This window comes from Populus alba, chromosome 12, assembly GCF_005239225.2.
Source record: "Populus alba chromosome 12, ASM523922v2, whole genome shotgun sequence".
NCBI lineage: Eukaryota > Viridiplantae > Streptophyta > Magnoliopsida > Malpighiales > Salicaceae > Populus > Populus alba.
Genome location: NC_133295.1, coordinates 8,644,208 through 8,788,386, shown reverse-complemented (window position 1 = coordinate 8,788,386; position 144,179 = coordinate 8,644,208). Strand labels below are relative to the sequence as shown.

At 33.2% G+C, this 144,179-nt stretch overlaps 10 protein-coding genes across 26 annotated transcripts; 8 read left to right on the top strand and 2 right to left on the bottom strand.

Moving 5' to 3' along the window:
* The first annotated feature begins 2,750 nt into the window (after positions 1-2,750).
* On the top strand, positions 2,751-4,875 carry LOC118029013 (uncharacterized). 4 transcript variants are annotated; one of them, XM_035032776.2, is made up of 3 exons: positions 2,751-3,027; positions 3,314-3,415; positions 3,597-4,875. In XM_035032776.2, the coding sequence occupies exon 3, from the start codon at positions 3,602-3,604 to the stop codon at positions 4,400-4,402; it is 801 nt and encodes a 266-aa protein (XP_034888667.1). In that variant the 5' UTR covers positions 2,751-3,027; positions 3,314-3,415; positions 3,597-3,601; the 3' UTR covers positions 4,403-4,875. The 4 variants fall into 4 exon arrangements, with proteins under 4 accessions (XP_034888667.1, XP_034888666.1, XP_034888664.1 ...); XM_035032775.2 differs by having other exon boundaries at positions 3,297-3,415; XM_035032773.2 differs by having other exon boundaries at positions 3,287-3,415.
* Positions 4,876-8,315: 3,440 nt separating this feature from the next.
* On the top strand, positions 8,316-10,040 carry LOC118029014 (uncharacterized). Its single transcript, XM_035032778.2, has one exon. It carries the CDS (start codon positions 8,623-8,625, stop codon positions 9,958-9,960), a length of 1,338 nt encoding a protein of 445 aa, XP_034888669.1. The 5' UTR covers positions 8,316-8,622; the 3' UTR covers positions 9,961-10,040.
* A 4,608-nt stretch (positions 10,041-14,648) lies between these two features.
* LOC118029016 (uncharacterized) lies at positions 14,649-30,829 on the top strand. The gene is given in 25 exon segments (XM_035032779.2): positions 14,649-15,028; positions 15,030-15,236; positions 15,490-15,849; positions 16,220-16,352; positions 17,090-17,265; positions 17,462-17,535; positions 17,700-17,735; positions 17,833-17,923; positions 18,733-18,792; positions 20,184-20,370; positions 21,175-21,371; positions 22,316-22,417; positions 23,496-23,606; positions 25,071-25,136; positions 25,221-25,319; positions 26,064-26,240; positions 26,370-26,519; positions 26,616-26,723; positions 26,972-27,286; positions 27,383-27,570; positions 27,793-27,895; positions 28,135-28,280; positions 28,949-29,028; positions 29,575-29,741; positions 30,480-30,829. Coding segments are annotated over 25 exon segments (3,618 nt in total). The 5' UTR covers positions 14,649-14,872; the 3' UTR covers positions 30,609-30,829.
* Positions 30,830-32,528: 1,699 nt separating this feature from the next.
* LOC118029017 (uncharacterized) lies at positions 32,529-44,266 on the bottom strand. Of its 3 annotated transcripts, none has more exons than XM_035032780.2 (8): positions 43,715-44,264; positions 41,446-42,969; positions 36,906-38,714; positions 35,534-36,622; positions 34,583-34,687; positions 34,099-34,188; positions 33,543-33,653; positions 32,529-33,461 (listed from the first exon to the last, which is right to left on the bottom strand). In XM_035032780.2, exons 1-8 carry the CDS (start codon positions 43,772-43,774, stop codon positions 32,922-32,924), a joined length of 5,328 nt encoding a protein of 1,775 aa, XP_034888671.1. In that variant the 5' UTR covers positions 43,775-44,264; the 3' UTR covers positions 32,529-32,921. The 3 variants fall into 3 exon arrangements, with proteins under 3 accessions (XP_034888671.1, XP_034888672.1, XP_034888674.1); XM_035032781.2 differs by having other exon boundaries at positions 33,290-33,465; positions 43,715-44,265; XM_035032783.2 differs by lacking the exons at positions 32,529-33,461; positions 33,543-33,653; positions 34,099-34,188 and adding an exon at positions 33,702-34,064 and having other exon boundaries at positions 43,715-44,266.
* Positions 44,267-50,117: 5,851 nt separating this feature from the next.
* LOC118029018 (SNAP25 homologous protein SNAP33) lies at positions 50,118-53,831 on the bottom strand. Its single transcript, XM_035032784.2, has 6 exons — positions 53,689-53,831; positions 52,493-53,045; positions 51,774-51,867; positions 51,319-51,449; positions 50,650-50,747; positions 50,118-50,441 (listed from the first exon to the last, which is right to left on the bottom strand). Exons 2-6 carry the CDS (start codon positions 52,982-52,984, stop codon positions 50,342-50,344), a joined length of 915 nt encoding a protein of 304 aa, XP_034888675.1. The 5' UTR covers positions 52,985-53,045; positions 53,689-53,831; the 3' UTR covers positions 50,118-50,341.
* Positions 53,832-57,790: 3,959 nt separating this feature from the next.
* LOC118029019 (uncharacterized) lies at positions 57,791-63,799 on the top strand. Of its 7 annotated transcripts, none has more exons than XM_035032793.2 (6): positions 57,791-58,005; positions 58,444-61,859; positions 62,008-62,056; positions 62,165-62,412; positions 62,727-62,834; positions 63,392-63,799. In XM_035032793.2, the coding sequence occupies exons 2-6, from the start codon at positions 58,462-58,464 to the stop codon at positions 63,624-63,626; spliced, it is 4,038 nt and encodes a 1,345-aa protein (XP_034888684.1). In that variant the 5' UTR covers positions 57,791-58,005; positions 58,444-58,461; the 3' UTR covers positions 63,627-63,799. The 7 variants fall into 7 exon arrangements, with proteins under 7 accessions (XP_034888684.1, XP_034888683.1, XP_034888680.1 ...); XM_035032792.2 differs by having other exon boundaries at positions 58,396-61,859; XM_035032789.2 differs by having other exon boundaries at positions 58,393-61,859.
* Positions 63,800-74,202: 10,403 nt separating this feature from the next.
* Positions 74,203-83,189, top strand: LOC118029021 (diacylglycerol kinase 1). 5 transcript variants are annotated; one of them, XM_035032797.2, is made up of 9 exons: positions 74,207-74,421; positions 74,717-74,824; positions 74,914-76,132; positions 77,849-78,215; positions 78,742-78,818; positions 79,715-79,834; positions 80,360-80,524; positions 81,324-81,461; positions 82,725-83,189. In XM_035032797.2, the coding sequence occupies exons 3-9, from the start codon at positions 74,972-74,974 to the stop codon at positions 82,872-82,874; spliced, it is 2,178 nt and encodes a 725-aa protein (XP_034888688.1). In that variant the 5' UTR covers positions 74,207-74,421; positions 74,717-74,824; positions 74,914-74,971; the 3' UTR covers positions 82,875-83,189. The 5 variants fall into 5 exon arrangements, 4 of the variants coding, with proteins under 4 accessions (XP_034888688.1, XP_034888687.1, XP_034888685.1 ...); XM_035032796.2 differs by having other exon boundaries at positions 74,207-74,433; XM_035032794.2 differs by having other exon boundaries at positions 74,207-74,438.
* An 11,028-nt stretch (positions 83,190-94,217) lies between these two features.
* LOC118029022 (phosphoserine phosphatase, chloroplastic) lies at positions 94,218-100,304 on the top strand. Of its 2 annotated transcripts, XM_035032799.2 has the most exons (9): positions 94,219-94,659; positions 96,149-96,378; positions 96,653-96,785; positions 96,858-96,965; positions 97,935-98,028; positions 98,585-98,734; positions 98,808-98,861; positions 99,739-99,867; positions 99,960-100,304. In XM_035032799.2, the coding sequence occupies exons 2-8, from the start codon at positions 96,156-96,158 to the stop codon at positions 99,862-99,864; spliced, it is 888 nt and encodes a 295-aa protein (XP_034888690.1). In that variant the 5' UTR covers positions 94,219-94,659; positions 96,149-96,155; the 3' UTR covers positions 99,865-99,867; positions 99,960-100,304. The 2 variants fall into 2 exon arrangements, with proteins under 2 accessions (XP_034888692.1, XP_034888690.1); XM_035032801.2 differs by lacking the exon at positions 96,858-96,965 and having other exon boundaries at positions 94,218-94,659.
* A 5,903-nt stretch (positions 100,305-106,207) lies between these two features.
* On the top strand, positions 106,208-111,167 carry LOC118029023 (ATP synthase subunit gamma, mitochondrial). Its single transcript, XM_035032802.2, has 9 exons — positions 106,208-106,458; positions 107,307-107,350; positions 107,474-107,626; positions 108,482-108,595; positions 108,693-108,820; positions 109,621-109,743; positions 109,829-109,948; positions 110,315-110,436; positions 110,916-111,167. Exons 1-9 carry the CDS (start codon positions 106,370-106,372, stop codon positions 110,983-110,985), a joined length of 963 nt encoding a protein of 320 aa, XP_034888693.1. The 5' UTR covers positions 106,208-106,369; the 3' UTR covers positions 110,986-111,167.
* A 14,009-nt stretch (positions 111,168-125,176) lies between these two features.
* Positions 125,177-130,251, top strand: LOC118029024 (uncharacterized). The gene is given in 10 exon segments (XM_035032803.2): positions 125,177-125,328; positions 125,550-125,668; positions 125,802-125,859; positions 125,939-126,088; positions 126,442-126,652; positions 127,691-127,736; positions 127,877-127,997; positions 128,848-128,920; positions 129,543-129,684; positions 129,686-130,251. Coding segments are annotated over 10 exon segments (1,065 nt in total). The 5' UTR covers positions 125,177-125,261; the 3' UTR covers positions 129,764-130,251.
* The last annotated feature ends 13,928 nt before the right edge of the window (positions 130,252-144,179 follow it).

Below are 144,179 nucleotides of genomic sequence, written 5' to 3'. Positions count from 1 at the left end.
GCTCCAAATTGAGTTTTCTTGCTTGATTATTGATCCTTGCACAATCTACAACCTTTTTATTCCATTTATTTCATAAAATATGGTCCGGTTTAGAGTTCATATTGCTGGAATCACTTTGAATGTTCATCTATATTATTCATGTTCTTTGTTTTTTCTAGGATGTGATCCATTTTCGCTAAATTTTTTTAGTTTTTTTGTGTTTTTTACAAGTTTAATATGTTTTTGTTTTTTTTTTTTTGGGTTTAAACCCATGTCTTTGGTTTGGTTCATGGTCGAACCAAAGATTTCTGGTCAACTCGATCGAATCAACTTGGTCAGGTCAACTTAGTCGGGTCAAAATTGAATCAATGCCTAAGGCTTTGTTTGGCTTGAAATGTTTTTGCTAAAGGTTTTTTTGGTTTCAGGGTGTGTTTGGCAAACACTCCTTAGGTTTGTTTTGGGAAGTTTTATTACAAAAATAGGGTTTTGCTAAACAAAGTTAAAAAAACACAACAAAAATAAAAACAAATTATAAAAAAATACTTTCTTTTTTCTTATATATGGCCAAAACTCCTTAAAATTATTTGAGCATTTTTAAAAAAAAAAAATCTAAAATACTTTAGCATATTCTAAAAAAGATTTTGGCATATTCTAAAAAAGATATAGCATGGATTTTACAATAGATTTGTAAAATTCAAAAGGATTTTGGTCTATATTTCAATAATCCTAAAATTTTTAATTCTTGAAAATGAATAGTCAACATTCTGGCATAAATGTTGGACCTATAAGTAGGCTAGTATTTAAATATTAATAGTTGATTAGAAAATTTTCAGAATTATTTTAGATATTCACTAGTTTAAATTAAAAGTATCTTTTACCATAATATATGCGTTGTGGAGAACCTTTCGCCTTCCAGGACAAGTGAACCCTGTCAGTGCACCTACATAGACCCTTCCCATAAAACTTTATTTGGATATACAAACCCATAATAAATTCAAAGTGCTAGTTTATTCATAAAAGTAAATCTTTATTTTGATTCATAAATAGACCATCGATTAATAACCCTTCAAAACCTTTAAATCATATCTAGACCACACAATATAGATTACTCTAGATAAGGTGTGTTAATGGTGCTAATATCTTTCCTAGCCATAATTAGTCTCTTACACTTGGAATTTCTAATAAGTCCAGTACACCCAAGTCTGCTAGTGACTATAAACCAAACAAATAGATGACGACTAGTTGACCCTCATAACGCCTCTCACGTCATGCGCTCACGTGCGACAAGTATAACATGAAGGCTATATGTTCTTTGTAGAAAGGGAGATATGTGTCTTCTTTTTGTTAATCCTAAAATTTTTGGTGAAACTTCTACTAAGTTCTCAAAAGGAGCAGTATCGACTTTTAAAGCTTTATTGAGTCCTTCACCAACTAGGTAAGAGCCACCTATTATAACCATGTAATAAAGAATAATGGTTTATGATCCTATCTATATAGGAAGACGTTTCTATATTTAGACCAAAACAATAAAAAGGGTAATCAAAAGCTCTTTGTTGAATTTTGATATGACTCATGATAGTTGAATCATATAGAAAATCTAATAACATCTATATTTTTTGTTAAAATGATGTTGTATTCTTTTTAACCATTTAATTTAATCTATGGGAGTAATATTTATCTATAACAAGATATTCATTTTCTAGGTATTTAAACTTACATGATCATCTTGAAAAAGGGAATTTTTTTTTCCTCTTTTAATGTCCACGGCAAAGTGAAATTTTTCTCATTTCAAGACATTTTTTTTATAAAATAGGCCTTAAGATGCCCCCCTTTATCACTCTTAATAGCATTAACAATAGATCATTTAGTATGAGAAAAATAATCTATGAAATAGTAGTGGTTAACTAGGATGGTTGATTTTGGAATGAAACTTTAAGTTGTCATTCTAAGTTTGGAAAAAGGGAGAATGTTTAGGGTCTTTTATTGAATCCTTGTAAAAGCATATCTAATGTTATTAGAGAATTTAGAGACTTTCATGTAATTTAAGAAACCTAAATTTTACATCTAAAATCCAAAGCAAATATAATTTTAAAATTAAATTGATTTTTTAATTTTTTTTAAGGTAATTTTTTGACCTAATAAAGTGTTGATTGTGTTCAATTAGATTATTTAAGTCAACTTAATTTTTATCCAATCAATTGAGATTGAGTAAATTGATATCATAATTATTCTAATAGTAAATCTAACTCGAATTAGATTTCAAATCAATGAATTTAATACTAGTTTGGAGTAGAGGTTAAATTTTTTTTATTAAAATTTAAATTTTTTTTGTTATTCAAATTAATTTTTTTAGTATTTTTTAATCATTTCATTAATATAAATAAAATATATTTTTAGTATTCAAATATATTTTTTAATATATTTTTAAATAAAATATATTTTAACAAATAACATCTACGGTACAGGAAGATATCTTTTAATCACCTCGGAAGACGAGGATGGTTTAACAGCCGAAGAGTGACTTGGACTTTTAAGAGTTTTATATATATATAATATATATATTTTATTTATTTATTTTTTTTTACGTGGGTGTCCGGGCCAGTTTGCGCGCACTACAACTAATCTCACGGCTCACTGAATATCCTGCAAACCCAATAAGCAAAATTTAGTACAGAAAAAGAAAACAAGCCCTTTTTATTACTGGCATTACTGGCCAAGATCTCAAGTACAGAGTTTTTATATTTTTATTGGCTGAGAGAATGCTCTAATAAGTCCAGTGTTTTTTATTTTTCCTTAAAAAAATAGGTTACAAAATTTGAGAACCGAGTTTTTATTTGGTTTGCTTTGGATAGATTTTGATAACTGAGTCGTAATCCGAATTTATGCAACTCGAGATCAATGCTCAAATGTTTATCCGGTAATCATCATCCTCAAATGTTTCTCTTGTGTCGCGATTAGAATTAGAGACTCGACGCGTCTCTCTCCTTTTCAACTCTTGGATATAAACACCAAGAACAGAAGCAGTGAAGAATTATTTATCTCAGTCAGGTAAATTCAGTTTGTAAATTAATTCTTTAATTGGTAATTGGGTCTTTAAAATAATTGTTTTGTTGATAAGAAATTTTAATTTTAAATCTCCTGAAATCTATCCGTGCATACTAACACAAGACTATTCTATTCATAAGTTAATATTTCTCTGAATCCATGTATAATTCTTTCTTCTTCTTTTTTGTTCTTGAGAATGATGTATAATTAATTCCTTATTGCTGTTTTTTTTTTTTTTTTTGCAAATTTTGTTTCATGAAAGAAATATGAAGATTAATAGAAATGGCAGGCGAATTGTTAGTACTTGGTACTTGGTGCTTCTTCAATTGTTGAAGTAGGTGTTCCAATTCCAAACAAGAGTTTCTTCTATCAAAACTGATACATGTTGCTGGTAGGTAGCATTCATAGATCCAGTTTGTTATGTATTCAAGTTTATGGTCTTATCAACTCTTTGCCATTCCCAGTTCATAACCTTTGCAGCTCTCTGTTCTGTTAATGTTTCTTCTTGCTTCAACTTGGTGTGTTCAAAACGTATTTTTTCCCTGAGTCTGACTACTTGTTTTCACTCACAGACAGAATGTTGGATTTTGCTTCCAAATTCATTAGAGGAACCATTAGGTTGAAGCATGACTTTTTAAAGCCAGGGCAAGCTCTTTCAGGTCAGTGCTCAGATGATGAACCTTCTTTAAACAGCAGCAGAGAGGACAGATTGGAATGCCCAATTTGCTGGGAATCCTTCAATATTGTGGAGAATGTTCCTTATGTTTTATGGTGCGGTCACAGCCTCTGTAAGAATTGTGTGCTAGGCCTGCAATGGGCCCTTGTTAAACTCCCCACACTACCTATCCTGCTTCCATTTTTCATCTCTTGTCCATGGTGTAATATGTTATCATTCAGGCTTTTTTACAAGGGGATTCTCAGATTCCCTTGTAAAAATTATTTTCTTTTGTGGATGGTTGAGAGCATGAATGGTGACAGGTCATCTTTCTCCTCAATCCACAGTGATCATCAGCCTGTCGCTCCCTTGAACAATAATCCAACCACAGGAAATCATGTTAACCCCCAAGTAAGGAACAGGCATGCCATGCCCGTTCAAATCCCTTCAGAACAATCCCTACCTAACCGCGACCCTAGCTACTTCAATGCTGAGAGACTTCACTTGTCACTCCGCAAGTCTCTGGTATATTTTGCTCACATGACAGCTAAGTTTCCATTAATCGTCATGTTTCTTCTGATTGTTTTGTATGCAATACCCACTAGTGCCGTGATCTTAGCCCTCTACATCCTTATCACTCTTGTGTTTGCCCTCCCTTCTTTTCTCATCTTGTACTTTTCCTTACCTAGTCTGGATTGGCTGGTCAGAGAAATCATCACCTGAGTTGCTATTATAGATAACTTTATAATTGCAACATGACATCCCCACTACTCTGCCCACCTTGTCAATCAACTTACATGGTTCAATGAGATGACTTCACCTGTATCAGATGCTGACCAGCTTGCTGGGATATTGGAAGTCCTTCAATCATAGCAAATTGTATTTAGAAAAGTTTTACCGCTGTGGTGTAGATGAGATGACTGCCAATATTAAGATGGTCTGAGGTTGTTTTTGTGCCTGATCGCAATAGCTTAAGTGATCCTCTATTGGACATACAAGTATTTTGCTGTGGTGTACATGTAAGCAAAGCTCTTTGCAAGCTGAGAAGTAGATTTGCATTGTAAGTTTAGCATAAAAGGTCTACGCATTACTTTGTTGCTGTTATTGTGCTCTTGAATCGACTTTAACACATGTATCAGAGTGTTGTAATATTTGCTTCTTTAGTTTTTAAACGTGAAAGTTTGTGGTTTAATTTAGATGTCATTTGCCGCTCCCTGAGCTTGTGCATATTTCATGTTCATCAGTATAAAATGTAGATGTTGGTCACTTGTGTGGGCATTGGTTTCGAGAGTATTGGTGGACATTAAGCAGGTTTAGCTGTAGATCAATTGTTTCTTTGGATTTTACTAATCCGTTAGCACACTAGAAAGAATTCAAGCAGGTTATTTTGGTTAACTAAGAATATGCAGTTTACTCTCAGGAGGAACTCTAAAATTATGAAGGGCATATACCGAGAACGAGACAATTAGAACAATTTCGACAGCTTAATTAAGTTAGATGTAATGTAGTTTTGTTTTTTTTTATGTTCTCCTTTTCTTAATATTTTGTGTATTGCTAGTTTAATATGCTTTGTAGCTAATAGGTCAGTTATATATGGTATTATTATATTTATATGAATACATATTTATTATTAATAGAAATTTTATTTATCTTTCATATTCATATAATATTATATTAATGAATCTAGAGTAAAGATAAAGTCTATGAGATAAAAATATTACTCAAAGAAAATAATAAAATTGTAATAATTACAATAGTCATGTTGCATCAAAAATATTATTTTTAAAATATTATTGGTCGATATTCTCTTAAATATTAGATATTTATTAGAGTCGTAGAAACTGATACATATTATGTTCTTTTTTTTTTTTTTATAAAAGAAGTAGTTGTTTTTATAAGCCGAAGTGTAAGGAATACCTAGAACTCATATGCAATTATTTGTTATAAGACATGTACACTGTATTAATTTGCGTGGGAATTCTATATGGAGAGATCATCTATGTCTATAGAAATGCTTACATGTGAGGGTTGTGTAAATGATCCTTAGACTTAAGATCACTAAGTTATTTTATATAAAGAATCTTATGCTTTGATCTTGTTACGTGTTATTTTAATCAAGGTAACGGAAGGGCAGATATTAGGTGTAACATGAACTATATGAAGGTACTTGAGTGATCAAGAAATGATTCATTACCCTAGGTGAATTAGAAAAAATGTTTCATCTGTTCTCAAATAATATTCACTAAGAAATTATTGGGTAAGGTGAAATGAAATTTAAAAAAGATTTCAAATCTTAAATGAGCAATGATTATTATGTAAAAAACAAACATGATTTAATATGACTGGCATATTCTATGCTTTAAGGATCTGTTTAAAATTGTGGTAGAGGTTGCGATTCAAAGTGTTTTTCGCTTAGAAATGTATCAAAATAAATTTTTTTACTTTTAAAAAATTATTTTTGATATTAGCCACATTAAAACGATTTGAAAACATAAAAAAAAAATATTTTTAGCAAAAAACAAACTTTAATTTTTGAACACGGTTTGTACCGTGTTCCTAAACAGGCTCTTAATGTTAAATCGGAATATTATTAATGAAAAATATTAATTACACTAAGAAACCGCTCACTAAAAGGTTAAGTCAAACTTGCTAATAACTTTTCTAATATTTTAAGGATCATGACACGTTGTTAAACAATATTCCTGATTTTTAAATATAAATTAATTAATTATTGAATTGATAATAAATTAAATTATTTAATTTATCTAATTTATTTAATTATAATTATAATTTATATTTGAACCAATATATTATGAACTTAATGAGGTATATACGTTAAGAATCATTAGTCAGAAATTAAACTGAGACTTATAATATAATTAATACACTGATTATATTTCTAGATCTATAAAAATTAAGTAAGGATTTGATTGAATTAATTTTAAAAATTATCTTAAATTAATATATTAATATTATTCAGGTGACAAATTGATATTTTATTATTTTATAGAATTTTTTAAATTTTCTTAGAAATAGTAAGTTATATCTTTTATTTTTATAAAATTCTCAGTTAGACAAAAAAAATACATAAACATAAAATAAGATCTAATATTCCAGGCATAACAATCACTCTCTTTATATAGGGATTTAAAAGATTTCTTACTGGTAGTTTATTTGGATTATTATTTAAAGATGAATAATTAGATGGTTTGTGGTTTGTGACAAATTAGTTTTTAAAAAAATTATTATAAATAAAAAAAAATCAAATTTTTAGATAATATATCCTTAAAACACTTTAAATTAACAAAATTCTAAAAACTTCATAATAATTTTATTTTATAATTTCCAAATAAAACCTATAATTCTCATGGCTTAGCCTGCTTAATTAATTACTGATCGGAAGTGCAATGATGTCATTCTCTCCTTAGCATGTGTTCGCAGATCGCAAACTGCAATCCTGTCCTGTCGATGACGTCAGTGGCACGCAAAGGAAACCCAAAACCAAATTAGATTGTGAGCTCCAAACTTTGAGGATAAGACTAAAATAGGATCCAAGTTGTGAAGATACGTTAACAGATTAAGGAAGTGTTTGTTCGCGTTTTGTAACTGTGTTTTGGCAGAAGGTTACGTGTACTTTTTGATCGTGCTGATGTCCAAAAATATAAAAAAACATCAGTATTTCGACGAAAAAGCTATTTGAAAAGCCCGCTACCACACTTGGAGCAAAAGCAGAGAATGGTGGTAAAAACCAAATTAATTGTTGGGAACTTGGGACGATGGAGGTTTAAGCATATGTGTGATTGTTTTGCACTGCGGTTAGCTTAATTTTTATAAAATTTTGAATTTTTTTTTTATTGTTTTGAGTGCCGGATGTCATGATCAATAAATTTATAAAAAAAATATTTTATTTATTTTTATAAAAATCATTATAAAAAAAAAAATTACTATCACACTTACAGCCAAGGTTGTCACGCGTTTTGACTCGTAATCGTTTTTATCAAAAACATATTACCTTGAAAATGAAAATCTATAAACAAAAAATTGGATGCTTTTTTTTTCTATTTTTGAACAGAAACAGACTTTTCTTGAAGGGCTTTTTAAGGTAGTAAAGTAAGGCATGAAGGATATTTTGATCTTTTAGTTAAATCTGTTATGTCTATTAGGGTGCCTTTTAATAGCAGCAGCACCCTCCTGGGAAGGCTTTCCGCAAAACGCGCCTTTTCCGTTTATAAACTCCTGGCCCCAAAAAATCCAGCAGTCGCGTTGCAACCATTGTTTATATCTTCTTTAGCTCTTGGTTTAAAGCAGCTACCACGTTTGTGCTTCCTTTTTAGAGAAACATTGCGGAGAAAGGAGAAGAAGGTATGACTTGGTTTTCATTTCTTTTTCTTGATAGTTGATGTAAATCATGATCCTTTTTAAATCAATTATTAGCCATCTTTGCAATATTTTCTGGTCTCTCATTAATTTTAGAGCCTGTATCTTCCCAGCAGACATTGCCATATTGAAGCCATCTCCGTAGCCAATGAAATTATTGTTTTTGACACCGAATGCTTTTGCCTAAATATATGTTCATCTCCCTCTCCTCTCTGTCTCAAGGGGCACGAGATTTTTTACATCTCTGCATGCGCTTGGATGGTGCTTTCAAGATCTCGTTAATAATCTCATCAGATAGATGATAATATTCTTTGTACGCATGTCTGAGATGGAAGGGAAAACCGACAAAAGATGAGACAAGAAGAATTCTGTTCGTAATTTCATCGCTGTTGTGTCCAGGGGGGGTTTTGTGATTGTTGGACATCTTTATTTTGCTTTGTCTTCTCCCTAACCGTGCCTCACTCGTTTGAAAATGTTCCACTCTGCTGCAGGGCCGGGAATTTTCCTTTTTTATTTCAGCGGCAATGATTTAAAACAGTATTGATGCGATCAGAGAGAGGAATTCAATGTCAATACTTCTAGAGAATGATTCTGTCTTTCCGACCCTCGAGAATTATTCTTCTACTCCAGTAATTTATGAGAACACTAAGCCCGAAGGTGTTCATATAAGAAGGTACTCCGCTGGGGATATAACTATCCCCTACTCTAGAGTGAGGATTCTTTCCCGCTATCTCGCATCCTCAACTGGTTCATGCCATGATTATTGCAAATATGGAATAAAAAATGATTCAGAAACAAAGACAAAGACAAGCAATCCCATATTAAAGAGGATCCCAGAAAAGCAAGGCAGGGAGACGAAGAAGACAGTGACTTCAGCAGAAAGACGAAGAACTTTTTCTGTTGTTTGTATTCCATCTCCTGGTTCAAAAAGACACAACTCCAGTGTTCCTGTTGTCATTGGAAGAAACATTTCATCTACAACTAAGAAAAAAATTGTACTATCAGAACAGCTTTCATTACCTGTCAAGATAAAAGATGCTGGTGAGAAGAAGGTGTTGGTACGACCAACTCTTTCTTCATCTGTCAAGAAAGTTGTTTCTGTGATTCCCAAACATTCTGTGAAAAGAGTTTCTCAACCGAAGGGCCAAAATAAAGTTGTAAAAGCAGAAATAGACACTTATGAGAACAAAGCTATGAAACTGTCTCAAAATGGAACTCTCAAAGCTGGGTTATCTGCACCTCCTGCTGAGAAGATCTTGGTGCGCACTAGAAAAGGAATTCATGCTACTCAGCTGCCTCCATCCACTGAGAAGAATTTCATTAGACATATTAAGGATGTAACAACTCGAGTTAGCCGTCGAACACCCTTATCTTCTTCGGCGTTATTCAAGTCTTCCCATAGCAGTGCCTCCTGTGAATACCATGAAAGTGATTCTATGAACACAGGTGCAAACAAACTTCCATCTAAGACTAGGCCTAGGAAGGGTGGAGTATTTTGCACTACAGACAAAAATTCCGCAGCCATAAAGGAGAGCTTTAGGTCAGTAAAGGTGTTTGAACTTCATCCTGAAAATAGCACTTCGAAAAGACTCAAATTTACGAGAAGAGCTCTTAACGATCGTCAGATGGGTGAGGTTGATACCGGCAAGAACAACCTTAAGAAAAAAGAAGTTTGTGAAGGTGAAGCTAATATTGCAAAAAGGGAATCTGAGAAAATTGTTTTGAGACGCAAAGATGTGCAAGAAAAGAAAATTGTGCAGAGTTTGTTAAATAACATGATTGAGGAGACTGCATGTAAGCTTGTCGAGAACAGGAAGAGTAAGGTGAAAGCTCTGGTCGGTGCTTTCGAAACTGTGATCTCTCTTCAGGATTCCACAACCTCGTCAACATTTTGCGCATGTTAAATGTATTAATGCATGGAAAACACGATAGGTGAAATGGAGGTGACGAGAGTGAAATCGCAAGCATGTGTGAAATTTGGAAAGGCAAAATTATCCATTTAGTTGAGCAAACTGTGATGCAATGGAAGGCCTGTCCTTTCTATTTTTAAGTTTTCATATTTTTCCCCTTAATTACATCCTGTTTTGCTTTTATATTTATTTGTATAGTGTAAGAATATTAATTGTAGAGTACTGTTTCATTTTTTTCTCGGAAAATGTTCTATAAAATTTGCTTCTGAATCCATCGCTTGGATTGAGAAGCGAATTAACACAGCTGACTGTTTCGTCAAACAATCAAATAAAACTACTACTTTAATTTATTTAGAAAATAGAAAACTCATGCACAATAGAAAATTCCATTCTGTTTTGAAACTTTGAAGAGAGCATTGTTACTAAAAAATTGAAATCATGGGATGATTAAAAGATATGCATGTAACCTACTCCCCCGATAACTTCTGGGATTTTTTAGTCTTGGAAAAATATGGATCCGATCGAACTCCATTTATGCCAATCATTCCAGGAATAAACTTTTCATCACTTGAAACTCACTTCACTGAATTTGAGCTCTTTTTAAGGATGATTGTTGTATGGATGGGAGTTGTTTTTTGCAAAAAAAAAAAAAAAAAACCTATGATGTCAAAATTAGTTTAGGGTTTTTAGGTAATGATAATGAAAAGAAAGTGAATAAAAAGAGGTCTGATATTTTTTCTATATCTTGTCTTCGTAGAGAGTCCCTTTTCTCTTGCTAAAATCTAGCATTTTATATCCAAAAAGAAAAACATGAAAAAAATCTAGATATCAAGAAAAAATCTTCTAGCCCCTGAGATGGCAATCATATTCTTTTGTTCTATCTCTAAATAGAGCTATTCTAGACTTGTAGCTTGTGATTAAAACGAGAGGAAGAAAAATAAAAAAAGATAAAAGAAGAACTTGGTTGGGCATCGGCTGAACCGGGTGTTGAGCCATGGTTAGGTTGTGGCCCAATCGAGTGTTGAACCTCAATTGGGCCAAGGCCCAATCGAATATGGGTGCTTGGTTGGGCGAAGGCCCAAGGCCTAACTAAGTTCACCATTTTATATTATTATCATCAATTGTCACTTAAAGTAAATTTTTAACACAATATTGTTAAGCAATTATTTTATCATAAAGCCATATGCAATAGAGGAGAAACACTTAACATGAAATTACAAGAAAAACTAATGATATTATGATTGATATTGGTGAGAATTAAAATCTACATCCATGTTAGGAATCACAAAACATCTTTCATATGGTTGTGTACGTGATAAGGCTAGAGAACTTGGTCCATCATGATGATGACAATGGTCTAAGGAATCTCATTGGTGGGAACTAAAGCCAGCATCCATGTCATAAATCACTAGACATCTTTCACATAAATATATATGTGACAATGCTAAAGAACTTGGTCCATTGTGATGATGATAATTATCTCATAAATCTTGGTATATGTATCATTGTTTCACGCGGGCATGTTAGAATCACTTTAATAGTTATTGGTGGAATCATTGTTATAAGAAATAATTTCTTCTTCTCCACTTCAACATCACATTCTTCTTTTTTTTGAAATTTTTATGATGGACCTTTTGTTAGAAGAGACATGGGTGAGGAGCCTTACTCCTTTTCTCTTAATTTTTCTACTTGCTTTTAAGATGTCTAGCTAGATAAAAAAGCAAAATCTTTGGTTGAGATGACTTTAGAGGGCTAGATCTTATCGTAGGGTGCATCTATCTTCTACAACTACACCTAACCCACCTCAACCTCATGACCCATGTAAGAGCATTGTAACTAATAATGCTATTAATCAACTAATGCTTAATATAAGAGCAAGGTATAATGCTAGGACTTCACTTTCCCGTTAAAGACTAAGTAGAACATTAAAGATAGTAGCCAAAAATATTGAGATCACAACACCTATATGCATGTTTAAGTTTGAATATTTCTTTCCCTTATATGATTTTGTTAAAGATATATTTTCCTACTATATCTTATATATAGGCCAGTTGCACTCGAAAAGATGGATGAATGTAGCAGTTTTTGACAAATACTTAAGACTTAAAGGTTAAAATCCACTGTTAACCTATTTAAATATTAATATAGCCTTTCTAGTTCTTTTGAAGATAAAAAAAAAAAAAGTATGACATGGTTTTACACCTTTTCTAAGAGAAGAACACAAAATCCTTTAAAAGATATTTTTCAAGGCAAGTCACTATCAGTAAATAATTAAAAATAATTAAAGGAGTGATTGGATCATAGTGGGTTATAATAGTTCTATAACCTCTACTAAAAAAGTATGGGGATGTTCTCCAATTTGAAGAGTTTTTATTGTAGATAAAGTTACTCTTTCTTAAGTTCAGATAAAAAGTATAACTTCTTGTGCTGAGATGAGGGAGATTTTTTTTTTTTGGCCGGTTGTTTGCAAATGGGGAGAGTTGGGATGAGAAAGAACAAGGAGAAATAGAGGAGGAGAGGGTCGGCAAAGTGGGCATATATTAACGTTTTTCGATTGTTTCATCAATGGAAGTATTCTGTTGGTGAGTCCGTCGGCTATTTTGACGGCAAAAGTAACACGTCATCGTATGGATCTGTCGTTTTGAATCTCTTGGTGATTCTGTCAGCAATTTTAACTATGAACCGATCACGTCATCGTACGGATCTGTCGTTTTGAATCCCTTGATGATTTTGATCCTTAATAAGATGTAGGCTGCACAAATTAATTTTAGAAACTAATTTAGTGTTGCATAACAAGCCATTGATTTACTCAAATCTAACAATCTTTATTGATATTGGTTCATCCCTTTTGATAAAGACTTCTTGGCCTTGCCACATAAATGCCATCCACCTATTTTTGTAATTGTAGACAATGGTTTTCAATTTAGCTTGCCATTGAATTCCCAAGATCATATCATAAATTTTGAGGTCTAAGGTAAAAACATCAGTAGTAAAGTTAACTCCATGAATTAACCATTAGAAGTTGTTGCACACTGAAGTGCAAGTCATGGTTCCACCATCAGCTACTTGCATAGTTAAAGCTTTAATATTGGTGATTTTACAACGCAACATGTCTACTACTTGGTTGCTGATGAAGTTGTGTGTGCTTTCAAAGTTCATAAGGATAAACAATGGTTGTTTCTCTATTATGCCAATGACTCTAAGAGTATTTAGGCCAACCACTCCTTCTAAGACATTAAGAGATATGTGTGGGTTGTAAGTGTCATGGTCTAATTTGGTTACTCTATCTTCCTCACTATGCTCCCAGAACACACAAGGAGCAAAGCTTCTTGTTTTAACACTTGTGCTTAGGTATGAATTTTTCATCATACCAAAAACAAAAAGGCCTTGGCTCTTCTCTCATCCAAATCCATGTTTCTGATAGGTTCAACGATTTTTTATTACCATTGTTGGGGTTACAAGGTGGAGGGGTTGGTAAGATATCAATGTGGAGTGGTTTATAACTGTTATTAGGAGGTCCTGATATGCTTTTATTATAGATGAGAGGGGTAGAGGTCTTGTTTTGGTGGGCATATGTGATTGGATGATAGGTTTGTTTGTTAGGATTAGAATTATAACGTCATGAGTAAGGGTGTTATAATGCAACCTAGCTAAGTTGTAGGCTTGTTTTAAGAATTTTGGTTCAAACATCTAAATCAAAGTCTTGACCTTTACATCCAACCTTCCTACAAAAAACACTAAAGCATTTTTCTTAGAAATTTCAGATCTATTTCAGAGGTCCCCCACTCCCCTCAAACCTGAGAGGGGTGGAAGTCCTTGATGTAGGTTTCTAAGTCATTTTTCCACTTTAGTTTAATAAGTTCTTCTAAAGGGTCCCCCCTAAACCTGCAACACAAGGCCTTTACATACTCTGGCCACGACACAACCTGCCTTCCCAAGCTTCTCATAAAATTTTAATGCTAACACAAAGCCATTCCATCTAGATAATAGGAGGCCAGTTTGAGCTTGTCATGTTCAACAATCTTCTCAACATTAAAGTACTAGTTACATTTATAAATTCATTTAAGGATATCTTCTCCCCCAAAAACAGAGAACTCTTATTTTGGTCTACATAGTTGATAATAAAAGGGCATACCTTCACTGACCTAATTGAACTTGGCTGAAAAGTCCCTTATAGCGGGGTATTGAAGTGTCTTGGGTAAACTGGACTCACCAGTAAAGAGCTGAGTTTTTTGCAATGTTAAGTCTATATAAAAAACAAGGTCATCAATAGCTTCCTTAAGCTCTCTAAAGCATACATTGGTATGAGCCCTGCTATCATTAAGTTGGTGTTGAATTTGATCAGATGCCTGAGTCTGTTTTGGATTGGCAACTTCAATCACCTTCCTGGTTTCTTGGAATCTCATCTCAGGTGGCATTTTTGAGTCTAAAGATGCTGCTCTAATACCATTTGGGGCAATGAACTTGGAGCAACGGGTGGTTACCTATTTTTAAGATGGCAGATGATGAATGAAACGAAGAGGAATACGATAAAAATGGAAGGGTAGAAGTTGGGTGCTGCAGAGGGACGGAGAAGGAGATATAAATGGAAGGAAACAAAGACAAGGGTGAGGAATGGGAATCTTCAAAAATAATGGATATGTTTATCATTAATTCTGCATGCATTCTGTCAATATATATAGCATATTCTAGCATTTTTCTCCTCACACACGTGGCTCTATCAGCTACTAAACAAGTAAAATAAAACGCACAGCATTGGCTTGTAATTGCAATGCATATTGTCTTCTTGATACTCCTAACTTGAATTTCCCCCCTTCCCCCCCGAAAAACCCACTTATCAGCCCCTTCCTTGCAACACTCTCCTCCCTGGAAAACCCTAAAAAGAATCCACCAAGAAAATGCAAAAATGCAAATCACAGAGGAGCAAAGACAGAGAGCTGAAGCCAACAGATTAGCAGCCTTAGAAAAGAGAAAAGCATACATCATCAATCAGCAGCAACAGCCGCCGCCGCCGCCGCCGCAAAACCCATGGAGACTTTTCAAGTGCCGAAAGCTCTCTCCCAAACCGTCCTCCAGTAAAACCACCACAAACCCGCCTCTTTTTTAACCGGGTCAACCCGGATTTAGATACCCATTTGCCCCAAACTTTCCGGGTCCGCCTCGAAATTTGCTCTCCTGACTCCTTCTCTATCACCCCAGAGGCTGTGAAGGGGTTCCCCTATCCCGGGGAAGAAAAATGTTTAAATACTTTAAAATCTCGCTTATCCAATGTAAATGGGTTTTCATTCTTTATTTTTTTTTAAATCATCAAAAAATAAAGATTCAATTTTAATTGAGTTTAATTATTGTTCTAGACATTGTAATAAAGATACGATCTGAATTTAGTTTAATTGTTGTTTTAGACATTATAGTAAAGGTATGATCTTGAATATAAAATTATGTTTTATCGTCGTCGTCGTCATCATCATCATCATCATCATCATCTCCAGCTTAATATTTACTGTAATCTGGTTATGTGTGTAGGCAATGGAATCTCGTTATACACAAATTAATGGAGGTGGAAGGGCCTGTGTGTATAATATCAGAGACTATGATGTAGTTTTGACGTGTTTAAAGAATTGCAAGGGAATCGAAATCGAAAAGATCCCTTTCACCACACTTAATATTATCCAAAGACTTTCAAAGTCTTTCGATGCTGGTCGATGGGAACCCTGCAGGCCTGAACATTTCACTGATGAAAAGGTGGATGAATTCATTCGGATGCTGCCGAGAAAGCTCTTGGATGCACTCTTACCTTTCCAACTTGATGGCTTAAGATTTGGTTTGAGAAGGGGTGGTCGGTGTCTTATTGCGGATGAAATGGGCCTTGGTAAAACACTTCAGGTAATCATTTTCTATGCAATTATCTCAGCAGTTCCTAACTTAAGATATATTTTTGTGTGGTTTTGGTTATTCAAGACTTTAATATTGGAATTATGTATAATCCCAGTGTAAATGCTCATTGGTGTCAAATTTTGGCATCTTTTTTTATTGAAACTGACTCTGTCTAGGCTCTTTAGGAAATTTTAATGCATAATGTATGCCAGATTCTTCTTTTTAGTTTGATGAATGATGTGTGTGAAATCAAGAAGGCCTATTAATCAATATCTGTATATCGAAGATAGTTTGTGCCTAAAATACATTCTAGAAATGATCTTATAAGATGGTATCACCATAAGTATATATCTGCTTAATATATTCTATTTGGTTTTAGGCAATTGCTATTGCTGGCTGTTTCATAAATGAAGGCCCCATCCTTGTTGTTTGCCCAGCTATTTTGCGGTTTTCTTGGGCAGAAGAGTTAGAGCGATGGATGCCCTTTTGTTTACCCTCTGAGATCCACCTTGGTAAGAGTTTCTCACTTTGTGCTATGTCTTCCTTTCAATCTTTCATTGTTGCCAAGAGATGGCCAAAAAATAAGATGTGAAATCTTCTTTAGTTTTTAAACTATACATGTGTGTACGTGTGTGCGTGTCCATGTAGACTTTGTGAATTCTTATAGGATACATTTATTGTCAAAAAAAGTTTCTCATCTTTGCCCTGTTTTTTCTGTTGGTTGTTGATCAGCTGTATCTGTTACTATACTGCTAGAGTACAAGTTGTCTTGAATGAATCTATTCCTGTTTGCTTATTGGTCTCTTAAACACGAGGTAGAACTTGAATTGTATTCATCTATCTGTATATGTGTAGGCTATAGCTACATAATGAGGTTTTCTGTTTCTCTTTTCAAATGGAAATAATGAAGAAAGGTGTTCATACAAATACAAGTGCAAATTAGACTGCATGCACTCTCAAATATTTATAGATTGCAAATAAATATTTTCTTTGATGGAGGTCTTTTTTGAGTTATTGCTTATGTTTATAGTTATGTAGGTTAGAGTTAATATATCATCAAGGCTTCAGCTTCTCACAAACCTTTAAACTTTGAATTTTATTTTTACTGTAGATTGGAGCTTTTAAAAAAATCATCCAGGCAACATCTTGTTCTCTGGTTTCTTTGAGATTTTTGAAGTCTGAATTTCACATTTTTTTTTGTTGTATCATGAATTCATTGTTGTCCATGTGACTTAATTTTTTAATCCAGTTTTTGGTCATCGCAATAATCCTATGCATCTAACAAGATGCCCAAAAGTTGTGGTTATCTCTTACACAATGCTTCATCACTTGCGGAAGACCATGCTTGAGCAAGAATGGGCTCTCATGATAGTGGATGAATCTCACCATGTTCGTTGTTCAAAAAATAAGTCAGAGGCAAATGAGGTACAGATTCTTATTTATTTATGGTCAGAGTGAATCTTTGTTTGTGGTCGTCGTTTCTCTATGTCCCATAAATGTGTGCACTTCCCAAGAACTAGTTTGGAATACATACTATTAGAATTAATGCTGCTGAGTGGGCACTGTGCTTGGCATAGACTAATTGGCATTTAGACATCTATGTTATCCTTTCTGTTAACAGATAAAAGCAGTTCTAGATGTGGCAGAAAAGGTCAAGCGCATAGTTCTTCTGTCTGGGACACCTTCTCTGTCCAGGTTGTAACATGCACATTGGAAGCAAAATGATTTTAAATTGATTAAATTGATTTTAATAATATGTTTTAATTGAATAATGTTACTTAATTCATTTTTTTAATTATGCCTCTGTCTTCCTTAGTGCTTTCTCATATGCTATTGTGTATATTCCTAGGTGATCATAGGCCATTTGACATTTTTCATCAGATAAACATGTTATGGTAATTTCACATCTCTATATTTTACACTTTTAGTTTGCTTTCCTCAAGTTTTAACTAGGGCAGATAATGTTTCTTGACAATGCTTGCTCTTATACAGGCCTGGTTTGCTGGGGCAGAACAAGTATGATTTTGCGAAAACTTACTGTGCTGTCAGAGTTGTCCGCACTTATGAAGGAAAAGGTTTTCAGGTAATTCTTGGAGTGCTATCGAAAAGCACTACAACAGAGAAACTAACACCATTATCTTGTGCATAAGATTCTAATAATACTGCCAATTTTCCATATAATTGATGATGGATGACAGGAATGGAAACTTACAAGAGAAAGAAAGGGGGGTAAGGTGCATAACATGATTGCCATATGCATAAGAGGCTAATAATACTGCCATGTGCATAAGGGGTAAGGTGCTATCAAAAAGCACTACAATAGAGAAACCAACGTTATTGCCATGTGCATAAGATGCTAATAATACTGCCAATTTGCCATATGATTGATGATGGATGACAGGAATGGAAACTTAGAAGAGAAAGAAAGGGGTAAGGTAAAGGCTAGAATAATAGTCATCTTTGGCAGAAAGATTCCCAACACTCAGAAATCAATTCTCAATTGTTAAACCATAACAATTAGGAGGAATCAACCTCTAACTGTCAATTATTAATCATCAATGGCAATCTGAGTTTAGGAAGCTTAAGACAACAATTTTGCAGACACAAAACCCAAAAACCAAATTGGGATAGGAATTCCTAAATTGAAAAGAAATTCAACTACAACTAAGATACGAAATTAAATAAGCTCCTAACTTGAGCTACCTTAATAGGAAGTAAACTCAAGTTCCTTGATTATAAGATACTTAGGAACTAATAAAATTTCTACAAAAATGAAGTCTTTTTTTTCATTCTCCATCTGTTTGGTCTGATTAAAAAGACTCATTGCACCAGGTCACTAGTGACTCAACTATCAAAACCGAAATTTGGAAATTTGATTGGATTTCCTTGCAGGATTTCTCGAAGGGCATTCGTTTGGAGGAACTGAATGTGTTGCTTAGGCAAACTGTTATGGTATGCTTTTGCTTTCATGTGCCTAATGCTTCAGAGACTATTACAATAAGTCATTATACGAGTTGCTTCTAAATCAGTTTGACAGTCCAAGCATCAAACTAAGTGCAGGACCATGAATCCTCACATTATATTTGGAAAGATCATCAGTGTGGTCTGTGTGGAAAATTTCCTAATTTTTCCTGTCCTTTTTTATTACTATCCTAATCTTTATTCTAAGTGCTATTAGTTACTCCATGAACATTGATATATTTTGGGTTGTGGTATTTGTTGTATGATGTATGCACATAGATCAATGTTGTTATAGTTGGATGAGGCTTGTTTGGTACATTAGTTTTGATCGCAGTATGTTTTCTAGCATGTATTTGGTTGAAACTAAATATTGAATCTGCTTTAGGCAAGTGATAGACATATCTGTGATTCTTTTAATCATAATTTTTAAAGGTATTAAGCAAAATGTTTTAGTTATCAAGAAGTAAAAACAATTTTCCATTATAACTAAAGGCAACATTACAGTTGACTGAAGGTACTGATCTTGATACCTCAAAATAGAAAATATAGGTAAACAAAACAAGGACTCAAAAATACATAGGAAGCTACCCTCACTTTTCCTGAGTGTTTTTCTTTCAAGTCTTGATCAAGTGAGGACATATTGCACATTTCCATCTATCTTTGTGATATCAAGAAAAACAAACTCATGGAAAAGGCTTACGTCTCACTAGTTATTTCCTACTTTTCATCACTTCACATTATTTTTCCATTGAAAATTTGGACTATCTAGATTATGCCCAATTATGTTCCAAGACATGCATATCCTGTGCATAACTACATGAACTGGATAACAATTTCATGGGGGGACCACTTACTAGTATTTATGTATTATCTCTGTCCCTTTGCAAGGAGGGTTCTAACACATAAAAGTGGTTCCAGTTTTTGGAAGGGAGGGACTAATGAAGGGAAGTGTACTCTCCATTTTATGACTGATTAGAGGAAAAGGAAAGAAAAAAGATAATTCAGGATGCTGGTGTTGTAATTTATCATCACTGAATGAAACATGTGACAAGTAATGGTTTAACCATAGAATATCAGAAAGTAATCAGGGTGAGGGACCTGAGAATGAGATTGGGGATATACCAATCACCTTTACTAACACGATCTTTCAATTACTTGTTTGTCCTATTTTTTTTCCCCATGTGTGAGCATAAGCTATTAAGTGGTCCTATTGGCGAGAGAGTTCTCAATTTGAGCATCAATGGATCTCATCATTGTGGATTATTTTGGCAATTTGTTTGCTTCTCCATGTGTAGTCAAATTTTTATTTAATAATTTACAGGTAATTCCTTATTGTTTCTTTTGAGAAACCACTTAGACTTCTAGACATGTTGCTATTGTAGATACGACGTTTGAAGGAGCATGTACTGAAACAATTACCACCAAAACGTCGGCAAATAATAAGACTGCTGTTGAAAAGATCAGATATAATTTCAGCAAAGGCTGCATGTGGGGGGTTGGTGAATCATGATGCCTCTGAAAGAAATGCTGCTGAAGTGATAAATTCAGAGAACATAGATGGATCTGATGGTAATTTATCATATCTTGTATCTATTAATCAAATCCTACATGTCTTACTTCCAGGATTGGCTTTGTATGCTCACCACTCAACAGTATTGTGTTTTGTCTTCTAGATTGATATATTGTTCTGTTCTGTTTTTATTTTTATTTTTCAAATTAAAGCGATTCATCAGGAGGTTCTATTTGTTGATCACCCACATGAGTAGAATGACAAAATCTATTTATCTACGTCCAAATTACTCCATCAAGGCTTTGGTTTGTGACTTCCTTTTAACATAGATGCTTCATGGTTACTAATTTGGCAATGACCTATTTTTACTATCTCATGGTTGCTAATTTAATGGTTGTGAAATACATGATATTAGTTGCAGAGCGATATTAGTTGCAGAGCAAGTTAAGGGATGGATTAAATTGGGGTAGATATTCAATGTTTGATTTTCAGTTGACTAATGTAGAATAGCTATTCCTCTTTGTAAAATGGAACAAAGATTTAGTTTACCGGTTCATTTTTTGTTTTCTCCAAAAAAAAAAAAAATCGTCGGTGCAAGTGTGTTCTGTTCTGTTCAGACTTGGGTTTACCCTCCCTTTCCAGTGTGGTATACTGGGATTAGGGTCACTAGTAAATGAGAAGTCTAAGTTAAGCAAGTGAACTGGTGCAAAGTGCTGATTTGACACATATGTTGGGAGTTCTTAATGCTGCTCTCAAAGGGTTGGTGTTTGAAGTGTTTGGTTGAAGATTTCTTACTCAAATTTCTATTTTTTCAAATGCATATTTATATTTTTTTATCATGTTCCATTTTCTTTTTCTTTCAGAAAGTGGGGGTTGTTGCAGATCCAAGAAACTCTCCTACCAAGAGCTTGGCATTGCAAAATTGTCTGGGTTTTGTGAATGGCTTTCCATTCATCCTCTCATTTCAGAGTCAGATGGTGTAGCAAAATTGGATGTAAACCATAGTTCTCAGAAAATGATAATTTTTGCTCATCACCTAAAAGTTCTTGATGGAGTTCAGGTCAGATGCTTTTACCAGTTCTCCTTTCTTTTTGCTAGATTGAAAACATCTTCATAAAAAATGGTTTGTGACTGATTGTGGTTTAAGATGTCAATCACTCGAGGGAATTCATACTGGTACCTGGAAACTAAGTCCTGGTTACTTCACTTCATTTATTTTATCTCCTAGGAGTGTCTACTTTGCAGAAGGCACAAGAAATTTCCCATTTAGTGAAAATGAAAATAAAAAATCCACCTCCCCTTGAACTTCACTCATACTTTATTGCCACGTTCTCTTAAACATTTTGTAGTGGTTAGCTCAATCACACCATTCCAATTGTTCACGTGTAGAATAGTCAAGGATAAAATCTTGGTTTGTTAAATTCCTAAACTCTGAATAGTTTATAAGGGACATGTTATGTACCGAAAAAGTTGCATTTTGTTACTTTTAATAACTCTTTATCCAGAGGCTAAAATTGCAAGCGTATACACTTTGGATGATCTTGCAATATGAATTCATAATGGAAAAAATAAAATAATAAATAAACATGAAATCAAGTGAAACTACTTAACCCACTAAGATTATATCAACCCTGCTTGGCTTGAGAAGACAAACGATTTAATCCACCCATACCTAGTATTTTCTAAAACTAAAAGTGTGTAACAAGTTATGATTTGGTTTCAATTCTATGACAAATAAGAATATGTTAGAAGACAGATGAGACTTAAGTTTGACACGCATTTATAATTTATTGAATGCTTATAAGATTTTGATCTATAACACTTGCTCAATGTTCATAATTTCTGATTGTTTATGATATGGTGTCAATTTACTTTCCCCTGTCCTTTCTGAATGTTTTGTCCATCTTGGCCTTTGATTGGCCTTAAAGTTGACCACTGTACTCTGTTGATGTTTTGATGTGATTCATGTAAGTTTCACAGTAACAATTTTTATGTTGAATTCAGGAATTTGTACATGAGAAAGGGGTTGGTTTTGTCCGCATTGATGGAAACACTCTCGCCAATGATAGGCAAAACGCTGTACTGTCATTTCAATCATCAAATAAGGCATGTACATGTTCTGTTGCTTTAGCTTTGTGTGTTTGCTTGTCACAATATGGCATTCTACTAATTCTTTTGCTAGAGATCTTGGTTTTCAATTCTTGCTGGGTTCCATCACTTTGATTAAATTGCATTTCTTCTAAAGTAAGTCTTAAATTTATACTCATGACTTGTTGGGATTTCAGGGTGATGCAGGACAGCCTAGGGCTGTTCTGAATCTGACTTTTATTGACTGTTTTAGGGCTGTTAGAATTGTATTAATGTTGATTTGTGATGGAATATGAGGAAGGATGTAGATAGGTTCTAGGAGTCACACCTAGGGCTCTTAAGAGTCGCACCTTAGAGGAGATTGAGTATTACAATCAAAGAAAAATTGTTGGAAATTATTTGATAGTATTCCATTGAAAAATATTGAAAGACTACATACTTATTTATGGAGTTTTAGTTCCAATAAGGACCTGGATTCCTAAACCGACAACATAACCATTCCTCTTTAGAATAGGAAAACATAATAATCTAGAATAGAAAACCTAATAACTTTAGGACTAATAAAATAAAATACTAAACAGAAATAGTACACTATAATTTCCAGATTTTTCGGCTGATATGAAAATTACTAAAACACCCCTGTATTCTATAGTTGAATAGAATACATAAATCCTATTCTTTTGTTGCCCACATCACATGGGAGTTTTTTTCCTGATCAACTGATGTATATATATGGTTTGTGTAACAATTGTTGTTATGATGCAATCTTGGTCTAGTTACCTAATTGTTCAATTCCCCTTGTCTGTCTGCCATATATTAATATAAATATTTTTTGAGCTTTATAAAGTTCTTATTAAAGGTAGATGGTGCCAGACTTTTCTACACTACTTTTCCATTTTCTTTTTCACATGAATTTCTATACTTTTCTTCTAAGTTTCGAACATGTTAATGACAAAAAGCCATGCCATTGTTCTGTCATTATAATGTTCTATACCTTTTCCTGCAGAGGTCATCATGTACAAATGCATGTGTTTGGCATTGTGAATTTTTGAACTCTGAAGATGCAGCCAACCTGATATGTGTCTTTGTTTTCCAGGTTAAGGTTGCAATAATCGGTATAACTGCTGGGGGTGTCGGACTTGATTTCTCCTCGGCACAAAATGTTGTCTTCTTGGAGCTGCCTCAGTCTCCATCATTGATGCTTCAGGTATGACAGATTACTGTCCATTAGTTTTGCACTTCTGTTGTAAATTAAAATAGAAGGTTAGTGACAAGGTTCTATAATGGTAAATCTTCTTACTTACAAGAAAGACGCTACAATATATTATGTTGGCCATGTAAATTGTATGGCTAAGAAGGATAACGAAGTTTGGAACCTGGTTTGTGGCTTTACAATGTTTCTTGAAATTGTTCAATATCTATTTGCCTCTTTTCACTCCATTTCTTTTTTCTTTATTTTCACTATTCTCTTGACCTGAGAGCTGACTGAACATGTTTGGGAAATCACTTGATACTTTTGCCATTCAATGGAATACCATGGTAGCTTTGGAAATTATGAAGCATGCATTCATATTGATTTACTATTACCATTAATTAAGGTATACAAGGCCACACATATTCAAAATGGTTTGTTTAGCTATTCAGACTCTAAATTGATATGGAAAAATGGAGAGACAAGAAATGACAGTATTGGAATATTTATAACAAAGAGTTTGAAATTTGCAACATTTTGAAATGGTAATGCTCTCGATGTGCAGCATGATTTGACAAATTCATGAGTTGATACTAAACTATCTGTTTACCTTGGCATTGTGCTGTTTTGCTTTTCTGATGGCACAGTTTTGTTTTATTAATGTGTTCACTGTTTTCTTTAATAATAAAGGGCAATAAATTTGTGTTTGATGAATTTTGAAAAAATATTTTAAATACAGTGTTATGCTGTTTCTTACTATCAGTAGCTAACTGAGACTGATAGAAGTGTGATAGATAACTTTAAATTTATATTTTGAATTAAAGCGTAATGGAGTGAGAAAATGAACTATGCCCAATCCACTTCCTCGAACAAAAAAAGAAAAAGAAAAGCTTGAAAACCAAACATACAAGTATAATCAAAAGCTTTCTGTTACTCATCATTGTCAAATCTAATAAGAATCTCTGTATGAGCAAAACCTCTATGCTCTCAATTCAATTAAATGTGAAAAGGCATATTCCTTTTGTACACTTATTTAGGTTCTAATTTAGCCATAAGGTTGCCTTTTCAAGACTTTTTTAAAGAAAAAATATGCTTTGGTATAAATCTCCTCGACATGTCTCAAGTATCCTGTTCAGACCCAGTTATCCTGTGAAATTTTCTGTTCTCTGCAGCAAAAAATAAAAATTAAATCAGAATTCAGATTCACTTGAAATTTTTATTGGTGACAAACTAATCTGTAGATTAGTACTACATGCAGTTCTTACCCTCCTTGTGGTGGCTTATATTTCTTAATTTTCTTGATAAAATTTCTTTGATCAGTTTAATTAATAATTATTTTTAAGAGGACAATGCATCTGCACAACCAAGCATGCTCCATGTTTCCCTTTGCTCTTTTTTCTAGTTGCCTATTTCTGAGGTTTTCCCTGGATTGGTCTTGTGACTTTCGATACCTGACTTCCTCCAAACTCATTTTGGAAGGCCGAGGACAGAGCTCACAGGCGAGGGCAATCAAATGCAGTTAACATTTACATCTTCTGTGCTAAGGTTTGCATTTCTTTAAAAAAAGTGCTTTAGGTTGTCAAGACATTTATCTCTTTTGTATGCATGAAAAGATTTGTCATATTGCAGGACACTCTGGACGAAACATGTTGGCAAAATTTAAACAAGAGTTTGCATCGTGTCTCATCTATTATGGATGGAAAATATGATGCAGTTCCAGAAATTTTGGTATCACTTCTTACCTTTTTCTCCACTCTAATCCTAGTGCTCTAAATTCATCTAGACACGCTCAATTCACACTAATAGCTATCATCATGGATTTGATTCGTTGGTCTGAATTATTTATGCTAAACCTATATTAATGTACTTCTTGCTGTAAATCTTATCCGAACTCGGATTTTTCCCAGTGATTGGAAATGTATTGTCATGCTGCAATTTATAAGAAGCTCTGGAGTTATTATTTTGCTTGAGCAGATTGGGTGTATCTTAGTCCTGATACTTGCAAAGCAAATCAAATATATTTTATGCAAATTAGTTAATTGGGGATTTATGTGAGTATATTTAGTTTCAGTGGTTGTGTAAATTTTAAAAAATGACTTTAAAAAAAACTTTGAATTGGTAGTCATACATTTGTCAAATCACCCACATCAGTGAAATCCATCATCAACATCCCATTCTTTCTGGGTTCCAAAGTCAGAACTGTTGGTGTTTTATTTTTCTCCCCTGCTTTGTCTTGGGAGTCTTGGGTATCTTTTGCTCTGGTTGACCAGGGCTAACTTTGTTGCCGTGTTTCATGATCTTGAATGGACAGTATTGCTTCTGTTCTGTATCAGATGGCTAGACATGATGACATGTTCTGTGGAATTTTAGGAGATGGTATTTATTTTAGTCTTTTATTTTATTATTGATTAAGTAGGTTTTTGATTAGTCATTTTCTGTAGGAGATTGAACTTCATTAATCTATCTTGTCAGGTTGAAAGAATTTCTTATTTTGGAAAATCTGACAAAGGGATTAGGAGAAGTTCTGAAGTTCAAGTTAAGTTGCCAGACTCTGGCTCAGTGTGGGATTCACAGCCATTCAAAACAGACGATGAAGAGAATGTAATTTTGATTGGAAGCACATTTCAAACAGATGATCTTAATCTTGGGGTATAACTTAGAAATTTGAAATTTTCTTGTTTTTTGAATGAGGTTCAAATCTTCTAGCATCTCGTATTGTATGTTCATTTATATTCTCTCTTTCCATGGACTAAATCTTGAATTTTGTTGGAAGAACAGGCTGCTATGGTCTTGGATAATTTAACAGACAAGGATTCTGTTGCAAATAAAAACCTAGAAGGGATTTCAGAAATTGAGATTAGAAGTTCTAGCAGAGTTTCTTCTTCTGAGTCATCTGAGGGACATGAAGGCAATGATCACTCAGAGAAGGTACCTATTGCATAAGACTTGGTCTTCTCAGAAATAGGTTACTATGTCTGTTCCTTTTAGTTTATGTTAAGGAAATCACTTATAAATTAATTGCAGGAAAATAAACTATGTGTCCAAACAACAGAAACCAATGACAGTGAACTTGCTCAACAAAATGAAGCTGATGAATGCTGGTCTAACGAAGTATATTCTCTACGCTTTGAGGTACAATTATGAACTTGGTCATTGAGATTTCCTTGCTGGTTTATTCACTCTAATGCTGTGGCATCAATCTGATTTTCAGCAATTGCAATTGCAGCCATTTATACTTTAATAATGGAGTTCAAAAGCTGCCTGATTAGTTATGGGCTATCCTTGTTTTCGCGTGAAATATGGTTTACTTACAAGCATCCTTTCAGGAAGATACAGAACCCATGTTGAAAAACTAATTAAATAATTGACTTGTTGTTCAGGTAAGTAAATATACTGGAAGGATTCACCTATATTCCTGCATTCTGGGGAAAGACTCAAGACCACAGCCACTTTATGAGAATTTCCAACCAGAAGAACTCGAGTCACTTAATTTACTAGCAGCTAATGATAGCAAGGAAACAGATTTTAAATTTCTAAAGGGAAATCCAGTTTCCAGGCATGCTCTTCTTTCATTTATTAAAGAGTGGAATGCACTAAGGCCTATTGAAAGAAGGAAATTACGTGGAAAGACTTTGCAACTTCCTCTACATGTTGAGTTGTGCTACTTAAATGAAAGCACTAACCACAAAATTGGGGTATGCTTACGCCTCTGATTCATCTCTTTATACATCTCTGTTGTCCCCAACAATGAATTGAGTGGTTTGGGTAACGGTTATGCAACTCTGTAATAGGGACTGCTGAAGGGTGGAAGCAAGCGACGCCTTACTCCATTGGGTGAGATCAGCCATCCTTTACCATCCAATGCCATTTTGAAAAAGGTACATCTGTCAAGTAGCTATGGCCAAAAGGAAAAGCAATATACTCAGGGTTGGACCTTAATGGATGAGCCACTCTGTAAACTCTGTCAAATGCCATGCAAGTAAGTCCAGATTTATCATCTTTTGATGTAACTATTTGTTTGGATTTTATTTATACTCTTTTAATTGGTTGAGTATTTTTCTTATTCTTTTTTTTCTTTTTTCCCTCTCTTTTAACCTTTGGTGCATCTTTTGTATTCTTTGTAGGTTGCAGCTTGCACCCCTTTCTTTTGTTTCTTTTTATTGTATTTATTGGAATAATATTAATTAACTGTCACTTTCAGGGGCAGCAATGCCAAAACACCTGTGTATTTTGAGGATCTATTCTGCAATCTCATCTGCTGTGAAGAATATCGCTTAAGAACTAGTAGCAGATCCCTCCGGCAGGTAAGGACTGGCATTAAAATTAATTAAAATCCAGCTGATAGGCTTTTTTTTTTTTTTTCTGTTCTCATTATTCTATCTTTGTTTATTCATTTTGGTGTGAGAACATGTATCTCAGTTTTCTTGTTCACGATATGGATTGCACCACTCATAATGGAGATTTGATTGCCTTCTATTATCCTGTTCCTTGTTACTCACTCTAGCACAATAATTCTTTCAGTTAACATAATTTAGATTTCCAGGAGCTTTTTGAAATAGAACATGGTGTCTGCACAATTTGCCAGCTAGACTGTCATCAACTTGTGAGGACCATCAAACCTTTATCATTAGAGAGACGACGGGAGTATATTGAGGAAGTAGCGCCAAATGTGGCAAGTCAGAAGAAATTGTAAGTTAAAAAACCGAACCTAGTTTTTTTATTTCTGTTAAATTAATTTGGATATATTTAACTGATGTTTACTATTTTGCTCACTCCTTGCCAATTTAAGTGTCTAACTCTGAACTTCCAACTTTCTGAGGTGGCATTGCATTATATTATTTATTAGTGAGATTGCATTCAATTTTCATCATTGCCCTTTGCTTTATCATTTAAATTTAAAGTGCAAATAATAGCCTCAACTTTAAATTTTATTGGGTAAAGTGGGAGATAAAAAAAATTCTTACATTAATAGTACAAAATGGAAAGTTATTTTGGGACATACCAAAATGTAAAGGTGGATACACAGATAGGGACAGTGGGAGTGGTTTGCTGCATCTTCTTCGTTGGGAGTTTCTGTTTTGATTAAAGGTTGATGGACACTCGTATGTTATGCTTTACAAATTGTAGGCATTGTTGCTAAATGATAAGCTCATGTGCAAAGGAAACTCGACTTTTAAGTTGAAAGATTGAAGTCTGAACTTGTCTTATGCAAGATTGATCAAGTGTTGACCATGACATTTTTTCATTGCAAAATAGTAGTTTTATTATTTTGTTGTTTCTTTCATTGTATTGTATTTGCGCTTTAAAATTGTAAACACTGCTCCGAAACCAAGTGATTTTAATGTTTCACATTGCAGGCTCGATAAGCTTGCCAATGATCCATCTGAGGGCAATGCATGGCATGCAGACCATATTGTTCCTGTTTACCGTGGTGGAGGTATGCCAATGTTGAAGATCTTTTGAAATGACCTTTTATAATGCATCACATATGTCACTTGGTTATCTCAGTGTGTCAACCAGGACCTTGATGAGTCAGCTGCGGATCAATGCTGGATTTTAATCTGTCACAGTATCATTGGACTCTGGCAGAACTTGCTGCTATCATCATGAGTCATTATTCAATAGCGCTTAATTGACAACAATCATTAGGGGAGTTAAAGGATGAAAAATACAAAGAATATAAAGAACAAATAACTCTGCAGTTTCAGATGTGCAGAACGTGTCAGCTATTGAGATCCTGAAAGGGGTTTTTATCACTTTGTTCAAAAGGAAAAAAAGGATGCTGTTTTTATTTTTTTTACTGCAAAAAATTAGGTTAGGCCCAGCTGTGATTCATGTCAGGAGTTGAAAATCAAATTATTATCCACTCAAAAGAGCTCATTATTAACCGTGTGGATTCTTCATTTAGTCTAGACTAGAAATTCCTCCCAATCTTTTCACTGTTTAATCTTGTTTTGAAGTATACTTTGTATAATTTTCATAGGTGAATGCAAACTAGAGAATATGAGGACTCTTTGTGTGGCATGCCATTCCAGTGTTACTGCAGCCCAACGTGCTGAACGATGCTCAACTAGGGAACAGGCTAGGAAGCAACTTCAAGTCATCATGAATGACATCAAATGTATGGAAGAGACTTCGACTTATGATGAGGTAAATTTAGGGTGCTTGGGACTCTTTTTTATATCAGGATAGCGCTGAGGTTGTTAAATACTGAATCTCACTTCGACGTCATTTAAGATAGGGTAATAATATGGTTGAATAATCCGTTGTTACAAAACTGCAAAGATCTTTTCACATTTTGGTTTTTTTCTGCTTTATTTTTTAAAATTAGAAAATATATTTAGTGATTATGGGGTGGTATACAAGGGAAAGCAAGAAAAGTATCTAATAACTTCGGAAATGGGTTGACATTTTTACCTACGTTGAGGAAGGTAGAGTTCTAACAATTTAATATCTTTCCTCATTTACCTAACCTAATCTGTACTGTCAGTAATCTTGTGAACACTGTTTAAGGTCAAATTGTTGAACTTAATCAAGAATATATCACTGGCTCATCATGAACTTATAAACTGAAGCTTATTTATATCATAAATGAGTGTTCCCTCCTTTTACGAGTAATAATGTCCTTATTGTGACTTTGCTTTCTTTTCCCGTTTCTCTAGACCTGCTTGGACCTGGTATATAACATAATTCTTCCAATATTCACGGTGCTATGCTCCTTTTACTGTAGTTTTCTTCTGGTCATTATTCTTCAGGGCTTCCTATTCTAATATTCGGTTTACTTGCTGTGATGCTTTTTCATTTTTCCTCGTATTTCTTGCAGACCTCTTGATAAAAATATATTTACTTATGTGCTAATACAGACAGATCTGCACTAATAAATTTCAGGGCCAAGGGCATCCTCAAATGCAAGAGGGTGATTTAGTTGATGACCTCTTAGTCAAGGTTCCTGGAAGTGCCTACTCTAGAGGACAAAGCACACATCCTGAAAGTGAAGATATGAAGAAGAGCTCTTAGAAATGTAATGAAGCATCTGCCTTGACAAAATGACCAGTCGTAGAAGGGAAGACCGGAAGAAGCTGGCTCCGTGGAAGGTCTTCAAACCGTGTTTGGATATGTTTTTAAATTGTGTTTAGTTTAAAAAAGTATTAAATTGATAATTTGTTTTTGTATTTTTTTAATGATTTTGTTATGTTGATCTCAAAAATAAAAATAAAAATATTTTAATACTTTTTCAATTCAAAAACACATTGAACTATAAAATCAAACATAAATTAATTATATAAATTTAGAGTTTTTTATTTTACTTAGTTAATTCCATGTAATTTATTATTTTTTACTATAAAATTTGAAATCTTCATGAATATGATGGAAAGAGCCCTTTGTTATTCAATGTTTCCTCTCAAACAACATTATCTCCTACTAATGATTCAACATGTCTTTATGTAAATTAAGTTATTTGAAGATTTATTAAGTTTGGATTTTTTTTTTTTAATCTAAAATTATACTAATCATGGTAAAGTATGTCTATTTTTTGGTATTTAATCTTGAAAGCTTCAAATTATAAATGATTATATAGTTTCAATCAAACAATAATTAGTAAGAAAATTGTAAGTAATAAAATCAAGGAAAAATGCCAGATATGAAAAAAAAAATTGAAATAAAATAAATTTAAATTGTGTAATTAAAATTAGATTACATCAAAGCTCAAAAAAAAAAAAAAATTTAGTTCGTAATGATTTTGAAATAAACCATGTTCTTATCAAAATGCATAAAATGAAAACATTAAGAAAAAGAATAATTTTTTTTACTTGGAATCAGTTGAAAAAACATTACTCTAGCATGTTTTGTATACAGCGTGCTACTTTTTTCGTTGTTACCTCTTCTCTTTTCAATGGTAAAAAAAAAAAACCATTTTTATTAGTTCTGGTCGTGGTGTCTTTCTTGATCTCCTCTAATTCTTTGATCCCAAATCTTCTTTTATTTGTTTCCTGATTTTCTTTTTAAAATTAATAGATTTTTAACCTCTAGTTTCTAGCTCTATTTTTTTTTATATATATATCGATTTATTTTAAAAAAGTTGTAATATAAAAGTTGTAGATATCTCGCATAGCTTTATTTTGACACCAAGATCACTTAATTTATATTTTTTAAAAAAAAAAATTATGTTCGATTTATCAAGATCTATTGAAATTTCCTCTATTTTTCAAATCGAAGATAGATTTTCTTATTTAATAGGCTTTTTTAATACCATTAGCCCTACTTTATTTAAGGATAATATTTTAGCTTAGAATTCAAGGATTGAATACTAAGTTTTCAATCCAAAAATGCCATGAATTTCTTTTTCTTATGTATAGATATAAATACAAATATGAATAAATAAATGAGAAATATATAAAATAAACTAACATGAAATAAAAAATAAAAATTGATAAATCAAGCACTTCACTTTCAAAGCGAGAGAATAGTTAGTGGCAGAAACTCACTAAAGCATCTGCGTACAAACCAACATCCTAAACCTGGGGGGTGCTAGAAATGGAAAAATGGTTGATTCTCATCAGCAGCGTTGCATTAACAATGGCAGCATCTGTCTCGCGGACGCCATCGTTTCTCCTCTTTGAGTCTCAATGCTGAAAGTTAATATGATCTTGTGGCAGCGGTCCTTTGTCTTGTGAGCTATTGTGTGAGATAAAAACAAACATGGGCACGCTATATGATTTGAAATTCCTTGTTTTATAGTTAGAAGGGAAAAAAGAGAGTTATCAATTGCAGGTTAAGAATTGATTGCTGAAGAAAGTAGTTATGGATGTTCAAGCAATCCACACGACACAGGAGATCACTTGTTAGAAGCCAGTTTGCTAATACCGTCCCGTCTCTGCAATAAATGCACAGCGCAGAAAGGAAAACCTTGCCAAAAATACGTGAAGTTCAACTATGTAATGATACAACAACACGTTCCGTGTGCCAGTGATATTGCAGATCAATTATTATGATTCATACATCTCACGAAACTTGGCATGCAGCTTCTATGATGAAACTACTATATATATAAAAAAAAGAAAAAAGTGTGATTTTACACATCAATAAATATATCTGGCTTTTTGTCATGCCTCGGCCTTCTGTTAGAAACAGATATAGATACTATTCATTTGATGACAACCCATGCCGAAGACACAGGTCAGCTGATCGTGGTTTTTTTTTTTTTTTGTTTCTGACCGCTCTGCCAGCCACATTTTCTGATACAAAAGTATGTTTTCGCTTCAAAACTTATCACCGGGTGCTTCAAAGACAATGACAAATGCCAGTACCAAGAGTGCTACCATAGTTTCATCAAACTTCATCTGCCACGTTGGTCATCCCTGCTGTAAAAAATTGCTCTGCCCTGTCCATGAAGCTGCTAGGGAATCTACAATGCAGCATCATGGAAGTTTGAGGAGCTACTGGATTGTGTTTCAAAGCCATTTCTTCACTAGTTTTTGTTGTTTTGCCATCTCTCTGGCTTCTCATCTTGCCACCTCTGATGCTGTTTCCAAAAGTACCAGCTTTCCCCATCGAAACCCGCATGCTTCTAGAATTGTACCGGTTGGATCTTTGAAGAATGTCCCCTTGAGATGATTTTTTAAGTTCAGAAATCTGCTGATTACTTTCATTTGCATCTTCTGTTGGCAGATTTTCTACAATTGGATTGGATCGCATTGCTGGCGAAACATTTCTACAAGATCGTAACAACGAAACTAGCATATCCATGCTCAATTCTTGCTGAACCACACATTTGTTCTGTTCACACCCATAGCAGGCAGCAACTAGTGCGCCGGCCAAAACTGGTATCAGCTCAGTGTCACTGAAGAACACAAATGGCAGATCGCATATCTGTCTTCTTCCAGCTAGCCAATTAGATTTTATCCACAAAATAACATGACAGAAAACAAGATATTCATTAGTTTCACTGACCTTGTGAAGTATGGTGGGACTTTTTCCCCATCGAAGAACAGCTTGATTCTCAGAGTGGAACAAGGCAAAATAACCAAGAAGCGAAAGGCATTCAAGCAGAAGAAACCCAACCTAGGACAAATTGCACAAAATGCAGAGAAGCATTTAGCTTACTGTAAAATGTACCCAAATACCGATTATATTCATCTACATTCATACAATAATCAGAAAAAATTTAGAGATTGATGCTTTTTTATCCCAACACATCCACCCTCCCAGCTCATCTCACAATATTTGCTTCAGAATATGTTATGTTTAAATACCAATTATTGATCACTTCTCATTCTACAATACACATTCCATTTTTTATGTTCTCGGATTCTTTCACTCGACCACTGATTCATATTTATATCCAAGCTGGTCGTTCATACAGACACCATCATGCTTTCCAGACAGATTCTTGTTTATAAACTAAGCAGGTTTTGCATCCCTCTTGTATTTTAAATTGCTGCGAGCTAACATGGAGATCTTCTGTATATGTTCCTGAATTAAAAACAATGACATGCAAAAAAATTACCTGGTCATTAGCTACTTTCCATTTGCTGGTGCAATGAGAAAGAAGAAAACTCATCAAATGAAAAAATTCCATTTTCAGGTCTGGCCTAGCCTGTGAAGAATTAACGGAAAATAGTGCTACTTTAGATTAGTGGGAAAAAAGGGACAAACTACCTCCTGCCCATAGTGTCAAGTAATTAAGATGCCATGTGTGAAAAAAAATATGTAGATCAAAGGACATTAATAAAGAAGGGGAAAACAAAAAGGATTTATGAAGGAAAAACTGGCAAGACATGAAATTCATTAAAACACAGTTAAAGCTGCGATTCATGGAAACATAATTCCATGACACCCATAGGCACGAGCAATTTTCCTCCGATCCCATGAAAAAGAAAACAAAAAAGATGCACTTGCAGATTGGTCTAGATATTTAAAGAATCAATGCTTCTTTGAGAAGTCACCATTCATCTATCTAATCTGTCAGTTGAAAAATGAAACTAACTTACCAGCATTCTCTGCATGAATACAATATCTAAAAGGGCCAAATTATTCAAAACCTTCAGCACCCCAGTTGCCACCTCTTCAAAATTAGATGGAAGGATATATGAGCCCTGAAACAGAAAGAAGAATATCAAAACATTTGTTCGATGGAACATATGTAATTTGTACAATGCTTAATCAGTGAGCGTTATTACAAGATCAGCCTTAACAGAACACTAATTAGAAAAAAGAATTCTGGTAGTATAAACCACCAGATGCAGGGGCCATTGCCAGGTTGCTAGTATGAAGGTGGAGGTAAGCAAATACTTCATGAAAAATGCTGAAGGATAGAATTGACTCCAAATTCCCTGCTGCACAGGATCTCTCTTTAGTAGAGAACCATAGCAATGATCTAGTGTAAGAAACTTGACATGCATAAGTTCCAGTCAATAAACAAGTTCCAAAACAGAACTAGTTCTGGTCATATACAGCCCTTCTTTTTGAAGGCTTAAGGCCTTAAGGGAAATACTTAAAAATCACTTCTCAAATCTGCTTTTACAAGGAAAGTCTCATTCCATTGTAATCAGATTCTATACTTAAAGCCTCTTGATTCCAAAAGCGTTCTCATATTGTTTTTTCTTAGAGATTCTTACTAATCCACAAACAAATGATGGAACTCTTCTGGAAATATGCTCAGCGTTCATCAATAACAAATCATAAAGATAAAGAGGTAAATATCTATATTGATGCTAAGGTATGAAGAATCAACTCCATGACACTTGGCTAGAATGCATCCGGCCAAAGCTTATAGGGCATTTTAGACAACAGAAAACTAAGGGGATATGCCATATAAAATGCTCTGGTCACAGACATGAACGTGAGAACAGAAACACTAACATTCTCAGAGCAGTCAATTAATCGCTGCAAAACTGAGGGGATATACCATAAAAATATTTTTGTAGCTGACAGCAAGTTACCTGTTCCGAGGTTAATCTGTTGTTTGCCTGAAGAAGCACAGCTGTCAATAGAGAAGGAAGACTGACTAGTCCAGTTTCAGATATGGCAGAAAGGAGAAAAGCTACCGGTTCCTTCAGGTTCAACATGACATTATTCTTGTGCTCTGCACAATCACTGACAAACTGTTTCGCATCCTTCTCCTCAATCAGATTTTTCTGAGCTTCATCTTGACCATCTCTTGTGTTTGTGTTGGCGATTTTCAACTCAACAGAACTATGTGGCTTCTGCTCACCATCTTTGCTAAGGGATACTGACTCCTTAATTTCATTTATATTACAGGACTCATCTATCTGTATATCATCTGACACATTTAGAGGTGATACAACTGTGCTACAATTTAGTACAAATAGTGGAGGTCTATAATCTTCAGAAGTCATAACTGCTGAGGAATACTGACAATCAGCATTTTCTACAGGCTTGGCCTCTTGATTTTCAAATCTCAGCACTGTCTTGACTGGAGAAGATTCCCAATTAATGGAACTATTGGTTCCAGGTCTGTATGTTAGAGCCACCAACAGATGGATACTCAAGAGAATAGAAGAAGGAAATGGTGATCCTTCCACCTGTGGCCTATCATAAAGTGCAAAAAGATCCCGCAGTCGATGAATAACTTGGTATGCAATCAATAGCTCTAGCAAGCCATCTTGCATTTGGACTTGTTGTTCATCGGAACTTGCATGACCAATAACTGTCCCAACAGTCCACAAGAAGTTATCGAGAACTTCAGAGATTGATTCAAAATTTTCAACTGATGTTTTGCTTGATTGCAAGTTGGTGCTCCCAGGGACATTTAAAGATGCAGCAATCTTTATATAATTCTCAAGGGCCGCAGACAGCATGGGGATGATTGGGGGTAAGAGATTCTGTGACAGAAAGTAACTCCTGTTTGCAGTTGCTGAGAGTACCACCCTCAAAAGTTTCAGGAGGTGTATGGTGACCTGGCAAGTTTCAGGATTTGATGTATGAGAGGCAGGCAGAGCAGCAGCAATGAAATCAAGCAGACCAGCTTGTCGAGAAGCTTGCAGCTCAGGATCCTTACCCTCCACAAACTGATTGATAAAAAATTATATGCAATAAATTAGAATTCAACAGAAAAAATTCCCTCAAAACTTCCCACTAACAGAAAAGGGAAAAAAGAAACAGCCATTAAACAACGTCCACCAAAACAAATGTTACAGTAGGAATTGATCAGGATAGCAACTTTTAATTGATGTCCTACTGTACAGTAACTTCCACCACCTTTAGCAAATACAAGCACAATGGTACAGCAGTATAAATGATCAAAGTTTGAAATGTCATAATACCATCTTGCTCTACAGTGGAAATGAGTACCTTGATCATTTCAGCAGTTATTAGACCAATACTTGCGGCACCTTTTTTTCTTGCCTGCCGAAGTCTTTGAAGTTCTTGAAGCCACCTCCCAAATTTTGCTCTGGCAGTTCCTACAGCCATTCTATACCCAATGCTAGTATTCTCAGAACTAGCTAGAGGCTCGGTGAACTCATATCTGAGAGCCATAAGTCTTTGCCGAATCTTTTTAATCCGCCGTTTCATTGAATGTTGTAACAATGCTTTTCCTGCAGCAAGAGTAGAACTTCCTTCCCCTGCAACATTGTTTACTTGATAATCTTCACTGCTATTGGTTGGTGTTGTTCGACCTTGACCCTCCTTATACATTGATCGGCGCATTAAAGGTGAAGATTGATCCCTGAAATCCATAGAAGCTCTCTCCCGTATTTGCTCCAGGTAAAATTTGCGACGCTGTTCACTTTCACTAAGTCTCTCAGCTAATTTCTGTGCCAACAGCTCAGCTTCCTCTTGCTGTGCTTTCGCTCTTTCCTCCCTCCTCCGAAGCTGTATGATTGCCCTTGCTTCACGTGCTGCATTTGATGCTTTGCGTTCCTCTTCCCTTCTAACTTGTGCCTCTTCCTTTTTTCGCTGTGTTTCAGCAAGACGCTGTAACTTCTCAGCTTCAATAAGTTTTCTGCGTTCTAAAACAGCCTCCTCTCTAGCCATATCCTCTTTTTGTTTAGTTTTTATCACTTGAAGCTTTTCAGCTCTCCTCAACTCTGAATCGTGAAGTTTCTGACGCAACATAAGCTTCTTGTTTTCTTCATTCAAGGAAGTAATGAAACGAACCTCATTAACCTTACTGCTTTCATCACCAGCTCTCCTCACAACTTGAGCTAGAAAAGCTTCATGTCGAGATTCACCACGCTGGTGGCGAGCATACATTCCTTCTCGTAACTTCATAGTGCGCACAGCCTGCCATTCATTTACACGATTTAGTTTTTCTGAGGTGCGCTGAAGCTTTTGAACCCTTTCATTCTCCAGCTCACTTCTGATCCTCATAGCCCGTGCATGTTTTTCTTCTGCTTCCCTTTTCAGATCAAAAGCAGTTTTCTTCTTCTTATCAGGAGACATTAGTTTAGCATGCAAAATGCGCGCGCGCTCAGCACTTTTTCTGCTAATGCCTGGTGAATTTGATAAGCGAGAAGAGACACAGAAAGGAGATGAGAGAATGTCCTCCCAATTCCTCCTCTCTTTCCATGCATCCATTGATTTCCTTGAACTTGAATTTCTCCTTTCCTTGTCTTTCTCAGAAAGAGGAATCTGCTTCTTGGTGGTATTTTCTGCAGATTTAAGGTTTTTCTCAATGGCAGTTTCTGAAAATGTTTTATCTTTCTTATGAAGCAGCATGTCTGCCTCAGTTTCTTGTTTGCCCTTCACAAAACCAGAGGGAGAGTTATCCCTGAAAAGTAGCATGGATGAATTGGCACTGGAAGAAGATACATTGCGTGGAGCGTCATTAACATTTTTTACAAAGTTTACTTTATTGAACCTGCCCAAGTCAATGTTCTGCTTCTTATCATTCAGGTTTCCTTGAGTGGAATATGAACCTCCACTCTGTTTCCTTGACTTCATCACTGAATCTTTGGCACTGAGAATTACATCACTTTTCCCAGCAGACTTATTGAGATGATCAACAGATACATCATGGCTATTGGAGCATTCAAGCCCCATAATTTTTGCATTATTAGCTGCAAGCATGTTAGCTCTTTCTTGTTGAATTTTCTTAAAAGCCTCCAAAGATGAAGATAATATCTCAGCTCTCTGAGATGAAGTTGTCATTCTGCGAACCTGCAATGAGAATGAAATTACTAACCATTTTCAAATATAATAATAATAATAATAATAATAATAATTTAAGAAGAAAACATAATCATTCACTTTAAAAGTTCCATGTTAGAAAAAAAATATCCCTAGAATCAACAACTTCCAAGCACCCCAAAACCAAAAAAAAAAGAGTAAATGGATGCACAATTCCCAAACATAAGTAACCTGATGATCAAAAGAATTTCAATTTATTATCAAGAGTAAATTAAAATACCCCCCCTGAGATATTGTGAAATTACAGATAACCCCCTGAGATATCATGAAATTACAAACACCAACTAAAAGATCAATAGTTTTACAGAAAAACCCTTTATAACCAAAATGCCAAATTTACAGCAAAAATGCCCTTACTAAGTTAGAATTCAGTTTTTGTCCATACACCAGTTATTTTAAATACATTGATATTATTTCAATGTTACTTCACCAAAATTTTAGTTTTTAAGGGGAAAACCCAAATGATCCATTGTTCTAGTGATTGCTTTCAAATGAGTTTAAGAAATTAAATAATTCATTAGGTCGATATATAAGAATAGGAAATTAATGGTTTTTTCTTTAAATACATTGAATATAGATAAATTATTTAATTAAAAAAAATCACTGGAAAATACACAGTCAAAATTATTAACTAATATTGAAATTATAGTATTAAAGTAACCAAAATAGCTAATGTTTAAACGATAAGTAAGTTCAAACATAGAGGGAAATTGTGTGATACTTCTTAATGTTTTCAGTCAAATTGCCATGCTTTTGGTCCTGTAATTTCACAATAGCTCTGGGAATTATTATAATTTATGCAAGTATCCCTACACAAAGTCTAATTAAGCTGAAGATGGTTTGTAACAAGTTGGTCAGAGGATGTGCACACGATATCACAATGCATTCTGTAATCATGCCAAAACCATAAAGAAAAGAAAAGGTTCATACAAAAATAGGATGATTTTAGGATAATGAACAATTATCATCTACATACAAGCAGATACATAATAATCACTATCACATCGAATCACCTACTTGAAAGTACCCAAAAAGCACAAACAAGGTTCATGGCACACAAATTCCTAAATATAAGTGATTAGATGATATAAAAGGAATTCCCATCTGTTACAGACCATCCCCGCACAAAATCAGATTAAAGTGAAGGTTTTATTGCAACAAGATGGCCAATGCACATGCCACAGTCATGTATTCAACAATCAAGAATTTTGCTTCACTTGAAGAAATGTCATTTGGTGGCTCATAAACAAAACAAGCTAGCCTGGACACCATACAGAGTTAATTTCAAACACCAATTTAGAAAAGAAATAATGGGCAATAAGGAGTTGCATCGTTTCATTGATTGTCCATTATCCTTCTCAAGGTGAATGATTGCAAGTGGAAACCAAATAATTTTCTGTTAATTGTTATGTCCAATAATGTAAAAACAAAAGCCAACATTCAACCTATATCACTAGCTAATTTCAATTTGTTATTTTACTCCCTTCTCCAAGGAAACAAACAACAAAGACATCATGTTTCGGTTTTAAAAGTTGTATTCCATTTTTCTTGCCTTCCAAAAATCCAAGTTAAAAGGCAGGCAAGCAAAAGGACCCTGATGGTACCTAGAAAATAAATTTTCTGACTGATGCACATAGAGAATCTACATTTGGGTGCATATGCAGACAAATACACAAATAAAATCCATAATAAACTTCTTCTCAATTGAAACAAGGTATTATTAAAACCCCAAAACACTCATGAAACGAAAACAATATTCCAAATATAATACTCGATTCTTTTTAAAAAAAACAAAATCATCATAGGGAAGAAACTCAATATGTTCATGTCTTTTTGCTTGAAAATTAGCCAAGGTCTAGGTTATATTTTCAATTAGTATTTTATTTTAGGTTTTTTATTCTAAATAGGAATACTTAGGTCAGAAGTTGAGGGTATCTAAGTTCTTGTTGGGTTTGGACTGCTACAGCTCTACAAATAAGCATGTAGTCTTTCAATATTTTCATTGCAATTTATGAATAAAATTCCAGCAATTTGCTTTTGATTGTGCGATGTAATCTCCCTTACGTGTGACTTCTGAGAACCCTAGGGGTGAAGCTTAGGTTTCCTTATCCTCTAGGCGTGACTCCTAGAAACCTTATTAGTGTGACTATCATAATTTATACAATATACAAACCCTATCAATCTACCATAAGACACTCATCAATAATCCCTAAACAACCTCCCACACATACCTAATCAACCCTACAACAATTACCCAGAAACAATTCAGCCTAAAATCTCCTAAAATTACTGTTCACATCAATGTCTACAGCCATAAACAGCCTCTAAAAGTCAGATCCAAAACAGCCCTTTAAGCTGTTCTGCTTCACCAAGTTGTCCCGCATCAAAGAATTTCTAGAAACTTTTATCTTAGGAAAGAAAAATTAATACTCCAATTAAATCAACAAAATACTGATAATAAGAACTGAGTTTGTAACTTGACAACTTCCTTGGAAGAAACTTTGAATTACAATGAGATGAAATTAGAAGATCAGTTCTATTTTGAATCATTTCTTTTGGTTTATATACTATTTATCTTTTTGGATCAAACAATTTTTTTTCTTTTCAGGTAAATGATTAACATTAATTTTGATGGTTTGGTGACAGTAATTTCACGTCAATCAATATGGCATTTCCATATGACAAATAGGAAAGCATTTACCTCCCATGACATAGCATGTGGCCTGTGATGCTCACACTTCAAGCATTTTACATCAATCGATTGAGGAGAGGACCTTTTCACATTCTCAAACTCCTGTACTCGTTTAGTCAGTTCTTTAAAATCAGATGCAGCTTCTTCAAGAACAAGAATGGCCTCTTTCATCTGTCCTACATCACATTCTAGCTCGCAAAGAAGATAGAGTTCATCCACAGCCCTGTTGAGATTCTCAAACAGAAAGCACCATAGTCGTTCCCTAAATCTTTCTTTGCTTTCACCCGTGTCACATTCTCCAAGGAAGCCAGTTCTGTGGACTTTAAATAACTCATTGTGCAGTGCCACATCAGGTGGTCCCTGAGGATCATCAACAGATGCAGTAACAGCAACTTCTCCTGATATTTCAGGTACATACTTCTCAGATGCAAGTGACTCATTATCATTGGCGATAACTGCAGTGGTGGAGTGGCTATTTGTAACAGCTTCAGTAGAAATTTCAAGATTAGTCTTTTCAGGTGGAAGCAACTCACTGTCCAGGGGAATCATCACTGTGCCTGAATTCCCATTTCCCACTGGTAATTCAGAAATTTCAGGTGCAGCGCTTCCAGTAAGAAGCAACTCACTATCCAATGGAATAATTGTTGAATTCGTACTCATAACTGTTAATTCAGAAATCTTTAGCTCGTGCAACTCAGACAGACCAGCAGGAACATTAAGTTTCATCTCTCGCACACTGTCTCCACCAGATGGAAGGGTAGAACAAGAAAAATCATCTTCTGTTGTTTTAGAATTTTCAGTGATTTTTTCCTTGCAATTTTGTGGATAATTTGGAACAACCATTCTGCCATCTGTACTTGGTACCTCTACGTCTTGAGATGAAGTTTCACTAACATCTTTACTGTTTTTTTCATGTAAATCTTCTTTATTAGTGAATGGAAACATTTGATCAGGAGAAATATCTACATTTACTGATGAGGCCACCAATCTGTTTTCTTGAAGGTTGCTAGAAGAAGAAACATGTGAAACAAAATGACAGTTATTCTCTGGCATCCTATCCACCAAATTATTATTTCCTTCACCAACAAACTTTTTAACCATTTGAGAATTATTTTCACCATGCAGAATCAATAAATCATCCTCTAGATCTCCCCACTTGATCTTTGGAACATCAGGCTTGTCCTTCAATAACATTTTCTGGGTGTCACCAACTTTGGCATTAGAATTGGTGATTGACACTGGCGACAACTGGGAACATCCACCATCTTCCCCATGTTGTGTAACCAATAATTTATGGGGCAGGAACACCCTGTTTTCATCTTGGTTTGACACAGAAGAAGAGTTAGCAGAGTTGCCACAACCATTTATGGAGCTATTTGGCCCTCCCTTTGAATGATGGGATACATGCTTCCCACACAAATTCCTGTTTTTTTCACTTGATGATGGTTGGGTAATATGACAACTGGAACCATTCTTTCCAGAAAATCCTGCAGCCGAGCTATGCAATGAAAACTTTGAGCTGCTTCTATGCTTCTGGAGAAAAAGTACAGAAAACCAAAACCTTAGAGCACATCAAGGGCAAATAAACAAACTGCCTGCTGCTTAGAAAAGTCAACAAGAAGGCTACATCATGCTATCACCTAAGGAAAGTGAACCATTTAGAAACATTATAAAACAACCTAACCTAATTAACTTTGTTAAAGAAGGAACAATCTCAAACAACAGTTTCCGATGAAATAAAAGAAAGATGTGATAACTTGGAAGAAAAAGGAATAAAGATGGGAGCAATGTACTGGTTCAATGCACAAACATAAAATACCCAAGGCTCACAAACTCAACAAGAGCATAAATGCAGCCGCTCTGGAATGAGAACCCCTAAAGTAAAAGAGATCAATTTGAGGTCTGATAAACCCAAGCACTTGATAGAGTATACAGATTCCTTGAAGCACATAACTTATCACATTGACCAAATTGAAGAGATGATCACAAGTAAGCACATTATATATATATATATATAGCAGATGGCATATTCTATTTGTTTCTATTATTCAAGCTTCAGATTTTGTTTAGAAACTAATAATACATGTATGAATCTCACTTAGCAAAGCTAAATACATGATCAATGGCGTGGGTAGAAATATATGCTGAAATATCCAAACAGCTGAAGCTTAATAGAAAAGAGGCATCCATAAAACATAATATTCTTTTTTCTTTATTCTTTTTTAGCTTCCTTATCAACTAAACAATGGGAATACTTAACGAATGACAAAAACAACACCTTTTTCACTTGAAACCATCCTGATCCCTGATCATCCACTGCTTCTCCACTGTTCTCCATTACCAATTCTAACCAAATTGAAACCAAAAATGAAAGTAATCTACAACAAACAAATACTATTCAGATTCATCATAAAAAAAAACCCAGAATTTACACAAGAGAGGAGTGCTAAAATTCTCTCAATTTGTACAACAAAATGCAAACTTGATGAATAATACAGGAAGAAGAGGATCAAAATCGAAATGGGTAATGAACAAAATTGAGTTTAGAAATGAAATAAAAAGGTTGGAATTTGATGATTTCATATAAGCTAATGAAACGAAAGAAGAACAAAAGGGTATGAGGTTGTTGAAGTGGGTTTCGCAGGGGATGCAATAGCAGTGCAATTGATAGAAAGAAAAAGTGGGGATTTTAGCATTGTAAAATTCTCAAAAGAAAAGAAGTTTGGTTAGGTTTTTTTTTTTTTTCTTTTATATTTGTTAGGGAAGAAGAGGAAGGAGGGAACAGTAGAGCGAGTCGGACTTTCATGTTTCATGGGGAATTTCCCGATGTCCTTTGCTTTTTATTTTGTATTTAAAATGTACCTTTATTTAACAAAAAAAAAAAATTAAATTAATAGAATTAGCCAAAAGTCTGTGGCCTTGCATATGTTTTTTTGGTTGTCTATTTTTTTTTTTTTATATTGCACAAAACTAGATATATAATATAATCGATAATTTATTTTTAATATTTTGTTGGAATGATAAAAAGGCTAAAACGGAAAGTAAATTTAATATACATATAGACTCAGCTTACTATTTATCACTACACTATAATAACCATTTCTTTCTTAAAAACAATAATGGTCTTGATATTAAAAGTATTTTTATCTTCTTACATGGTTAATTAGTTATTATTAAAATGATAAAGGGTTTTATAATTTTTTTTATTTTTAGATGCACAATTAAATTGTTATTCTTTTAAAAGCAAAAATGTTAATTATATTATACAAGTGCTTCTTAGTCTTTTCACTTATTTATACAATAAAACGACTCAACTGTCATTAAAATCAAAACTTTTAATTATTACATCCAAGAGCTTTTTTGTCTTTTCATCAAAAAAAAAATTGTTATTTTTTAATTGGTTGAGAGTAATTTAATCATTTAATGAACATAAAATATTAATAACATTAATAAAGTTGATAATGTGCCAACATGTAGGAAGTGTTTATGGTGAACCTCCATTGTTTCATGGTTGTTAAAAACATTATTCCACCATGTTGTTAAATTTGTCACGACATCTTCTTCCTATTGAGACAAGGCGGGATAGTAGTTGTGGGATGAATTATTCTTGGTGGGACTTTTCTTTTTCTCTTTGTTATCTGTCATTCCCTCGAAAAACACATTGGGCTTTCACAATTTCAAAGTTGTCCACTTAGATATTGATATTTTAACTTTGATCTTTAATCTTTTGGTTTTTAATTTTTGTTCTCAAGAATCTCAACCTTTTTATAAAAGTTTTTTTTTTTTTTTTCAATTTTATCTTTTAATATCAATTTGTGATATATTATTATTTGTTTCAATTTTATTATTATTCTTTTGATTTCTATTTTTTTTTCTTGAGCCCTTTGTACGATTTTTATTTGTTTTCAATGTTATCCTTCAATCTAAATTCATGATATATTATTTTTTATTTCTGATTTGGTCCTCAGTCTTTTTTTTCTTTTTATTAAAGTGAATTTTCTTTTCAATTTAGTCATCTAATTTATTTTTTATTTCAATTTTTACCCTTATTCTTTTAATTGCTATTTTTTTGTTTTGTATCCTTTTGTATAATTTTTTTTTCAATTTTATCTTTTAACATTTAATCAATTGAGGATTAGACTTAAAGGTTATGATGCTTTCAGTCTAATGACTAAGGTCATGATTTTGAACTATTAACGCGATTGACATTCATTTTTATACTTTTTTTTTTCGATTTCATTGTTCAATATTGGTTTTTTTTCTTTAATAAAATAGACTTTGTGGTTTTTTTTCCAAATTATCTTGATCAATTTTTTTCAAGAAAGTTTTTGGTTTGTTTGCTATTGCTGCTCATTCATTTTCATCTAATTAAAATAAAGTTAGTTTATTTGACCTAGTTAGGTCCACAAACCGAGTTGTAATTTTTTTTTCTTTCTTTAAAATGTACTTGAGGCACCTAAACATATTTTTTTATGGGTGGGAAAAGAGCCTCATGGTGTGGTGTGGAAGTACATCTAGTGCTACCTATTTTATGTATTGCACATTTTTTTCAATTGGAATAAATCTTTTTCACTTTTCTTTAATTGATAAAATTCAATATCAAAATATTTTTTTATTTGACAATATTCGTATACAAAAAAAAAAATCAAATTAGTAACTAAGTTTAGTGTGTTTAGTATTTTGGTAGTTTTTGTGATTATAATTTGAAAAAAAATTAAAAAAAAACTATAATCTATAGTTTTTCCCAAACCTTTACCCACAATTTAAGATGAAAGCATGGTTCAAGCAATAGAAACTAAATAACTTTTAAAATTATGATCAATCCAAAAACAAGTTTAATCGCCTTGTACTACAATGCCAACAATAATATTAGAAAGCATATCAAATAGAAAATCATCATGAACAACTTATGGAGATGATCAATACTTAAATAGATCATATTGATCAATACTCAAATGGATGATATTTTGCATTGAATCGTAGAATGAGGCTAAAGAATTGTGAAAATAATACTCTTTTATTGTTCATAATGGATGATATATTGCACCATTGTTGGTCAATTTAAAACTTGATATTTTATATATTCTACTTGATGAGGCTACAAAAATCACTAGGAGTATTCTTGTTTCCTAGAGATCCTTGCACATCATTCACAGTATGTTCTATGAGCTTCACTTCAAACTGCAATGGCTGCACAAAGTCTCATGGGGGTGTTGATGGGGGACCATCCGAAGATCAAGTCAGTCGTAGGTATTTTTTATGTAACAAAAGATATTAATAGAAGTATTAATGAGCTTTTATGAAGATAGAGAAGAGGAGAAGGAAGAAGATATAGAATTAAGGAAGAAGAAGTAAAGAATGTGTTTTTGTCTCAAAGTATAAGGTTTCAAACCCCTTGTTGTCTATTCCTCTTCTTTTTTATATTATCTAGCTTGACCTGCTTCGTACAACTTAGGAGGAATAGAGATGTAATCTTGTAACAGTAAAATAATATTATTCTATAGCTTGTACCATCACATCTAATTAATATAAGCATGGGCTGCTTATCCGTATTTAATAGGATGTGATGGGTATCATAATTACTAACCCATACCTAGAGTATAGGGGGCTCAATGTAGAGTGACCCATCGGTTATGCACCTAATCTGAGGGATGTTGGGCCTAATTTATGCTCAGAACCCAGGAGAAAATGAGTATAACTTATGACTGCACTAAAAACTGATTAGGGACTGTCGTGTCTAGGCCCAACACGGGGTCGGGCGTGATCACGTCTAGACCCAACGTAGGGTTGTTAATGGTCACATCCAAGTCCACCACGGGGTTAGGCGTGGACGCGTCCACCCTTAACAATGGGTTGGCATAGACGTGTCTAGACCCAACGCGAGGCTGGGCGCGGTCACATCCACCCCTAATGGTGGGTTGGCATAGTCATCCCCCTCCCTAATTTAGAATTGTGTGCCGAGAAAAACGTAGTCCCATCTTAGGTTATGACTTTCATACGTTGTCTCTTAAATGGGATTGATTTGAGAAACCATGACCCATCACTACTCTCATAGATTAATTTCATCGACTTGGTTTAAATAAGGTTATCATTATCTTTAGTTGAACAATGAAAGGAAATACTATTGGCAATAATAATAACATGATGACATAATTCAGTTTTAACAATAGTAAAGATATAATAAAAATTTTGATTTGAATCATATATCATAACCATATTGCATCACAATTACAAATTACAAAAAAAAAAATTAAAAGAGTTTCTAGTTTTACCATAGCGTTGTTTAATTGTGTTTCCCCTCATATTTCACATGAATTACAATATTTCTTTTTCTTCTTCTTCTTCTTCTTTTTTCATTTTAGTCATCAATTGTTTTTCAATTATATCCTTTTATAAGTTGTTTTTGGTGATTTATGAGTTAATTATCTTCCCATCTTTGTTGTTCTACAAATTTAAAGGTTTTTATCATATTTAGAAACTTGATTGGAGACTAATTTAATAAGATATAATTTCAATTTTAAGTAAAAGGACACAATTAAAAGAAAAGGAACCAAACTGAAAAACAAACGAAAACTATGTGACTAATCTTGAATTCATATGGAAAAGTACTTTTTAGTTCACCTATTTTTCTTTTGATTATTTTATAGTCATTTTATATCCAAGCTTGAAATTAATATGTTGGAATGTTGTCATTAAACCTTAGAAGCTTGTTAGAGCTGAAACGAAAATTACACCATATTAATGCTTTGATTTTGTTTGTGTGATGAATGAATATGTATGATTGTGAACCAAGTAGATGGATATGTATTGAGAAATGTTATTATGGATATACTTGTGATAAAATATGTTAAATTGCATGTACTACTTAGGAAAGTAAAAGGCAGCAATGCTTCGGCCTAAGAGAAGAATTATGAAAAAACCTTACATGATGAACATCATTAGAATGACATGAAATAGTTTGAAAGTAGAACTTTTAGGTGTTGTTGAATTGAGATATTTCAATTGAGAACTTGAAGTATATGATTCTTGACAAAGGTTAGGCCACAACCTTGGGAACGATATTTAGAGAGGACCTTGTAATATATATATATATATATATATATGTTGTGATTCTAGGGTGTTTTTTTAAATATATAGGAAATGAGGGTTTCTTTGAAAATAGAGTAATGATAATGGATGTTGTGATGCATGAAAACACTTGGTGTGCTTGTCAAATTTATTTCTCATGTAATTAAAATTCTGACAGTCTTACTAGCCAACTTCTAGTTGAAATTACAAATTGCAAAAATTTAATTTAAAGTTGGTGTTTTTATAAAGGTTGTAGGTATGAATGTTATCTTTTACATGAAACCAGTCTCGACTTATTTGGAGTTGTATAACTCTCAATATAAGAAAAACACTGAGTAAAGGTCCAGACTAACATGGTACTGGATAAATTTTGAGTGCTACTGTAAATGTTAATTTTAAGCCTTAGAATGATGTAACCTGGAGCTAGTGTTTGTATAAAAATTGTAGGTATGTATGTTATCTTTCAAATGAAACTAGTTTCGACTTATTTTTAGTTGTATAACTCTATATATAAGAAGAACACTAAGTAAGGGTCCAAACTAACATAGTACTCGATAAATTTCTAATGCTATGCAATGAGTGAGTTTAGACATGTAGATAGAAAAATTAAGTGTTGTGTCCTCATGAAAGATGTAGCCCTATGTATTATCTATCCATAGAGACTAACAATGCTCGAAAAAGAGTTCTGAAACTTTAGTTACAATTAAAACACCAAAAGTGTGCGGGGATGGGTGGACTAAACCAACTAAGACTAATCAAGCTCTAATCTTTACTTGGAATTTGTTGTTGATTAAAGATTCTAACACTTGGAATGATTTAGTGAAAAATTGATGAAATGAACATTGAATGTGTGATATTGTCATGTAATAGAAACATTACATGTTTTCCTTGCTTCATAAACCTTGAAAGTGAATTTAGTTGTGGTTTATGTCCAAAACTAGGTTGAAGTATGGTCTTTAGAAGAAAAACTTGGTATTGACCATATGCGTGAATTTAGAGAAAAGAAATGTCAGAATAATTTAGTTTTCGTTAATGATTTTCAGTGTTAAAATGATTTAGTTTTTCATTGACGTGTCAAAATGACTTAGTTTTTGATTGACAATTTACAATATCATAATAACTTAATTTCTGTTGATAATTTTCAGTGTCAAAATGACTTGGTTTAAGTGCACTTTTAAGATTATAAAGAGAGAACCATGGACGGGTGTAGATTTTGCACAAGGAGATTACCAGGTAGCCTGTCAGAAGTTGCACGATCAGTCTCTGTGTCAGCAGCAATAGTGCTTTGGTGCATCGTAACCTTGCAGGAGAAGCTTCTTGCAACATTGCATTCGCTCGTGGCCCTTAAGTAAAAAGAATTGGAAGTTTGTGATGATCCATCCAAGTATGGACAAGCAGGGCAGGGCACGCATCGCTTGCTGTTTGCTTATTCACACTGTCGCGTGTCCTCGACGTTTCACTGCCATCCACATGCAAAATTTTCCTTCTACTGATGAGCGATGACGAAGGAGAGTTACAGAAATGAACCAATACTATTGCACTTAGCCAAGTACTAGCATTGGCCGCATCTTCTTTGGTCAGATGTTAGTGTTTGCTTCTGACATTTGAGCAAATAACAGAAAAATGTATTTTATTAATTCCGAATTGCCTTAAAAAATGCGTTGGGAAAAGTCTCACCGGGATATATTGCCAAATACCAAATGTTTAAATTACAAAGTATTGCATAGCGTTTAAGAGCATCGAATTCCAAGTTTATACATGCAGAAAGAATAACAGTGAGAAGAGGGAGACCGACAGCAGCAGATCAGTACTGCATGCAACCATCACAGCCTATCCTCTACTTTCGAAGTAAATGAAGACCACGTTTATTTGCTCCCCCAAGACGGGAATTTAACTCATCCACATCATCCTGGACGTGATCCAGAGCGCCGACTTGCCTGCAATTGTCACAGAACGATCACAATTACAGACGGAGTAGTTCTATCTCAAACAACATAACTTCTTAAACAAAGCATTTTGACTTCATTTTTACAATCAGGAAGCACTGCTCGGATATTCACAATGAGAGAGCGATGAAAGAGAATAGCAAACATTTGCCCCAAATTAATCAACAAATGCTGCTGTGTATCATATAAAAAGAGTCACCTGTCAAATTCAGCCCCCATGTCAGCAGCCATATTCCTCAACTCTCCTAAAACGTTACTCAAATCAGACAGTGCATCATCTTGCTTTGACTTCTCAAACTGTTCCAGAACAATCCCAAACAGTAAAAGATGGGTACATTGAAGAAGCATAAACTCATGGCAGACTTGTACATGGATAGAATTGAAACCCAAAATGATTAAATTGACTGTCTGTGATAATGGAGGATAGGTAAACTCAAATAGCTATACAATGAGAAACCAAAAAACAGAATGAACAAATTACTTGGTGGCTGGAGTCGTACAAGACTACAAGTCTGTCCTTATGATCTAATTTTTTATATACTCCTTCAGGAGACAGGGAAAAGTATGGACACGCTTACCAATATATACAAATCCTTACCCAAAGTGGAAACACTAAATTGATCTAGAATGGAAGAAATAGTGCAGTGAATCTCATGTTTGAAAGAATTGGACAAAGGTCTCTGTCTCCTCCACCAGATGGAAAGAAGGAAACAAGAAAGAACATGTATACAAAGTTCACAGTACCAAGAAAGCTTCATCCATTATCATTTTTATTTTTATTTTTGTTGAAATTTTCTGTCCTGTGGCCACAGAAGTGTGCCTTTTTATTTGCTATGAATCATGAGCACATCACAAAATAAAAACAAACCTCAACTTTCTGAAATGCATTGGCTGTCTCCGGAAGGGGTGTTTGCGTGCTTGACCGTTCCTTGGGTGCAAGATTCAAACCCAACTTCTCCCTCTGCTCCATTTGGTCACCCCTCCTTCGAGGTGAAGCATCTGCAAAGTATCAAACCACAGATAAAAAGTGTCATGTTATACTCTACATGTAAAAGGGCATCCCCTCTCCAGCACTGTTCTTCCTCGGGGGCTTTTTCATCTTTAAATTAGCTTTTACGTAGCAAATAAAAAATGAATAGTTAAAAGTAAAGAAAAAACAGAAATGAACACATGTCAAACAGAAAGAAAAATAAGGTGGAACCACCCAACCTTTTTCAGCATATGAACGATGATAGGTGGTAATTCATAAACTACTATAATATAATTTTTGAAGAGAAAAATTAACAAAGAAGTGAAGCACAGCCCATAGGGAAAGAAACTAACCTCTTGTGATGACAGGGCCCCTAATTGCACGATTCTTCTTCGGCTTCCAAGTTTTAGAGAACATGCCCCCAAGACTTCCCAAGAGCTTCTCACCCTGAAAACAGAAACAACAATGAAAATGTCCCTTTTAAAAAAACAATCAACAGGAGAACTATAAATTAGAAATGAAAATCAAGAAGAAAAATTAGGTGATCACAAAGGCACAAGAACTAATATTCTAGGCCTAAAGTCTTAGCAGATTTCAACAATGATTTTTCCCGTGCAGCTGTGATTGAGTGGTGGCAGGGGGTATGGTCCGAGAGTTTGAGCCGAGCCGAGTGGATAAGAGGCAATAGCGGATGATGGTTTTCACCTGTTAGACTTCTTCAAAATACTCCTTTTACTCCCCGTAACTAAACTCACAAAGCTCAATCTAAAGAAAGAACTGCTGTGAACTTTGAAAGGAATAATTGAAATCATAAAACACAGAGCAATAGACCTTTGCAGCTTGATTAATCGATAAAGACACGTAAATGATGATCATATTATAGCAAACTCATCAAACAGGATGTTGCTTCCAAAATAATCCAACTAAACATGCAATAGAAAAATTTTGAGCATCATTTCATGGATTAGTGTTAACAACAGCTATATGCAAGCCCATTTCATTAGGTGAGAAAATCTAAGCAGGATACATTACATTCATCAACCATAAAGTCAGATTTTAAACGAAGTCATACCCGACTAAGATCATGATCTATCTCAACCGCAACACTGTGGGTCTTGGTGATTTGCTCACCCTGTTGATGCAAGGTCATCAAAGTTGTCGTTGCACCCTCTCTCATTTCTTCAGCAATCTTCAAGCAGCCATTTACTGCTTTTGTAGTCTCCTCAGCCTTGTAAACAGCATAATTCTCCAATTCTTGAACTGGTTGATTCTCTAGTCCTCCCATGTCAACGAAATCATTTTTGTACTTATGTCTTGTGGTTAGAGCAAGGGAATGTGTAGATGAAGACAACCCTCTTTCTTCATCATTGTCGAAAGTATTGGTGCGAAAATTGGGTGAAGTTAGATTGGGTTCAGAAGAAGTTTTCTTTGATGGTTTAAGGGATTTCTTGGTGCCCACCGCATTCTCAGATTCAAAAGGGTTTGACCGAGAGGGAGCAGGACATTCAGGGTCAGCCTTGTTATGCTCAGAAATCTTCAAGGGAGATTTCTTTGAACCAAACATTCTGTGAATGAGTGTAATGAAGAGTTTAATAAGGCAGATGGTAAGAAATCAATTAAGATTCCTGCATAAAATGAAGAAACAAAATACATGTGAGATTGAGATAGCTGTAATATTACGGCATACTATAAACGGATTCCTGAAACTCCAGCACAGTTAAATTTCAGCACATGAAATTTTGAGTTCTAAGGGGTTTTGTAAGAGAAAGCAAAAGACATTAGTTTAAAAAATAATAAAGATATATAGTAAGAGCATAAACCAGCAGAGTATATGGGTTTGCATAGAACAAAAAAAACCATTGGAGATTAAACGCTATCAAAATGAAGGGTTAATAATAAAAATGGTATTCAATAATTTATGCAGGTAATAGAACCAGAGCGAATGAATGTTCGAACAGTAAATAAAATAATTTGTTTTCTCCTCCTCATTAATAAAGATTTATTCGCTGTTTAACATTCATTAAGAACCAAAATGACTTGAGTTTTCCGAGCCAGCGCCAAGCATGCATGCAGAAACAAAAGAAAATTAAACACACAGAACGACATCAACGAAACAAAAAGGGTATAACAAGAAAAAGAACAGAATTGACGGATGATGACAAATCAAGAAGTGCAAGAAAAAACAGTAAACACATATAAATTAAAAACAGTGATCAAGAAGAAAAGAGAAGATGAGAGAATCTGCAGGATAAATAAATAAGATTTTACCTTATTATCGATAGAAAGATTAATGCAGGAGCAGGTAGCAGGACGATGGAAATCCAAAGCATCTCTTCTGGTTTTTATAAAGAGAGCAATTTCAACGCGGGGAAACAGCAAAGTAAGAGAAGGTGAACTGCAGAAGAAGAAACGGTCTGGTCTACTATGGGACACGGTCTTATTTTAGTTATATTATTATTATTTTTAAAAAACTATCTGCGTGTAGATTTTTTTACTTATTTTAATATTTGAGAAATTATAGTTTATAGGAAACTTAATTTTTAAATTTAAATAAAAGTATAAGTTATCATTGTATATAATATAACACAAAAATTTATAAACTATAAATAATTTTAAAAAAAATCTCAATAAACATAGCTTAAAAACTCAAATCGAAATCCAACCTAGTTTTTTAATTCATTTGTTTAATTATTTTTTGCAAGTGAAAAAAATTAGCCATGCTTTTTGAAAACGGTAAAATAAACTCTAAATTGAAGCTTACAGGTTAATGTACAAAGAACCTAATTTATAAATCTTTGTTTAAAACTTCTTGGGCAAGACAACATTAAGTTTCCCTTAACAAAACAATAAAATCTTTTGTCCTATGAGACATATATGCGAGCTATGTATAAAAATAATAAAAATTAAAAGAAAAAAAAGTTATTATCTAGTTTTATGAGAAATAAAAATCCTATCTAGTTTTTAAGAGATTTTTGAATAATTAACTGATTTTGTTAAAAGAAATGTGAAAATCATCCTAAAATATCAAATCTAAGTGAGTTACTTTGTGCTTTTTTTTTTTTAATGATACAAATATACTTATAGTGCTTTCATGCTAAAATAATACCTAAACTAAATGATTATATTTATTATTGGAGATAAAATGTTTCTAATACCTAAGACAATGATTCAAGATCCATGCCTAACAACATGGACACTTCTCACTTTTAGGATATGGGTCTGAGATTCAGGAGAGTGATAATTGGTAAATTAGGCTTTGGTTAACTTTCTTTTAATTATTAAATCTATCTTTTAAAGAACAAATTTTATTTACATATTTTTAAAAAGAAACAAGGTTATGTTTAGGGAAAATTACCCTCAACATCTTATAATTTTATCAAAATTGCATATGCCTCGAGTTTTAAAAAAATATAGTTTACATCCTAGGTTAGCAAAAAAAATAGAATCTAACAAAATGATTAAGTTACCCTCATATATATTAAGTTGAAAAACCAACCATATAACACATTTGACACTGGACTAATAGCTCATCCATTATCCACCAAAAGAAAAATAAACTCATTTGAACTTCTAAAACCCGAGATATGAACTGAACACTAGACAATATCTAAGTTGCATGATAGATTCAGACTTCTTTTTTTATGCTAAGATTTGGACTCCAAAATGACAGAATTGAGTCTTGGACTCTTCATGAATGTTTTATGCCTATGTCTTAGTTTTCTAGCCATATAAACCAGATCTAAATCCAAGTTTAGCCCATATCTCGAGTTTTAGAAATCCAAATGTACCGATTTTTCTGTTGGAAAGCTGAGACAATTTTCTAGAACTTTTATGAGAATTATCTGTTCAAATTCTAATGTTAATAATGACGTTTTGTTCAGACAAGAATATAAGGATTGTCACTAAGTCAAGATGTGGCCACCCACTCAATAATTAATCATCAAATTAATAGTTCTGAATTTGGGCCTATAAAAGAAGGTATTTGCCATGCATTTAGGCATCTTGGTTTTCAGATCAAGATCATATTCTTGCTTCTTTTTTTTCTTTGTATTTATGTAATGTTTAAGTTTTGCTTTCATAATTTTTTTCAATTTACTTTTTATGAGGTTATCCTAAACGAACGACATAAACCGCGAGTTTGATGGATTAACTCGATTGACTTTAGTTTTTTTTATATACTTGAATTTTTTTTTTCTCAATCTCATCCTTCAACATTGAGTTAATTAAGAATTAAGTTTTGTGATTTGTTTCGGTCTACTTTTCTACGAGGTTATCCTTATTTCATGATTTGAGTCACGGGTTTGGCGGGTTAATCTTGGCTACCTTGAGTTTTTTTTTTTTTTGTAATTGATGTTTTTTTTTAAAAAAATTATCTTTCAATAGTGGATTAATTGATAATAGAGCTTCATATCTTTTCTAAACTAAAAAAGAAGAAGAAGAAGATCAAGAGAGGGTACAAAAAGCAAGGTCTTAAATTGGTTTTTATCACATCTCTCTATAATGATGACTTTTAGGACTAGAAGTATTGGAGCTCTTCAGAGTTATTTATTTCATTTTCCTTTTCAACTTTTGAATTTTAATGTAGTTAAATCTGTAAAGGTTCTCTAAACTAGTAATGATAAACCGCAGCAACAACTTATGGCATTGGAGTTTCATTATATAGAAAAGCTTTACAATAGTAAAGAATAAGAAAATAGTTGTTACGGCTATATCATGAATTATATCTATACATTCTATAATTAGAATTAATCAACTCCAAAATATTGCACAATCAACTGATTTTCTCCTTAATGCTTGGACTGATTCTCTCCATGATTGTCTGTAATAGAAAATAATATCCCTCGAAGCATCAATTCCTTGTAAACATCTTTTTGAATTTTTTAAATTAAAATATAATCTATATGATGAACTTATTATGTTTATTTCAATTATATTTTGCAAATATTTGATTATTGGTTTAATGGTTCTAGATTTGGAGATAAATCCAATTCTACTAGTTTGGATTTAAGTTGTTTAATAGTTGAATTGATTTCATTTTCTGTAATTTACAAAAAAACTTCATCAATAAGAGATAACAAAGTGAAGACTGTTAAGAATTTGCAAGAACAAAGTTAGTTTAACAGAGTTTGAGTGTTAGAGTCCGTTTGGTTGTGTGGTTGCTTTTGCGTTTGAAGCAACCACAACAACTTAATTATTTGGTTATGCTCCCACAATATATTTATAGTAGTGGGGCTTATCATTAAGTGTGGCACAACCACAGGTTTCCAAGAAGTAGCAATGAGCTGCTTCTTGAATTGGAAAACTCATGAATAGTGATGTTCATGATTTTCTTTCCTAAACAATTGGGTTTTTTTTTTTATCAGACCAGTCTGGTTCAAAGCTAAAAATACATTGAACTGGGTTCGATCTAATAAAATAAAAAAATTATTTTTTATTCGAAAAACTAGCGTTAAAAAAATATTTTATATAAAATATTATTTATTTCATGATATAAATAGTAATAGTTAAATTTACAATATTTAAATTAAAAACTATCAAATTAATATATATATTTTTTAAAATTATTTTATAACCTCAATTTCAAAAGCAGTCCTAACCAAACACATTAAACTATTTTTTGTTCAACCTTAATTTCAAACATAATTTTAACCAAATATATATTTTTTTAAACCAACTACAAACTAAAAATATTTTTTATAAAATAATTTTTTTCAAATCACAACCACAACAGCTACCGCAATACTAAATATATTTTTAATGTGATAACCTCTTTTTGTGAATATCATCACACAATTTAGGACATTCTACAGCATGAAAACTCCGTGGGGAGAAGTATAGGATGGATGCACAGTGAAATCAACATGAGATATTTGAGAAAAAAGTGGATTTGTGGGTTGTGGAGAGTGCTTAGAAGGGTGTCTCAAGAGCATTTGAATAAAAAGAATTGTAATCGTTCATGCATTTTGCTCTCGAGATTTTCACTCGGCAAGGAAGAGGAAAAAGAGAAGGAAAGGAAGGTGGTGACTTGGGTTTATTTTTTTATTTTTAATTTTTTTATGGTAATTCTGTAATTATAAAATATTGACCTTGTAAAGGTTTTTTAGTTATTAATTAGAATATAATGGTAATTTTATAAATATTTTGAACTATTTTGTTGAATTTTTTAGGTTCAAGTTGGTGAGGATGTAAAGTGTCTTGTAACTCATGTGATGTAAACTATCAAAAAGAAAGGAAACGAGCAAATTATAGAAGAGGAAAAACAGAAGGAGAGAATCAGTGAATTGGATTCTTAGGGAAATTTAATATGTGGGCCCACCTGATACTTTTGCCACATGGCTGGTTTTACTAGCAAGACCACCCAAACTCCTCCTCTACCCTCAACATTTTCTTTTCCCCTGCTTAAAAAAATAAAAATAAAAAATCGCTCTCTTTTACTTAGCTCTCAGCTCCCAGCTCTGGACACCAAACCCAACATGCATCTCTATCTCCCATTCGATTCAAAACCCTAAATTAAAAATAAAGAAATCTCAAGTGAATAGAGGATCGTTTCTTTTGGAGCTCAAATTGAGGCGTCAAATTGAAAACGTGAGTCCAAATTCTCTCTATAGAAACCCTAATTTTCTCACTAGGCTTTGTTATTTTGATGGTTTAGGAATGGGCAGGCAGCTGTGTTGCTGCTTGTTACGTTTTTTTTTTCTTTCTAAAAAGAGGCTATCCTGCGATTTATTTAGGTTTGATCTTTTGTGAATTTGCTGATAAAATGTGAGATTTTTAAGTTAAATTAGGTTGTTGGTAGAAAGGGTGGAGAGTTTTTCTTTTTTGTTTTACATTTCTGCTGGTTTATGTATTCCTTTGTACATTCATTTGCTTTGTTTTTGAGCTTTGAATGTTTGGTCCTGAATTCACTAGAAGATTTCAGTCAGAATGGATTTTAACGAGTCTCCAGTTAATTATGATTTTTTCGGAGGTCAGCAGCAAATTAACGACCAGCATCCTGGCATGCTGCAATCTTTGCCAAGACAGCAGTCTGGGATTAGTGACATGCAGCTATTACAGCAACAGCTCATGCTTAAGCAAATGCAAGAAATGCAGAGGCAGCAACAACTTCAGAAGCAACAAGAAGCCAGGAAGATGAATTCAATCAATCAGGTTTCTGCTTTTGCAAAACAGGCAGCTGCCACTCCCTCACAGGCTTTGATCAATGGCATTCCTATTCGTGAAACATCTAATTATTCATGGCAGCCTGAGCTTATGGCAGCTAACACAACCTGGCAGCAGCGAGGTTTATCTCCAGTTATGCAAGGATCCTTCAGAGGGCATGTATTTTCCCCTGAGCAGGGCCAGGGAATGCCACGCTTGATGGGTATGGTTCCACAGCAGGTCGATCAATCTCTTTATGGTGTCCCTATCTCTGCAGCAAGAGTCACTCAAAGTCAGTATTCTTCTGTCCCAATGGATAAGCCCTCGATGCAGCAGATATTAGGCAGCAGTAATTCCTTAACAAGCAATCAGTATACTGGATTTCCAGAGCAGGTTAGCATGCAGGATGGACCTTTGGTTTCCAGACAGGGATATCAGGGGAAAAATATGATTGCTTCTTCTGATGGCCAGGGTATAAATACTGGATTTAATTTGGAAAGCCTGCAGCAAATGAATCCCCAGAAAAGCAATGGGCCTGTGCAAGAAATTTGCACAAGGCAAGACTTGGCTGGTCCATCAGAAACATCACAAGAGGATACAGCGTTACAGGTTGCTCCTTCCCAGAATGTAGCTACCCTAGATCCAACTGAGGCACAGATTTTGTTTGGTCCAGATGATAATTTGTGGGATGCCTTTGGCAGGGGTGCCAACACGGGTTCTGGAGGTTACAATATGTCGGATGGCACAGACCTTTTCAGTTCGTTGCCTTCTGTGCAAAGTGGGAGTTGGAGTGCTCTAATGCAATCTGCTGTAGCAGAAACGTCTAGTGGTGATACAGGCCTACAAGAAGAGTGGAGTTGTCTGAATTTTAGAAATAGTGAACCTCCAGCTGAGAATCAGCAGACTCCCTCTGTGATTGTTAGTACCAAACAACAGTCAAATTGGGCTGATAATTGCTTGCAGTCATCGTCTTCCTTGAAGCCTCGACCCTCCCGTCTGTCTCATGAAATCAATACAGGTTCGAGCTATAATAATATCCCAGGGGTTCAGCAATCTGGAGTCAATACTTCACATGAACACAGGGAGAGGTTGCAGTCTGTTTCTCCTCGTAGACATATTCAGCAGTTTCCAGAAGACGGACACAAGTGGTCAGATAGGAGCCTGATGCAAAAAGCAGCTTTTGAAGGTAGTCATTTTCATGGAAAAGCTACCCATTCTTCTGATGCAGGGTCAAATACAAAGGGTGTTCCAGGTTCTTGGACAAATCAACGGAGCATGCCATCATATAGCTCCAATGACCAACCACTAAATAGTCCAAGTGGCTGGAACTTTATGGATTCTATACCTCCCAGTACAACTGCTGCTTTAAAAAATCAGGAAAATGAAAACTCTTTCCAAGATTCTCATAATGTTGATAAAGAAGTTCCCATTTTTGAGGTAATGGGTCACGGTGCTGGTACATGGAAGACTAATTCAATTTCTGAATTAGAGCATTCAAAATCTGCAATAGGAAACCCACAGGTCATTCCTCTAGCTTCTCCATCCCAACAGTTGCTCATTCGAGAGCGTGCTTTTCCTTCTCAGAGCCCCTCACAAGTGATTGGTTCTCTCAGTTCAAATCAAGTCATTTCAAATACCGGGGAGAAGGGTCATACATTATTGTCACGTACATCCTCTGTTCTTTCTTTACCTTTTTCATGCGATACATCTCATGGACATTTGAGGAATAGTATTTCTGGCAACTCAGTGCATGCTGGCAGTAGTGCCCCAGGAAAGTTTTCTGCTGCCTTTTCCCCTGGTTTCCCTTATTCAAAAAACCATCTTCCAAATCTGGACATGCCTGATACAGGTGGACAAACAACTGCCTGTGAATCTGTTAATGAATCTTTTGATAGGTTTTCTTCTCAACCAAAACAGACGGACGAATCTTTTGAGAGAGGTCAAAGTAATCAATCAGCACAACCATCAGTACCTGACACATCCAGGCATACTTCACATGACGATTTTTCCTCTTCTGCTGAGATGCCCCAGCCAAATAATGACAACCAAAACCATGCAAGAAATTTTGCTCAACAATTCCCTGTGCTGGAAGCTGCACCAGCTCCTCAGCATTGTTCTTCATCACATGATAGTGCTTCTTCAAAAATCCAACCTCCTGTGTGGACAAGTGTTCCAAAACAGCTACGACCATTTGGTGCTCAGCCATTTCAGACTCCATCTGATATGTTTAAACCAAATCTTCAATCACACAAGTGTTCAGGCATAACTTTCTCTCAGCCACAGAAACTAGAAGATCAAACTATGCAAACTGGAGGGAACAGTCAAGCCGAATCTGATGAATGTTCTATGAATTCACATGGTTATGTTGGGAAAGAGCAACCAGCAAAAGAAGACCACTTGCAGCAAGTTCCACCTGAGAATAATTGGGCCCAGAAGACAAAGTGTGCTTCACATGAGAATGAATCTGCTGTGAATCATCTTACTGAGCCTGCTTCAAATCTAACCAGTACACAGAAACAAATTGAAGCTTTTGGCCGATTTTTGAAACCCAATAATATTTTGCATCAGAGTTACTCCCTGCTGCATCAAAGGCAGGGAATGAGAAATGAAGAAGCTGATCATGCTAATAGGAGTTTGAAGAGATTTAAAAGTCCTGGTGGTTCTGTGAATGCTCATCTGTTAGCTACTCAGGGAAGTCAGCAGATTTATGAACACAATAATATGGCCAGAGATGCATCAGCAAATCATACTTCGTTTCCCCCTGGAGATTCCAAAATGCTAAGCCTTTCAGAAAAGACAGCTGATAATCAGGACATAAACGCACCTTCAAAGGATATGCTTGCATTTGTTCGGAATGATTTTCAGAATTTTGCCAATAGCAATTCTGCAGTTTCTGTCAGAGATGAGCATTCTCAGATGAGTAATCAGATGGGTCCATCCTGGTTTGATCATTATGGAATCTTTAAAAATGAACAGATATTACCAATGCATGATGCATTTAAAGATGTCGCCATGAAGGCCTCAGAACTGCCTTTCATCGCTGGAAGACCTGATTCATTGCATGCTCATAGTTCGCTTGAGCAAGGAAATGTTGCTGCTGCTAATCAGTTCGATATTTTCCAAAAAAGTTCAATCAGTTCACCAATAGCTTATGAGAATTTCTCTCAGTCATTGCAGCCTGATTCTGCTGATGGGAATGTGGTGGTTATGAGATCAAAGAAGCGTAAAAGTACCATATCCAAGCTTGTACCTTGGCACAAGGAAGTGACATTGGGTTCTCAAAGGTTTCAGAATCTCAGGTGGTTGGCGTAAACTATAAGTGCCTTATCTATCTCTGTTAATGAAACTGATGCACTTTTCATATTATTTGCAGGGCTGATTGTTTGATTCATTTGATATTTTGTTTTCCCTGGTGATTATAACATATGTAGAGTTTGTTCTTTGCAGTGCAGCAGAAGTGGAGTGGGCACTGGCAGTGAATAGATTGACTGAGAAGGTGTGCTCATAGCTAAAGCAGCTTACCAGTTATATTCATCTGTTAATTTTATTTTTCCTTTTGGGTGTTTTACAGTTTCCTCGTGTTCAAATGTATGCATTTCAACAGGTGGAAGATGAACTTGAAATGGTAGATGATGGACTGCCAGTCCATAGATCAAAGAGAAGGCTTCTTTTGACTACACAACTTATGCAGATACTCCTCCACCCTCCTCTGGCATTGATTCTTTCTGCAGATGCTATTTTACATTACGAGACTGCTGCGTACTTTGTTGCCAGGTCAACACTAGGAGATGCATGCAGCACATTCTCTTGTACTGGAAGTGATGCTCCTGTGCCTTCAAACAGCGGAGACCTGTAAGAATTGCTTTTCTATTATCTAATATTTTTCTAGTTATTTGCAACAATAGTAAATGTCTTGGTCTTGCAACTGTAAGGGTGCAGCTTGAGTTTTAGGAGCAGCCACTTCATGCAAAAAATGCTGAAGGATTGAGCTGTCTCTAAATTCTCACTTTAGAACCTCATTTTTGTTGTCCATAATAAGGTACTGGCTGTTTTATTTTATAAACATACTTTTTACTGGAAGTAAGTTTAAATGTTTTTGGTTGGAAATATCATTGAATCCATATGATTATGAAAAAAAAATTGTTTTTTTTCTTTTCCCTCCCAAGCCTGCCTGAGAAGATAAAATCATCAGAGAAGATTAGTGATCAATACTTTTCAAAAGTCATGGAAGACCTTATCAGCAGAACGAGGAAGCTGGAGAATGATTTGTTGAGGTAAATGTTATTGTGTTTGGTGGTAATATTTGATTACTTGCTAACTTATTCTCATTTTTGTCTGTCTATGATATTTCTGATTTTAATCCTGGTATCCGATGTGTTTTAACATATCCTTCCTCTATGTGCCTACCTATTGGATTTGATCATCATATTGAATTTCACAAATTGTGAGATCTCCTAATATTTTTTTGATTTCTCTGCAAGAAAGATGATGGCTTTTTATTGAGAAGACTGGCATGAGAATCATGTACTAAATAAAAAAATTGAGATGATTTGCTCAACTGGTCTAGAATGTTATCCCTAGAAACAAGTTTCTGAGAGGTGCATATTGGTCATTAAAATGAGAACAATTGAGTCTGTTGGAACTTGATCATGCAGATTTAGAGTTTGCTTGCTTAATGTTGATTTTATATAGGACATGATTAGAGTTTGTTTCACTGCTGTCTTTCTTTCTTCTCTGTCATCATCCTTTTTGCTTGATAATTCTAATGATATAACATATTTGTTTCAGAGATATACTCTTTAGTTTTATTATTTTCCCATTGATGATGCAGATTGGAGAAAAGAGCATCAGTTTCGAACCTGAGAGTGGAATGCCAAGATCTAGAGAGGTTTTCTGTTATCAATCGCTTTGCAAAGTTCCATGGCCGTGATCGAACTGATGGGACTGAGAGCTCATCGGCCTCAGATGCAGCTGCAAATGCCCACAAATCCTGTCTTCAGAGATATGTTACTGCACTACCCATGCCTAGGAATCTTCCTGACAGGGTACAATGTCTTTCACTTTGATAATTGATTAATTGATTTTCTACCTTCTTGGCTAATTTCTCCACACGCTGCGGTACTTCTCTGATTGATTTTCATCTAAGCTATATACTGGCCCTTGCTTACCAGTGACCATGTAATGGGAATGTAGGAGGATGCAAATCGTCTCAAATAAAATGCTGTTAGATCATTTAATATAGGCCATTGATTTCATTTTTTAGAAATATGATGTGGTCCTGAATACTTTATCGAATTTCTGGAGGGACATTAGGGTTCTTATGCTGCAATTCTAGGGGAAGTTTATAAAATTGGTTGTTTTTAGGGCTAGGTTTGTAGAATGTGGTCCTTATGAGACTTATAAGATGAAAACACAGGTCTGAAATTAAGCAACAGAAAGAAAACAGGGTAGATTTTTCTTGATTGAAAGCATCAATAGACTTTCCTCTTTACTGATTACAAGTGTGTGCTCACACCTGCACACACACATACACAATGCTTGAGTTATTCCTAATCATGATTAAACTTTTAATCTTGAAAAAGAAACATCAATATTTCTAGTTCAACTAGGGAAGAGATACCTACATAAGAAATCTAATCTTCCTGGAAGGCACACTACATTTCCTCCATGGCTAGGAATCATTTTGATGCAGTAAAAATCCAGGGGAATGTTCGTAGTTGGCTGTTCACTTGTTAGGCTGTAGAATAAAAGATTGCAGGGATTTAGTAATTGAAAAACAGATCTGAAAGTAAGAAATTGAAGAAAAACAGAAAATAAACTTCTAGTCTCTTCATTTTCACCCTCTTGTTGTTCCAAATCGTCGATTAATTTGAATGATTGTCAAGGAATTTGTCAACTTATTTCTTTTGTTTTATTCCTGTAGATTTTTTTTATTCTTGGAATCCACTATAATTGCATCCTCTTAATCCATTTTTTCATCTTTGTGATTTTTTTTCTATTAGAAAGAGTCTTTAAATTGAAACTTGATTTTGCAACAAATTCATTAATTATGTTCAAGAAATAACCAATTTTTGTTGCAAATGATTTTCTATTAGCATTCTTCTTCCAAGTCTCTGTAGCCAGCAGAAGAAGTCAAATCCTCCCAAAAGGGAAATGGAAAAACTGCTTTTGATCTCATACACCATTTGGAAAAGCAATAGCCAAAACCGATGGTTTGAAGAAAGCTGCCCCTCTTGAATCTCACACTAAAAGGTTTAGGGGTCGCTCCTAGATTTAAAGCCTTGCACTCTCACATTATTTAGCAAAAGGTGCACTTTATTGAATATATAATTCTCTCTTACATAAATTGAAAAACTACAAGCATATATATAATGCTTGAATCACTCCTAATCTTAATGGGACTTGAATTTGTATATAGGAAAACATAAGGATTCCAATATAAGAAACATAAACAAGTCCACTTATTTAAGGACTAAATAAATTACCAAATAGGAAAATAAAATAGTAGACTCTGCTACTGAAATTCCAGCAATTCTGTAAAATTGCAGAATAGCCCCTGACCCTATTAACTCTAATGCAAGCTCTGCTGGAACCAAAACAGCATTAAAAACTTAAACCAGCTCCCACAAGGAGTCTTCCTCTGCTTTATCCCATCAAGTTAAGGCATGCAGCTTGAATGTCTCTCTTCTTGTCCCTTTGTAGACTTTAGGCTGTTTTCTCTCACATTCCTCTTCCCAATAAATTTGCTGAAATTATAAATTTGCTCCATGCTTAAATCCCTAGGCTGCATTAGGTTCCCTGCCTTCTTTCTTTTTCTAGCATATGGAGAGAATATGTGCAGTCTGGTTTAGTAATGATGCTTACGTAGTTGAAAATTTTAGTTGTGTTCTTGCTTCAGGCTTTGGTATTTGGTTTCTACTTTCTATTGGTGAAATAAGGATTGTTTAGAAAAAGGAGGTAAATGGATGTCGTGGTCCAAAGTCTTCAGAATCCAGTGTTACTGCAATGATGATTCACTAATCATTTTTCCTATTATTTTGTACGAATTGGTTGGCATTTCTCTAGGATTTGTCATACATTTTTCCCCACAAGTTAACATGTTAACGCAATGAGTGGTCAATTTCACAAGGTACCTGTGATTCTCCACATTTGTCTTTCCAAATGCTTTTTCATCCTCTGGTGAATATGCTTTTTAGTATAGTGTTCTTAATTTATGCTCAAGATTTATTCAAAATTGTCCTCATGCGTTTTCATATACAGCAAAGATTTTGGGAATTCACACCTGGATTGTCAATAAGCATTGTCTTGGTAGTGCCTGTTCTTCCTGAAATTTTGCTTAATTTCTGTATTCTTCTGGCGTTTGTTTGTTTTTTTTTCAAGTTTAAGGTTGGAAAAATATATCTCAAATATCAAATCGCAAACTAATAAAATTGCTCAGTTTTCATTTTGGATTTTGGTTTCTTCAGTATGTGTCATGAGGTTATAAAATCCCTTGCATGTCAAAGAATATGATAGAAAGAATTCCCGAAAGAATTGATGGATAGTGGACGATTCAACATACAAGTTGGCTCAATTTTCAACAGTGAATGGTTGATTTGGAGTTTGGTTCCTTCTATTCCGATTCTTTCTGTGAATAGAATTGCCAGACCTGGTTTACTGGTTTTGTGGTGTTTTTATCAAGTGTCAATTATATGAATATTCCTTTGGAGAATGCCCCAATTATTTGGATGGCATTATTTTAACATTTCGTTTATTAAGATCTGGTGCGGATTTAGTCGTTTTTGTTTTTTTTTTTTCAAATAATAATAAAAAATGAAGCAAAAAAGCCAAACTATGTGAATGACTCTTTAGCCTAATTATTTCTCCAGCTGCCAAAATCAAACCTGGTTTGATTTGAAGACTCGTTGTTCGTATATTCTCTTCAAAGAGATTTTGGCAAGATTTCTGCTTCACTTTATCATAATAAATTATTCATGTTGGATTTACTAGTCTCCAGTTAAGAATGTGTCTGGAAGTGATTATCTTTTTTATAGTGTTTCGGATTTATTTTTATTGATCAACTCTTTTATTGAATCATGCAAAAGACTTAATTTTGGGTTATTTTATTTTCTTGTTGAGTATTTGTTTTTTAAATTTATGCAAAAATAAAAATAAAAATAAAAATAAAAATAAATTACACTATGAAAGGGGTAATACAAATACAAGTAAAAAAAAAGGGTGATGGCATTGTCTTTAATGGCACACTTGCCTTATGCCATTGGTTTGAAAACCCATTATAGCTTTGCATCAACATGCAAAAGAGCTTAGATTGAAAAATGTAAGAGGATTTCTATTCATATTGTCATACTTGTGCGCGTGGCATTGAGATTAGAAAGTTATTATTTTGTTGTTTGGTTTAAGGTAATTAGGAGATTTAGGTGAACTAGTTTTATATGAAATTATAAGGTAAGGAATTGGTTATGGCTAGAGAAGATTTCTGAACCAAGTATACTGTCTTTTCTTCATAAATCTAGATTTATTTTTCTCTTTAATCATCTTCTACTTTAGGCTAGTATTACTTTTCTTTTATAGAGATTTATAACTTTGATCAATTTAACCAATTCAATTTGCACTTTATTGTATCATTAGTAGAAATAGACTTTGTATAGATTTTGAGAGAATACGGTTAGTATACCATATTCTTCCATAAGGATTCAAAATCCAACATGAATTCAACAAAGGTCATCTCTTTAAGAGTGGCCATGTTATTAGCTTCAAATCTTGCAATTCAAGATGTTTTTTAGAGTTAAACATGTTTTAATGCAACAATGTTTATTTGTGGAACATAAATTCTATAGACAAGTTTTATGCTATTTTATGTTAGACATTGAGGTAGACAATATCTAATCTAAAAAAAGTATTATCATTGTAAAGGTAATATAGGGGCTCAGTAGGTAGTAGGATGATACGTGTACTAATCACTACCAATTCAAGCACTCGACAAAGAGTCAGATGGTTTTACGAACTTAAACTCTAATTAAAAGTCATAGAGTAAATCATTACTCTCCCACCTAGTTTGAAGCTTTAATTTGTGTGCATTCTGAAACGGTATATCACAAATAAACTAGTGATGTATGAAGACATTCATCCATATCCAACATACATGCATGAGCAGGATAAAATATGCTAAAGCGTAAAAAAGAAGAAGAAAAGAAATAAGTCAATGTAAACACATCAAATCAAATAAAGCACATAAAACACAACAAAGCCTAATCCAAAGCTTGTCAAAAAACTGAAAAATTTTTAGTGGAGTTGCTATTCTGTAACACATGAGCGAGCGGTGTTGTGATGTTTGGATTGAGGAGTCACCACTTAGTTGTTTGGTTCAAGGTTATATGAAATTATAAGGTAATGGACTGGTTGTGGCTAGAAAAGATATTAACACCCCTAGTGCAACCTTACCTGATGCAAACTACATTTTGTGATCTAAATGTGGCTTAAAGGTACCAATAAGTTTATAAACGATGGTTTGTTTATGGCTTAGACAAAAAATTTATTCTCATGAATAAATTGAGTTTTTTTAATTCATTATGGGTTCGTATGCTCAAATAATATTTTGTGGAATGAAGTAGGTGCCCTAAAAGAGTTCACCTATTTTGGAAGGTGAAAGGGTTTTTCACAACTCGTATATTGTAGTGAAAAATACTTCTAATTAAAATTGATGAATACTTGAAATTTGGAAAATTTTCAAGTCAATTTTTGGTATTTAAATGTTAGCTTACTTGCAATGAATTGGTTATTAAATTTAAAAATACATACATAGATATTTTTTTTTATTTTTTTTCTTATAAAAAATGCTAAATCATACCATATGTTTATATATATATTTTAAGCAAAATATGATTTTTTTTTTTTTAATCCTTTAAGAGACTTAGGCGAATGCACATCAAATTAAATATATTTTTATATTTTTGAAATGAGATTTTTTTTTTCAAAATTTTGAGATTTTGATGAAAAAAATAAATTTTAATACCATATCAACATCTTACAAAGGAAATCTACACTTTCAATATTAAATAAAATTGCTAGAAAAATATACGAGGGATCCATAAATAATTTTAAATTGATCCTTGAATATTTTTTAGTATTTTTAGGAATTTATTTGTGGCTTATTCAACAAAAAAATCATTTTTATTCAAAACAAAACTAAAAATATTGTTTGACCCGAAACTAAAGCAAAACAAACAATTAAGCCAATAACTATTCAAAACTATATATATATATATATATATATATATATATATATATATATATATATAGAACATAAATTCTTATTGACAAAAAAATAATTAAAACACCATGAACATGAAGAATACGATGAATATACAATCCAAAAATTCTTATTTACAAAAAAATATATTAAAAACACCATTAACACTCAAAAGCTATGATTTGATCAAAATGTGTTAACAAATCACAAACTAACAAGTTTTCATGCAATCAAAAGTAATGTTTTGTTCATAATTATTCATAGATCAATAATCAAGCATCCATTTTATTTGATTAACACTCAAAAGCTATGATTTTATCAAAATGTGTTAACAAATCACAAACTAACAAGTTTTCATGCAATCAAAGGCAATGTTTTGTCCGTAATCATTTATGAATCAATAATCAAGCATCCATTTTCTTCGATTAACACTCAAAAGTTACTATTTGATCAAAATATGTTAAGGAAGTCGAAAAAACTCTGGAATTTAAATACATGAGTACATGTTATTGATGCGTTTCAACCTTTGATTACTTGCTAAAGATGACAAGGTAACATGTATGTGTCAAGAATTAATCCAAAATAGCTCTAAAACATGAGGCTAAGATAAAAGTTCATTTAAAAAACATGAACCCAAAATCTAGAAAGTTTTTAGAAATTGAAGAACTACTGCTAAAATTCTGTTTTTGGTCCTCATAAAACCACATTATTAATACCAAACATAGTTTAACCAAAAAAACTAACAAATAATATCAAATCATCAATAACATATATAAAGTTTCATTTTCTAAGACTGTAAAATCGTATCCAACTATATATTTATGCAATTTGGATTCAAAATTAGTTTTCTAAGCATATTTTGGTCATGAACAAGTCTTGTAAACCCAAGATCAACAATATTTCCTTAGAATGCATTAATCAAACAAAACAAAACAAACAAGCATTGTTTTATTAAAACTAACCTAACTAGAAAGCTTTTGTTACATTAAAAACATTAAACACACCATAAAAACAAAAATCAAATTGTAGAATCAAAATTACAGCCACGAAAAAAAAAAAAAAAACAACACTTACTCTTTAAGCATTATCCTATTTGCAAATATAAAAGCAAACCAAATGACAACCAAAATCTCCTCAAGTAGGCCACGTGATCTCTACTTTTAGGTTAGAAAATATACATTTCAAATCCTATAATAGCTATTGCCTTTTTTGCTCTTCTGTGTAAAGTTTTGCTTCATAAACTTAGTACCCTTTCAAAACTGAATAAACATTTATGTTACACTTGTAAACCCTCAAAACTAAGGTATTTTCTCAATATTCATCTCCTTCTCTTGTCTTATTTTTTCCTCTTGCTCGACTTTGATTTTTAAGGGTTATTTATAAGGTTTTGCTAAGGTTGTTTTGTTGGATTCCATCAAAGATTGATTATGATTGATCAATCTTGGCCCTCTTATTAGAATGGAAAGGTTTTGGACAAAAATAACAAGAGTAAACTTTATACTAGGATGGTTTTGAAGTGGTTTTTTTGGTTTTGGGGATTTTGTGCTTTTGCCAAACTTGGAAACCACTGAGCTGTTGTTGGCCATTTGATTTTGAGAGAAATACGATCAACTCTTTATAAGAATCTATTAAGAAAGTTTTAAGTGTGAACACATGAAAAAAGTCATGGCTGACTGAGTTGACAAGGCCTTGTTAACGTTAACATTTCCTAAGACCACCTGAAGTTGGTAGAGGAGATGAAAACCTTTTGTTTGGATTCAATCTTACTTAATTTAAAGGTCTGTAGTTTCACATTCATTTGTCGAAAGGTGCTAATTCGATCAACCTAAAATTTGAAAATATAAATAAACTTGATCGGGGACAAGATATTAGATTTTTATGAAAGAATTGAGATGTAAACGTTTAATTTCATAGGCATGAGGTTGTAGAGGGGGTGTTAGTTGAATGGTGGTGGTTACATCCCTTAAGGTGGTAAGAAATGTCATATTTATTCACCTGAAAATGCATACTTAACCAGCCAAAATTGCCAACGAATGAGATGAACAATAAGTGGACAACACGTCGTCTAGGTTAAATCCTAAAAATTAGGGTTTTTAATTTGGGATTTGGCCAATTTTAATTTGGTCCCTACTCTTCCAATTCCTTTTAAATGAACTCGTAAATTGTCTTTCAACTTTTAATTTCAAGCAATTGCACTTCTGCCAAATTCAAATATACGTATTAAAGTTCAGTGTCTTTTACAAACGAGTCCTTGGTTTTAAATTTGTTCAATTTCATCCTTAATTAACCACTAAAATTTCAATTCCTTTCAATTTGGCCCTTGACATTTCACCAATTCTACTCTAAAACTGCACACCACTTACACATTGGTCATTGGTCTTGAAAAATCTGCAATTTAATTCTTAAATGACCTCCAAACTTTAATTTTTCTTACAACCAAGCCCTTGATTTAACCAATTAAACCTTTCAAAATTTGATTTTTCTTACAATTAAACCTTTAATAAAATTAATTAAGCCTTCTAAAATTTTCATTGAGTCCATACCTATCCAAATTTATGTTTCTTAATCCTAGATAAAATATTCTCACAAGTAGGGCCTTTTATCAATCAAAATTGGGTTGTTAATTTTGTTGTTTGTATACATTTTAGTCCTCCAACTTTTCCACTAGTTATCTTGGTCCGCCACCACCAATCTTAGACAATCTTCTAGGCTTTCTTTATGTATGTTCTCTTGTATTTTAGATCTTTTTTTTTATTTTCTTGATTTTTTTATGGGGTCAAAAGTAGATAACAACACATATATAACGTTGGTTTTACTATTCTTGATATGGGCTGCAACATATAAAAAATGATATTTATGTGTTGCAAGCTCGATTTATAATAAAATGAAAATCTATAATTAGTTTTGGTTTATTCAATCGTTATTTTTGCAGCTTTAGTTGAAGATCTAAGATATGCTATAAGTATCCTATGAAGGACATCAAGAAAAAAAAATGATAAAAATCAACGAAGTCTATTTCGACCTGAACACTATACTTCTCAAAACACACAAGGTTCAAGCCATAAGAGGTAACATTGTGAACAATCTTTTTTTACATTTCCTCTCCTTAACATTTAACACCTTGTGAATGCCTTTTTAATAACACCTTAACCTATTAAACTCATCCAACCATCTTTCCGTAAATGGTACAATAAAGAGGCCAAATATGAGTATCACACAGGAACATAGGTCATTGCATTGATCATTGTCATGGGTTCAAAAAGCAAGTTGACAACATGATCCAAAATGGATGGTTGTCTTTTGAAGAGAAAAGTGGTGAATATAACATAGTCACAACGGTGAGTAAGTTAACAACATGATCCAAAAACCCTTTGCCAAAATACTCCTAAAAAATTGAATTTGCTTTTCGATTTCAAAAATAATTTGATGTTTACTTAAAACAAGATTTAATCACCTTTCTATAATGTGGCAAACGAATCATTCAAGCAATTCATATTTTGAGATGACCAAACAATTCTGTACCAAGTATAAAAAAGTGCAAAAGCTTACATCCCATGTCTTTTAAGCTATATTTTAGTTGTATACATAATTACATGTAATTGGATTTGCTAGTCATTGATTTTTAAAAACACAAGTCTTTATGTAAAAGTTATTTATCATTACACTAGATGAGGACAAAATGTATTGGTTCTAATCGTTTATATTTGAAATAAGGAAGTGCTATTTTGCTATCCCTTGTACCTATTTGAACCAAAACAAGTTTTTATTTCATAAAAAAAACTCTGACTATGATCAAACTCTATAATGGGTCAAATGAAAATTCTAAAACATCAAATGTCAATTTTAACCAAGATCACACCTCATAATAGGAGCAAACAAAAATTTAAAGATTAAAACTGAAGAGATACCATGAAAAATCCAAAGAGCTTAAGAAATCCAAATGCTAGGGAACGTGCCTAAATGAAAAACAAAAATGACTAAATCAATGTGAAAAAAAAATAAGGATGCCTAACCAAAGTTATTAAAAAGGAAAAAAAATCAAAGAAATACAAAAAAAAAAAAGATTGAAACACTCTCTGAGCCTAAAAATCAATTTCTTTCATAACCAAAGTCATAGGCTGCATTACGTGTGTTTGAAAAGTTCATTTCTAATCGAGCAAGCAAGAAACTTGGACCAATAAATGACGTTCTCAAAATGCAAAAGTATTTTTTCACAAGAATTATGACATTGCAAACAAAGTTTCTCATTATTTTTTATGCTAAAAAATAAGACAATTTTTTTTCTCAATAAAACCTCAAGTTTTACACGTGCCTCTTGCTTTGAAACCGTAAGAAAAACTAAAGGTCACCCATCATGTTCCTTTACCAATTTCAATCTTGTCTAAATAAATAAAAAAAAATTATCATTTTCTAAAGATTAAACACCTAGAAATTGTAAGAAATTAAAAAAAAAAATTATTTTAACCTCATATCATATAAATTTCTGCTTTCAAAATACAAGAGTAAAAATTCAAGATGTTTATTTGAGCATAGATAGCCCAACTTAGAGCTAACACTTTTTTTTTTAACCTTTATATTGTCAATTACCAACCAAAAACACACAAAAACATCTTTGTGTTAAATGACATGTATTGGGTTTACGATCAAATAAATATTTTTAAAATTACATCTGTATAATTTCTATGAAACAATAAGACTAGAATGCATACAATCTTTGAAATTTACAATTTATTTAAAACAAGAAAAAGTTTTTCAGAGAAAAAAAAAGAGTTATCGACCAAGTTTGTAAAGTTCTTGATAAAAAATTGATACTTATTATGAGTTGTCATTGGAAAAATTGAGTAGTAGAGGGGCAATGTTGTTGTTCATGGACAAAGCTCAAGTCACATGTTAAGAGAGTCAATTTGGGTTGATTTAAATAATTTTTTTTAAAAAAAATATCAAAACGATACAATTTTGATCATTTGTTTTTTTTTTTTTTAATAAATGGATTTTTATCAAATTTTACCACTTGTCAAAAATCAATATTGATTTTTGATCGGGTTAAGCCACATCAGTTCTTCTTTTATTTTTTTAAACCTGAACCAGCTTGGACTCTAAATTAATAGTCCAATTTTATAACCAAAATTATATACTATTATTAATTTCAACACTAAATATAAACCAAAGTAAAAAAATAATTTATTTTTCAAAATATATAAGTTTAATAATAATATATATTTAGAATAAAATAATTTTTTTTATATTTTATATTTTATCTTATTCATTGTAAACTAAACATATCTATCCTTTATATCAGTACCAAAGACAAATCTTTGTCCATCCTCTTAGTATCTTTTATTCCCAAAGCATAATCTTCTTTAATACACATGTAAATGCAAAAATATCCTTAATCATAAAATAAATAAATAAAATAAATAAAACCATCAGCACAACCAACTTGTAAAACACAGGAGCCCATACCTTTTTTTTTTTAACGATTTCGAATACCAGTAATAATATTATACAGACCGCTATGCTTCTGTAGGCTGCAAAATAAAAAAGTTGGATTCCAGTTCATCTCTCACCAGATCAAATAAAACCCTAGGGTTTGCTTTGATCGTCTCGATCCGGTTCTCTTCACTGTTAAGTTCGGTTTTCTCTCTCTTTTTTCTCTTAAAATTAGTTTCAAGAATTCTTGTGTGAATGGTGCGTTTTATCTCAGTATCTAAACTTGTTTAGTTCAATTTAACAAGATGATGTATTTTCTAATTATTGCTGTTGTTCTTATTATTTTGTGTGAGAATCAGTTGTGGTAGCAACCGTTGTTTACTAATAGAATTATTGTTTAAATTTACAAAAGTGAAAGAATGATATATGTATATATTACTTTAATTCTTATTTATTCATTTTTTTTCCCTGAACCAGGTGTGGTGCAATCTGTTCTGTAGCAGCATACATTTGGAAGATATCTTTATTGGAGAAACAGTAGTGCCATATTTTACTCTGATGTTTCGTTGATTACAGCATTTGGTGGTGGGTTTAAAGTTTTGGTATATTTGTCTTAGTTTTTTTTATTGATGCTCAAACTTGTTTTGGTTGATATGTTGTTATATGATATGTAGGTCTCTCCTGTTTGTCGTAGAGGTTATAGAATGTGAAAGAAAGGAAGGGTGTTGGAGAATGGATGACACAGACATTGAAATGTGGTTTCCTAGTTGGAATAACAAGAACCCAACCGATTCTCATCTCTTTATTATTTCTTGCTTTCTTGCTGCTTTAGCTGGTATCTTGACTATTGCTTACACTGCTTTCCAATGGAGAAGAAACATTAATCTAAGTTGGATGAAAGCCATAGCAAGGTCAAAGAAAAACCCTAAAGCAAGGCACAAGGTTCCTCTAGCTCCCCATACTTGGGTTCTTGAATCTGTTTCTCGAGGGAAGAACTTAACTTGCTGTGTTTGCTTAAACTCCCTGTCTCCTTCTCAAACGCTTGGCCCTATGGTCTCGTCTGACAGTTTTGTTCACCATTGTAGCATTTGTGGTGCAGCAGCTCACCTTCATTGTTCTTCAAGTGCACACAAGGATTGCAAGGGTGTATCCATGGTTGGATATGAGCATATGATGCACCAGTGGGCTGTTCGATGGACAGAGATAACAGATCAACCTGATGAAACTTCCTTTTGTAGCTACTGTGAAGAGCCGTGTAGTGGGTCTTTTCTTGGTGGATCTCCGATATGGTGTTGCTTGTGGTGTCAACGACTTGTTCATGTTGATTGTCACAGTAGCATGTATAATGAAACTGGTGATATTTGTGATTTAGGCCCATTCAGAAGGCTGATTTTATCACCTCTATATGTTAAGGAATTGAATACATCAGGTGGATTTTTGAGTTCAATCACACATGGAGCAAATGAGATTGCATCTTCAGTGCGTGCAAGCATTAGAAGTCAGAGTAAGAAGTACAAACATGTTAATGAAACGACTGTTGATACAGGTAATAGTGGTAGTACTTGTGACATGTCTACAGAAAGCACAGCTGATACCCATCCTGCATTAAATGGTTCTCATGCTCTCGATGAAGGCTGTAATGGTAGCTTGAATGTGGGGAGCCCTCGCCATGATGGTGGCATAGATAAGTTAGAGTTAAAAACTAGCTTTAGAAGAAGTGGATCGATTAACCAGAAGGATGAATCTCAGATATTAAGAATGAACCAGAGGTATGAAATAACAGACTTGCCTGCTGATGCAAGGCCCTTGTTAGTTTTCATCAACAAGAAAAGTGGTGCTCAGCGTGGAGATTCTCTCAGGCAGCGCCTGAACTTTCTTCTGAATCCTGTTCAGGTTTGAATTCTTCTGCAATGAATAATCTTTAAATTATCACCATTTTTCTTTGTACTCCATTCATTGAATTGCTTTATTTGTGTCCTTCAACAAGGGCCCTGTATATGTCAAGTAATTAAACTGTAATAAGCTTTTAATGTTTTTCAAACATATGGTGATGGCTTTATCGAAAGGTGTGTGATGATGATATATTTTCAAGTCAAAGGGATTTCGACACCAGTAATTTTTAGATGGATTAGATGCTGTTTGTTATGGTTTTATTTATGTTTTATCATGAAATCTTCTATCTTCATTCTAGTCTCTTTCTTTCTTTTATCAAAGAAATTGTGTACATGCTAATCCATAAAATGGCATATCAAATATAATATTAGGATTACATTATACACAATTTTCTCATATCAAATAGAGGAATTACCCATCTATGTATATGGGATTCTTTCTTGGAGTTTTCAAGATTTTAATGGAACCAAAAATGCTATGCACCTCATATGAAAATCATCCTTGGTTTCGGACTCTACTTTAGCACCTCCAGATTTTTCTGTTAATAACCAAATCCTCATTCCCATTCCCATTTCCTCAGTAGAAGTAATAGCATCTCAAGTATTTTTGTGGCAACTGATGCAGGACAACTTTGGGGGTTGTTCTGAATATGAGTTTCTGGAGCTGTTCGGTGCTGTGAGCATTGTTTTAAAAGATTTTAGGCTGAATCTTTGATGGGTAATTGTTGTAGGGTTGATTAGTTATGTGTGAGAAGTTGTTTAGGGAATATTGATGAGTGTTTTAAGGTTTAGATTGATGGGGGTTTCTTGTTGGAAATTGTAGAAACTTTTTCTAGGAGTCACTCCTAGAGGACTGAGAAAGCCTAAGCTTCATTCCTAGGTTCTTAGGAGTCAAACCTAATCGAGATTGAGTCACATAATCAAAAGCAAATTGTTGGAATTTTATTCATAAACTTTAAGGAAAATATTGAAAGACTACATGCTTATTTATTGAGTTTTAGCAGTCCAAATCCAAAAAGGACTTGGATTCCTAAATCTCCACCATAATCCTATTCAGAATAGGAAAACCTATTAACTGACTAATAAATTAAACTACTAAATAGAAATAAAACCTAGACCTAGACAAGTTTTCCAGATTTTCCAGCAAATTTAAAATTACATACACACCCTTATTTACAGAAAGACAAATTTTGCTTCCTTTTTTTTTTTTTTTTGTATGCATCAGTAACATGTTCTTTTGAGGTGTTGGAAGCCCTTTAAAGTGACCCCCCCCCCTTTTAGACTTTTATTGATATGTCTTGGATGTTTAGATATTTGAAATTAATATCAGTATCTGGTTATTGATGTCAAGTCTGTTCCCTTCTTCACTTGCGAAACAGTAAATAATTTCCATCTGGTGCTTGGTTTTGATAATTATGGAAATTGCAACTTTCTTGGAATAGACATCTTTTTACTTCCGAATAACCAAGTGATTGTATTTATCATCTATCACTAAATTTCGCCCATGACTCAATGGCATTTAATGCAAAGAAGTTTCTGAACTGTCTGTGGCTTTGCAGAAGCGCATGTTCTGCATTCAATTTATTAACAGTTGACGGTCAATCAACTTTTACTGTTGGACAACTTTTTTATTTTCAGTTCTTTTTTTTTTTTCTTGTTGTAGCATACTTTCCAATATGATGCTCATGAGGGTCGTTGGGGATGATATTTCGCGCAGGTATTTGAATTGAGCTCAACACACGGACCAGAGATTGGCCTTTATTTATTCAAAAAGGTGCCTCACTTCAGAATTCTTGTATGTGGAGGGGATGGTACTGTTTGCTGGGTTCTGAGTACAATAGAGAAGCAAAATTTTGTTTCTCCTCCACCAGTAGCTATTCTTCCAGCTGGAACTGGGAATGATCTGGCTAGAGTACTATCCTGGGGAGGTGGTTTGGGCTCAGTGGAGAGACAAGGAGGCCTTTGCACATTGTTACACCACATAGAGCATGCTGCAGTGACCATCCTTGATCGTTGGAAAGTAACAATTGTAAAAAATCAAGGAAAGCAACTTCAACCACCAAAATATATGAACAACTATTTAGGTACTTCAAAGCATATGTTATGAAATTACCTATCTAAATAATCTGATAGAAACAAATGTTTGCCAACTAAAATCTTTCATTTATGAATGGCTGTTGCATTTATAGGTCGTTTGGATTTGTAGAACAGATCATACAATTGGACTAAACCATATTGAATCTCAAGATCTCACCTTAAATCTAGCTCTGGTCTTCAAATTTATGCTATTCAAGCATTATATGGTTGGCGTTAGCAGAGTTTACCGTGTCAACTAATGAAAAGTATAAGACCTGACATTTCTTATCCAAGCATTCTTGTTAGTTCCTAGTGCCGGAACCGTAAAGATCAACCCTTAGGCATTTTCCCATATAGTTTTTCAGAAAGGTCTAATCAATGAGACATGCTTTGGATGGAGAACTAATGTATTATGCAATTAGATATGAATGCTTAATGCATTGTTCTTCAGGTTCCATGACAGCAAAGTGGATGATTTTTCTGTCACAAATGGTATTGTGTACTGCATTTTCTTATTGTGAAACAATTGTTCAGGAGTTGGGTGTGATGCAAAGGTTGCTTTGGAAATTCACAATCTACGAGAGGAGAATCCTGAGAAGTTTTATAACCAGGTAATGGCAACTTTGGTTAGGATGAATATGAACTGCTTTATAGAGCTAGTTAATACGATATCACTGTCATCAAATCAAGGATGTTAGGGCAAAATTAAGAACAGCTTTACAAAAACAGCTAACCAGACATACTGCCTTCAAACTCAAGGTCGAGGTTTGAGTTTCCTATTTAATAGAGTATATTAGATGTCAAATTAATTACCATCATTACTAATTATGATTGTGGACCTTCCTGCTCAAGAAAATTTTAGCTGTTAGTTAAATTGGCCCAGGATTCTTTATAAAATATGAGACGGGAAAGCAATAAATTATTTTCCTCTGCTATTAGTTAATTTAAATATAGAGCAGTAAATTCACTATTTCACGAGAACTCAAAAATTAGCTAGCTATAGGGTTTGTGCATTCTGTGTACATTGAACATTTATTCTCTGGACCTGTTATGGAAGCTTTCTTACTAACCATATATACATACGTACTCTATTGGAGCCCTTTGGAATTTGGATTTTTGAATCACCTTTACTTGCATTGGCAAATGGTAATGGTGGATAAAAGTCACCTTGTTGTAATCATTCATTCTACCTTAATTCAACTAATTAAGACTTGCACAATAATAGCAATGAGTAGAATAAACCCAACATAACTAGATGGATGAAGCAGAGATTGTATGGAATATAGATGATACAGCTTTGAAAAAAATAGCAAAAGGTGATCTTAGTGATAATGTTGCTTGTATTCTTTGTCTTAGTGATCATATTGGAGGTGCGAACATAAATTAGTAACTCAGGAGGTTTTTGTGTTGAATAATGGTGCTTGCATTCTTTGTCTTAGTGATCATATTTAGCTTGGTAACTGGTTTTCAAGCTTTATTGGCTGAAAATGTTATGATGTAACTGCAGTTCATGAACAAAGTTCTGTATGCAAGAGAGGGAGCTAAGAGTATAATGGATAGAACATTTGCTGACTTCCCATGGCAAGTGAGAGTGGAAGTGGATGGTGTTGATATAGAGGTCCCTGAGGTGAATATCTCCCTCGTTTTACAATCTGGATAATAGAAATGCTTTGGACTTTTTCTGGTGACTTTTTTTGCCCCTGTCGAATGTACAGTGATTTTCTGTGCTGTAAATTTTTTTTAAGTTGCATGATTGTTGCACAATAGAATAACATGAATTATATTTACAGCACATGAACCTTTACTCATATCCATCTTTTGGTTTTGCTAATTATGGACAAATAAAATTGTTCGTTGTAGAATAGCATGATAAAAAGGCAACATTGCATGACTTTTTTCCATGCTTCATTGCCTGAATATTGTTTAGCTTCTCGGATTTGTGTTGGTCTAGATCCAATTTATGAGTGATTTTTTTTTTTATAAACTTTCTATTGCTGCTCAACCAAACCCCGGGTTGTTTTTATGATTCATTTTCAAGTAGTATAGTATAACAATGAAAGAATGTCTGGAATCTCCTTTACGGTAACTGAAGGTGACAGTTTATTCACTTTGGCTTCTAGGAACTATATGATTTTGTTCAACAACATTGCAGGACGCGGAGGGTGTACTTGTTGCAAACATTGGAAGCTATATGGGTGGTGTAGACCTATGGCAAAATGAGGACGAAACTTATGATAACTTTGATCCACAGTCTATGCATGATAAGATACTAGAGGTTGTGAGCATATCCGGGACGTGGCACCTTGGAAAGCTTCAGGTGTGCATTGAAATAGTAAAATACTATGTTTGAGCATACGTGCATGTGTGTGTATTGCAGATGAGGGATCAATTTACTCATGTACATCTTAACTTTGTTTAATACTTTATTAAAATAGACCATTCATATCAAATTTCAAGTCAAGACATTTAAATTTTTTTTTTCTATATTGTGATTGCTCCATTCATAATTATTTTAAATTGAAAACTCAATATTTTTGGAGTTAGCATGGATGAACAGCTTATAAACAGTCAATTCACTTGAAATTGTCCATGTGAATAGAAATACCAATTCGTGGTTTATAAAAAAACAGATTACAGAAAAAGTTGTCAATCCATGTAAACATTTTTACTAGTGTAAATTTACCCCTTCACTTTGTGTGTTCCCATACATGTATGAATGCTCATCTGTAATTGGAAGTTTCCAGAGTTAGTTTTAAGAATTGTAGCATTTGCTTGTTTTTATTGACAACTTGATTCAGACCAGAGCATAAGAATAATACTTATTATAGGCTTGAGAACATATTGAAGTGCATGATCAAAAAGAAAAAAAAAAGCACATATTGAAGATCACGCATTTGATTTAAATCCATCAATAACATCTGCTTTTGTGATATTGTAGCCAGAGGCAGATCAGCTGCCTTATTTACCTTTTTTGACATTTTGGTCTCCCAAACAGATTCAATATTCTTGACATCTCTATAGAGAACATGACTTTCAGTTCAACTTGGGATATACCCTCTTAATTTGTATTTTTATACTTTGAAGTCCAATGCTGAAATCTATTTTGTGTGGGACAGGTGGGGCTTTCTCGTGCTCGAAGGCTTGCACAGGGACAGTCAATTAAGATACAGCTCCTTGCAGCATTGCCTGTACAAATTGACGGGGAACCTTGGTTTCAGCAGCCATGTACCTTACATGTATCTCATCATGGACAGGTCCTCTCTCACTCCTCCCCACTCCTCTCGCTTAATAATGGAGATATATGGCAACATAATACAGAACTTCATAATAAGAAAACTCCTCTAATCATTGTCTATAAATAATGTCTTGATGCATTGCAGACACAGTTCTCAGCAACATGATGATGATGGAATGTATGTATATTGTCTTGATCTGTATGATATCTGTGCTACACCAAATCTAAGCAATATAACAACAATGGTTAACATTTGTTTTGGGATAAAATATCACAAATTTAGAGTTGTGACTTTTAACTTTTAAGTCATAATCCAAAAGTTGTTTTTTTATAAATCAAGAAAAAATGAATTAAAATGACTCAAAGTTAGAAGTATAATCCACAGGTTAAAAGTTAAAAATTTTAACTTTTGATTAAAGCAAAATTTTGACCCAATTTTGTTCGAACTTTGATTCAAGTTATATGTCATTTCCAGCCAAGCATACTTATGACTTTTCTGCTAGTCAAAAGTTTAAAAACAACTTAAATCAATTTGCAAAAGTCATACCAACAACCTTAATTAATTGGGCAACTAGATATTTCATATATGAAGGAAGTAAAAGAGACAGAAATTTTCAAATGCTCAGTTGCCAGTTTCAGATGAATTTGAGCAACCAAATTGCACACAATTTATCGTGGCTCATCATATAATTATATCAAGTTAGAAGATTGGTGATCCAACTTGAACCATTTTTTTCTGAAAATCTCATCGATTAGCATTCTTACAGAGAATCTCTACCTGTTTCATGCTTGTTCTGGTATCACCTGTTCATGGAAAAAGAATCTCATCATATAATTGTGTCCACTGTTTAGCTGGAAAACATTATTTTAGAGTTCCAAACCAGCATTTTTTTTTATTTGATGAAGTTTTAAAGCTCAGATGTTAGTGTTCAGTTTGATTTATATTCTCCTGTTTATGTGAATGCTTCAGTAGCCATTGTGCCTTGGGCAGTTTGTTGGCCATTTGGATGTTCGCGCTGCCACATCTTTGAAGCAGACAATTTCTTAAAGCATCTCAACTTAATTGATTATATATTTCTGTACTTTATTTGTGGTGTAGAATAAGCTGGAACAAAAAAAGTGATTACAAATTTTCTATATTTGACTGGTTTGGCCTTCCATGGGATGATTTAAATTGCTGCAAAAGATTTGTGTGCATTTTGTGAACGTGACCGTATCAAGAACCTAATTGTTTCCTGGTCATGATTGGTTGGTTATTTATATGATTCCTCTTGTTTGACAGGCTTTCATGTTGAAGAGAGCGGCTGAGGAACCTCTTGGTCATGCAGCTGCCATAATAACGGATGTGCTTGAGAATGCGGAAACAAACCATGTGATTAATGCGTCCCAGAAGCGGGCTCTTCTGCAAGAAATGGCACTTAGGCTGTCATAAGGGATGCATCTCTATTTACTTGCATCCATCGTGGTTTAGTTGCAGCCCCGGTTAAGGTTCCAAGTGTTTTATATCTTCAAATATGTCATATGTTTGTTGTTGAACTACCGCTTCTAGCTGAAGCAAGTCTGTAAATGAAGTTAGTTTAAAGTTGATAGATAGTGTATGCCCCATGGGAAAAATCAATAGAAAGGGGGAAGCTTTTATATTTTTCTTCATAGAAAATATAAAGATATGCCTAAGAAAGACTGGATCAGCATCCATTGTTTTTATACATTTCAGTTTCAAGTTGAATCAACTTGTTTCCTTCTAACATGAATCCTTTTCGATTGGAAAGGCAGCGGTTAATTTATCGGATAGGTTAATTGGAGATTTCTGGCTTGCCTAGGCCAGAAAGCACTCATCACAAAATTCTATATGATGAAAAGAAACTTTCATAATCACCAACGAATTTCATGCTACAGCTTTTGCGTAAAATGTCATTTAAGGTCTGAACGGCATATGTACATTATTAGCTGTTGACGTAGCTCCATTGGATAAAAAAATCCCAATAATCTAGGCGGGTCCTTGAACAATGTGGTTAACCCTTGCTAGCCGGCTTTGTTCTTGACAGCCCTTTTTTAACCTTCTGCCATAGCCTGCTCACAAGACTCCCGCTGGCTGACTTCGTACAGGTAGTGCTGGCCTTTCTGTCGAAGGATACATGAGCTAGCTTTGGATACGTAATTCCCTTTGGTGATTTTGAATTTTGTCTGTAAATTCTATCTAAGCGCTGACTATAGAGTGGGGATTTCAGAAACGACAACAGATTCGGCGAGCCATTATAGCCTTGCATGGCCTGGTTTAGCTGGTTGGTCACTGCTCTGAGCTCATACGAGTCGTAGAGGATGCTGCCACTGACATGGGGGCTTCCTCTGAGAATTGGTTTTAAGGTTTGTAAGTGGACGTGGGATGGCGGGATGATTGGTGGCTCCTCCACTCGGATGTCCCTGGAATTCGGCAACTTCATTTCCTTTAAAGCTTCTCCCATCTTTTGAGAGATTTGGTTATGGTGTTTTGGCTTTTAATCGGGTATAAGATTGTCCTGGAGTGTGCATTGGAAGTAACGTGGCTTGGCTTAGCAAAGAATTTTCTTCGTTTCCAACGCCTTCAGTATGTTCTCACATGGATTTTGGAGTTTATCATCGCAAGGTTAGTGAGCATACGATACCATATTCAATATGTTCTCACATGGATTGATCTGCACATGTTTCGTAATCCCTTCTCATGTCTAACCACTGTTTTCACTGGCTTTACCTCCATAGTCAAATCTTCATTAATTTCCATGGGCACCTGTTGTATAAATCGTGTAGGGTCGACATCTGCCTTTGAAGTAACGACATATGAAATACATTATATATCCTAGCTAATGTTATAGACAATATTAATCCATAGGCCACCGGCTCAATTTTTTTAATAACCTCAAATGACCAGATATATCTAGATAGTAATTTACCTTTCATTCTAAATTGAACAATATTTTTTCAATGTGCAACCTTTAAGAACCCTAAATCCCTAACTTGAAATTCTAAAGGTCATCTTCAATTAAATCTTTTAAAATCTAAATTATTTTCTCGGACTGCCTATTTATTTATGGATGAAAAGTTGTGTCCATATTCAATTTTATACCAAAACCTTTTGTATATTAGGCTATAATCTCAAAGTAAATCAAAGATCTATATTGGACACTATAAAGACCAATACTCCATGCAACCAGAACCTCTTTCACATACATCTGAGCTAGCTTTTTTATAAAATATTTCATTATCATTGGCAGGAATAAGGAGGATTTGATCATTCTGTCCACATTCACCCATATGGTGTCATTTCCTTTTCTATTCTTGGGTAATTCATACACAAAATTCATGGAAATGTGCTCTCATTTCCATTTTGAAATGGAAAGAGGCTGTAATTCCCCAATAGACCTTTGATGCTTTACTTTTACTTGTTGACAAACCGCACATTTAACTACATACTCCGCTATTTTTCTATTTAGACTAGGCCACCAATAATAACTCTTTAGGTCTTTGTACTCCTAAGATGAACAACTAGTTTGGATTCATGTGCTTCTCTTAAAACTTCATTTTCAAAGCCTTATCATCAAGCAAATATATCCCTGTTCCCATAACTATCAACCCATTTTTCAACATCTAAAAAATTAACTCCTGCCATGACTCCAACCTATTCTTTATCTATGTTACTTTTATATCCCTATCTTGAGCTTCTTGAATCTTTTCTCTTAAATTTGGTTGCGTAATCAACCTGGCTAATAGACATCTTTTTGATCCCACACTCAGATGTGCCTTTAAGTTGCCTAATTCCAAATGTTCTATATTGCCTCTCGCTAAGAGACCCCCAACAAACATCTTGTTCTTTCAACTTAAAACATATCTACCACATTTGCTTTTCGTAGATAATAGTCAATTATATAGTTATAATTCTTAATCAATTTTATAAAAAAAAAATGTATTGCATATTCAAATTTTTATGATCAATGTAAATTTGCACTTGTACTCCATATAGATAATGCATACATATCCTCAAAACAAACACTTATATTGCTAGTTCCAAGTCATACATAGATAATTCATTTCATGTGGCTTTAACTGTCTAGATTATGGCTGTCAAAAACACGTTTTAACTCTTAAAATTGCTCGATTTTACGAGTTAAAATAGCTAAAACGTGTGAAATCGGGTTAAAAACTCGAAAACCAGTAAAATCGGGTCAAACTCGATCCAACTCGTACAAACTCTGTCCAACTCGTTAAAATTGGTAAAAGCGTACCGAGTTCACGAGTTTGCTAAAAAATTAAAAGTCTTCTCATTGCTACTCCATCTCCTGATTTCATTGCGCCCGACACTCCATTCAGTACACTTACAATCTCACAGTCACCCAAATCTCAAATTCTCATAATCTCAACTCTTAAGTCTCAGCCCTAACAAATTAACATCAACTGATTTCCCTCTCGATTACTGCTGGTTTCACTCTCGACTCTCCATTCACCAGCAGCACAAATATATAACCAAGTTTGCTTGTTGGATTCTCATCTTTTCTATCATGTTTTATTATGTAAAAGAGGGCCATGTTTTTTTTTTCCTGGCTGTATACAGTGTTGTTGCCTATTGTTGTTTTTAAGAAGATGTGACCCACTAATTGTAGGAAAATTTGTTAATCTACTAATTATAATTATATAATATATAAGCCCAGGTCCCAGGCATGCAATCTGCTTTGATTGATTTAGAAATTTTGTTTTTAAAAAGTTCTAATCCTTGGATTTTACTTGCATCGTCACAGTATAGGAAAGCTATGTTCCATAAAAGGAAAATGCACAGAACACATTCATGTAGATTAAAATTATTGGTTTTGGTTGGTAGACACTTCTAATTCTCTCATTTCATCCAAAATCATCTGTCTATTTTTGCACTCTATGTTAAAAAAACCTTGATCATCCCAACAATGTTGCATGAAAGATTTAATTACAAAATACAATTTCATATGAAACTAGTCCAACTGACATGGCTATCTAATTAATTAGTATATACCTTCTTAATTAGGGTTATGTAATTTAGCAGAGAGGAGGGGACACGTACTTCTGGTTTCTCAGTTAGATCTTCATCCTTCAGCATCTCTCTAGTTGCTTGTAGTTTTCGACGCTTTTTACAGGGTAAATCTTTATGTTCAACATATATTAGGTTTGTTTGGGAGAGCAAATCTTTTCAATCAGAAAATGATAACATTAAATTGCAGAAAAACAATCAGTGAACGCAGATAAGTTATGGAAAAAAATAGGAGATTTTACAGTTTATAATACGAGATTACAGGGTTCTATAGGTTTTTTTATAAGATTGGTGTTAAAGTTAATAACAAATTGTGTGATAATGAAGGTATGTATTTGTTACATCACTTTTTTCTTCACTTTCTGTTTATTGACATGGAAAAGTGGTAAGATTAGGATTTCAGCTGGTTTTAAAAAATTGTCATGCTCCTCTATTTCTGCTACTCATTGAGGGGAGTTGATCTTCAGCCTCCTAGAGTGGAGGTAGGTATTTATATCTCATGGGAAACTTGTGCATAATTGAATACATGCTTTTATATATGTAGATATGTGCATAGTGTTAGTTTTTTGTTGCATGCTCTATTCCAGTGTAATATTTTCCATATTAGTTCATAAAAAATATGTGTGTCTAGATATGATGAGGGTTATTTTTCAATAAAAGCAAGTGGCCATTTAAACTGCTACTAAATCTGAATAATTTGATTAACAGTAAGGTTTTGAGAGACAACTACACATTTGATATTGTTTTAACCATATGAATGGCAAGATATTGGCTTGTACTTCTGTGCAATGAAAATAGAAATGAATTTGTATTTGAATTATGTATTTTAAGGTGTTTGGATATTTGTATTATTTATTTTACTTTTATTTTATTATTATTTACTACTTGACTGGATCTTGTAATTTAGTTAAAATATTTTACTTGTAATTTTACAATTTTAGTTACAATTTTCTGATTTTAGTTAAAATATTTTACTTGCGATTTTATAATTTTACGATTCGAGTTTATATTGTATATTCCGTGTCGTGTCAAAAAAACATTTTTGACAACCTTGGTCTAGATGCATAAACAATTATTTTTCCATGTTGTATAAGAACACAAGTCGAACCTTTAAAGGACACGTCACTATATACCACAAAGCCCTCGTGCCCCTTTGGAAGAGCTAACACTGGGGTCGAAGTCAACTTCTTTTTAGCTCTTGAAAACTCTCTTCATATTCTTTTAACCATTCGAACTTAATCTTCTTTCAAGTCAGTCGAGTCATTGGGGAGGCTGTAAAGGAGAATCATTCTATAAATCTCCTATAATACATCCAGTCAATCCCATAAAGCTATGAATTTTAATCATGTTTGTAGGTTTTACCCACTTCAATAGTGTGTCCACCTTCCTTGGATCTACATAAATGTCCTTTTATGATATCACATAGCCTAGAAATACCACTTCATTTAGCAAAAAATCACACTTATTGAACTTCACACAATTTACTCCTCCTTAAGGTCTTTAACACCTCTCTCAAATAGTGTTCATGCTCCAATTAAGAGGAGGAATATATCAAAATATCATCAATAAAAACAACAATAAACTTGTCCAAATATGACCAAAAAACTTGATTCATTAAATCCATGAAAATTATTGGGGCATTTGTTAACCTAAAAGGCATTACTAAAAATTCATAGTGCTCTTAGCAGGTTCTAAAATATTTTTTTTTTGCATATCTAGCTCTTTTATTTTTAGCTGATGATATCCCGATCTTAAATCTATTTTTAAAAACACATGCCCCCTTTAGTTTATCAAACAAATCATTTATTATTGGAAGAGGGTACTTATTCTTAACTGTTACTTTGTTCTATTACTTATAATCTATACAAAGCCTGAATGTTCCATCCTTTTTCTTGACAAACAGTGTTAGGGCTCTCTATAGTGAAACACTTGGATGAATACAATTCTTGTAACTGTACATTTAATTCACTAACCTTGCAGGTACCATTCTATATAGTTTCTACACTATAGGTACACTTCTAAGCAAGGTTTAAATAGAAACCTCAATCTTCTTTTTCGATAGTAATCCATGTAACTCTTTTGAAAACACATCAGGAAATTCTCTCACCACATGTATATCCTTCAATTCTATCTCTCTCTCTCTCTCTCTCTCTTTTCTAGATTCTATGACACATGTTAAGTAAGCCATACATTCATTTCTCATCAATCTTCTTGCAGTCATTACCAAGATTATATTAGTCGGTATGACCTTTCTTTCTTATCTAAAGACTATTTTTCTACCTTCATCACCGTCTTGGCAAAGCAATCTATTTGGGCTCTATACCTAACCAACAAATTCATTCCTAGTATTACATTGAAATCATGTAACTTTAGGGATATTAAATCTACTTGCAACACATAATCCTCAATGTTTACCCGAGAACTCATATTCATATACCTAATCAGTACAACTTCTTCTAAGAGTGTACTAATCACCAACCTTTTTTCTATCTTAACATGTTGTACATTTATTTTTTCCCTATTTTTTAGCTATAAAAGAATGAGTAGCACTATGATCGACTAAAGCATAAACATGTTAAGATTTTAACAGTAGAGAACCTGCGACTATATTAGTGGCATCTTGAACATCCTCTTGTATCATGTAGAAGACTCTACATTGGGTCCCCTCCTTTTATCCTTGGGTCAGCCTCTATTGGCACTAGCTCTGGATTGGGTAGGTTTACTGGGTTTATCTATAGTCACAAACTGTTGTTGACTCTGCACTAGAAATCTCTTTCCTTAAAGTTTGTCAGGCTATCCTCCAAGGACATTCCCTTTGATAGTGTTCAATCTCTTCACAATGGTAGCATATCGCATCTAGGTAAGGGCAATCTCTCTACCCATGCCCTTGCCTACAAATATAGCATTTTCCAGGTGTAGCCGAAGAATCCCTAAGGTGCTTATATTTACACCTCACATATAAAGGGTAAGTGACTGTCTTGGATCACTATATAGCCCCACTTGCCAAACTGTCTCCTAAGCGTACTTACCCTCTTGTGAATCCCTGTTGGAGGCTCCACACGGGTCCACCATATAAACTTCATTAAATGTCAAAATCATCACACTTAATACATAAATTCAAATTATTTTTTATCATAATTACAACTATTAATTCTATACAATTTCACAAGATTCAAACACATTACAACAATCCCAATTCTTCTTCTTCTTCTTTTTTTTTTCCTTCTATGGTTGGCCATGTATCCTACAATTTCACCATGATTTTCACTTCATTTTAACAAATTTTCTTCCTTTCTCTCATCATTTACAACAATTACTAACTAATGTTAAGTTTTTCCAATTCACTTAAGAACCTTAATCCTTAAAACTTAACAAATCTATCAAATTTTGTAAGAAATTGGTTAAGAACACTTGACATATCATACCTAGCAAGAATATTTGAGCTTCCCATACTCGCCAAGCAAAGTTCTTATTCTCTTTTCTCTTTGTTATCCCTTTATCTCTTTCTTCTTCTCTTCCTCACTTGATTTCTTTTCAATTTTATTGTGTGTTTAAGACAAGAGAATCCAAAATTCTCAAGATTTCTTCTTACTTTAATGTATTTTTCCCAAGCCTTTTCTAAGGTTTTCCTCCAAATCTCAAGCTTTTTCTTTTTAGACTCTTCTCATTTCTTCTCCCTCTCATTTTCCTTTTCTAGAATGGCTGGCCAAGGCCATATATGTGTGTATGTGTGTGTGTTGTGCAACAATTCTATTTACGTCCCTTTCTTTAGACACTTCGACTTCCCTAAACAATTTTTTCTTGGTTCCGACATCTGTTTATACCAAATCTAACTCGGATGAATTTGAATTTCCTTAAATTATATGCCATAATGTTTCTTTCGTTGTTTCCTTTTTCATCTAGTTTTTATTTGCTTTTTAGTATTTCTTTTTTCAGGTAATTTACAACAGTATTTTTTTAAAATCCATGAAAAACCCTTACACCTCTAGTTTTCAAGTCTACTATCATTCATATAGCGTACATATTTACTATACTCAGTTCATATATTTTTTCTTTACCAACAATATGGATTTTTATTCAATTTTTTTTATAGCTCGTTCATATTCCAATTCGATGGGTAATATTATTGAAAGGTTTTTTCAAATTTTTTTTGCCATAAAATGTCAATCCCGAGTAGAACAACATGTCAGAAGGTCTCATTTAATGTGTCAACTCAATCTGACAATCAGATTAACAGTTATATCCTATTCTCGTAAAACTATTTCATACAGGGTTTACATTAAAATTCAAAATTTTCTTGTTATGTTCACGTATAATTCCTATCTATCATCGCATGAAATTTTAAGAATAATTCCTTTATTCTACATATGCTTCTCTTATTTTTATTTTATTTTTCATAACAAAGTCATCGATTTTTATTTTACTTAATATCTTCACTTGTCTTCAATATAAATTTTAGCCGGGTTTACATTAATACCTACTAGCAATTTAAGTGCATTGTAGACAAGGCTAAATCACATGTCAAAACCATATAATGCACTTGGATCTACATCCTTTTTACTAGTGTTGCTAGATTTGGATAAAATTAGATTAAATAAAGAGAAACGATATATCATTCTTTAAGGAAAAAAGTTGTTCCTTTTCTCTGTCTCTTTCTCTCTCTTTTTTTTTTTAATTTTTTTTTTTTTAATAAAACTATATTTAATTTTCATTTTAACGAAGCATCTATTTTAAAATAAAAATCAAACTTTCAATCCCATCATCATCATTCCTTTTTCTATTATTAAAATATATTTACTTAGATTCTAGTTTAATACTATTATTTAAAAAAATTATTTTTTTAGTTTTAAATTATTTTTTTATATTTTAAGATTGTTTTGATGATTAATATCAAAAATAAATTTTATAAAATAAAATAAAATAAAATATTATTTTAATATATTAAAAAAAATATTTTCAAAAAGCATTTAATATTTGACAGTTAAAAAAAATTATTTTCGGTCAATCCTTGTCTTTAATGAAGAAAGGAAGGCGCGCGTAAAATATTTTCCGGACCGTTACGCTTCTCTGCCTCTCCTCTCCTACACCTTGGAGCTGCTCAAATTGTAAGCAGTGAAGAGAGATAAACAAGTCTTCAACCTCCACTACAGATAAATCTTTCCCCTCTCTTCCTCTTCAAAAGACACAGATCCGAAGCTTACACCATCGCTCACAAACAAATCCCACTGTCAATTTCTCAACCTCCACAGCTTCATTTCTGTACGCCTCTCTCTCTCCAGCTTTGCTAAATATAATTACATATCTCTTCTTCTTGTCTTTTATGGCTTTCTCTTTTCTTTTCTTTTCTTTTTCTTTTTTGTTTTTGAGTGACTGGGTTTTCTTTATCAAGTTTCCATATCCGGGCATGAGCTGTTAATTTGAACTGAAACTTTAAAAAACATCACATGAAAATCTATTTATGATTTAATAATTTTTTTAGCTATATGTATCATTATAGATTTGCGAGTAAGGAGCTGGCGAAAGTAAATGCAAAAATAAAATAAAATGATGGGTATGTTTGAGAATTTAATAGTCGGAGGTGTTTAGAATATTTTATTTTGAAAATATATTAAAATAATACTTTTTATTTTTTAAAAAATTATTTTTAATTATTATTTTAATATATTTTTTAAAATAATTTTTCTAGCTATATGTATCATTATAGATTTGCGAGGGAGAAAGTAGATGCAAAAATAAAAATAAAATAATGGGTATGTTTGAGAATTTAATAGTTGTAGGTGTTTGGAATATTTTATTTTCAGAATATATTAAAATAATATTTTTTTTTATTTTAAAAAAATTATTTTTAATATTATTATATTTTAAAATATTAAAATATAAAAAAATTAATTTTAAATAAAAACAATTTAATTTTATTTAAAATATAATTTCAATTGTATTTCCAAATACCATATAAGTACATATCAAAAACTCTATTAACAAGGTTTAACTAATCTGAAATGATACTGGGATTTGTCAGCTTATCTAGCCAAAACTTAAGTGAGCGTACCCCCACTGATTTGGTCTCCTCTGGGATCTTTATTTGAATTTATATTTTAAAAATATTATTAAAAAAATTTAAATTTTTTTAATTTTAAATTTAAATTTTTTTTATATTTTTAAATTATTTTGATGTGCTAATATAAAAAATATTATTTTAATATATTTTTAAATTAAAAATATTTTAAAAATTAATCGTACTTCACAGTAAACCAAGGAAACGTTGTATTCGTTTAAGTTTGTTATTGAGAAAGCTGGATTTTAACAGGAAGTCCTAAAATCAATGTTAATGGTACATTAAAATGTGTAGATCTTGCCTGCATCAAATGTGTGTGTATGGTATGTATTTTGAAGGGATCCTCCATCTTTTTAAATTTTAGCATGAAGGGTTCTTTTTTAACCTGTAATTATTTAAAAACAAAACAACATTATCATATTCGGCTCCATAGGTTCGGTCCCACCCAGTCAGGTTTAAAAAACTCTTTAAATTTATCAATTGCCATTCCAGGCATGGAAGCAGCGTCATTTATTTTAAACCCACGGTAAAGCTTGATGGTATCTGGATGAATCATGTTTAGGATTTTTTTCAAACCAGACACTCTATTATTAGAAAGGCTAATCCAAGAGCTGTGCACTACAATAATAACAATTATTATTATTATTATTATTATTATTATTTATCTAAAAGAGGCCAAGTATTGCATCATATAATTTGTTTTTGCAAGATTGGAATCATGCTTCCTTTCTGTGGGAAATCTGTCACGGTCCAACAAACCACTTTAGCCAAAACAAAATTAATTTTACTCCAAGAAGACTTCTAGAGGAAAGGATTCCACAATGAGGTACGCATTAATTCTAGAAGAGAATGCAATCGACTAAAGTAACTTTGTGCTAACCAAAACCATCTGCAATCCTTTTTTTTTTTAGATAGGGCATGGAGTCCCACGATGAGCGCTGTCCCATATTTCTTGTTTATATATATATATATATATATATATATATATATATATATACACTTATTGTTTTTATATTTTAAATGTATTTTTTTTTTAGTTGATAAAAAGAGATTACTAGTTAAATTTTTACAAGATAAAAGATTGATAAAAGTAAAAAAAAAATTTTTTTAAATTTAGTTGACCTGTCAGGTTGACTTATAACTCGAGCAATCCGGTTAAAATTTGATTAAGAATTTTTTTTAAATGTATTTTTTCTTTTAGTTAGAGAAAATTTTTTTATATATTTTTTTAGTTGTTTATTAACTTTTTTTTAAATCCACTATATAAATACTAAAAAAATATTTTATTTTTTTTTAATATGAAATTTGAAACTCTTTAATATATACTCTTTTTGTTCATAAGAAAAAAATATTTTTTTAATGTGAGATTTGAATCCCTTTAATATATATATTTTATATTTATAAGGAAAAAAAAATATTTTTTTAATATAGGATAAAAAAAATTTTATTTAAATAATTTAACTTAAAAGATAACATAATATCTTTTTAATATGGAATAAATTTTTTTTAATAATTTTTAATTTTTATTATTTATAATTTATATTTACATTTTTAAATTTTTTTATAAAAATTATTAAAAATTAAAATATATATTTTTAGATTAATTTGAGATGATAATTTATGTAATTTATAATTGGGCTGGATCAACCCGGATCGAGTTTTATAATTATGAAAAAAGCCCATCAATTTCAGAAACCTAATTCTTCTTTTCTGGAAAAAAATGCAGAGGAAAAGCAACAATGTTTGGTAGAAATTAAGAACCCAACGACCCCAACTGAAAGATCTCCTTCTCTTTCTCCCATCACCCTGCCTGCAAGAACAGCCCAAAACCCATCAATCCTTCCTCCACCATTTCAAAGAACGAACCACCAGCATCGGAGCCCCACACACCATTCTCTGTTGAAGCCATCTTCCCAAAACAGCCACCCAAAACAACACAATACCCCATCGATTACCATTTCGCCTTCAAATCAGTGACCAAAATCTATACCAGAAGTCAATTATGTTAGCAGCTGAAGTGTAAGCATCACGAGCTCATAGCCGGACCACCTGCCAACAATTGTAACAGAGCTCCTAAACGCAGTCAGAATCGGAATCGGCTCTTGCTGAGTTTATTTGGACGGAATCCCAAAGGTAAAGTCTTTTTGTTTTCTCATTTGCATATTGAAATATTGCTCTGGGAATGTTTAGTTTGATTGTTGATGCAAGCGGAGCTTGATGTGATACCTTAGTGTGTTAATTGCTCGAGGATGGGATAGGTAATATAATAATCTGATTGTTGTCTCTGTGCTTGTGCCTTTGATGTGAAGATAGGAAAATCAGTTCATGTTAAAAAAAAAAGAAGAAGAAGAAGAAAGAAAACAAGTTCAGTTTCTGCTATTTAACCGCATGGATTTGAAAATGGTTAATAGGATTTAACACATAATAAACCTAATGGATCTTTATAATTTGAGTTGTATGACAATGTTTATTTAATTATCTTCCATTTAGTTTGTGGTTTGAATGTGTGTGCCCTTATATTCTGGTGTGCTTGATTGTGGGTGAAATCTCGTGGGGAGATTAATATTGGGACACTTGAAAAAATCCAATATGCTTACTCGTTTGTTCTATTGCATGTGTTAAATGATTTTTATTGTAATGATATAAGTCAGATTCTTTGCTTTATATTGGGAATATTTGAGGATGGAAACAGATTCAATTTTGATGATTAATACATGGGTTTTGGAATGTGTTGTATGTGTGGTGTCTCAAAAGTTAGAGACCTGAGACCAATGTTAGATTCATTAATGACAGAATCATGTTTGTTTGTTTGTTTGTTTAAACTAGTTATGGGGTTGCTGCAGTTTTCTTTGATTTGGCAAAAACCTGTTTGAAATGCTTTTAGGATAACAAAAATGCATTTTATTTTTCTTGTGCACCTTGATTAGGTTGACCGCTGAGTTTTCATTTAATATTTACATAATTTGGTTTAAAAAACTTTTGAAAAGTGAGTGCCATTTCCCTTCTCTTGCTTTACTTGAACTTAATTGAAAAATTGTCTTTGGGTCTTCCGAAGCATAAAAAATTGGCTGCCATTTGGTTTTGGATCAAAAACTTGTGTTGATGCATTCTTGGGGTTCTAAAAGAGTGTTAATTTGCATTTAAAAGTTGGTTTAATTTTCAATTGCACCGTATTAATTCTCCCTTAAGTTCCACCTTATTAACATAAATTTTCCTTGGATTTGGTGTGAGTTGGCTTGCTTGGAGGGTGCTTTCATACGGCCTTAGACTTGGAGGACTGTTTTGAACATGTATTTTAAATTTGTAGGCTTATTTAATATGGGCTGTAATATTTAGAAGTTCAGGATTTAGTTTAGTGTTTTTGATAATTGTAGGGACTGTATTTGTATTTTTTTTCTATATAAGTTTCCATTGTAGACATGGACCAATTTGGACTCCACTTATTCTTTTATTTATTCATTGGGTTTATAATATGTTGTTTGCTTGAGGCCCGTTGAGTGATTATGGAGTGTGATGGCAATGGGCTTGGACCAAGGGTCCTATTGTTTAATTTGCAATTTTATTTTGGCAGAGAGGCCCTAGGAGTAATTTGTTTATTTCTGTTTTTGTTGGTTGGACACAGATAATTGATGGAAGGCTTGGTGCACTCTCGAATCAACCCCATTCATGCTACTCGTAAACAATATCACTCTCGTCTTGTACCAGCATTTTCCCTTTTTTTGTCAAAGAATTTCACCAAAACTCCAGTTTTGTTTATGAAAGGTCATCGATCATTCAATTCTGTTGTTGCTTCTGTTCAGCATTTGGACGCCTCTGGTTTAGGCCACTTTGACAATACCCTGCCATCCAAAGGTTGTAATTACTACTTTTTTGTTATTTGATGAAATGGTTTGTTTATTTAATTAGTTGAGTTTAATATTCACTGAGTTGATGCCACTTTGACAATACCCTTATACACATTAATGGAGGTGTAGGAGTATTATTCACAGAATGAAGAAACTCTAGTGAATTTGGTTATGAATGAAACTAGTATTTAAGGATTGGTGAGGGCATTCATTGACTCTTTTAATTTCTAAAGCATTGCCATCATGTTGCTGTAATTGTTGGGTTTTTTCTTTTTTGACAGTCATTCTTCAAATTTGGAGAAGTGCTGATGCTGTGTGCTTTGATGTGGATAGCACGGTGTGCCTGGATGAGGGCATTGATGAACTTGCAGAGTTTTGTGGAGCTGGAAAGGCTGTTGCAGATTGGACTGCAAGGTTGATTTCCGTTGTCATTTGTTAAAACTAGAATTGTTGATAAGATCTGATTTGAAAATTGGATTTATCTAGAGCAATGGGTGGTTCTGTTCCCTTTGAGGAGGCCTTGGCTGCTAGATTATCTCTGTTCAAACCTTCCTTACCACAAGTTCAAGAATTTCTTGAGACGAGGCCCCCAAAGTATGTTAAATACTTGATTTTTAGTAACTTCTTTCTGGCTCTTTGGGTGTTTCAAGAGTTTGCACAATTCTATAAGAACAGCAGTTTGTTTATCATTTCATTGGATGGAAAAATTGGTAGTGCCATGTGTAGTTTTTCTATTTTTGTTGTCACGAAATGCTAAACTTTTATAAAGGTTCCCAAAACACAATAAATGCATTCCAAACTCCACGCTTATGTATCATGTTTGTTCCTCTGTAGGGCATAGTTTCTTATATGTAAGTTAGTTCTTATATCATGTAGCATGTTTGTTACTTTTAAACTCAGCTTGACTAGTTTCAATGAAGTTTTAATACCACACTATGGCTATTTGATTCATTTTCCTCAATTCTATATGCTTTATATTTAATACAAGCATTTTTTCTTGTATCTCTAGTCATAAAATTGAAAACCAAAATTCTTCCATTTGATCATTACTTTGTTTGAATGTTTGTTGAGGATCATGAGAAGTATGATAGTTTCATTGCACATCGACCAAAACTAGTGTTTTGTATTCATGTCTTTAAGTATTTTTGTCAATTGAAAGACAATGCTTAATTGTTTGCATGAAGGTTTATGATGCCATACCCCACCTTATGATATTCAATATTTTCCTTTATGACATCTTTTTATACATTTCAGAAAACTAGTATCAGCCAAATCATTTTCATATAATGCTTAATTGGATCCACTGTTAATCTTATCTATGAAGACTATATATAACTTGTTTCATTGTTAAATAATCTAGCTATCTTATCTTTTATTGTGTAAATCATCTTAAAATGCTTGTTTTACCCCCTGAGACCAGATTTGTACTTTTATCACTAATGTTTGGCACCAAAAGTATCTACTTTGCCCCTTTGTTTCAACCGCCACCCCATAACTTTGTTTGACTTGGCAAATTTAATTAAATCAAAGACTCTTTAACTGTTTCTGATTTTTATTCTCTAGGATTTCTCCTGGCATAAATGAGTTAGTCAAGAAGCTGAAGGCTAAGAACACAAATGTTTATCTGATCTCCGGAGGCTTTCGTCAAATGATCAATGTATGCTACTGTATTACAGGATTTTGTCTTTGCATTAACGCCTTTTTTTTTTTTGGTTTGCCCTGGGATTCATCAGATTGAAATCTTTTAGCTATAATTCATAAACTTGGAATAGCTTGGAGTAACTTGATGATATTACAATGACCATACAAAACCGTTGCACATGGTGTCTTGCCAAACAACTTTGTGGTATCATTTTAGCCATATATTTCTAAGCTTTATTAGATACAAGAGTTGTACCATCAACAGCAATGTTTCATGAATTGCCTGTGAGGCATATTGCATGCCCACATATGTTCCGAAAGGAAATTATTTACATTGATAAACACAGGTTTTTTTATGGAAGAAGCTTCATGAATTTGTGCTACAAGATTTGGTGATGTTCTAAATGCAAAATGTTGTCATTTATCAGTATACTAATAATTTATCCTTTATTTTCTGACTGTGATGTTTCCTTCTTCAAATACACATAATCCTATAATCTTATGCCAAAAATTCAGATGTTTCACGTTGTATTTTACTGAATTTATATCTGAAAAAAAAATCCTCTGTGTAGCCTGTTGCATCAATCCTTGGTATTCCACCCGAAAACATATTTGCAAACCAGCTACTCTTTGGAAGTTCTGGGGAGTTTGTAGGGTTTGATGTGAATGAGCCTACTTCCAGGAGTGGAGGAAAAGCAACGGCAGTTCAGAAAATAAGGAAGGTCAGTCCTGTAGCTTTCCACCTCATGCTGTTTTCTGACAATACATGCAAAGCTGATTTTATTGGTTCATCAGGTCCATGGATACAAGGCTCTGGTTATGATTGGGGATGGTGCAACAGATCTTGAGGTACGTAAATTCAATGGAACTTCCAAATTGTGAAGCAAATCAAATGGTGATGTTTTGAGTCCATATTCAGCACATAAGTTACAAGAAAATTGTGACATGCTCAACCTGCCTTTATTGTGAAGCAAATTGCTTTGCTAATGTAGCCAAACTGGGATTTTTGGTTGTCTAAGTGAGTTTTTTTTCATTTAGTGTTTCCATAGGGTCGGTATCCTCTCATGCTCAGGACATGATATGGTTAATTTAGTAGCTAATATTTACTAAATAAATGAAAAATCAAGCTAGTGTGTAACCATGTATTGATACTTGCTTTTGATGTATTCTTTTACTTTTTGTAATTGAAAATCTAAGAACTGAAAGAAAGATTAAGACAAATCTTAATAAAAAAAATAAAGACTCTTGTATTGGGAAATCAGTCACATACGAAGGACCTAGGGTTCTTTCCTTTTAATGTCCATGGTGAAATTCACGCTTTACCACCATGATGTGAAGTTTATTCTTGAGAAAGTGGAAATCGATGCCAACATAAAAGCATTGGCCAAATAAACAATACACATTTCTTACATTTCCCCATCTATGTGAATCTTAAAAATTATTTCATAAACTCACGTTGGATAAGTGCCAAAAGATCTTAAAGGCTTGTTTCAATTTGTCTTTCCTTTTTTATTTTAAATTAAAGAAAAATTAGAAGTGTATATTAAAGGTAAGTGTAATAAAATAACATAATTTAAAGTTCATTATTTTGTAAGCAAGAACTTTATAACACCGTATCCTATCATTGATTTTTAAAGGCTTGGATTGAAAGAGTGATATATTTAGTTATTGAAAAATCTCAATCTGTTTTGATCCAACTTAAGATTATTTATTTATTTCTATACAGGCTCGTAAACCAGGAGGCGCAGACTTGTTTATTTGCTATGGGGGTGTTCAACTTCGAGAGGCTGTTGCTGTGAAAGCTGATTGGCTGGTTTTCAATTTTGCAGATCTGATCAATTCCTTGGAATAGCTTGTAATATTCCAAGTTCATTTTATACTTTCCCTTGGTATTCAATTTTCCTCACAATTGCCTCAGTTTGACAAGTGTTCTTCGTGTTTTTTTAGGAAATCACTTGTGATTTGAGCAAATACAGGAAATTCACTGTTCATATGAGAGCACCGATCAAGAAGAATCAGCATTTGGTTTCCTTCTCATGCTCCTATTATATAGATTAAGCCTCTGTTGACCAATCAACAGTATTTCCCCATGGAACTGTGATGGGATGCAAATGGGAGAGTTGTGTGTTAATTTTTCTCGTTTGTCGATCACTATTTTGTACATCATCATGATGCTACATATCTGGAATTGATGGTGTGGTTTTTTTGCGATTATACGTGTTTGTGGAATGCTAAATTGTACACGCAACTTGATTCTGGAAATACCATCTGCCCATTGATATTTTGCGATTATCTCTGTGGAATACCAAAATCTTGGTGTGTTTTATGTACGCAACTTCATTCTGGAAATATCACTCGCTCACGACCCTCTCTGCGAAGGCTAGTCCTCGCTGGAATCAGATTAGGAGTGTGTATTTTCTGTGGACCTCGTAACCTGGCCTGTCTTCAGATGCAATATTGGAACTCCAATGATCAAATCTCATGGCAACTGGGATTTTTGGATGTTTTGCAGGTAACACTTCTTTGCATTTGTATTATTAAAGTATTGATTAGTATTTCCTTTTCTAAACTGTGATGGATTGTTTGAATTATTTATAAATGAACAAGTTTTAATAGTAATAAGAAAGAAAATAGAAAGTTTTTTTTATTTTTATTATTATGGGTAAATTAGTTTGTTGATAAACTTAGTTAATTAAATTTGAATTATCTTTTAATATTTAATATTCCCTTCGTTCCAATTTTATTTGCTTCATCAGTTTCAAAAGGTCAACAGAAATTAATTTTGATTTTTTTAATTGATTCTAATGATTAAAAAGTTTCAAAATTAAGTTTTTCACTTTTCTTACCTGCTTTTCGTTCAATTTTAATCTAATATAAATTAAAGAAAAGATAATTGGAAAATGTGTTAAATTGACTTTTGAGTAGTCAGAAGAGTGAAATTGGGATTTGACAGAGTAGTTAGTAGTGAGGATAAGAACTCTCTGTTTCTCCCCAACTTATAAATTCACCATGGATATATGGAGGCCTAGTTCACCCAATTTTTAGCCTCCTTTTCTTTTGAAGTGGCAGGCTAGTTCAATCTTATCTATTCTTTCACTGGCTTGTTGATCAATAACAGGGTCTTAAGATTAGGGGTACCCATGTTATAAAATATTCTATAAGGCATTATACTGAATGATAGTTATTGTCATTGGTAATAAGGTTGTTTGGCCATGTAATTGGCCTGTGGTTGCCTGGTATACTCATGGGGCGACAATGCCTAGGTTTAAAATAAAAAATGGGGATGCGTTCCTAAATAATAAAGCAATGCTGGTAATAGCAAATGTTTCCTAGCCTCGACAAAATCAGAGTATGACATGTCCAACTATAAGGGGCTATGGTTGTTGTAATAACATAGGACTAGTGTGGTTATGGAAAAACTAGTTATCCTTGTTAATGGGATTAGTATCCTGCTTAATGGGCAATTAAAGAAATTAGTTAACTTGATTAATGGGACTAGGGTCCTGATAAATGGGCAATTCAAGAAACCAGTGAATTTCGTAATGAAACAAATACTTGGTTTGGGCTAAAAAGAATATTGGTATGCTTTTAAATTGTGCTAATTGTATTGATTTATAAGATTAAGGATAAAATAAGAAATTAAATGTAGTAATTAATACGGTAAATATATAAAAGAGATAATAGTAAATAATCATGAGATGAGAAATTGGGCTAAGAAAACTGGGTGCGGCTCTTGAGATCTAAGCATGTTAAGGAGCAAGAGCTTATTCCAATTTCTCAAGCTAAGAAAAAAGATTTAGTATTATGGAAGGGTATTTGCAAAGTGTGGCTTTTTGTCCCTATTGGGATGTTGAATTAAGATGCTGCTTTGGAGAGATTCCTAGTTGGAAGGGTATGGCCTCTTGAATTAGCACACTATTCAAGATAATAATGAGGATATGTTGAAGTTCTCGGTAGCTGATATGGTGGATGATGGAGGCCAATGATAGTGGAAAACATTTGCTCATTTTTCCCCATTGTAGGTGGTTATGGTCTTGGCACGTTACAATCTTCCTACTTTATAGATGGGGTGATAATGCTTATTAGAGACATTTTGAAGGTGGACATTTCTCAGTAAGTCAGCCTACTAGATTCAGAAAAGAAGTAGAGTTGCTCAACAACAATGTGACCCTTTATGTAACATCATTTGGCATTGGAAGGGATTAGAGAGAGTGGAAATCTTTCTTTGGACAATAACTCATGGGGCCATTATGACAAATGAGGTTAGATGGAGAAGGAAAATCACTACTAACCCTTGTTGTTGTCATTGTTTGACAGAGGTGGAAACAATCATCCATGCTCGCCGAGATTGCCTAAGAGCATGTGAGGTTTGGGATAAAATTGTTGAAGATGGAGAAAGGGAGAAATACTCCTATATCTGGTACACCTAGTTAGTTAATACTTTAAGAAGTAATCATCTGAAATTTAAGAGAAATGATTCGAGGATTGAATTTGGGATTGTTTTGTGGTAGATTTGGAAGGAGAGACCAACAAATTTTTTGTTCTACAAGAAACTCTTTCCATAGAACTGTTCACGTAATCAAGAGGCTAGTTGGTGATATCAATCACTATATTAGGATAATTTGGATACATAATAAATATCAAGCATATGGTTTTTATAGGGTGGACATACCCTCTAATAAATTGGGTGAAGATTAATGTGGATTGTTATAGTAAGGGAACCCAGGGGTGGTTGGAGTTGGTAGGGTCATTAAGGATGATATGGGATGGTGGTTGTGGGTTCTGCTTTTAATATTAGGATTCACATGTTAATATGTGTTGAACTGTGGGCAATTGCCAATGACTTGAAGTTAGCTTAAATGATTTTGAAAAATTATTTTGGAATTCAATTCAACCTTGGTGGTTATCATTGATAAGAATTAAAGTTTAATTATGCAACCTAGAGAGTTATTAGCAAAAGATTGGAAAATGTAGATGCTCCATGTCTATAGGGAAGCAAATTCAGTGGCGAATTGGCTAGTTAATTATGGTTTAACCAGGAGTTTTTTTTACAGATCTTCTAGTTCCCTAAATGACTCTCTTGTGAGTCTTTTTTGCAATTTGTATTATGATCTGATTAGGTCAACTTTGCCATGTTTAATTTAATTAGGCTTTTAGCCTTGATTTTAACAATAAAATAAAATAAATAAATAATCATTGTATATAAAACTAGTTGTATTTGGTATTGAGAATTTAGAGGAAATTTTGCCGAATTTTTGATAGAATACACACACACACTTATACTTTCAATGATAATAAATTATGTATACATGGAATGTTATGTAGATAAATTGGGGTTGTTAAATGGTGGAACTAGTTACTCAATAATGAGATTAGTGCTGGTAATGAGCTAGTGACATCAATTTGATTGATAACCAGAACATATGACTTAGCAAAATGGTTTAATAAAACTATAAAAATTGATTGAAAAGATGAATTGGCTATCCAAAATGGAGCTAGTGATGTCAATAGCATTAATGACGGGGATATATGTGATTTGGCTAATGGCCTTGTGAGGAACAATTAATACGTGTTTTATTGGCTTATATAATTAATAATAAAATGTTAGAAGAAGCCAAATTGTCAATACAAAAACATGTCCAACGGGTTGTTTGAAATGTGTTTTAAAAGTTGAGGTTGTTATATAAAGTTGCTTATGTGATGATGAATTGGAATTCATGGCAAGTCTTATGCTAGAAATGGCAAGACAAAATTTGGATAGGGTTTGCATTAAAGAAGCTTAGCCAAGATTTAATTAACCGAGAGGGTTTTTATTGGAAATCATAAGTTGGAGCAAGATCTTAGCCTTAAATCTTTTGAAAAGGAGTCAAAATAGTGTGAAGGATAATAGCATAGGTTATATGAAAAAGAAAATGAGACGATGAAACATGATAAAGATAAGTACAGATTTTGAGATGACAAACTAAGCAATTAATCACGCAAAAAGTTGAAATGATAAATTATGTGTTAAGAGAACATGTTTATTTGATTAGAATAAATTGAATATTCAAAAAACCAAAAGGGCATAAAGATATTGCGAAATGAAATGTGACATAATTTAAATATATTATGAATTGAAACAATAATGTAAGCCAAGTATGGTTACGAGATATATGTTAAATTTAAATGTAATACGAATTGAAACAATGGTGCGAACCAAATATGATTGTGAAATATGCATATATAATTATGTGAATTAAAGGGGTTTTAAGGAAATGATTCATAGTATGAATCAAACTTGTTGTGAATAAAATTTTTTGTGAAGTGATTATGATAGTTAAATGAGCATAATGATGAAATAAAAGTTCATCAAAAGATGAATGGAAATGTATTAAATTGGAATCTAACATAGATATCATGATGTTTAGACAAAAGGTTAGTGAAATTTGAGTTACTTAAATCATTGATATATGTGTGTGTGTGAGAGAGAGATAAATATTCATTACAATATATTCTAATGTTATAAAAATAAATTTTTTTTAGATTTATCACAGACTCGGACAGAACAATAGATCTTATATAACATTTTTTTTGTTTAGGTGATGATGATGTAATGGCACCAAATGGTTGAGAAAAAAAATGAATGAGGATTAAAGTGGAAAAAACAACACGTGAGAAATTGAGTTTGAAGGATGAAGTTAAAAAAAAATTAAAATTAAAAGCTCGCAAAAGGACCAAGAACAAATTATTTTTTTTTAAAAATAGGGATCAAATCCAAAGAAAAAAAAATTGAGTGGTTTCTTTAAAAATTTGGAGGGTTAGATAAGAAAATCGAGGAATAGAGAGAAAATAAGAGGAAAAAGATCTCTAACATCAAATTGAAAGTTTGTTGCTGACACTCATCAGCTAGAAAAATGAGAGGTTGTTGAGACAATTTAGACGCTGCCCAATAAGTTGTTTGGTCATAAAGTAACACCTTATGCATTGCCTAAATATGGTCAATATTTATACGTTGATGTATGTAACGTGTCATCTATTTATTTTTATATAATATTTATTATATATTAAATTAAAAATTTACCCCTCAACCCACTTAATAATAATATAAAAACCAAAATGAAATAATAAAAAAGACCCAGATCAAAGTTAAAGTTTTTACTTTTTATTTTAAGGGCAATCTAGTAAATTTATTGGGCATATAAAAATAAAAAGGAAGAAAAGACCTTGTATGTTAGCTCTAAATTATTTATGCTTTAATGGTGATTTTGTAATTCTATTATTTAAAAAATTATATATATAAAAAAACCTTATTAGCCCTATCTGATAAGCCAAGTGTTTTTGTGAAGAGAGGCAAAATTAATTTTGCTATTATAATCTATATCACCACTCTCTTTTATATTTTTTGTTAAGTTATATTTATCTTTGATATGTCCCCATCCAACCAAATAATTAACATTAATAATTTTTTTTTAAAAAAAAAACCTAGAAGAAGATGGAATTTTACTATACCCTTCCTCGTAAGATCCTATTAACTTGAATAATGTTTTATTTTTTAATTTTAATTTTATTATTTAATATTAAATTTATTAATGATTTAACTTTATAATTCTTTTTAATTTAATTTTTATGAAATTATTCTAATTTCATAATCTGAATTGCAAGTTTGACTAGTTAACTTGGTTGACTCGAGTTTTTTTTTTTTTTTTTTAATTTCATCCTTCTACATTAAACCAATTGAGAATTGAATTTTATAATTAATTTCAGTTTATTTTCTATGAGGTTATCCGCATCTCGTGACTCGAGTTACAGGCTTGACAGATTAACCCGAGTTGACTAAATTTGATTTTTTTTTGTGTGTCATTTCTTTAATTTTAATTACATCTTTTAATATTAGATTTATTGGGGTTGATATTTATAATTTTTTATAATTTATTTTATTAGGTTATCCTGATCCCATGACTCGGATCATGAGTTTTGACAGATTAACTTGAACTGATTCAAGTTATTTTTTGTTTTTTAAAATTGATATTTCTTTTTATTTTCATCCATCAAACATCTTGTTTATTAAAAATTAAATTTTATAATTTATTTTAATTTATTTTTATAAAATTATTATTATTATATCTAATTAATAATAAATTGACAAATTAATCTAAATTCATAGCGTAATTGGTAGTAAATTTAAATAAATAAATAAATCCATCCCTTGAATCTCTCTCTCCCTCTCAACAAAAAAAACAAGAGCAAAGGAAGGATCAAATTCAATATAGTGAAAAATAAGAAGACACGCTCCCCTGAGGCTGAGCTCACTCGTAGCCAATAATAATAAATTCTCGATCTGAAAACAAAAAAGCTACTAGTTCTAGGGCTTGACAGCAATGGCGATGGCTGCTGCTTTTAGACGCGAAGGAAGGAGATTTGTCTCCCCTCAACCAATCACCGCCGTTCGATCCTCCCTTATTCCCGAGTATGAATCAATGAGACCTATCTAGTCTTCATTATTTGACTTTCTTTCAGTTCTCTACTCTATCCCTGTTTGGCTGAGTGCAAAATGGGAGACTAATTTATTTTTTTAAGAAAGAAAAGAAAAAAAATTGTTCAATAGAATATCACGGTGTCGTATTCTCTTCTACTTGATTCTTAGTAAACCTGAGAAAGATAATTTTGTTTGTTTTTTTGGGTATTCTTTTTCATGTTAAAATAATGTTATGGAAAGGAAGTGGCATTTGCAGTTTTAATTAAATTGGTGTTGTTATTGACCTTGACTATTAAAATGAGTTTCTTAGTTATCGTATACATATGAAAGATGAAGGTAGTCTTCATCGTTTCTTCTAATGGGTTTGTGTTATTACGACCAGGCAAGTAGCCACTTGTTTGTGATTCCAGTGCAGTTCATGAATACCCAATTTGAGTCCATTGAGATTCCTGGCTGCAGTAGAGCCTTGTTTGCTAAAAATTATTACTTGATCTCATCTTGTAAAAATTGTTGTTTAGCTATTCAATTAGTTATGTAGCTGAATAACAGCATTCAATTTCAGTCACAGAATTGCCCGTTCCCTGATTAGATATGGTGAATCCATAAATTTTATTATGGTGGAAATATGGGGATTGCTCTTTGATCTTTTGAATCCATAAACTTTTTATTTAAAAAAATGCAGGTTCTTATGAACAATGAAAGAGCATAACTAAACTTAAATCTATTTATTTATTTATCCTGCAATGATTCCCTCTTTCCTGATTGCTTATTTTAGATGCTTTTAGAAAATTCTTGTAATTTTCATATTGGAATAAGAATAATTTTCTCTGGATTCACAGGGACCATGCCCCTCTTGGAGTACGTTCCATTTCAACTCAAGTTGGTAAGGATGCAGCCATTTGATATATGATGCCTCTCCTAAGATTTTCTTTCTTGCTACATCTTGCGATATTAAGTCGCTGAAACCAGAAACCGTGGGCAATTCATTGTGATGTATTTTATGCAGTTAGAAATCGGATGAAAAGTGTCAAGAATATTCAGAAAATCACAAAGGCAATGAAGATGGTTGCTGCCTCAAAGCTGCGATTAATTCAAACTAGAGCCGAAAATTCTCGTGGCTTGTGGCAGCCATTTACTGCACTTCTTGGAGATGCTCCTAGTATGTTCATTGAGAAGTTCATATCTATCCACTGTTTTGTTAACTTACATATACTTTCTATATATCTGTTCCAATTATATTCAACTTTCCGATTAAAAATGTAAGGGTCGTCCTTTTCTGGTCTTATAAAAACAACTATACATTGGTTGCATTGGTTCATGTTGTGCTGAGGACATCTTATAACAATGTTTTTCTGGTTTATTTTGGTCATTCTGCTGCAACTCTCACAAAATTCTGGTTCAGAATGCTGCAATGCTTTCTTACAGTGGTTGATTTCCATTTTGTACTCACAAGGATACATGGTTTAAATGTTTTTAATTATTATCTGGGTGTTGTTTGGATGCATTTATTATTATTATGGTCTTTTGTTCATTGGTGGAATGGAAATTTGTTTTGAGCAAACCCTAGTAACTACTTCAAATAATAGAGCCTTGATCTTTCTGTTTACTGAAGTCAGAAGCTTATATAATTCATGGTGGTAGAATGTGAGAGCAAGGTATTGCAGGAAAAAAGATCGGTTCAAAGTTGAAAAAATGTAAGCTCCAGAAAAATTGCAGATGTATTTCTTTATTTTATTTTGAATAAGAATCTAAGAGATGTGAGAAATTACCTTTGCAACATTTCAAAATCCAGGACTCTATTAACCACATGAATGAAAAAAAATGGTGGGGGAATCCATTTCAAATGCTTGATTATAATACTGATTCTGAAAACATTAATTCTAGCAAACATGAGGTTTATGGACTTCTAAATTCTCTCTTGCTATTGTACTAGATCCTTTTCTACTCTGTTTCTTTCTATCTCTGGAATACTTCTTATTTCAGGCCTTTTTTTGGCTGTTATTTTGCTTGCCAGGTGTTGATGTAAAGAAGAATGTGATTGTCACTGTGTCTTCGGACAAAGGTCTGTGTGGTGGAATTAACTCTACAGCAGTCAAGATCAGCAGGGCCTTTAACAAGTTGACCTTAGGTAGTTTTTTTTCACTTCTTGCAACTGAACTTTTTTGGGTTTTTGGCTTTGGGCTTGGGTGTTTTGAAATCTCAAGTATTTTTTTATACTGCCATAGGTCCTGAGAAAGAAACAAAATATGTCATATTGGGAGAAAAAGCAAAGGCTCAGTTGATACGTGATTCAAAAAAGAAAATTGCAATATGCATGACAGAGTTGCAGAGGAATCCTCTGAATTATACCCAGGTTAGTTGGTCATCTTTCCTGAACTAACATATCTAAGTAAAAAACCTCTTTCTGTCTCCTTACATGCACATGCACTGACTTTTCTAGAGTTTTAAATCCTGAGTTGGTTTAATGAAGGAGGAAAACAAAAATCATTGCTTATACCCAATTTGTCATGGGTTGAGAGCTCCTGTCTTCTTTATGCATCACTCTATACTGTTTACTGTTAAATGGACCTGGTAGTAAAGTCTCTTGTTGCACTGATTGCTGTTATGATTCTCCTTTGATGGGTTCTTTTATGCTTTTGTCGAAAGCCATTGCAGTTATTTATTTATTTATTTTTGTTTGTAAGGTGAGGGGAAAATAAAGTGAATGGAAAGTGAGATAAAAGGTTTCCCTTGGGCCCTCAAAAGCAAACCTCTCCAATTTGAAGAGAATTGTGTGTGGTTCAAGGGGCTGGGGTTGAATCAAATATAACATTACCAGCTTCATCCTTGATTTAATTTAAAATCTTATGGTATGAGAAATGTAAAAGACATTGATGTAATTTTAGTACCAACATTTTCTCCCCCTTTTCATTTTATTTTACCCGGAGAAGGAAAAAACAACTTTCCCTCCATTTTGCCCTCGTATTTTCTTCCCTTAAAAGGTAAAAAGAAATATCTTGTTTTCTTTTATCTAATTTTTTTTGCATAAATTTCCTTCCTCTCCCAAGTGTAATCTTACAGCTGCTAATTGGTTATATACAGTTACTAGTCTTACAGAGTAATGTTAAATATAAAATTTCTCTCACAATTCCTTTTGAAATTTTTGTATCTCAGGTCTCTGTTCTTGCGGACGACATATTAAAGAATGTGGAATATGATGCTTTGAGAATTGTCTTCAACAAGTTCGAGTCAGTGGTCTCATTTCTACCAACTATGGCAACTGTATTATCACCTGAGGTGATTCAGAGTGTACCTGCTATAATATGTATGCATTTTGGATTTTCTTCAAGGATTGTGGTGTATGATTGAATTTTTGATATAGGTTGTGGAGAGAGAGGCTGAATCTGGTGGGAGGCTTGGTGATCTTGATTCCTATGAGATTGAAGGTGGTGAAACAAAGGGTGAAATACTTCAGAATCTTGCCGAGTTCCAATTTTCTTGTGTAAGTGCTGCCTAAATCTTTTCTTTTCTGAACAGTTTCTGGGAGTGAGTCCATTTCTCAAAGCATGTATGAACTACAAACCTAGGCTAGAAACATAAAGAGCAGTAGTTCAACCCTGATTATGCCATTTTGGGCTCAAATAAGAACTGATACTAGTTTGTAAGTGTTAGTGTAGTGATACAAATTTAGTTGATCAGTTGAGCAGTGGTTTATTCAACCTCATATCTAACTCAATTTTCTTTTTCTTTTTTTTGAGTACATTTTGAGAATCCACTACAGTATGTTGTTTTAGTTTGATGCCTGTTTCTTACACAGAATGTTATGATGTTTCTAGGATTTATCTAGTAAATTTTCAAATTTCTTCAGGTTCTGTTCAATGCGGTAATGGAGAGCGCTTGCAGTGAGCAAGGTGCTAGAATGTCTGCTATGGATAGCTCAAGCAGAAATGCTGGAGATATGCTTGATCGGCTGACACTGACTTATAACAGGTCTCTTTCTCTCTCTCTCTCCCCTTCTCTTTCTCTCTCTGCATGCACACACATTCCAGGAATCTTACTTTGCCCTGAAAGTTTAGTGAGGGAGTAATGGATGGAAAATATACCCAGGTGATATATAGTTTTTCTTTTTTTTAGCATGCCCCCCCCCCCCCACCCAAAAAAAAAGAAAAAAAAAGAAAAAGGGAACCTTAGGCGTTTAACAATTACTCTTGTGAACAATCCACCTCCACTTATAGCATTGTACCAAACACATCGTACTTGGGAAAAATGGTGAAATCTCTTTGTTTGCTTTGACAAAACTGAGTTGATTGGTTTAAAATATTGTTTCAGTTCCACATCATACACGGAGTTGTTGGGATTTTGTTTTTCTTCTTTTACATATGATGGTTTGGAGCCAAGCAAATTTGTATTGTTCTTGAATCTTTCCTCTCACAACTAATTTCTGTAATTGTTTGATATTTTTGTATCAGAACTCGTCAAGCATCTATCACAACAGAGTTGACTGAGATTATATCTGGAGCAGCTGCGCTGGAGGGTTAAAATTGAAGATATCATACCTTGGGTTTTTCAGATAGTGATGAATAAGATTAATAGCAAAGGCTTGGAGCTTCAAGATGCTAGCTTTTGAGATTTTTGTTGAGCGACTATAATAATCCCCCGGCATTGTTTTCTGTTTCTGGGAATTAAAAATCAAGTTATATGGTGGTTATGGTTTACTTTTATCTTTGGTTTCATTTATTTTTCAGCTCTTTTTCGTTTGCTTATTGAAAACTTGTACGCATGGCTACTGTAATGATAAGATTAATCATCGATTAAAGAGGTTTTAATTTTTAATTTTTTTTTTTTTTGGGTTTAAATTCCCATGAACAAGTTAAACATGATAATGAATTTTGGTCTGAGTTGAATTCGATGTATTCGGTAATTGCAGGAATATTTTGAGGGTTGTAGGATGCGTCATACCATGATTGATCAACATATTATAAACAGTACGCAGCAAACAGTGGCTCTCCATTTCTAGTTTCTAGAGTTTTTAGTCTCCTTTTATAAGTTTTTGAGATTTTTGAGATTGTGGTTTGATTGTGATTTTAAAAATTTTAATTTTTTAGTTTTAAATTATTATTTTTATACTTTTTAATTGTTTTGATATATTATATTAAAATAATTTTTTTAAAAAAATTATTTTGATATATTTTAAAATAAAAATTCACTTCAAAAGTAATATCTATTTTTTTCAAAAAGAAAAACAAATGAGATATATTTTCATGTACTTTATGTTTTATGTTTTAAAATTATAATTCTTTATTTTAAAATGATTAAAAAGATAGATTTATTTTATATATTCATTTTTTCCATCAAACATGTTCAATCTTTTATATATTTATTTCTTGTATTTAGAAACACTAATTAAACAAAACTGAAACATTGCATTCGTTCTCTTTAATTTCTTGTGTGTTTGTAAGTGTTTTTGCAAGATTTTGAATGAATTTTGTTTATAAGGCTATGATATTCTAAAATAACTAGGCAACAATCCATTTCAAATAAAAATGAAGTGTATAAAAATAAGCCAAGCGGAAATTTATGTACATATTTAAATAAAACAAGAATTCAGAAATTTTTGGATATAAATTTTCAGACAAAATATTTCGAGATATTATAAATTTAACCTAGGAAATATTAAGGGTTTGATTAAATTAAAGAAAATAAACTAAACTAAAAAATTGAAGAATGTAATTATAAGAAATGAAAAGAGGTATAGCTTAATTATAAGAAGAAAAGATATGAGGGGGAAAATAATACACTTTTTAAAAAATAGAGTCTAAGTGCAAATAAGAGAAATTATAGGGTATAAATACCCCCCTCCCTTGCTTATCAAAACCGACAGCAACTATCAAGAGAAAGGGAGTGAGTTTTTGACTTTGTTCTTATCAAATTAAGAGAGAAACACCAAAAATCCCAAGAACTTATCCAAGATTAAGGATTTATAGGTAGAATAAACACTTGTAGGCAAGAGATTAACAATAAATTTTAAAGGTAAAGAGAGAAGGGAGGGCTGATTGTCAATAGAAAAGGGGGAGTCAAAATTTTTTAACTGGTTGAGGATCGAGACCTTGAAGGTAAGGAGTTATAAACATGGTTCTATAAGTCATTTCGAATTCGATTACAAATTGATGCCTCAATGTTAAAATTTAATTAGGGTTTTTAGACTTGAATTGGAAGAAATGTAGTAATTATTAAAATTAAGTTAATTCATGTATTGTATGTGATTGGGAGCAAGAAATCATGATGATTCATTAAACAAAATATATGGGTAATTAAGTTAGGGGTGGCCGACCATATGAAGAGCAAAGAGGAAAAGAGAGAAGATTTAAATAAATAGAGTAAATTAGCTCTTAAAAGATATTTTTGACACTCTTATATGGTATGTGAGTTAGGGGTTGAGATAAAAGAGGGAAAGTTGAATTGTGTATGTTGTGTGGAAATGGAAAAGTTGATGAATCTAAACAGATTCATCTCCTAACTTTTGAAGAGAATTCGAGTAGGAGGATGCGGGAATTAGGATCATGTTCCTTCATAGGAATTATAGTTGTTGATGTTGAATAACTAAGGAAATTGGTCTTACTCAATTTAGTGCTATACAACTCCACTTAAGGGTTACCAACCGAGACTGGGTCATGACAGACCCGATAAGGCAGTGATTTGATTCGTTGATGAATAAATTCGAGTGTCTTGTAGGAAGAATTGGGTTCTCCTCTATTTAGGGGACTTGTAGCCCCGTGTATTAGCTTTCCAACGAGACCAACCTCGCTTGAAATGGAGTCCTAGAACTCTTGATATAATAAAGAATCTGAGGAGAGGTCGGAATGCGATCTCTGTTGGCAGATTTGAAAAGTTGCTAAAGCGACTATCTAGACGCGTTAAGAGTGAAAATTAGGTCCTTTCACTTTAGGGAACATGTGATATTACATTTTAATTTCCAAAAAAAATGAGCTATATTCAAAATGAAAATTTGTAATGATAACTATGGTCGAACGATATTGGTTATTAATATGGTTATTATAAAATGAAATGAGCTATATTCAGAATGATGATATTAATGAATGAAATGAGAAAACATAAAATATAGAGAAATGAATAATTAAAAGAAAGACATGTATTGGTTATTAATATGGTTATTATAAAATGTATCCTTGAATGATGATAATTTATGAGATATGTCTATAATTATCAGGAGGGATCACAAGCGTGGTGCAGCAGTAGTAGGGGAACACGAGTAGAGCTTTTACTGTAGGCAGGTGATTCACACCTATGCTTTCTAGTTAAATTCCATGATTTAATATGTTATTGATGTGAAATGTGAAATGTGAATTAACGAATGTTGGATATTATGTGAAAGGATGAAAGTTTGCGTAATGATGTTGATATTTTGGATAATATTCTGAATGTATGTGTATTCAAGGTGAATGGTTCTTGTGTGAATTGCCATCGCTGACAAAAAATATATGAGAAGTGTTATATGTGGCATGGACTAGCATACATTTAATGTATATTAGGATCTCGGGTAAGGGCATTGCCATGTATTAGCTAGTATACATTTAATGTATGTTAGGATCCCTAGTAAAGAGATCACCATAGGTTATCATACATTAGTGTTTGTTACGAACCTGGGTAAGGGATCACCTTGCATGGACTAATATATATTTAGTGTATGTTAAGGTCCCGGGTAAGGGATCGCTATGCATTGACCCCTACGGGATGATGATGATACTGGTGAAATTGGTATCAGTAATGTGTTAGACAGAAATAATTATGGTTGATCTTATGAAATCTTGAATGAGGGTTGATAAATGGAAGAGGAAACAATTTTTAGTAATTAAATGAGAAAGAGTTAAAAGGAAAACCAGAAAGGAGAAGTGAATAGAATATGAATGCATGTTTTTCTTTTTAGATTATTGGATATTTGTGTTGCTATATTTATTGTGATATTCATCTTTCAATAATATGTACTTTGTTTCAGGACCATCACATGTACGACAAGAGCAGATATTAGATTATGTTCACTTTTTGTAATCTAGGTTCTAAGGAGCATATCATTGTATTTTGTAATATTACAACTTTTATATAACTTTTTTTTTTATATATATATAAAATGTAAGAATTATATAGATAAAAAATAAGCTGGAAGCAAGCAGTACATAATTACAGACATCAATAGCTCTTGCTTAACAGAAGAGACAACAACCCAAAAGGCTTGGGTTGGGGAACAGATTCCCCAGATCAAGCAATCCAACCATACCAAAAGGGAACACACTCCGTGGAGAAACCAAATCAAGGCATCTTGCAGAACATAAATACAACTCTAAAAGCATGTGCAAGGGAACAACCTCCCCAGATAGGCACACTAAAATAAGACACAAAGAGAACTTCTCAGGAACAGAGAAAGCAGGTACATGAAGACCAGCAAAGTAACTGCATAAGACATAAAGAGACAAGCAAAAACCAACCCAGCAGAAGGGAACCATATAAGCAGGAACCACAAACTCTGCTAGACAAAAGGAACAGGCCATCAGAGGGTGGATGAGGGGCAGAGTCATCAGAACTATGCAACAATTGAAAAACTCCAGCAGGGTTTTTAGGTTGCGGCCCCATACAAGGAATGGCAGTTGCTTTACTTCGTGTAAGGTATTGCCTCTTAGAAGGTGCAGGTGTAGTACCCACCTTTCTGGGAAGTGTATTAGGGAGCTCAGTACCAACAACTTTAGATCTCTTGCGGCCAGGAGACTGTGTTTTTAGAGGTCCAGCTGTAGCATCTTCTATAGACATAGGATCCTCTTGAGGATTAATAGACGGCTCGACACAATATTGACCCTGCTTTTCAACAGTAGTAGTCTCTGCAGATGGACTAGCACTGGCTGAGCTGGCTGAAGTGTCATGGGATCTTTTTCTGGGTCAGGGAGTGTGACCTTTAGGGCAAGTGGGAGTGGAATGGCCAAGCGATTTACATTGTTTACAATAGCATGGCAAAGATTCATACACTATTTGTTGCACTAAGGTGCTACCATTAGGCAATATCACAGTGATAGTGGATGACAAATCAGAAAGCAGGTCTATTTCAATGAGGATACGAGCATAAGAAACCCGAGTCATTTGAGCAGTAGGCCCATCACATTGAATCAACTTTCCAATCATGTTTGCAATTTTGGATAAACAAATATGATGCCAGCAACTTAATGGCAAATTAGGGAATCGCACCCATGTGGGCATTGTAGTTAACTCAGTAAATTGCTAAATATCTATCATTCTGCACATGGCTGCAGAGTACTTGAAATTGATTTATCACACATCATAAATATAACTATATTTTGAATCATACACTTAATAAAACAATTGTAATGATACATTTTAATCTCAATTCATCATTTGGAATCAATTTTCTTCTTATGGTTTTATCGAGCCATCATGATAAATCATATGTCCTGGTCATTGTCGACCTAATACCACTAGCCTATTATTGGGCACAATCTCCCATTTCCAGTTGCTTAGCTTATTTACCCATTATCGGGCTCTAACCTCATCATTGAATAACTAGTTTCCCCCTACCTATTTTTGGGCATTAGTTCTATTACCAAATAATTAGTTCCTCCGCCTATTACCGAGCACTAGTCCTATTATCAATAAGCTATTTCCAGCTTGTATTGCAAGCTTGCCTTGCTCTTTTTGATCTAATATACTTCTTACATTTGATCAAAAAAAAAAAAAAAAGCTATTTCCTCTACCAATTATTGGGTACTATTTTTATTACCAGGAAGTTAATTCTAATATCATCAATACTAAATTAAAAACAAGGCACATTCAATGAAATTGTAATTTCTTGTCTTATTACTAAAGTATCAAGGTGGTATACTCTTATCTGTTATCTATGCTTTAGATGTACCTCCTTGTTGTTGTACATCTCATGCAGCCTCTCTTGTATCAACAGATATACCATATTATTTTTTTTATTCAATGATCATTCCGTATAATATAACCTAGGTTGTTTTCTTTCAACTTAATGATCATTTACAATTTAACTTGTATTAAAATTTCATTTCAACTTCTCATTCATTTAATTAACAAGAGAAAAATCTTATAATTCACACACACACACACACACATGTATACTATAGTATACCTAAGTTTCATTCTTAGATAACCATAAATCATAATCAATGGATTGAATACGTATTATCATCCTAGCTTTCCTATAAGCATAATCATTATCATTAAAGAAATGTAGTTTAGAGGTAAATGATCTTTCATTATGAAGATTATAGCTAGCGGTTGTTATTCTACACAAAGTCCAAACAAACTTTTATAAATAAGAACTAAGCTCTACTCAAAGTAGGACGTCGCACACATTGTCCAAAGAGAGTTGATGTTGCTACGCACGCTCTCCTTAACAACATGCACCACCTATTTTTTAATTTTTAAATAATATTATATATATATATATATATATATATATATTAAAATACCATAGTGCTCTTGATCGAACTTAATAATAACAAAGAAAAAACCATGATGAAAAGACAAAAAAAAAAAAAAAAAAAAAAACCTTAGACCTAATTTAAAGATAATTTGAAATCAAGAGAAATATAGTCATTTTACTATGCCAATAGAAAGGAAAAATTGAAATAGACCCTGTACACCATTTTTTTTTTTTTAATAGTATTTTAGTTATTTAATTTTGAAAAAAAAAATATCTTGCTATTCTAGTTGCCCAAACCTTTTTTATTTTTTGTTTAAGAAGAGTAAAATAATAATTTCAATATTCCAATCCAAAGTGCCAATAAGTCTAGTGCTATAGTAAAACGTGCTACAGGATTTTCTTTACCCTTTTTAGTTTATTTTAACTATTGTTGCTACTGCTAATAATAATGATGATGATAATGCTAACCACTAACCTATAACCACTGACCAAACTAATAAAAACTCTAAATGTTGTGGGTAAAATACTATGAAAAGAAAACATGGTTCACGCTCTCATATTTTACTATGGATTCTCTATTCATTTTTTTAATCCTTAAATTTTTTTTTTTGTGCGATTGCATCTTTTTAGGTCAAATTAAAGGATAATTTATTCAAATTTGTTGATCAAAGATAAAATTAAAAGGAGGATCAATGTGAAAAAAAAGGTGCTGAAAATGGATGGTGGGTTCACAATTCTCATGAAAGATTTAATTTCATCTTCAAATTTTCCAATTATGCCCATTTGGTTCCTCAATCTTTTTGCAATTCAATTGGTACAAAAGTATATTCTTATTATTTTTTTAGTCTATAGTTTGAGAAAGGAGAGACAAATTATTGAATTTTAGCAGTAAAGAGAGAATTGGCGTTGACACCAATTTTGCCATAAAAATAATCAATATTGGTGTTAAAGGGTTTGGTGAAGAGAGTTCTATTTAAGAGTTTTTTTTACCTTGAAATTGCCTAAAAAATAAGATCTAAGCCCGAAGAGATTTTTATATTAGGTTTTTGTGTTGTTTTTTAGGATGTTTAAGGCCATGAATAAGTTTATCAAGGTGTTCACAATCTTCTTTAGATTTTTGAAGTAAAACAATGGGCTGAAAAATGAGTTTCATGTCAACAAAACTATAAACCTCAATTTTTTGGTCACTATGGTGGCTAAAATCTGGGGAATTCAGACAACATATCGTCTAAATTTTTTATTAAAAAAAAATTAGGGTGGAAAACATATTATCCACTACATTAATATTTTTTTAAAAAATGTAGGCTCATGTATATAATGACCCGTCTTTTTCATAACAAAAAAAATCAGTGGAATTTTTTTGTTGTAAGCTGTTAGGTTCTCGATGCTTTTAACAATATCATTCTATGAATTTATAAATGCATTTCATTCATTAGCAAGACACAACCCACATAAGGTAATGTAAATCAACATCCCATAAAAGTGACAATACACACTCCCATAATGGTATTTAGGGTTTATCGTAATAGAATTCATCCATTAATGTAGTGCAATATTCATATGATTTCACAACACAACATTCTCATAAAAGAGAATATCACATACATACATTCACCACGCCATGTTTACAAGATCGTACTTTCAATTCCGTATTCCATTATGATTTTCAATACAAGTCTTTACAACATTGTCGAATGGCAAATATCCATCTAGTTCGTTTGTATTTATCAACTATATAACACCTAAAATATAATATTACAAAGCGCCTTTCAAAATATATAAACCTGTGAAACAGGCTTTTCTATGCACCTTGGTTGTGTGATGTCCCTGATACAAAAACAACATGAATACAAGAATTGAGAATAATCTAAACATCATAATAAACAACTAGAAGAACATTATCGTTACTTTTTGTTATCAACTATAATGGGTACATTCCCTCTTTTACTTCTCATATGCATTGTACAATCCTTATTATTTCGTTAAGTGTATTATTCTTGCTCATACGCCCCCAACCTCTCCATAGGAGTTATGGGGCTGAAGTTTAATTATCGATTGAGGTTAATTACTTCACTTTAACCTGGTCATCCACATTGGATACTTTTAGCCGTAGGTAATTGTAATATTCAAACTCGACCACCCGTCTTGGATGCCATTAACAAAAAATAATCACAAAATCAAACCCATCCTCTCTTACGAATACCATTAGCCAAAGCCAATCATCATAATCAACTCAGCCATCCATCTAGGATGTCATTAGCCAAAGTTAAACGTCATATTCGACCAATCATCCCTATAAGCTAAATGTCATATTCAACTCAGCCATCACTATAGGATGTCATTTGCCGAGACTAATCATCAATGCAACTCGGCTAACCATCTAGGATGCTATTGACCGAAGTTAATCATCAACGCAACTCAGCCATCCATCTAGGATGCTATTGACCGAAGTTAATCATCAATTCATCCCATCTTTTTAGGACGTCATTAGTTGAAGCTAATCATCAAGGTCTCAAATGCCATTAGCGAAGTTATCCATCTCAGATGCCATTAGCCGCAACTAATCATCAATTACAACCTAGTCATCCACCTTAGATGTCATTAGCCTAAGATAATCATTAATCACAATTCGATCATCCATCTTGGATGCCATTAGCTGAAGCTAATCATTGATCACAACCCGATCATCCATCTCAAATGTCATTAGCCAAAACTAATCAACAACTCAATCAACATTTCATAATCGGTTTAACATTTATTAACAACTCAAAACTATAATTTCAACGATAATCGATCTACCATTCATCAACAAATCAATTAACATTTCATAATTGGTTTAATATTTGTCAACAACTTAATTTCATCAATAACTCGAAAACCTTTCATAATCGGTCTACCATTCATCAACAACTCAAACTACATTTTATAATTGGTCTACCATTCATCAACAACTCAATTAACATTTCATAATTGGTTTAATATTAATCAACAACTCAATCAACATTTCATAGTCGGTTAAACATTCCTTATAACATAATAATATATCATCCTCAAACATGTTATTTTAAAACATTTACATTGTACAAAAAGGGTGGAAACCACTTACCTGCTCCACTCGTGGGGTGTTCTTGTCCTAACGAAGGTCCGATCTTGGCCACACCACCTAAAACATCAATAGCCACAAATCAGTAAATTTGTATTCAGTAATCACGGAACTCGTCACCATGCATATTTCAACCTTATGCAAGTTCATATTCAAGTGTTCCATATATTACAATCACACAATATAGTCATTTTAATCACTAGATCAATCCAGATACATAAATCTGCTGCAAAAATTAGTTAGCAAAAATTGGTTCACTTGTGACACAGATTCGTTAGCGAGTTGATTTGCTAGAGATCCAGAATCGTCAGCGACACTAGTTCACTAGTGATGCAGATTCATCAGAGAACTGATGACACAAAATTCAGCAGTGAAAACTGATTCGCTAGCGATGCAAAATTTGCCAATAAAAACTAGTTTGTTGTTGACACCATAATTTAAAAGCAAAAACTGATTTGCTGCTGACATCACAGTTCGGTAGCGAAAAATGATTCACTACCAACCCCAGAATTCAGCTGACACAAAAATTATTGATGAAAACTAAGTCATTACCAAAACAGAAATCATCAGCGTAACCTCTGTCGTTATTGGTTCAAAAATCGACAGCAACAATGGAATCTTATTTGGTTTCACTTTTTCCCTTTGGCCAAACATAAGGCTTACACTAGGCTTCCCTCTACCAATGTTTCTCACATTATGTGGATATAGAACTCATCAAATAACACTCCATTCATCATCAAACAACACAAACATCAATGCAAGTTCATTTAGCTAGGTTTTCCCAATTCATTCCTTCCAACATCGGCATTTAGTATAGCTACTATATAAATTCATGCATTCTCAATTGCATTATGGCAATTTATCAATACAATTCACAAACACATGCTCACTTTCTTGATTCACAACCACACATATCCATTCAACACATCAATCAACCAAAGCATTAACAAGAGGGAGTCCCCTTTCAACTGCAACATGCGTTTTCAAGGTTTACCAACAACATAATTGCATTTCAATAACATTTCCGCAGAATTTTGCCAGAGATATATGCAAAAATTACATTATTTATACATATATGATTCTGTTTGGTTCAAGTATGATTCTGTTTAGTTCAAGTATGACTCTAGGGTCTTGACAAGGTCATCCGTTAAGCATTTAACTAGGTTTGTACCTTTAAAATCATCCATCTTTCTTGTTGTATATTTTGGTTATAGGTCCCTTATTTAGCCTCATTATTTTCTTCCTTTTTAGTTTAGTTTTTTCCTTAGCAGCTAGTGTAAAACTTTTGGGCATTCCCTCATGGTTTTCTTCTTCTTTTCGATTTCAAGGACTTAAGAACAAGTGGGGAAAAGATTTGGTTCATACCTTACTATTTTTAGTAGCTTTAGGAAGGGATTTAACAAGTTTTTCTCCCCCCCTTTACTCATGATTTTCTGCTTCTTCTTCCTCTTTGGTTTCAGTTTTTCCTTATTTCCTTCTTTAGCTGCACTATTCGGCCCATTACACACCCTCTCTTGCCATGGTTTCAACCATTTTTAACTCTCCTTTCCTCTCTAAGGTTCAAGAGGGATGCATGCAGCTAGGTTGAGGGTCTTTTCTTTGGGAAAGAGGGAGAGGGTCTGTTGCATGCAATTGTTCAGTTTTAGGAAGAGGAAGAGGAGTAAAAACCTGTAGCTGGACAAATGCAGTAGCTACAATTGTTTTTAGAAAGAGGAAGGGTCACATTCCCTCTCTCTTTGTATTTATACCCCTTTTAGTAAGGTGGGTTGCTTGGGTGTTGGTTTAAATTTGTTCTTGTTCCTTCTTGGGTTATTCCAAAACCGGTTTCCCCCCCTCTCTCAACTCCTTAAGGCAAGCCGATTTGTTCCCCTAAACTTTTACTTAGCATGGGTTGGCCTTTAACTTAAATTTTTGTCGAGTATTACAGCCAAAGACTAAATTTTTTGTCAAGTTTTACACCATGGGTGACATATGGATTTGTCAGTATACACAACCATTGTTAACTCATAAATCGTCAATGAAAACCGAGTCGCTGTCGATTCAGAAATCAACAACGAAACTACACCACTACCAGATCAAAAATTATGCCTACCGATTTAGAAATCACCAATGAAAATTGTGTTGCTGTTGATTTCACAAATCGACAACAACGATGGAGTCATTTCTGACTTTAATTTTTTTTTTTTTTTGTTTACACGCATGTGACCTCTCCAATAACATCTAGCCTCTTGCTTTGGTTCTTGTTCCTAATTTTGTCTTTTTTTCTTAAATTGATGTTTTTTAATTAATTTTTTAATTTATATTTAAATTAAAACCCCTTCTTTCTGAATTTTTATTTTATTTATTTATTATTTTTTAAATAATGATTGTTTTTTTAATTATTTTGTATGGATTTAATTTTTAAAGAGATTATTCTAATTCATCTATTTTGTATGAAATTTATTTTTAAAAATAAAAAATATTTAGTTTTAGATAACTTTTCTAATAAATGCAACATTGGTTGATATTTTTTCCATTTTTGATTTTATTCAATCAATTTAATTTGTGTGTTTATTTATATCATCATTTTGATTAAATAAAAAATTCAATTTAATAAACAATTCATTAAACACAATCAGATAAATGATTCATATTATGATATCAAATATCTTAATCTATATCATTCTCTTGATTTTTCTAATTACATTTTTAGTTATCATTAATAATATTTTTAATTATTGACTTAAATATTTCTAATTTATTTAATTAGATATATGTATAAAATTTTTAATTTACATCTAAATTTTTTTATCTTAAAATAATTCATATTTTTTTTTTATTGGAAAAAAATTCTGGCCGGAGTATGTAGCAATTATTGGTTAATCCTTTAGTATAGAAAGAAAGCTAAATCCAGGACACCCTTGTTATCAAAAGACCCAAAAATTATAACAAAAGTTAAATAGTGTGAGGAAATCACTATAGATCAAGAGACCTTTTATTGTGGATTGTTATAGTAGTTTTACTTTCAATTTCTTATCTTTTTACGAGTGGATACACATTTCTTTGACTTTTTTCCACAAAAGTATTTAGGTTTTTTCAATTTTCAAGTACAATCAAATAACATTTTTAGCCTCGAAAAAGACAAAAAAAAAATGTTTTGCCTTTTGGGGTATTTTGGTATCTTTACATAGGTATTCTGTGTAATTAAGAAGATTATGAGGGGTGTTTTGGTATTTTCATGATGCATTTGTTATTTTTAATCAAAAAGTTGTGGGTGTGTTCCTTATGCTCTAGCAAGTGGACAGCGCCCGCGACACTAAAGAGGCGCGTATGGCGCTTCCTAGAGGCCAAATCTGGTCATCCGCCATCTAACTAGATGCGTAACTGTGCCTTCTTACACTTGGTGTGGCGCGTGTAGACATATAATGATTGGATTGCCGCTAGTGATTGATTATTTGTATTTTTTTTCTTTTTTTTCTCTCTTTTGACAATTAAAGTACACAATTGTCCTTTTTGTTTTTTATTTGTCAAATAAAGCATGTTTGTCATTCTCACGTACCTTGGGTCTAGCATGACTACCAAACCCAAGGCACCTAAGCTTAGCAACCATGCTGGATCTATTTGTCTGGATCTACCAGACCTATGCCTAGGTCATAAAAGTTAAAATTTTTCAAAAGCATGATTGGACTCCAAAAACAAACATTGTTTTATTTAAGTAGGATTTTTCATTCATATGCAATAGAACTTAACTGCAACCTCTTTTTTGTTTGTGCAACTTATTTTATAAATTTGTTATATTTGAAAGAGGAAAGAATGAAAAAAAAAATGTTGAGTTCTAAATGAGTTATTTCAAATCTTCAAAAATAGACTTTCTTTTTTCATATGCATTGTGGATGAATAATTTTTTAAAGGGTTCATATTTTTTAAAATTTGAGATGTTGTTATATGATCTAATTGTCAAAATTTGTTAGAAGGAGAGTTTATTCTACATATTATAACTATTAGTATATACAAAAAATTGAAATATATGATCATAAGAGAAAAATTTTTGAACTTTGGAACTGATACATTATGTTATAGGAAAAGAAAATATTAGATATGTAAAAGACTTATTGTTCTTTTGACTATCTTAATTTGTGTATTTTTATAGATGATTTCTTCATTAAAATTAGAGATTAATAAAAGAAAATTGAGGGAATTTTAGGGATGGGTGTGGTTAATGTCTCAAAATAGAAGAAAGAAATATAAAAAAGATAAAAATATATTTGGTTAAAAAAAGAAGAAGATAAAAATACAAAATAAATATGTTTTTAGATAATTATAAGTGTATTTCTATATTTTCAAAAAAACGACGCATGGGTCTGGTATGGTTGCTAAGTCTAGGCGCATAGGTCATGCTAGAACCGGGTGTGGGGTTGGCATGGTTGCTAGATCTAAGCACCTAGTTTTGGCAAGGTATTTGTTTTTTTTTTCTTAACAATACATCAGAAGTTCAAAAGGAATTATTAGTTAGATGTCCTAAGACCATTCAACACATTTGCATTAATATTTTGGTCCTCAACAAAACTATTATCTTTGTATGACTCACTAAAATTATACAAATTCTAGGCATCAAACCCAAACTACTTGGGTTTGGCAACCACGCCAAACCCAAGCAGCTTGGGCTGACAACCTTGTGCAAGTATGTTGTGGACCATGACACAATCCATTATAGACTTGCACAGTGAATTTTTCAAGCTCTAAAAGATAATGTTGTCATTTCATATAAAGTTAAATTATTATTTTACTCTTTGGTTAAAGAATTAAGCCCTAGTTGTGAGTATGGTAGTGTTTTATTTTTATTTGTGTTTAACATTCATACCAGACCTAAATTAATTAGGTGCCAAATCCAAGTACCATGGAGCTGGCAAAGATGTCAGGCTCAAGACTTTTAAGCTAACATGGCTACAGATCCAAGTTGCTTGGGTCTGGCATTGATTCCAGTTTCAAGACACTTGGATCTAGCATGTCTACAAGATCTACGTTACTTAAGTTTGATAAAAAATATTAAATAAAAGTTTAAAAATTAACTCGTTTGATTAGATTTAATAATATTATTAAAATATTTTTTTAAAAAATAATATTAATTTATTACACAAATATACTATTACAAAGTAATTGGTCATAGCAAATAAATAAATAAATAGCCCGCCATCTTCAAAACCTAAAACCCTAAAGCTAAACCCGAGAAGAGAGAAGACAGAGAGACCGTACCTCCGCGGAACTTTAATGCCGAGTAACAGCCCAACCTCGAGTGAAATGCAAGCTTCCGTAGCAGCGCACAATCATTTCTTTAGTGAGCTTTTTTGTCGTTCCATTTCTTTATGTTTCATTGTGTGATTTCAATTCGCGGCTTAGCTCTGGTCTAAACTTAAAAATTATATTTTTAACAATTAATTACATCTAAAACCGTTAGGGCGCTGTATTTGGCTTTTGAATATTGTTTAGGGCTTGAAGATAACAGAAGAAAGACTAGTACTTTTTTTTTAATATAAAAATCTGATGTTGTTGGTGAAGTATGGAGAGAGTTCTGGTGGGGAGCTATTGCTGGTGCTTTTGGGGAAGGAATGATGCATCCTGTAGACACCGTAAAGACACGAATCCAAAGTCAGGCTATTCTTAGTGGAGGAATTCAGGCACGAATCGTTATTTATTCTTGTGTTAATTACATTGATCTCACTCATTTTATTTTGTGTTCGCCAAACCTTCACCTCAAAATGTTTATTAGCATTGCTGGACCATCTCTTACAAATGTTTTAATACTAGCAGACCCCCAAGAGCTTGCTTCAGATGGTTCGAGCAGTTGCAGTTACTGATGGAGCAAGAGGTATATAATAGTTGCGAATATTAAATACTAGCAGAGCCAAAAGAGCTTATCAAGTTGCTTTGAGCTGATCATCGTTTAGGCTTTTATAGAGGTATAACGCCGGGGGTTACTGGATCTCTTGCTACTGGAGCAACATATTTTGGTTTTATTGAGTCTGCCAAAAAGTGGATCGAGGAATCACATCCTAGTCTTGGGGGCCATTGGGCTCATTTCATTTTTGGAGCTGTTGGTAAGTTCTGCTGACTTCCTGGTTGTTTATGCATTGATTCACGGTTGTTCCATCTTATTGTCATGGGAAATTTCTACTTCTTTATGTGTGAAAATAAAAATGACATTTCAAAGTAGTGACATAATTTGAAGACTGTAGAAGCTTTAGAACTTGAATCACTCATCATTTTCTTTGTGTATCTACCGTATAAAAAACTTGATCTCTGAGCATCATTGACAACCATGCATGTGGCTACTTGTTCCCGGGTGTTGTCCTTGGAGGTATCAAGTCTTTTTTTGCTATAATCTGACTCATCAGCCATGTACTTCATGGAGAATTCTGATTTTCTGTCTTCTTGCTCCTATGCATTTCAGGAGATACACTTGGTTCGTTTGTATATGTTCCATGTGAAGTAATGAAACAACGCATGCAAGTACAAGGGTCAAGAACATCTTGGAATTCCAGCATTATTAAAGACAGCATCTCCAGGAAATCTGGTGAGCAAATTTACAGCTATTACACAGGGATGTTCCAGGCTGGAAGTTCAATATTGAAGGAGCAGGGACCAAGAGGATTATATGCTGGGTAAACGTCAGAAATGCTTCTACTTTTTGGAAGGTCTTTTATTTTATTTTTGTATGTGTTGTTTGATTTGGTATGTAGACTAACTTATCCTTATTTACTCATATCTTATATCAATTTCAAGCAAATGTTTTCATCAGTAAATCGAGTAGAGATTTTTACTCCCAACTAAGTGGCATGCATCAAATGAGGTAGTCAGGCTACCACATAGTGCTCTTTGTTTCTCATATCCAACCTGTAATATACCTTACAAAGAAACTTCAACACATTGGCTCAATGTTTTCCAACTCAGTCAAGTCTGATTTATTATGAAGAAATCAACAAGGAGTGCTATTTTGATTGACACTAACACGTGGTATAAAATGATTCTCTTTTTTCTTATGGACTGAACAATTTTTCATAGCTAATGTAAAATTCAAGTAAAATACAAACCATGATACCTGGATGATATGCCCAAGTCTCCTAGTTTGCCACCATATACCCTGTTGTAGGCACGGGAGTTCATTCAACAGAGCTATACCTTAGTTGTCAAGGGATCAATGATTCCAATCTTGTAATGTATAAACTGAGTCTTTATTTATTTATTATGTTTGTTTTCTTCAGGAAACTAAACTAGTTTCTTGTATTAAGCAAGTTAGTAAAATTTAACTGTATCTAATCCAGATCATATTTATACTCTTTTGAATCTGAATGATCCTCTGTACGTTTGTCAAAGTTCTATTTTGAAATAACCTTTTGGCTATGTGAAACCATATTCATCTAAACTTGTGAAAAGAAGTGCTGTTTAAGATAAGAAAAAAAAATGATGTCTTAACCTTCAAAGGCTTTGCAATCTGTCCAAGGTATGCGGCTCTTTTTTTACACTGCCACTTAAAACTGGTAGATGATATGGAAATGCAAGTTTAGCTGCTAGATCTCTATGTTATACTTATTCCAGGTTTTAACTTGTAATCATAGGTTCTTTAGGCAGCAGGTACAAATTGTCGAAAGAGGTGTTTGACTCAATAACTATCTGTATTCATGTACTGATTTGTTTGGCAGATACTGGTCTACGCTTGCAAGGGATGTGCCCTTTGCTGGCTTAATGGTATGTAAATTTGTTTTGAGAACTTACTGTATTCCCTTATCTCATTTTTTATTTTCCATCGATTCTTAAAATTTGTGTCCAAGCTAATTGACAGCTTCTGTAGAGCTTATTTGAGTTATTTTTTATTTCATTATTTGCAGGTTATGTTTTATGAAGCCTTGAAAGATTTGACAGATTATGCGAAACAAAAAAGGATTCCCAGTTTAGATCACCATGTTAATAGTTCTGTGGAGGGACTTCTCCTGGGAGGATTGGCTGGAGGTATGTGCTTTGCTTCTGCTTTATCTGAAGGAGTGCTTGCATGGCAGAGCCAGCAATCTTTTTTTCAATGGGGTCATTATTATTTTAACAATCATTTCTTTTATCTATTCTATCATTATGTAAAACTAGCGAGCCATAAAACATCTTCATATGATGATACAAGTAAAAGATTCAATACAATAATTACATCAATAACAAAAATATCATGCCTTTGACAAAGAAATACTATTGAAGCCATAAAAATTTAATGTTCGAAATTTTGATCTACCAGATTTATGGAACGCTCAATTAACTGAATTTCCTAGTTTTAAATGCATGATTATTGATATCTAGAACTATGTGTAAAATGAATGGCCATTTCCTTCTTTCTTTATTTTTATGAGTAGAGGACAAGGTGATAGAATCACAGAAGATATAATTGAAAATGATGTAATATGGAGTAAAATGATAGGAAAGATAAATAAATAAAGAGGCTAATTTTAAGAGTTGAGGAAATTTTTGAAGGAGAATAACTACCCTTTATGGGCAAGGAAAAAACAAGGAAGAGTTTACTAGGACGGATATCTCCACCGAGAATTTGAGCAGTTATGACCATGTCTTCACCACTGGGTGCTTGGAAACCTGAGGAACTAGTTCAGCCTGGCTCTGAAATGATATCAAATGCAAAATGCAGTTTTCATTCTCCAATATCAGCATCAATAATGATATTTTTATACTTAATTATTTACAGGGGTTGTGGTTTTATTGTTTCCCAAACATTCTTCAAACGTTTGAAGTTCAAATTTTCTTATTCCAGCCGGCACTCAATCTTGTATATGCGATAATTTATGATTCTTCAAATTGTAAGCAGGTTTTAGTGCCTATCTTACCACTCCCTTGGATGTGATCAAAACAAGATTGCAAGTACAGGGATCAATTATAAGGTAATACTATGTCAAATTAGACATAACAACCAGAAGATAATTTTGGAGTTGTTATTTTGCATGATAACCATTCTTTCTTGCTATTTAAGAGTGAGATTTTCAACAATAATAGCTGAAAGCTGCGAGAGCACATGTCTTTTAATGTCCAATACCTATGTTATAGCTTCCTTTTGGTTGAACTCAATGTTATCCTGGAACTCTATTTGTTTTTCTCACTCGTGCTCCAACATGCGTTAAAGTGCAAACACTTGCACAGCACATCTGTTTTATAAGAGGCTTTCTCTAATGCAACACAATCTTGTTTATGATGTATGCTTCTGCCCCTCTGTTCCTTGCCCAAAGTGTGTTTCAATGGTTAGGACATGAAATAACTTCTTGTAGGCAACCAATTGACATTTTACCCAGTTGATTTCTGAAATTTTGATAAATACAGGGGATGGCTACCCCTGACTAATCAAAAGGAGCAAGAGCAAAAAATAGGGACTTCCTTTTCTAATTTTTATCTGGATGAAGCTTGGCTAATTGTTTAGCTTGGTCCACTAGCTATGTTTGTGTTTCAGATTGAAAGGCAGATGTAATTTTGACGGTAGTATTGTTTGCTAATGCTGTTGTGAACTTGCAGGTACAATGGCTGGCTGGATGCTATTCGCAGGATTTGGATGATGGAAGGGGTCAAGGGATTGTTTAGAGGAAGCGTCCCCAGGATAACATGGTACATCCCAGCCTCTGCTCTTACCTTCATGGCTGTGGAATTCCTCAGGGACCGAATTCAATGAAAAATTGGACGATGGAAATATGCAAGTTGCAAGCATGTCAGTAGAGAAAAAGGGATCATCTTTGTGAGAGGTAGCTTAGAACCCGAACTGAACTTTTTCAGCCATCTTTTTTTTTCCCCTGCTAGACGAGCCACTGTACCTGATTTGAAGTCTACCGATTCTGTTGGCACTGAATCTTGTTCTTTGATGAAGCTGGATGCAGTGAAAGAAACAAAATTTTGAAATCGGCCATGTAAATTAAGAGATTGTTAGTGTTTGAGAGGGAAGAGAAGAAACAACATTAGTTGAGGGATTTGCCTTGTTGACTTGCAACATAGGGTGGACCTGGTAAGATGTTGTAATACTTCAGGGATGAGACACATGCTTATGATTTCATGTTGACGCATTATACCAAGGAATTAGTTACTGTTGAAAGTTTCGTTTGAAAATTCAGCTGTTACAATGTTTTGTTAGCAACAGGAGAGACTTTCTGCTGCTAGCAGAATAGAAATGTGTTCCGAGCTTCTTTATTTATTTTTATTAAAAAGTATAACAATAATTTATTTATTTATTGCATTATGAAAGAATGAATAATATCCCAGCTATTTTCATCTCTTTGTTTTGAGGTAGTATCCAAACACTTCTTTATAATACATGAACTCTTTTCAATCAAAATTTTAACTTATGTTCTTCTTGATGGAGCAAGTACTAAGTGCCTTAGCCGACTCCATTACTAAATTTGCTTGTAATTGTTGATATGAAAAATAATCATGTGTTAGCTAATCAACTGACCAACCACCAATCTTCTGAACAACTAAGCTATATGTTATCTATTTTTGTTTTCAATGAGTAGCCCTATAAAATCAAATGGACTATGGGTTTTAATTAGTACTTAAAAATATATTTTTATCAAGGTTTTATATTATTATTTTGCACAAGAAATATTAATAACTCTTTAACTACAACATGTTTTATAATAACAAATCTGATAATATAAGATAGCTTTAATTTATGATAAATGCTTATTTTAAATGTAGGTATATCTCACAATTCAAAGGATTGATTGATGTGATTAACTATTGGAAGTGAAAGGGCAAAGAAAAGGTTAAGCTTAGAAAAAAGATGTTAATTCAATTCAAATTGAACACTGTTCAGTTATTAAGTCATATTTGAAGCTGTAGATCTTGGATTTTAGTTTGGTTTATATGGCTAGAAAACTAAGACATAGGTCTAAAACATTCATGAGAGTCCAAGACTCAATTCTGCCATTTGAAAATCCAAATCTTAGCATCAAAGAGAAGTTCGAATCTGTCCTACAGCTCATACATTGTTTAGTGTTCAGTGCTCAGCCTATAGCTCGAGTTCTAGAAGTCCAAATGACCTCATTATTGTTTTGTTGGAAAGCCGAGATAATTTCCTAGAACTTTCTAAATGTATCTCAAGCCTCTTTGCCACCACATACATTTCATAATGGATATGGAATCCTTGTAAATTATGGATAATAGTTGTTGTCATAAATATTTCTTTGTTTGAAATGGGATCCTTATAGATTAGGCAAGTCAATAGCAATCACACATGCTTCCAAAAGCATTAAGAAATCAATGTATTGACTATAATCCATAATACACAAAGAAACAATGTTTCTTTATTTTTCACACATTCCCGACACATTTCAGTCCTGACTTCAAACATGTCATTTTCTCTTATTCGGATGACTTAACAGGCCTACCATATATTGATGGAAATGTATGAATGTCTATTTTCCAACCAGTTGAAATCTTAGTAATTCCTTTTATATCTCTAGATATAGTCCAAAAAGTAGATGAAGGTCCAGGCAGACAGATTTGGCAAGATTCGTCCAGTAAATTCAATCATTTGAAATAATCCTTTAATGAACTTTGATTGACCTATAATTTTAACTCAATGTCAACATGTCTGGAAATGACTATAAAATTTTTAACCTGATCCAACATTTGAGTTGAAATGTATGTTTGATAGCGTAAAATTGAACAATAGGAAATTTTACACCAAAAATCTGAATTTGATCTTGTTTGTATCATATCACTAAGTAAGCGGCTAATTATGTAATGGGAAAGCTAATAATCATCTTATACATCCTACCCAAGGCAAGTTTTTTTGCGTTTGTTTTTTTTTAAATAAAAGGCATTTATTGTGTTTACATGCTAAGATTTTTTCTAAATTGAATGTGTGTATATATATATATATATATGTTTTTATTATTAACCCATTCTATTTGATGTCCAAAACAAGCCTGATGGTTCACATTGACCCAACCCAAGTTCACTTACAATGATAGAAAATAATGTATCTTGAAACCTAAAAACTCCTAAACCATTTGATTATATATATAATCAAATATTGTCACCTCAAAGTTGACTCCACTAATAAGATAATGGTTTACTAGATAGGTTGAGAAATGGATCAAAAATGTATTGGTGATGATGCCCTCAACCTATAAATTCATATTCACACACACAATAAAAATGATATATGTTTTAAAAATAAAGTAACATATCAATAATCTTTATTATCTTTTAGCTTCCAAGTGATAAGACCCATTTAAGGATCATATTATTCATAGGTTGATTATTAGATAAAGAAAACAATCAATATGCCAAAACAATCACACACAAAAAGGAAAAAACGAAACTCATTTTTTATTATATTTTTTACATGAAAACAATAAAATCAACTTTTAAGGGATAGGACACGGTTAAAGATCTTACAATCCCCGATTAATTATTTAATAAAGAATATAATCAATATACACCCAAATAATCACCGAAGGAAAGCAAAAATAAAAATATTTTTTATATGATACTCTCAACCATTTATTTAAAAAACCGTTGAAAATCTTTATTATAAAAGCTCCACTATAAGCAAACATACACATCCATGTATAAAATTTCAAACCAAGATCAAACAATTTCACCTCGGATAATCCTATTGATGCCCACCCTTCCAACTATACCATGAAATTTTGATTCATGTCTTATCGCATTTTAAAAAATAAACCTTTGTTGACTTCATACCTTTGGGTTGACACATAATAGTATGAGTCCCAGCACTTTAGATTGTCATCATAATACATATAAAAATTAATAATATGTTTCAAATATTCAAAATAGGCAAAGATTCATTCAAGGTACAAAGAAGATCTTTAAGAGTTGTTAGAAGGAAGTTGCTAAAACCAGGATTCGGTAATGGTGGTGCTGGAGATATATTATGGAGCAACGACACGTATTTCATGTGTCAACACTAAACCTACAAAAAAAAAATAACATAACATATCATATTCTTTGGGATTGAGAAAAGATGTGATTTCTATTGGATTTTTATGTGTGTTTTCTACTAGGTTTTGCTAGAAAAAATTTATTATTTCGAGCTAATTTTTTGTTGGATTTTTGGTTGCTAATTTGGGGTTGTTTTGGTTATGGTGGAACTTGGAGTTATGGGAGAAATTTGTGAGTAGAATTTTATAATGGTTATAGACGGCTATGGTAATGGTTTAGTTAGTAAGAGTAGAGTGTTAGGATTGGTCAAAGAAGACTAATTCTAACACTTTTATTGAGGTTGAGTGATTAGTACTTAAAAGTGTATTTTTATCAAGGTTTTATATCATTATTTTGCACTTGAAGTATCAATAATTCTTTAACTAAAGCATGTTTTATGGTAAATGTTCATCTTAAATGCAGGCCTATCACATAAATGAAAGGATTGATTAATGAGTTTAAGTATTGAAATTGAAAGGACAAAGAGAGGGCCAAACTTAGAAAAAAAGATGTTGGTGCAGTCCAAACTGGAACACTGTTCGATAATTAGGTCATATCTCGAGTTCTAAATGTCCAAATGACCTCAATTTTTTGGACAGATTCGGTAAAACATAGGCCTCCAACTTTCATGTGGAGTCCAACAAAAAGACATAGGCCTCAATTTTTTAGACAGATTCGGTAAGACATAGGCCTCTTACTAATTCTTAATACCTTGCTTGTTAAATGGTTAATCTAGATTTGTGTTGTATAACACTTGGTACAACAAATGCTTGGCACTTTCATAGCCAACTGTATGGTATAACCTACATATGTGCTATGAAAGGAACTTGATTTGTTGTTACCATAAGTTAACATCATGAATTCCTAACAATATTTAAAAGTATGGTGTTACTAAAATAAGATAATTAATATGATCATGTTAAAAATTTATAATGAACTATTAAGGATAAATCATCTGATTGGAACCTCCTTTATGTGTGGTTTCTAGTTGATTAATAAAAAGAGTTTATACTATACTTATTTCTAATACTATTAGTGGATCCTCTAACTTTGACACTTGCTTTTATCATTGTTGAATCCTCACAGTAATCTTACATCTCAAATTCCTCTTTAACTTATTACTATTACTATTACTATTACTATTACTATTATTATTATTATTATTATTTATAATTTATATAGTTAACCTCCTTGAGGTTCGACCCCGGTCTTGCCGGGTTATTTATTACTTCGACACTCCTGCACATGGGAGAAGACATCAATCTTTTAGTCGTATCATTGAGTGGATAGCGAGGGTTTGTATGGATTGTAGAGGATACTAGTGGTGGTGGTGGTTGTATAGTCTTGTAACCAGAGAGAGGGAGAATACGATAACTGAAAAGAATGGGGTTGGAGTTGTTGTTATGATGGTTTGCAATAGGTAAAGGTCAAAAAGATGGGAGGGACAATGGGTTAGCTAGTGTGTTGGATTACTGTATATTACTAGATTTTGGCAAAGAAAAAGTAAAAAGGGTAGTGATTAGTTCTGGTATGATAAAGGGTTTTGCTTCTTCTTTTCTTTCTCCTTTATTCCTACAATATGGATTTTTTATGGGAGTATTTTGTTTTTATTGGCAATTTCACTTTTTTTGTCACTTTTGTTTTGTCTCTTTCCTAGTCAAATTTTTCTCTGGTTTATTGTTATTCTTTAGGTGTTAATGTATAAAATTAAGCATCCTTAAAAAATATAATCCAATAATTTAATTAAAAGATCTCTTTTTAATTATTATATTCTTTAATGAGAATCTTAAATTTTAAAAATTTTATGGTCAAAAGATCCATTAATAAATACACTAAACAAAACATGAATAATTAGATGTAAAGTAATGTCAAGATTTGTATACTCTATGAAAGTCAAATTCCTTAGAAGCTTAGGAACGCATGACACTATAACTAGTGATCTACCAGATTCTAGGGGTGATGAGAGCGAGCCTGAAGAGCACACTGAAGGGAATGGAAAGAGGCCTACCGTTAGAGATATATGGTTATGGAAACCAAAATCCCTCCTCCTCCTCAGGCTATGTGACACGACCAAAAGCTTGATGTCTTTTCCCAAGTGCAGGAGTGTCGAAGTAATAAATAACCCGGCAAGACCGGGGTCGAACCACAGAGAGGTTAATTGTATAAATTATAAATAACAAGACAACAACAACAACAACAACAACAACAATAACAACAACAATAATAATTATTATTATACTCAGTACGTGGCGTTGTTATACTTGAGAATGATCTAAAGATCGGGTCACAGGTTTCCAGCCTATATACTGAGTTTATGAAAAGATCAAATATATATATTATATAATATAAACATAATGTAAATAATAATAATAATAATAATAATAATAATAATGAAAGCAGAAGATGAAGAAATTAATGAGAACTTTGAAATGAAAGATTAATGTAAGGATTAAGCAATGATAAAAACAAATGTCAAGGTTAGAGGATCCACTAATGGTACTTCAAACAAGTATAATATAAACTCTTATTACTCAATTGGAAACCACACATAAAGGAGGTTCCAATCAGATTATAAATTGTTAACATGATTACATTAGTTTATCTTTATTCGAATAAAGCTAATACTTGTAAATGTTGGCAGGCATTCATGATTATAACTTATGTTAACAACAAATCAAGTCCCTTTCATAGCTCAGGTGTCGGTTATACCATACAGTATGGGCTATGAAAGTACCAAGTATTTGTTGTACCAAGTGTTATACAACATAAATCTAGATTAACCATTTAACAAGCAAAGTATTAAAAGTGAACAAGATAACAAATATAAAACATGTTAGTATCCAACGTTAAGGTCCATATTAAGTTTATATTATACTTATTCTTACACCATTAGTGTACCCTTTTCACCTTGACATAATTAACTTAGCTAAACATAATGAAAGAAAGAAACATAAATGAACAAGATAAGAACATAAATGAGAAAGAAGTTAACTAAGTAAAGGAAAGGAAATGAAGTGCATAAACTTGATATTAATGAAAGCAAAAACATAAGCAATACAAAGAGAGAAAGCAAGAGCATGATCTTGATCTGGAAACCAAGATGCCTCAATACATGGTAAGTGCCTCCTTTTATAGGCCAAAATTTGGAACTATTGATTTGTTGACTAATTGATGAGTGGGTGGCCACATCTAGACTAGATAACAATCCTTATCTTCTTGTCTGATCAAGACGTCATTGCTAACATCATAATTTGCCCAGAATCCTCAAGAATGTTCTAGGAAATTGTCTCAGCTTTCCAACAAAAAAAAGATGAGGTCATTTGGACTTCTAGAACTCAAGATATGGGCTGAACACTAAATAGTGTTTGGGCTGCAGGACAGCTTCAGACTTCTTCGTTGTTCCTTCAATTTGGACTTCAAAACGACCTTTTCAAATCTTGGGCTCCTCATGAAAGTTGTAGGCTTTTGTCTTACCTTTCCATCCATATAAAGTGGACCTAAATCCGAAATCTAGAGCTCTAGATATGATCCAATTACCGAGCAATGTTCCGGTTTGGACTGCACCGACATCTCTTTTCTAAGTTTGGCCATCTCTTTGTCCTTTAACTTTCAATGCTTAAACTCATCAATCAATCCTTTTATTTATGTGATAGTCCTGCATTTAAAATGAGCATTTTACCATAAATTAAGGTATCTTATAATATCAAACTTGTTATTATAAAACATGCTTTAGTTAAGGAGTTATTGATACTTCAAGTGCAAAATGATGATATAAAACCTTGATAAACATGCACTTTTAAGTACTAATCACACCCCCCAACCAGCTTATTACTAGTCCCTAGTAATCTAAAGCGTTAAAATAGAGAAACAATTTGCAAGTTCCACAAAGCAAGGCATTCATCATTCAACTTCCATTAATCTATCCAGATAAACAAACTCTCATTAAATTTATATTCCTGCTTCATACTTCGTAAACAAGATATTAATAAACCTTCTTTTTGTGTGCTCAATGAAAACATAGATGATGGGGCTTTTGTTGGAAGAAAACAATATTATGTTCAAATGTTTAAGGTGAACTTCCTTGGGTTGGGAATTTTTTTCTTTTTTTTTTCTCTTTTTTTTTTTTTTTTTATTTATATACACATACAACTTAAAACACAATGTATCTTTAACCCATGTAACGAGTTTTAGGCTAATGACTCCCAGACCAGTTGGTCTTAGGGCATTAGGTGTTGAGACACCCCTACGAGCTTAACAACTCGGGTTGCAGATACTGATACGTAGATAGTGCAATGTTTGATTCCCTTAAGCTTTTCTCCTTAACCCATTAACAAGCTTTGGGCCAATAGCTCCCAAGTCAGTTGACTTTAGGGTATTAGGTGTTAAAACACCCCTTCGGGCTTAATTGCTTAGGTTATGGAGGCTACGAAACCAAACTTATCCACGTTTTATTATCATCAATACTATCTCTTTTTTTTCTTTTTCTTCTTCTTTTTTTTTTTTTTTTTTTTTTTGCAAATTATATACTATCCTTTACCCTTAGTTGTTACCTTCAACAAAAGAACATAATTACTGTAATAATCCAATGTGCAACCCACAATCATATGTTAAAGTGTGTGTGTGAAAATGAAGGTTTAATAATACTTGTTAAAATGAGTATATGAGCAGAATCAAGTGATAACAATGTGAGAGTTTGTAAACCTGAATATTTCAAGAAGTATTATGATAGACCTTGGTAATGAAACTTACTAAGATGCGTCTCTAGAGTCAATAAAATTGATTCCATACTCTGCCATCCTAATAACAATTTTGTCAAATGGTTTTAATAATAGCAAAAATAGTTAGCAAGTTAGTTTTTTTTTTTTTTTTTTTTTTTTTGAAGTACTACCCTCTCCCCCCAACCAAAACGAGACATTGTCCTCAATGTTCGAAGGTAGAAAGATAGAGTATAGAAGACATCACCTGAAACAACGAACAATGACAAACCTGAAATACACTTAAACAAATAAGAAGTAACAAAACAAAATAATATGCTATTAATAAAACCAAAAAGACACAAGTTTTCACAGATGAAGGCTCAAATCTAATCTAAGCTTTTTACGGCTTTCCTTAGTTGACCAATCTAGGCGACTCATGCAGGGATCAATGATAGGGATGAAAGATTGTAGTTGGTCAATCAATTGTTCAGCAGTAGCAGCAGAGATTATGATTCGTCGTGCCGAAGATGTTAGAAATTCCTGTTCCACAGCTTGATCAAGAAAAGACAGCAACTTATCATAAAAACCATTAACATTTAACAAACCTATAGGTTTATGGTGAATGTGCAGTTGGGCCCAAGATGAAATATGAAAGATCTCTTCCAATGTGCCCAGACCACCTGGTAAGGCAATGAAGGCATCAGCATGGTTAAACATGGTATTCAGTTCGATCAGACATTGTTGGGACCTGTAGTTCTTCTCCAATTGTTTTTCCAATGATGTCCCCATTTGCTAAAGCTTTGGGGACAACCCCCAAAACTTGACTGCCTCCCAAAAAATGCAGCCATTGACACACCTCCCATTAACCCAAGGCTGCCTCCCCCATACACTAAATGAATCTTTCTCTCAGCTAGTACCCGACCAAGATGATTTGCTGATTCTAAAAACTCTTTTTTTTTCCCAGAACTGATCCACCGAAAACACAAATATTTCTTATATGATGACTTGAGGAACCTGCCATTTCTACACACTTCTATATTTGATGAATATATGGGATGAGTAGAAATGAAGGGAAGGAAGAAGAATTTATAGATGAAAAAGTGAAAATGCAATCATACCACCTATATGTAGGCCAGCTGTAGTCTCACAAACTCTCTCTCTCTCTCTCTTTATTAATTATTTATTTTGAAAAAAGCATGTATGTACAGGTAGTTGTGATTGTGGCTCACATCTTCCCTTGGTTTTACGTCCAAGAACGGCTTAAACGCCCTCTATGGGTCGGGGATAGGCTTCCCATCCAGTTTTCTTAAAAACTGGCAAACAGGGTCTTTTTTAGTCAGATTCCCAAGACTAAGTCAATCATGTTCTTTATGGAATTGTGGCCATAAATCATGAATTACACGATGCACATCTCCACTAGGATGCGTCTCAAGGGTCAATAAAAGATCATCTAAAGACCCCTTACTCAGGCCATCCTTAATGAATTGTATCTTATCTTCACGGTTTACAGATACCATTCCTAAAGAACGACATGTCGTATTACAAGTCCATCTGGCACATCGATGACAGACTTTCAGTCGTTTTGCACGACGTTTCTTTGCAAAAGTGCTTTTACCTGTTCCAGGCATGTGTGAAATGAAAGAATTGGATGACTCACCTGATAATCGAACCTTTGCTTCAATTAGCCAGCGAATATCTTCAGGAATTCCATGATTCATTAACAACCGTAATCTTTCACACCTAGCACGGTAAATTTTTGTAATCGCATTCTGAGGCAGAGCGGGAAAATACCTTTTCAACTTTTCAAGAGTGGTGTCCATTTTCAAAAGAGAATTGGAGACGAGATTCAAAGAAGGGAAAAAGAGCACAGAATTGTACAAATATATACAGATATCAGTTATTTGGGAAACTGAAAGAACCGACTTATGTCACGGAGTACCGTTATCCGCCATTTGACCGGGGTGAGAGAGAAACTAGCAAAACAAAAGATACACCAAAAAGGAACACAAAAAAAATGTAAGAAAAACAAAATAATCAACCTTTATCAATAAGATTATTCAAACCAATGTATTCATTTTCACTAGGAAACTCATCAAAGTAAGCTTTTAAACGATGTTCATTTACCTTCAAAACATTGTCATTTTTTGGATTCTCAATATCAAGGGCCCCATAAGGATACACATGTTTCAAAATAAATGGACCGCTCCATCTTGATCTTAGTTTTTCAGGAAATAAATGGAGTTGAGAATTATAAAGCAAAACTTTTTGACCAGTATCAACTTTTTGACAATTTTCACAAGTTTTGCAGAATCATGTGTGTCCTTGAACATGGTGGGCCAATAAAATCCATTTTGTAAGATTTTTGCAGTCGTCTCTCTTGATGAGAATTGACTCCCACATGCTTCAGAATGACAAAGTTTAATGACATTACTTACCTCATTGTCGGGAATGCATTTTTGAAATATTTGATCAGGACAATTTTTGAATAAGTAAGGGTCATCTAAGTAAAAGTTCTTCACTTCGTTCAAAAACTTTCCTTTGTCTTCGGTACTCCAGTGAGCTGGCAAATCTCCTGTTGCAAGAAAATTGATATCTTTAGCAAACCAAGGCATTGAACTGAGAGAAAGTAAGGATTTTTCAGGAAAGCAATCATCGATTGGTGGGATGTCGAATGTCAAATCTATTGTCACTTTTGACACAAGATCAACATCAATATTTTTGGTGCCTTTTTCATCCGTGATTTCTTCCTGAGAATAAATCATTTGCAAATCTTCAGATTCATCCAACTCAATTTTACTCAAAGTAGATTCAAGTTGATCATGAACTAATTCTTCAATAAGATTTACTTCTTGTAAATCATTATCATCTCCAGGTTGCTTGCAAATGTTAAAAATATTCATCTCCAATGTCATGTTTCCAAAAGATAACTTCATGAGTCCATTCCTACAATTAATCAATGCATTAGAAGTTGCAAGAAATGGACGTCCTAAAATAATAGGAAATGAATTACATGCTTCAACAGGTTGCGTGTCCAAGACAATAAAATCCACAGGATAAATGAATTTATCGACTTGTACTAACACATCTTCAATTATTCCTCTAGGCACTTTTACAGATCTATCGGCAAGTAAAAGAGTTACAGAAGTTGGTTTTAACTCACCTAGATTGAGACTCTGAAAAACTGAATATGGAAGTAAATTCACACTAGCTCCAAGATCAAGTAAGGCTCTTTCAATTTTATGTTCTCCAATAAAGCAAGAAATTGTAGGACAACCAGGGTCTTTATATTTCAAAGCATTATTGTTCTGAAGAATGGCACTTACTTGTTCGGCTAAAAAGGCTTTCTTTTTCACATTCAGTTTTCTCTTCACAGTGCACAAATCTTTCAAAAATTTAGCATAGGAAGGAACCTGTTTAATAGCATCCAACAAAGGTATATTGATCCTTACCTGTTTGAAAATTTCAAAGATTTCAGAGTTGTGATTGACTTTCCTTTGTTTGGTCATGGCATGAGGAAATGGAAGTGTTGGCGGGGAATCAGCCTTCTCTTTGCAATGGTCAGGTTCAACCCCTTCCTTACCCTCAGAGATAGACTCATCATCTTTCTCACAAGGTTCAAGAATGGGTTTTTCAATAACCTTACCACTACGAAGAGTGATGACTGATTTGACTTGATCCATGTGTTGGCTTCCAGAACCACTTGCATTTGCATTGTATTGCCCCTTTGGATTTTGCTGTGGTTGAGAAGGAAACTTACCTTTCTCTTGGAAACTGAGAGCAGTTGTTAATTTTGCAAGAGCATCTTTAAAATCGGTCATGCTTTGAGCAAGTTGAGTATTGATTGTCTCCTGCTTTTCAATGAATGCATGCAATGTTTCCTCAAAATTTCTTCTAGGAGGTGGAGCATAAGGAGGTGCATATCCATGAGAATTTTGGAAATTATGGTGTGCTTGAAACGGTGGCTGTGAAGTTTGTGTATTATTGTTGTCACTCTTCCAACTGAAATTTGGGTGATTTCTCCAACCAGGATTGTATGTTTGCGAGTATGGTTATGGTTGGGCCTTTGGAAACTGTTTAAAGCATGGGCTTGTTGATGGAGGCATTCCTTAAAAGAAGGCAAAGTTGGACAATTATTTGTTGCATGCTCATTTGTTTCACAGATTTGACATACAATGTCTTGAACAGATTTTAATTGACCACTCTTTTTCAATTCTAGTGCTCGACTTTTCTAGCTAAAGATGCAAACTTGGCTTGAAGGTCATGATCTTCCCTAAGGTTGTGCATACCTCCACTAGATGTATGAGGTTGAGTTTTACTTGGTGCCTCATAAGTACCTGTGGTATCCCAATTTTGAGCATTTTCGGCTAGCAAGTCTAGGTACTCCATTGCTTCATTAGGGTCTTTATCTTCGAAAGTTCCATTGCACATCAATTCAACCATTTGCCTATCTCTAGTGTTAAACCTTCATAAAAATGTGAAACCAATCTCCATGTTTCAAAACCATGATGTGGGCAAGTATTAAGCAAATCTCGATACCTATCCCAACATTGGTAAAATGTTTCTCCTGGTTTTTGAGTGAAAGTGATGATTTGTCTTTTGAAAGAGTTTGTTCTGTGAGATGGAAAAAACTTCTTTAAAAATTGTTGTTGCATTTCATCCCAAGCATGAATAGATCCTGGTCTCAAATTTTTGTAGCCATGTTTTAGCTTTATCTTTTTAATGAAAAAGGAAAAAGCTTTAATCGAATGGTGTTCATGCTACAATTTGAGTTATTATAGGTATTACAGACCTCCTCAAATTCCCTTAAATGCAAGTATGGATTTTCTAAGTCTAAGCCATGAAAAGATGGTAAAAGTTGAATAATGCCTGGCTTAAAATTAAAATGAGATGCATCAGGAGGGAAAACTATGCATGAGGGTGCACTTGTTCTTGTAGGATTCATGTGATCTCTAAGTGTTCTCATACGGTTATTCTCATTATTCTCATTATGAAGCGATTGAGTATCTTCTTCGGCCATATTTTCTGAAAATGATGAGGATAGCCTACAAAGTCGACCACTTAATGTACGTGACCAAACTCTCATGCACGTGTAAGAAGAGAATAAAAGGAAGAAAGGAGAAGAGAAGAAAAAGAAACAAAAGAAAACAAAAGTTAAATAAAAATGAAAAGTGAAAAGAGAAAATGAAATAAATATTATAATTTATACAAGAATTTACCTCCCCGGCAACGGCGCCAAAAACTTGACACGACCAAAAGCTTGATGTCTTTTCCCAAGTGCAGGAGTGTCGAAGTAATAAATAACCCGGCAAGACCGGGGGTCGAACCACAGAGAGGTTAATTGTATAAATTATAAATAACAAGACAACAACAACAACAACAACAACAATAACAACAACAATAATAATAATTATTATACTCAGTACGTGGCGTTGTTATACTTGAGAATGATCTAAAGATCGGGTCACAGGTTTCCAGCCTATATACTGAGTTTATGAAAAGATCAAATATATATATTATATAATATAAACATAATGTAAATAATAATAATAATAATAATAATAATAATAATAATAATAATAATAATGAAAGCAGAAGATGAAGAAATTAATGAGAACTTTGAAATGAAAGATTAATGTAAGGATTAAGCAATGATAAAAACAAATGTCAAGGTTAGAGGATCCACTAATGGTACTTCAAACAAGTATAATATAAACTCTTATTACTCAATTGGAAACCACACATAAAGGAGGTTCCAATCAGATTATAAATTGTTAACATGATTACATTAGTTATCTTATTCGAATAAAGCTAATACTTGTAAATGTTGGCAGGCATTCATGATTATAACTTATGTTAACAACAAATCAAGTCCCTTTCATAGCTCAGGTGTCGGTTATACCATACAGTATGGGCTATGAAAGTACCAAGTATTTGTTGTACCAAGTGTTATACAACATAAATCTAGATTAACCATTTAACAAGCAAAGTATTAAAAGTGAACAAGATAACAAATATAAAACATGTTAGTATCCAACGTTAAGGTCCATATTAAGTTTATATTATACTTATTCTTACACCATTAGTGTACCCTTTTCACCTTGACATAATTAACTTAGCTAAACATAATGAAAGAAAGAAACATAAATGAACAAGATAAGAACATAAATGAGAAAGAAGTTAACTAAGTAAAGGAAAGGAAATGAAGTGCATAAACTTGATATTAATGAAAGCAAAACATAAGCAATACAAAGAGAGAAAGCAAGAGCATGATCTTGATCTGGAAACCAAGATGCCTCAATACATGGTAAGTGCCTCCTTTTATAGGCCAAAATTTGGAACTATTGATTTGTTGACTAATTGATGAGTGGGTGGCCACATCTAGACTAGATAACAATCCTTATCTTCTTGTCTGATCAAGACGTCATTGCTAACATCATAATTTGCCCAGAATCCTCAAGAATGTTCTAGGAAATTGTCTCAGCTTTCCAACAAAAAAAGATGAGTCATTTGGACT

What these genes read in the sequence shown, in the direction of transcription:
- LOC118029021 (XM_035032797.2), top strand. Translation starts at nt 74,972, where the DNA reads ATGGATGACACAGACATTGAAATGTGGTTTCCTAGTTGGAATAACAAG. An exon ending in ATATATGAACAACTATTTAG is followed by an intron (nt 78,216 to 78,741) that starts GTACTTCAAAGC and finishes ACAATTGTTCAG; the next exon opens with GAGTTGGGTGTGATGCAAAG. An exon ending in ATGTATCTCATCATGGACAG is followed by an intron (nt 81,462 to 82,724) that starts GTCCTCTCTCAC and finishes CTTGTTTGACAG; the next exon opens with GCTTTCATGTTGAAGAGAGC.
- LOC118029019 (XM_035032786.2), top strand. Translation starts at nt 58,345, where the DNA reads ATGGATTTTAACGAGTCTCCAGTTAATTATGATTTTTTCGGAGGTCAG. An exon ending in TGAATAGATTGACTGAGAAG is followed by an intron (nt 62,057 to 62,164) that starts GTGTGCTCATAG and finishes GCATTTCAACAG; the next exon opens with GTGGAAGATGAACTTGAAAT. An exon ending in CCTTCAAACAGCGGAGACCT is followed by an intron (nt 62,413 to 62,726) that starts GTAAGAATTGCT and finishes TTCCCTCCCAAG; the next exon opens with CCTGCCTGAGAAGATAAAAT.
- LOC118029018 (XM_035032784.2), bottom strand. Translation starts at nt 52,984, where the DNA reads ATGTTTGGTTCAAAGAAATCTCCCTTGAAGATTTCTGAGCATAACAAG. An exon ending in TAGATCATGATCTTAGTCGG is followed by an intron (nt 51,868 to 52,492) that starts GTATGACTTCGT and finishes TTCTGTTTTCAG; the next exon opens with GGTGAGAAGCTCTTGGGAAG. An exon ending in GGGCCCTGTCATCACAAGAG is followed by an intron (nt 51,450 to 51,773) that starts GTTAGTTTCTTT and finishes GATACTTTGCAG; the next exon opens with ATGCTTCACCTCGAAGGAGG.
- LOC118029014 (XM_035032778.2), top strand. Translation starts at nt 8,623, where the DNA reads ATGTCAATACTTCTAGAGAATGATTCTGTCTTTCCGACCCTCGAGAAT.
- LOC118029017 (XM_035032780.2), bottom strand. Translation starts at nt 43,774, where the DNA reads ATGGAGAACAGTGGAGAAGCAGTGGATGATCAGGGATCAGGATGGTTT. An exon ending in CACATGCTATGTCATGGGAG is followed by an intron (nt 38,715 to 41,445) that starts GTAAATGCTTTC and finishes TTCTCATTGCAG; the next exon opens with GTTCGCAGAATGACAACTTC. An exon ending in GTCCCACCATACTTCACAAG is followed by an intron (nt 33,462 to 33,542) that starts GTCAGTGAAACT and finishes GGAAGAAGACAG; the next exon opens with ATATGCGATCTGCCATTTGT.
- LOC118029023 (XM_035032802.2), top strand. Translation starts at nt 106,370, where the DNA reads ATGGCGATGGCTGCTGCTTTTAGACGCGAAGGAAGGAGATTTGTCTCC. An exon ending in CAACTGTATTATCACCTGAG is followed by an intron (nt 109,744 to 109,828) that starts GTGATTCAGAGT and finishes TTTTTGATATAG; the next exon opens with GTTGTGGAGAGAGAGGCTGA. An exon ending in CCGAGTTCCAATTTTCTTGT is followed by an intron (nt 109,949 to 110,314) that starts GTAAGTGCTGCC and finishes AAATTTCTTCAG; the next exon opens with GTTCTGTTCAATGCGGTAAT.
- LOC118029013 (XM_035032776.2), top strand. Translation starts at nt 3,602, where the DNA reads ATGTTGGATTTTGCTTCCAAATTCATTAGAGGAACCATTAGGTTGAAG.
- LOC118029022 (XM_035032799.2), top strand. Translation starts at nt 96,156, where the DNA reads ATGGAAGGCTTGGTGCACTCTCGAATCAACCCCATTCATGCTACTCGT. An exon ending in GTTGCAGATTGGACTGCAAG is followed by an intron (nt 96,786 to 96,857) that starts GTTGATTTCCGT and finishes GGATTTATCTAG; the next exon opens with AGCAATGGGTGGTTCTGTTC. An exon ending in CAGTTCAGAAAATAAGGAAG is followed by an intron (nt 98,735 to 98,807) that starts GTCAGTCCTGTA and finishes TTGGTTCATCAG; the next exon opens with GTCCATGGATACAAGGCTCT.